This window comes from Labrus mixtus, chromosome 11 (assembly GCF_963584025.1).
Source record: "Labrus mixtus chromosome 11, fLabMix1.1, whole genome shotgun sequence".
In the NCBI taxonomy this organism is placed as follows: Eukaryota; Metazoa; Chordata; class Actinopteri; order Labriformes; family Labridae; genus Labrus; species Labrus mixtus.
In genome coordinates, this window is record NC_083622.1 from 10524015 (window position 1) to 10634071 (window position 110057).

At 41.8% G+C, this 110057-nt stretch overlaps 3 protein-coding genes across 4 annotated transcripts in view; all 3 read left to right on the forward strand.

Moving 5' to 3' along the window:
* Positions 1 to 3460: 3460 nt before the first annotated feature.
* sv2a (synaptic vesicle glycoprotein 2A) lies at positions 3461 to 54485 on the forward strand. The gene is made up of 13 exons (XM_061049942.1): positions 3461 to 3611; positions 23379 to 24160; positions 38293 to 38473; positions 40229 to 40380; positions 40664 to 40797; positions 42035 to 42124; positions 42786 to 42893; positions 44002 to 44090; positions 44341 to 44505; positions 44983 to 45116; positions 47156 to 47362; positions 48438 to 48597; positions 50518 to 54485. Exons 2-13 carry the CDS (start codon positions 23554 to 23556, stop codon positions 50699 to 50701), a joined length of 2211 nt encoding a protein of 736 aa, XP_060905925.1. The 5' UTR covers positions 3461 to 3611; positions 23379 to 23553; the 3' UTR covers positions 50702 to 54485.
* Positions 54486 to 55432: 947 nt separating this feature from the next.
* Positions 55433 to 56835, forward strand: bola1 (bolA family member 1). Its single transcript, XM_061049916.1, has 2 exons — positions 55433 to 55507; positions 56120 to 56835. The coding sequence occupies exons 1-2, from the start codon at positions 55501 to 55503 to the stop codon at positions 56593 to 56595; spliced, it is 483 nt and encodes a 160-aa protein (XP_060905899.1). The 5' UTR covers positions 55433 to 55500; the 3' UTR covers positions 56596 to 56835.
* A 44328-nt stretch (positions 56836 to 101163) lies between these two features.
* Positions 101164 to 110057, forward strand: part of nr2f5 (nuclear receptor subfamily 2, group F, member 5) — a 24776-nt gene continuing 15882 nt past the window's right edge. Inside the window, exon 1 of one of the 2 annotated variants that reach the window (XM_061049918.1) lies at positions 101164 to 102359. In XM_061049918.1, coding sequence (XP_060905901.1) covers positions 101975 to 102359 — 385 coding nt within the window. In that variant the 5' untranslated portion in view covers positions 101164 to 101974. The remainder of the gene's footprint in view (positions 102360 to 110057) is intronic. The other variant, XM_061049919.1, reaches the window with a different exon arrangement.

Here is a 110057-nt window from a genome sequence, read left to right on the forward strand (position 1 = left end):
GTGGTACATTTGATGTATTTGCTGATTTAATCTGTAAATGTTTCAATTCTTCACAGGAGATTTAAGTTTGATTTAAAATGAAGCACATTTTCCCCGCTCTCCTTCCTGATTCAATTCATGGATGACCTTTGAGCCTCTGCAGGATTTAGAGCCGGCTCTGGAGGGCCCCGCTGTTCCCAGCCCACACTAGCCTTTGGTCGATGAGCAGTCCAGGTTATTTATAGGCGTAAACCACCTCAACATCCTCCCTCTGCCTGGATAGATACAGGGTTTAGAGGAGAACGCAATCAGCCCCCTCATCTTGCTAATGTCCAGCAGGATGTGGACCTCCCTCTCTTCTTGGCCTTCTGGTCAGGTAATGTGTTATCCAGGAAACAAGTGGAGTGTTCACCTGCATGCCAATGAGCTCGTCTACCAACAGCAGAGGCTAGTATGGTGTTAAATGTACTGCAGGGACTTGAACGCATCACAAGGTTGTTTCTGCTCCTATACAGTTTGTCTGTCTGTGTGTCTTCTTTACACACAGCAAAACTGAAATCTGTCAACCGGGGGTCCAACATGTGTTAATTGACAAGCAGATCCATCACCTACCGACGACAGGGAGGCGGAGTCAGGTGAACTACACTACACATTGAGTTTCTCCTCAGGTTCATGGAGGGGAGGACAGTCGAACATATTTTTGCAGACGCAGCTGTAAGCAGTAAAAATCAATGTGGTCAGATCAAAGGTCGGTCGACCACACTGCAGGCAGCACCTCCACTTGAAACACACATGGACTTGAACTCATCACAGAGTACAGAGTGTTTGGGAAGGAGTACTGAGAGAGGAGCTTTTATTTGTTTTCTTCATGCAGCACAACATCATGAAGAACAGATTTTCTTCAGACGTAACAACTAAAGGACCACCACCCCACTGCACCCATAAGTCACTGTCTTGGTCATGTCTCTGTCTCGGTGCACTCTGGTCTCTGGTATGTCTCGGTCTCTATTAGTGTGGTCTCGACTACACCACTACAAATCAATGCAACGCTGTACAAGGCAGAATGAGAAAGTGATTCTCAGGGAATCTGTAATCACCTTAACACAGTTCCCAAATAAATACAAAAAAATTATACCAAACACAAAGCAGTCCCTGAGCCCGATGACATGTTTGGTGGACAGACGCAGATTGTCCAGTAAAGGACTAGAGAAGTCAAGTACAGTACAACGGTATGCTGGTGAACTCCCAGTTTAGGTGTCCAGTGGTTAATACTTAATAATAAAACATACAGGAAGTAAAACTTTCTACAGCTGTGAATGTCTCTCATTGTCGCTCCATCAGCTGTTGGATCGTTGATTACAGTCAGACAGACGGGCGGAGGCTCTGCTCTGTGCAGATAGCCGCCTGTGAGTCCAGCTGATCAATAGATGAACCGATCAGACAAAAGCAGCTGAAAGCCTGGAGGGAGGTGAAAGAACTCGTGTGATCGTGATGATAATCTGACGACAGCTGCAGCGTCAGTGAGGCTCTGACTGAGAGTCTGAACGGCTGAAGGGACAGAGGGTGAATGAATGAGGTCAGACCGTTTGAGACCAATCAGAGACGGTGATTTCAGAAGAAAGAGCCAGGCTTTTATGTTTATTTCCAAAAGGCATGAATGGAAATCCCCATTGAGTGAGTTTTTAAACAACCGCTCATTGATTTGCTTTAACGGTTTCTGTTCATTTTCTTAGAATGATCCAGTTTATGTTTTCTTTTCTCCAGGCAATAAAGCAACACCATATTATATAACACTTTTATCATTTTTAAATCACCACTCCTCCAATGATTTTATTTCTGAACTATTCATATTCAGTCTAGGCAAATGTGAGGAAGAAAAGTTGACGATAAGAAGGAAACGTGTTTAACTTCCATTTAATGCTATGTAATGTAACTGTCATTCTTATGTAATATAACAAAACAAGCCAACACAACACAACTACATTACCGATTTAAAAAAGCTCTATTTTCTTGCTCCCTGCTCGACCTGATTCATCACAACACCGCTGCTCGTTACCTGCTTTTACTTGGGGGAGGGGGGGCGGAAATGAGTGACACTGACAGAACTGATAAATATAACCTTTAAATAAAGAAAAGATTTAAAACATAAAGCTGTATGCCAGTTTTCTTTATATATTTGGTGGTAGAATTGGTTGCAATACGAGGAGCATCAGATAAAATCTTGCCTCGGGCACCAAGTGGGCTAGGGCCGGATCCGGGCTAGGGTTTCTCATAGAGATGAAACCCCATAACAGTACCACCTCACTCTGCAGGGCCTTTCTGCTCTGAACAATTTGACTGCTTTCTGCACATTTGTTCAGTTTTGTATCCTCATACATACTCTTCTCTCTTCAGCTTTGTTTTCAGCAGAAGTAATAAGCTCTTTTCATGAATGTAGTTCAGCAGCTTGCAGTGAAGATAGTGGAACATTAGGCAGGTACTGGATATCCTTTATTGATGTGGGCATTAACAGAGCTTTAAAAAAAGGAAATATTGGACTTTATCCGGTCGCTTAATATAATTAATATAAGTATTAAATGAAAGCTTTGGTTTGTCTGCTCAGTGTTTCCTGTAAAACAACAAAGGAACAGACGATTTATTGATAGACATTTTAAAAATGAAGAATAGGGAGAAGGACAAAAAGGAAAGAGTAAAAAGGAGTCTTATAAGGAAAAGGAAGGGAAGAAAAAGGGAAGGAATAACAGCAACATACTTTGTTAATGACTGTTAAATAAGGGTTTAGGTTTAGCATGATGACTCTCATGAAGGCCTCAATGCATCAATCTAATGCACACGATTATCAAGTATTTCTTGTGAGGAACATTAAATTAACATATGTACAGAATTCATCTTGGAATAGAAAATAACCTCAAACAACTCTGTTCATGTTTGGTTCTTCCTGCTGACCTGTGGCTCACATATTAATGATTTCGATGTTCATTAACACTGCACTGACATTTGTATCATTAATAGGATTTCAGTTTTTTTCCACCAGGGGCATCCTTGATTTTTCTTTTTTTTCTTTCTTCTTCTATTCTAACATGGCCAATTATAGGCACGAGCCAAAGCACGTGCAGGGAGAGGCTCGTCTTGCACACTTCGTTGCACCAACCATTGGGTGCATATGGAGCAAATCACAGTATGAAGCACAGCGAGCATGAGCATGCATGGACGGTGCGTCCCCCCCCCCCCCACCTGGTTCAGTGCATCATCCCTTAGAAAGTGTTATGCAAATTCGATTTTTAGGCCCTCAAATTGTTGAAATAATTAGCAGTCAGAAAAATACCACCTTCACCTTGTGTTTTCATGCAACCTTGCAAACCCCCCTCATCCCTGTGAGAGGAATGGTGTCTGCTGGAGGAGGGATGGGAGCAAAGGAGGAGGTGGAGGAGGGGGCGGTGTCTCCATCCAAGAGGGATGTTGTGTAGTAAGTGAAGGGGGCGGAGGAGGGAGGGAGCAGCTCTGTGCTTCTACGTCAGTGTACATCACAGGGACACACAGGACCCTTTTGCTTCAGGTACTCGGGGTGACTCCCTGCACGGAAAAATCCCAACTCCGGTCACCTTACAAAGCTCCGACCTTCCCACTAAAAGGTAAGAAAATGAGTAATCCTCTGTGGATGCGCATTTTAATCCGAATCTTCCTGAAATGCGGTAATTCAGCCAATTTCCTGTGCTGCTATCGTGCATCCGAAATGACGATAAAAGCCAGATTTGCACGTCTAGAAGATACAACTCGACATTTATTTAGCACTAAAATCGAGTTAATGGGCCTCTGCCGCGTAACGCGATGACCCCCAAACCCGCACCCGAAGGGAACCAAGAAACAAGTCGACCTCTGATGGGGGAAAAAATGTTCACAATTTGTTAGAAATGTTGCAGGGAAATAAGATTGTAACGTGGCTGACTGCGGATGTTTGGCAAAATGTGCGCGTCGCTCCTGGTCTTGTTGGGAAGTCTTGTGCGTTAAAAGACAACCATCATCCATCAAAGCGCAGAGGATTCACCCTGAGTAAGAGGAAGCAGAGAAGGAGGAAGGCTAAGAGGTTACGAGTGTTGTGTTTTCATGTCTTTTAACAGCACATATGTGCAGCTTCACACCTGCGATCCAGTTTTTCGATTCTAGTTTCGTGATCGATTCTGGCACCGATGCCCTTGCTCACCATATTCCGCGTTTTCTCTCTTCAACGCACACGGTCATAAATGGGTACATCTCTCCCTTACTGCACTTATTCTTAGATTAAAAGAGTTGTCCCTTTGTATGTATTGCATTCAATTTGTGCAACATCAAGCAAAGCTCAGTAGCATCCGTGCAGCTGGGTATCCGGTCCTGCGTCGTGCGCCAACATGACCTTGTAGAAACCCAGCGGGGAGAATTTGATGGAGAAAGAGTGATGAGCAGTTTTTTTTTCTCCCTGCTTTTCCTCTGTGGTCTTGCTTTGCGGTGGTTTCTGTCAGTGGAGCTTCAATGACTTTGCCCAAAGAGGAAGGATATTTGATATTGTTAGTGTCTCTTATTTTGAAGAAGCATGATGAGTAAAATAATTTGGCTGCCTGAAATTAGATGCGCGGATTTAATATATTGTGTGTTTGTAAGTGATGCATTTTAAACTTTGCATGTGTGATGGCTCGTCCCTGTGGCAGCCATGATGCAGCTCGGGCAGTTTCTGAGCTATTTATGCACCCAGCCCACATGAAAGGGTGGCAGTGAAGAGAGCAGCTACTCATGCAAACCTGCAGGATTCTGACAGTGAAAAAGATGAATGTTTTTGATTCAAAGCTTGGCACACTTTCCGACTCTTAATTAGCAGGTACCAGCTTGCATCGGCTTCATCTTTCCCTTGACAATACAGTTGAGCAGCTCCTCTTTAAGAGCAGTAAGAAGATCCATGTCACAGTTTTTTTGGTCTTTTGGTAAAACATTGATCTTCATTAAACGTTCTTATCCATTCTGTGCCCAAAGAGGATCCACTTTTAATTAACCGTTCTGCTGCAGTAAATACTGAGGTTTTTTTTCGCTTCATGTAATCCATTATCTACACCTGTGCTGTGTGAAGTGCTTTTTTTGCTGAAGCCTTTGGACATGCAGGTGTTGGGTGGGCGTTTCCTCTAGGGGCGCGAGCACGTTAGAATATATTAACAGACCATATAAACATTGCAGATCATCTTCTAGGTATTTTTCTTTAGGGAACACAACAACTGGGGGCTTGATACACGATCAAGGCTCCCGATTTATGTGCTCACACTGAACAACCTGATTGTCAGGAGCGACATGAGAACTCACACTGTGCGAGATAAATCTGGACTTCAGGATTGTCCATAGATCCATGTGTATTTCAGTTGTCTCATATACACACACCTGCAAAAGCGCTCTCACTCTCTCTCTCACACAGATACTCAGTTTCACTGATAGAGCTGATAAGCTTGGGCAGCTAAATTATAACAATTACTCCCTTGAGGTCCACAGATATTTCCTGCCAACGTTTCTTTAATGATGGAGGGTGGAGGGGAGAAGATGGATTAAACAGGCATGCATGCTGTTGCCATGGTGATTTCAGACGCTGTCTGTTGGTTTGTGAAGGCACAATCAGAAAAGAAAGTCCTGGAATTGGGGAATCGGCCCATGGCTCTGCTCTTACTGTGCAAGTGTGTGAAGCTGCACATCCCTAAAAACATCATCAGGGTCAAATCATCTGGCCAGTCTGGAGCAACTGATCGTGCCATTCATCGTGAATTCAAAACCAGACGTGAAACTCAAAAATCTGGTGGAATCGGCTTTACTTTGTAAGAAATCATGATGGCTATTTTAAACTGTTTTCCAGACCTTTTTAGGGCTAAATGATTGGGAATGAATCCAGAATAATAAGCAGGTTAATCAATACCTCAGCCTGTGGTCTAAGCCTGAAGAGAATCAATAACATGTTGAATTGTGTGGTTAAAATGTCTCTGCCCCGAGGCCTCACTCAGCATCACACAGCACAACAGAAGCAGAGTGACTCTGCATCTGTGCTGCAGGTGCTGCTAACGCTCCCATTAAAAGCCGCGCTCACACAGCTTTAACACACAGGAGCTCCATTTGACGGCAGGAGGAGCTGAGGGAGCTGCTCTGTTTGGTGTTCTCATTTTCTGCCTGCTGCCCAGCTGATTGGGCCGCGCTCCGGTCCGTCCGCAGAGATTAGCCCTGTCACAAGTTACAACTCGCCCTCCCTGCGGCTGGGAGCAATGGTTCCCCGTCACATTAGCATAAAATCTAAAGAAAGAAAAACAATTGGTGGTGCAGCAGAGCCCAGCTATCCGCCTCATCTACCTGGAGTACTGTGTTAAAACAGTCAGATTGGTCTATTAGGAAACACTCAGTCATTCTTACTGCATGTTTTATTTTCTGGACTGATCTGTTTTAGGCTGCGATGCTGCTGCTGAAGTGCTCCTCTCTGCTGAAGATTTATTGTGAGACTGAGAGGAAATCAATGGTCGTTTCTGTCGTCTCCAGATGGGAGGGTCGAAGCAGCGATTAGTGTCAACCACATAACTCTCCATTAACAACCGACAGTGTTTCTTCTACGACAGAAGGCTGTCTAGTGCTTCTGTCCTCTGCTTTTATAAACAAATGCATACAATTAAAATTCATTGGCGGCATCTGTTACTTGTTTTTATATTTGTTATTTCTGATCAAAAAATAGTAATGTAAAAAAGATATTAGAAAGGATCACCAATGGAACTGTAATCTATATCAGGTTAATGGTATAAGGGCAACAAGCTAATTATTGGGTAAATGACTTGCTGCTAAAAAATGCTATAAATTTTTGTTTTTTTCTTTAAAAAATTGAAATTGCATAAAAGGATATAGATTGAATTGGCAGGCTATTTAGTGAGCTATACTTATTTGCTTTTCTTTCCTGAGGTTATTGATAATAATGCTGATATCCTGTGTGATAAATATGGAGCTCATGCTGGACACCCATTAGGCCCCGTGTCCACCTAGCGTTTTTTCCCGTGCAGAAACGCGCTGGCTCTATGCTAAGAAGTGTTTGCATGAAGCATTTGTGCGCTGAGAAGAAATGCGCTGCACGCCCGTCCTGTCTCTATGACAACAGTTTGTTGAAAACCGCCGCTTTATGATCGACAACGCTATGTTGCGTTTTACTGCATGTTTTCTATTTATTTAGTTTTCCGATCAGACACGTAGCAAAGAGGATGTGGGTACAAGACACGAGCCGTAGGCGGTAAAAAGCATACATGTGGAAAAGAGCACCAGCTTATCAATATAAGATTTTCATCTTGAGCGCTTGGAGCGGCCGCACAAAAAAGGTGGAGTGCTTGGAAAAAGAAGCTGGGTGGACATGAGGCCTTAGCTTAGCCTAGCAAAAAAAACTGGAATCTGTACAAAATCTAACTCCATGAAAAACCCCCCAAAAATTACATTCTTTGTTGTTATGGATCAAACAAATTACATGTATAGTTTTAATACGTTGTACTTAAGGATGCTGGCAGTCATATTTTAGCTGTTTCCCCCTCAAGACTTATGCTAGGCTAAGCTAATAGCACACTGGCTCAAGCTCTCTTACCCAAAAAGTTATGGGAGTTCAACCTTAAATTTCTCTTTTATAACTAAACGTCCCAATCCTTTACACTGTTAAATGTTGTGTCTAACTCCCTTGTTTTAGTATCTAATTGCCCTTTTATGAACGATGACTAATTAAACATGTGCAATAAAGCATCTCCTCGTTTACAAGAGTAGCGTAGGGTAGCTTGATGTGGATGTGATAATGAGACGACACACTGCAGCTCCAGCAGGAAGACAAACAGGCTTTTAGGCAGAGCGAGTTAAGAGCAAAGCTTTTAATGACAACAATATAATTCACTAAACCATAAAGAGCTTCCGCAGAGCAACTGCACAATGAAGTGGTTGTTAGTGTAACTCCAAGGCCTCTGGGAATTTTTCACAATAATGGCAAATGTATAGAAGGCTTAAGGCCTAACACTTTGAACCTGGTTTAAATATATCAACATCTACTGGATGGAAAGTGTGTACACCAAATGATGCTGTTTAACACCTGAGGTTTCATTTGGCACCGCAGTCATTCCTCCAGCCACGATGCCGCTCGTTAGGACGCTCCTAGCAACACGGCAAGGTTCACAATAGTGGTTTTGAGATTTTCACATTTTATTGTCATGAATTTTGATAAAGACGTTCCTTTTGTCTTCGCTTGATCTGTAATAACTTTGGTCAGCCCTGACTTTATTATGTAAGTGAGCAACGCCGACAGAATCGGCTTGAAACATGAAACATAACACTTGCATAACCCTGTGAGATACAGTTACAATTTGTTTTATTATTGTTGTTGTATTTTAGGATCCAAGTTAGCATTTACACAAGCTAATGGGGATGCTATCTCTAAATAAATGCATACATTTAAATGAAGTTTACAGCATGGGCTAAAAAAGCCGTTTTGGTTCCTGTAGCTCATTTCTTTATTGGTAAAATCTGCATGTAAGGGTTAATTCTTGTTTATATAACTTATTGTTAGTAAAGTAAAGGGTGTTGGATTTCACTTACGGGCAGGCGTGTTGTAGCTGTTTCCCAGGACGCTAGGCTTCACTAAATCACATTACTGGACTTTTCATCATGTCCTATGGGAGGCTTGGCTTCACTTGAGCTACATACCTTTACTGAACGAAAACTGTGAGTTTGTGTTGTTTTCATCGTTTGGAATCAGCGAGCTCAATGACGAGCTCTGTGAGCTACATTGGCGTGTTTCAGCAACCAAGATATTCGTTCAGCTGCTTCAACGCCACCTTATCTCTTATTACCTCCTGCTTATTTTAGCTGGAATAGTTGGTGTTAGAATTTCCTGTACGTCGTCCGCCATGATTGGGCTTCATAGCACCTCTTCAGAGACCAATGAGTGGCGTCACTCAGACTACGTCCACATTTATACACTCTATGTAAGGGATGCAGACTCAGGAAATGTTAAGGTACTGATAGCTGAAGGGAAGGGGGAATAATGTACTCCTGTAAAGTTGGCAGCAAATTGCAAGCTTATGCACATCCTCCACCCTGTGAGTCACACTGTTAATGATTATGTCTTCATATTAAATGCAGTTTTACATGTTTGAATTGCTGGTTCTGAGTGGATCCAACTCCAGAGAGACATTTTGAAATGACTGCAGGTTACAACACTTTAAACGTGTAAACCAGAGGTGATGAATTCTGATGTACTAGACGTTAAAAGATAACATTAAATGGAGCTGCTGCATGGGGCTGTTAACTACTACATTGTGCAGAACTGTTTTTCTCTGACATGCTACACTGAACTGCACCTCTCAGCTGCCCTCAGACTGACTCCTTCAGTCCATTTTACAGCGAGCAAAGCCAAAATGGATGCAGAGAGCTGACGTCACTGTGTTTGACATGGTGTTGCTAGCCGCCTCGGTGCCACCAGGGTGACGGTGCACACCCAGAGCCCAAACGGGGGGAATAATGACGGGACTCATGTTAGGCTGCAGATTCTCCCAACGGGGACTCTGCAGCCAGGGAGGAGCAACGACCCAGTGAGCCTAACAACCAATCATGACACCCTCCTCTCTGGCTGCTGCTCTGCCATTAGCCTGGATGGGCCTGGAGCCGAGCAGGAACACGGCGCAGCTGAATAAAAACTGTCACTTCCTGCGTGGCTCTGTGCAGATCTCGCCCTGTGGTCGGTGAAGAAGAGCAGGAATTGGAGCCAGGCTTCCGTGTGAAGAGTTTTTCTTTTTTATCGCACCTATACATCACTGCTGAGGGACGAGTCGGCTCGAGCACCTCTGTCCTTGTGGCCAGAAAACAAGACATGAATAATGGATGGATCCCTCACACAGCTCTGCGGGACTCCCCTTGAGGCTCAGGCCAGAGTAGCTGATAGAAAAGTGATGGATGAGGACGGATGTGAAATACTGGTCGATTGGTTAAAATACAGAGTTTCCACAGGAGGCTTTGGCTGGACCAGGAAATGACAAAAAAATCTGTGTTTGTGTTGTGTATTGTGTGTGTTTATGTATGTCAATGTAAGTGTTTAAAATGATACCAAACGTTACACCCAGTTTGTCTTAATTGGAATTTCAATAATTCCATCATTTAAGAGACTCTTAAGAGATTGCGAACTCATTTCTGCCATATTCCCGGACTTGTTTTGGCATGTTGGTGAGCTAAAGTATGACTGAGTTTGATGGGAATAACATGTCTGGAATTTATTAAGATATAATATATATGGCAAATGTTGGACAAATAAATAAAAGACCTGGTGATGGCGCTAAATGAATGTCATCTTGTGTATGGTAATCCATCCAATAGCTGTTGAGACGTAACACTCATTGAAATGGCAGCCTCCATTGCTGGGTTTCAAAACCCCTCTTTAAAAACCAATGGGTGACTTTACTGAAACTACATCCATGTTTTATAAAGTTTAAGCTTAGGAATATGTGCACATATGTTTCATTACAGAGGGAGATATTTTTTAACCCAAAGAGCCACCCTGCTAACACGTCTAAAGAGGTGTTTAAAACAGGGCATGTAAAGCGTAATATAAGTTGAACAACCAGGTCTGTAGTGTGTCTCATCTCCTCTGTCAGCAGTTTAAACAGCTTGTTTTCCGATGCTCAGCAGTATGACCCCTCTTATGGTTGAGGTTATGTATATTTATATAGACAGCTGCCTTGCTTTTCCTTTCCACCTTGGTGAGCTGATCTGAAATGACCATACGGCTGAATTTAATCGCTCGCTGTGGTCTGGGCTCAGAGTGCTTTATCGTAGGCGTAGCTGTTTGTTAACTGAGTCTTGTGGGGGGAAAAAATCTTCAAACAGAGCGAGCGTGTAGGCCGTGTTGACCCGACCCAGAATGCAAAACTCCTGATGCACTCATGAGAGCAGAGAGGACGCTCCTACTGAGCACTCAGGAGCTATGCAGCATGAATATAAAGTCAGATTTTGGTGCTTCGACAGTCCTCGTTAGCATGGTGGGCTGTGCAGAATAATGGATCAAATAGGCATGTTTTCTGTTGTTTTTCAGTCAGGATAAAAAGCGTTACAATACAAAACTATCCTAAAAACAGTTTTTTTTAACAAAGACTAGAATGAAGTGAATGCAGCAGTATAACATCATCCATGAATGCTGAGTTTTGCTAACCTTGAGTTTGACATTATAGATCATAATTCCAATGGTGGAAAATGTTGCCATGACGTCACACACACGATGGGTTGCCCAAATGTTGTTTTTGTGTCTTCGTGCTCCAGATTTAAGTCATGTTATCAACAAATCTGAGCAATTGTTTACATCGCAAAGCTTCACGATTGATAAGAAAGTACAGAGACGATGGATACAGAAAATCCGCTAACGTTAGCATTCAGCCACTTCCTGGTTAACATTTACGTTTCAGGATCACAGATATGATACTGTATGAAAGGCGTTTATTAATTCTAGATATTAATGATCATTTAGAGCAGAATTATTTGAGCCTGAGGTATATCTTGCTGGATGTAGCTTGCTTGCTGGGAAGCTAAAGATTAGCAAGGGGTTGGAAAATACCATATTATCACAGTAAAGTAATATATCCAAATCTATTTTATGGTTTAATAGAAAAAAAAGGGAACACTGACATCTTGGATGCCCTGTTAGTACAATTAACCACAAAGCAGACCATATCATCTGAAATCTCCAAACAGCATCAACAACACAAAAATCCACCCACTCAAAGTGGACAGACCCTAAATGATGCATCACTTCATAAAATTGAGCGGGTTGAGTTATATCAAAATTAATTCCTGGTTAATTTTTTAGATTTATTTTTGGGCTTTTTGTGCCTTTATTGTAGAGATAGGATAGTGGATAGAGTCGGAAATCAGGGAAAGAAGTCATTTAAGGATACCTTTCCAATAGAACAGGACAGCTGTCATTAAAAGTAACACATGAACACTAAGATTCCTTCAAGTGTTTGTGTCAACGTCCGTCTGCCCCCACCCCCAACCCCCCCACCCCCCCAAAGCTGTTCATAGCGAATGACCTACAAAACCAAAATCCCCCCTTTTCATCAGACGAAATTTGTTAATTTCTACTCTAAAGTCTGACATTTTAACATGGGGCTGAACAGGGATGACTCACTTTTGGAGCCAGCCTCAAGTGGACACTCGAGGAACTGCAGTTTTCTGGTCCTTTAGCATTGACCTTGTTTTTTTAAGCCTTGGAGTCAGGCACATTGTTTAGAGTGATCATGACACATGAGTCACAGGCACGTTGGGGCAGAGTCGAAGTACTGATGTTTTTCATACCACAAGGCGTCTCTCGGCACATTGGATTGGTGTTGCTCAAAGGTATGAAAAGAGCATTGTTCAAAAATAATCAACCTCAGACATTCACTCTATAGAGAAAATATTATTGGAATAAAACTTCTACAAGCTCATATCCTGGAAAAATACTGAATTAGACATTTTAGGGGATGAATTGTTTTTCATGCCAAATTTGAAATGTACAGTATGTACTCTTTAAATTTAATTCAGCGTCTTCCATTGTCGGTGTGGTCGTGATCAGGATTGTGCTGCTGAGCCTCAGGGACGATTTATCAGAGGAGAAAATCACTGCGGGCGTCATGACGAGAAATCAAAGCTGTCAAGTGAAATTAATTCAGCACTGCATGACATTATCAGCCATCTGCAGGTCTGAGGACTCACCACTAAGGGAATCATACCATCTATACCCCTCTCTCTCTCTCTCTCTCTCTCTCTCTCTCTCTCTCTCTCTCTCCCTCTTTTCTATCTAATTCTCACTTTGTCATCTCTGTCACACTCTGTCACTGCTGCGTCTGTGCTGTCAAAAGAGCATCAAGATTTAATTCAGTGTGTGAATGAAAGTGGAGAAAAGTATGGAGCAGCAACACAAAACTCCGGTTCAGAGACGGTGTGTAAACTGTAAGACTGGGACTAAGAAACACGGATAGTAAAAATCTGTCGAGGAATTACACAATGTGAGGTGTACAATCTGGACCATACCCTGCAGAGATTTTTGCAGAAATGCAATACAATCAGGGTCCGACTGATATTGGATATTACACCGATATAAAAGTCAGATATCGATATATCTTTCTCAGCTTTATCTTCGATCTTTAGATATAGATATACACAGACATTGTATGCGTTGATCCCTCTAATTATTTTTCAAATTCACAGATAAAAGTAGCTGATACAATAGTCACTTGATACGCTAATATCGACTAATATTATCAGCAGGCAGATTAATCGGTCGGGCTCTAAATAAAATTGAAACATATAATTATGTTTCCAGTTCTGTACAATAACTCCAATAATCTCACCCACCAAGGCCACCTGAGAGCTGGAAGCAAATAAATCTGTATCTCTTTAAATATGATCAAATTGTGATTCCTGATTTACTGTCATTTTTATCTATAATGCATATTTTCCATATCATGATGTGTATTCAACTTGGAAAACACTTTTTGATTGATGGAAAATTGATCAACAATTATTATCTGGTCACTAGAATCCTGGTTTATGTCTTTATTTTCTCTAATCTGTGTGATTGACAACTGATTGTCTTTTCCTTTTAGACCATTAGTCAGAGAAAAGAAGACGCTTAAAGGCATCACTGCAGACTTGAGAGTTATGACATGCATGTTTTTTTTTATCATTATCTGACACCGTGTTGATGAAGAACAAAGCACAGAAATGATCCAAGGATTAGTTGATAATGATACTAACTTGTATGTAGAGTTCTAGTTTGCAGGCATGAAGCTGGCGGTTAGTTTGTGTAAGGTGTGAATCTACGTGCTGATGAAAGCTGAGGTTATATTTGGAGATGGGAATGACTCACACCGGCAGAAAACGAAAGGCTGTTAATTGGATTCAGCTTGAACAGAATGTGAGAAATTCAAATAGAAAATGATCGACCTGAGGAACAGAGAGTAAAGAAACATTTCAGAGGCGGTTTCATCTTTCAGCAGTAAAATCGAGAGATCTGTAGCGCTCTTTAAAACACATTAAGCCCAGAGAATATACGTTTAAATAAATTCTTTCTGGTTTTGAAATCTTGCTTTCACACCCTGATGTTTGTTTTCACCAAATATCTTGAAGTCTCCACCGTGTCAGGGTTGTTGTTGCTTCTTCCTGCTGTTGCTCGGGGTTTGTTTGTCTTCTCTTTTGCTCTGCAGAAAAGATTGTTCAACATTGATTTGACTTTTTACTGCCTGTTACTGCTTGATGTCTACAAGCTCGCAGATGTTTTCACACAAGTAGAACTATGACACACACAACACAGGATAAAGCAATTGATTGTTGGATCGGGCCATATTTGTGCTAATAGCTTGTAGTCCGACCTCATCAGTGCTCAGACTGCAGGTGAGGAAAATAAAGAAGAAGAAAATATAGTCGATTTGTCAGAGAGATAAAAAGAGCAGAGGGTGTGGTGGTATTGCATCAAAGACGGTTTTATTCAGAGGATGTTGTTTGATGGGTCTAAGGGTTTAAAGGTCTCAGCGCTGTATATGAACCGCTCACTGGTTTCTTCTTCCTCATCCATCTTCCCAGAGCCCGGCAGCCTCCTGCCAGCAGCTGTCTGCTGCTAAACGGCGGCGCTTGCAATTCCACTAAATAAGATATCCCGCTACTATCATCGGATGCCAAAGCCTGACGTCAAAAGGAACATTTATTTTGAGTAGCTTCTTTTATCAGCTTCTCTTAACGTCTGACTTTTAACAGTGCAGCAAAGAGTAATTGTGAAAAGCTCAAGGCTATCAGCGAGACTTATGAATGGCCGTAATTCACTGGTGTTGAAAGAACAGCCTTGTCAGAGTCGGACTAATGCGGTTACAAGTCCTTCAGTGACAGCTGGAGATCTACTCTGCTGCTCTGAAAGGTAAATAGTCAAACTGTGGACAGACTTTATACCCTCTAACTCTTAGAAAGCTTCTCTACTCAATCATACAATATACTTAAAATGCTTAAAGAAATATCTTTTGTTTTTCAGTTTTCACATCCCCAGTCAACATAAAGCTAGCGCACACACCTAATGGTTCATCTCACCATAGTTTCTGCTGCTTCTGGATCTTTGTGAGCCTCCCTTTAGCCTAATATGTTTGTTGCACCAGTGTTTGTGTAAGTGTGTGCGGGTGTGTGAGCGTGTGAAGTTGTACTTCCCGTCCCTCGTGTGTCTACTCTGGTCACTGGAAGAAAATTAGATAACATAATTAAGTCTTTCATCAGCAGCGAGCGACAACGGGCGCTTTTGCTCGGTCCCCCTCCTCCAGAGTTTTAATTTGTTATCAATTTACTCCTCATTGAAGACGCCAGAGCGGTCTGCAGAAACCACTTTGTTTCACCATAACTCTTTATGCAATGAGCGCATGTATCTCTCTTTATCCGAAAACGAAATTAGTCTCCATTGAAGACCATTTGCATACAAAACTGGAGTAAGATGTTTTTCTATATTACGCTCATGAGTGACGATGGAGCTTTTTTACATGCGGTGCTGAAGTGGCCACAGCTGCACTGTAACCCTGCATGTGCACGCCAGGACTTGTTTGTTATTCATAGGCCGGGAATAAGTCAACACCGACTGTCATCTCAGCTCTTGAAACGCTAATCGGATGTTGATTGGCTGCCTCGTTGCATTTAGCTGCGGCCTTGGTACAAAGGTTGTGACCATGGCGACGCACCAGGATCACCCAACCGGCCGTCTCCTCAGCGAGAAACGGAAAAGTGATTGAGTCTCTGTGCAGAGAGGAGCGATAAAGATTCCAGCTGTCCGTCTTTTTGAAGTTAGAGACTTGAAATGAGGATGTGTTAGCTAGCTGAAGAGGTAGAAGGTGATACGGATACAGAGAAAAAGGATCTGCAGCCACACGATGAACAATGTTGTGTTCTTATTTGAAATGACCTCTTAAGACACTCATTCCTTAGGATATTAACAGCCGTCATTATACTTGATCACAGTAGGCAGATCCCTAAAAATATTCAAAAAAAACCCAGGAAACTAAAGATGGTAATTCTGGATTTGGGAACCTCTCTCGAGATTTGTACATGATGTTTCTTACCCATGATTGTTTTTTATTATAACTTACTGAAGTCTAACAGTAGACAAGGTTAGATTTGAAAACTGGTTGAGATGGACTAAGGGATTCAACACAAAACTTTAAACCCAGGAGATCAGGGTTTGAGTCACAGAAATGTATAATGTAACCCCAACCTGATCTTCTCTTAAACCGTCTTCTCTTAAATACTAAATGTACATCGCTTGTCCGTTTTCTGAATACTCACTACATGTCACTTTCATCCACTCACACCACATGCTCACACCAATGGCAGAGGCCGCTACACCATAATTGCCGTATATCATCCACTGATAAATCTTTATTATCTTAATCAGGGATGTGTGCTTTTCGTTTACTAAAGGATTAAACTTCATCACCCTCGCTACTGAGACGGTTAAACCAATTATTGATATTTTGGCCTTCAATGCTAGTCAAATGTTATGCTCGCCACCAGACGGGGCTGTAGCCACAGACCGGCTCCTGTTTATAGGTCTTCTCTCCCCCGCTCTACTAACCGGATGTAAACAAGCACGCTTATTGCCTGCTTGTTACCACCAACCACCTCTGGTCTTCAGGTGCTGACGTTCACTTGAGTGTATAAGGACGTCAAACGAGAGATGCATAATGGTGCCCTCTGCTGTTTAAAAAAAGTATTGCGATTAATTTCTCAGCGTACCGATGTGACCCTTGACACATTTGAATCGATTTGTAACTGCCTCGTGATGCATCGTTACATAGTTTAGTTAAAATCAGGATTTTCTAAAGGACGTAGTTCACAGAATACATTAAAAACTATTCTTGAAATTGAATTTAGCTGTTTTTTTTGTCCGTACCCCTAGGCAGAAGAAGAAGTCTTGTGGTAAATATTGTTAGAGGAGGACGCTCATTAATATTTTACACAAAACTTCACAAAGAGTAAAACCTTCAGGAAGTCAAAGTGGATCAGTTTTGTGCAGTACGATAGTGTTTTTAATTTTTACTGTAGTGTGAGGGTGAATATGGTTTCACTGCAGTTGACTATTGATCCTAACAATGCATTGTAACAGGAGTGACGATGATGTCATTGCCCTTCACCTGTTCTCGTTGTACAACATATTTACAAGCCGTAAATCCTCCTCTGTGCTTTATTTGTCTTCTCTTGGAGCAGTGTATGCTGGGTAAATGCCAAAACTGATGTCGATGTAAACTGAAGTAATTGCTTGTTTTTGCTAGCTGCTGTCATTCAAAATTAATTCTCACACTGTTTAGTATTTTCAGCGTCTCGCCAACTTTCCATGAATATTCTAACACACCACTGATTCTCCGTCCTTCTCTTGTTTAGTTATGAAAACTGCAAACAGGGACATTCCCTCTTTTCCTGCACAGATCTTATCTTTAATGCATTCTGCCTGCTCTGTATGTTCAGTGAACCATTGCGCGTAGGCAGCAGAACACGCACATACTCTCTGCGCCGTCATGTAGACTGAACTATAAACGTCTCGGGGGACGTTGAATCTGAAGCCATGGGGTTTGCTGCTCGCTGCTCTTCTGGCAGCTTGTTTTTTAGCCATGAAATCCAATTTTCTGCAGCAGGATGGAGCTGAGAGGAGAGAGAGAAGGGCCGACCGTCATGGCTGACGCGGACTGTAATGCGCACTAAACGGGGAAATCACTTTCAACAGGGCTTTTAAAACATAGATTAGAAGAAGTGAAGCCAGGTATTTAGACTCTTTAGGAAACCTGTCCACTGTATTTCACAGGAGAAATCATCAGGGATTTACTTTTTACTTCTAAACATACGCTTTTTATGGTGCCCGTCTTCAGTAGTAATTAGATGCATCATAAAGTATGAAAATTAGCTTTTGTTTTGGCACATTCTGACACTGCATCAGATTTGGCTAAAATGCAGCAGAACAAGCGAGTCAAGCTGAGACCATGGCTGTCATCCAACTGAACACATACGTTCGTGCTTAACCTGTCTGCTGTGCGAGCGAAGACTTGTAGGTTCTTCTTCCTCGTTAAAGGCTCATGGTTGAATCTCATTCATGCAAGTGAAAACTAAAATGCGCATTCATAGGATCTGATCCCGGCCGAGACAAAGCACCAAATGTCTTCACAATATTTTCTCAAGATGTGACGCTGCCATTCCGAGTGACAAAGTGTGGCAAAAGAGCTGCAGCTTTCTTCCAAAGATGCCACAAAATGAGTAATTGTCAGATTGATAAATGTATAGATGGTTTACTAAATGGTGTCAGATTAGCTGCAGGAGGTCTTATAGATCTTCACTCATATAAACGGAGCTCGGGAACATTTGTTAGGGCTGAAAATCTTAAGCAGCAGCACATCTCTTTAATGGCGCTGCTGTGAGCTGTGCAGTGAGGGAGTAATCGAGCCTAACCTAAAGGCAGCGACTCTGAGGAACACAGAGGTCCATTTATTCCCCCGCCGCCTGAAGTATTCATGTTTTTCATCCTCAAAATGTTGCAGTTCAGAAACTTGTGAAGCCCCTGCCGGCCTGAGGTCATAAACAGAAGAGACATTAGATCAGTCAAACCTGCTGGTGTGGTTTGTGACGTTTGCTTTACATTTCAGTAGAAATTCAGACATTGAAGGGAGGAACCCTAAAAACAGAAACACATTTTTACATCACTGTGCAGCCTGGCTCTCAGAAAATGTCATTAGATCCACCTCTTTAGTCCAGATTAAGCATTTTAGCAATATATATTTACGTCCCTGTGATTTTTCGCCTCCAATTTGAATATTGCGGAGGCGCAGTGGGGGGGCTGAAATGATGGTAGTAAGAGAGGCGTTACCGGGGCGAGACAGGAACGACGGGGTCGTGCAGCGCTGTATGTGTGTGTGCATGTCTGACTGTGCGTGTGTGTGGCGCTCCCGTTGTGTCGGGCTCTCTCCAGCGTCTTGGACACCGTAAGGAAATGTGAATGCAAAGACTGGGACAACGATATCACACCGCTGCAGAATCAGTATGAATATCTTAAGGCGTTAGGAGCTTTGATGGGTTTGTTAGTCATCGTGCTGTTGAGGAACTGCACTGTGAAAAGCGCTTTAGTAAACTTGAAAGGCTCGGTAAAAGCCTCATATCATATTTATCCTCCTTATGTTTCAGTATGTTAGTCTGCACCTTGACGTAAAGCTTTGAGATAATCTGATGTGATTTGTAAGAAGGTCAGTACAAATGATATTAAATCAAATATCAGATTTATTTTTATTGCTTTCATTTCTGACATCTGGTTGCATCACGCTGAATCTGCAGACATTACACATTCGGCTATCATCGGATCAAAGCGATACTGAAATAGATTTAGCTTCTGTGACGTGTATTTATTTAATGCTCTGTAGAAATCCTCCTGGCTGAGGGGAGATCCAAGAGAAACCCCATCTTCTCTGGTTTCAGCATCAGCTGGCTCTCAGTGAGCACGTTCTCAGAAACGGAGTCGTCCCAGCAGACCTGCGGGTCGTGTGATGTTAGCTCGGCAGCACTCAGTGTCTGTTCAACCCCCTCGAGGCTGCGCAGGAAGCTTTCAGAGGTTCCCTCCCTCCTGCCTTTACACCGCCTGCTACCCCTCCTCCTCTTTTTACTAAGCTGTTGTTGTCTTGCTATAATAAGATTGTGTCATGTTTCGCAAATGTTGTGAAAAGACATTTTAATGAACACCAATAATAATAGGGTCACTGAGGCGGACATTGCTGCAGGTCTATTGGATATTTGACTGTGAAAGTAAACGCCTCGACTCCATCATGCCTTGTATAAATTACCTGGCTCATTGATTTATTGATCAGAACACTGACACTGCAGTCTGATCACTTGAGACAACAATAAATACATGGCACTGAGGAAATATGTCCTGTGATGATCTGCGTGAATGTCATGATTTGTTAAACATTTAAATACTGTAAAATAAAGTCGATTCATTACATTATAAAGTGCTTGTGAGTGCACTTTATGCCCAAAATATGGCAACATAAAAAAGTATTATTCAACCCTTTTATACACAAGAAAGTAATCCAATTATTACTTTACTGGACCAAAATGTATGAGTGTGGTTTTCCATTTGTTCACCACATTGTCTCCAACATCTTGCTGTGGCATTTTTGGTCCTACTACACTTGTACCTAATGTACAAGAAACAGGAAGTCTAATGTTAGCTTAACTGCTAACAATAGATGATTGCTGCATTCATGTGCTCCTCAGATGGTCTGCAGTTTCCTCGTTCACCTGCTTTCAATTCTGAACATTTGAATTTTGTAACAACAACAACCAACAACATGGATGCTACAAAGACGCTGTGCCAACTATTGCATGTTTCTCGTTCTGATTCTGTTCTTGTTGCCATGGAGTCAAGAAGGACGGCTCCCATTCTCATTTAGAGTTGACAATAATTAGCTAAGAGTCTTTAACTACTGCGGATGAAATCGAGGTGTCATTTCAGCTGGAAATAGTGGTGAACTGCTTTTGACTCCATGGATGTGTTTTTTCAGAAATAGCTAAAATTGTAAATGTAGAGTCCAACTGTATAGGCTATGTGGTGTGCTACAATGAAGATCTCAACAGCATAGCTAGTATAAAAAGCTCAGTTCTTTTATCCTTGTATAGCCATTATTCCTCCTACATTATGGCATGTATTAGAATATAATGATCCATATATTTTACTTTAAAAGTATCCTCTGATATTAACAAATATCTCACTTTATGATATTTCTCCTGAAGCAGGATGTTTGGGAGGGGTAGACGTTAAATATTTGGCAGGTTTGGACCGGTGCAAACAGGGAGGATGACTCAGAAAAACTGGATGTTTGCCTGCATTGCTCTTGCAATACCCTCCCCTCGCAGATATTACTGTGGGCAGTGGATCAAGGAGAGTATGAATATTTCACATTGTGCGGATCGCCTCTCATTTTACTTTAAAATCCATGAAATTGGTGGTTTCATTGGTGCTGTCTGCTGTTGGATTTTCTCTTTCCTATTGGAGAAGGTTCTGGGGTTTTTTCAGATAATCATTTATGTGACTCTTTAGCTGTTTATAGGAAGGACAAGGAAAGGGATGTTGTTGGAAAACTAATGGAGCAAGTCATATATTGCAGCGTGTACAATGATTTTGATAGGAATTTAAAAATAAGGCAAGGATAAAATATAGATGCTTTTAATCTTAACTGGATAAAAAATTGTGCACAGGGAGAAAAGGATGAACATTGTGTTCCCTGTGGGGTGATTCTACATCCTGCAGTACATTGTTTTTCAGTGTTAATGGCCGTGTTGTTGGGTGCTGCTAGCTCCCTCAGGCTGAACATTTCTCCCTCTCCCCTCCATGCTGAGCTGCTGCTGCTGCTCTTTAAAGACACTATAGGAAGGCTGCTAGAACGACTTCAGTGTTGGCTACAGCTGCATCCAGACCCAGAGACCGGCTCTCTGGGGAAACATCGTCTGTGTTTGGTCTCATGAGTATACACACATGCAGGAGTTATGGTATTGTAGCAGACAAACAGCAATAGTGTCTCATCTGGGCGACCTTGGATGGCTTGAGAAGAGATGAGGGCTTTAGTAGATCAAGGTGCAGTTCGGTTTAGAGTCAAAACACAATCTGTGTAAAAGCCGAGATTTGTTGCAAAAACTGCACTATAGTTTCTACTGGAGCTATTCTATTTTTATCAGATAGTTTTGTGGACTGCAAATGGAATAACAACACATTACCCTGTCCCGTTCTGTGTTTTTTTTGCAGATTCTGCTTTGTTTACGTTAAAGCTACAACAGGAACAATTCATATCATAGCATGTCAAATGCTCCCTGAAACACACATGCTAATGGTGTTCTCCCTGCTGAGTTTGTTTGGTTGGTCCATTAGTAGTGTAGCTGCCGTCTTCCTGGCGCAGCATGCTCTCATCATGGAGGCAAACAAGGGCAGCATCACACTGACTGACCGAGTGTCGTGGAAAAGAACAGGGTAGCCCGCTGATTGATTCACGATGGCTCTTTTTGTGCTCTGTTGTGTTTCTCTGTACTATTAGCTTCTTTTGACGACTCTTTTTTTCTCTTCTAAAGTAGGATAATAAAAGTAGTGATTAGTGTGAGCGTGAGAGTGTGTGAGCAAGAATGAGGAAGAGAGGATGACTTATGGACGAGTAAAAGTAAGGAAGATCATTTCAAAAGTGCTGAGACAAACTGTAAATAATAGACTTAAAAAGTATGGTATGAAAACAAATGATCCATGGGAATATTACTCCAGGGAATTATTCTGTTAGCATATCTTTTTTTAACCCTCTTACTGCCCTCTTACCTAATGTAAGGAAGCCCTCGGCGGACATGCATCTAATCATTTGAGTTTTACTCGTTTTCCTGAGTACATTTAAGAAAAGTTTTTCGAGATCTTGACTTATTCATCTTGATTTCTCAGGATAACAAATCTTGTTTCCCAGTGATATTGACTTAGTTTAGTCTCTTTCTCTAAATCTTGAGAAAATAAGCCGTTATTTTGGGAAACCAGCATTGTTATCGTGAAATAACAAGATAAATAAGTTTGAGATCTCGAAAAAACAGGAAGAAGAAAACGGAATTAAATAAAATGCATGGTTGTAAGGCTTTCGTACTAATGAGCTTACTCCTTAAATTACAATGCATTTCACAAATTTCACTTGATGGGGCGGCAGTTGCTCAGTCTGTAGGGACTTGGGCTGGAAACCAGAGGGTCACCCGCTTCACTGTATGTCCCGGTGCGGGACTCAAAAAGTATTTCAAAATCAAATCAAAAATCAAAATGTGTCGAGGTCAGAATGAAACGTCTTCAGCGTCCGTTCATGTCAGGTTTTAACGTGAGTTCACAGGTTGTAATCATGTGTGTCCTCAGTAGGAGCTTCTATAAACACTGACCTATGCTGCACCACGCTGCAGCCCTGCTTGTTAATTACACATGTCTGTGCCGCAGCTGGATCCATTAAATGTCGTCTCTGCGGCGTGCCACTGGAAATGCCACGCTGTGAATTGTGCTGAGCTGAGGAGAGAGCTATGAGATAACTGCTGTTCAGTCAATACAGGCCACTGAGCTTCTGCACTAAGATGTCAGCCCCTTAAAGCTGTCATGTCCTTTCTGCTCGGCCATTAGTGCTGAGCCAGATAACGTGTCCTGCAAATGGCAACGTCGAAGTGAAAGCCAATGGTCCTTTTGTAATTCAGAGGAAATTGGCTGTGATGTAGATCTTTTAAAAATGTGCTTACAATGGATGTTTCTTCCTCGCAAGCTGTCAGTGTGATGAATAGTTCTAACACACAGTTTTTTTTTGTTTTTTTTTTCTTCACAGGATTTGATTTCCAAATCCACGCTGGCCAGAGATCAGCAGTGCAGAGGAGCAGGGAGCTGTCCGTGGTGCTGAATTCACCAGCTAACAGAAATCCCCATTTCACACTCATGAGCTTGGACCGCTCGTGATAGCCCCCGATTCCTAGCAGCGACTGACCACCACCCCAAAATCCACGATGGAGGACGATGGTCGATACAGAGACGGCCGCCAGGATTTCATCCGTGGCGCCAAGGACATCGCCAAGGTGGCAAAGAAACAGGTTGGCAAGAAGGTGGGGCGCGGCGTGGACAAAGTGGCCGACGAGTACAGCAAGCGCTCCTACAAACGCTTCGAAGAGGAAGACGACGATGAAGACTACGGCGGCGTGCCGAGTAACGATGGTGGATATTACCGCAACGACAGCCGAGCCAATGACGACGAAGGTCACAGTGATTCCACTGAAGGACACGACGAAGACGATGAGATCTACGAAGGTGAATACCAGGGAATCCCAAGGGCCGACTCCAGTAAACCTGGCGGTATGGACGGGGTGACGGCGCCGGCGCAGCAGTTCAGGGATCTTTCAGCCTACGAGGCCGAGAGGAGGAAAGACCAGGAGGAGCTGGCCCAGCAATACGAGGCCATCCTGCAGGAGTGCGGCCACGGGAAGTTCCAGTGGACGCTCTACTTTGTCCTCGGGCTGGCGTTGATGGCAGATGGCGTGGAGATCTTTGTGGTCGGCTTCGTGCTACCCTTTGCAGAGAAGGACATGTGTCTATCTGAGCCTAACAAGGGCATGCTGGGTAAGATTTCCTGATATCATAACAAAAATACTTTTGATCCCCAGGGATCAGGACGCTGCCGTTTCCTGCTTTAAGAACTGTAAACGAGAGAAACACAATCATTAGCAGCCGTCAGCTTCTCAAATATTAACAACAGGAGTTGGGTGAAGTCGTAAAGGTCGTCACCAAAGCAGCTTTTTAAACCCTCATGTTTTACGACCAGCTAATTGATGAGCCCATCGGCTGTTGTCTGCCTCCATCAAAGCATTTAAGAGTGATGAACAATTCGGATTAATTTACATAAACAAGACAGATAGTTGTGCCAAAACTTCCTTCAACCATGCCTGCTGAACAAATGACACCCCTAAGACTACAAATGGAAAGTAGAACACTTTAGACATCCAAAGTTCTGCCCCTCTCCTACAGATTTGGTTTGAAGACGTGACAAAATGACTCTCAATGACGGAGAGAAATCAGTCAAACAAAAGGAATTAACTCCTACCTGGATACTCTAAACGTACCATTCCAAAAAAAAAAAAACCTCAATAGCAGGAAATTATACATCCAAGAGTATAAATGACAAACAAATGATCTCTGTGTGTTGCAAAGCCAATGTTTGAAGAAGTAAACCTAATACCCAATTTCTACAAACCCCTGAGCTACGGTCTTGTGCCACCCCGAAGGGACACAGAGGCAGACTGCTCAGTTTAAACTGCAGCCTCCTTGCCTTTGCATCTTTTATGCACTTCAATGTAGGTAATGGGCTGATGGTGATTGGAGGAAGTGTGAGGAGGAAAGGAGGACAGACTGAACACAGGCAAGGTTTATTGATCCAGAGGTATTGTTCAGGGGGGAATCTTAAAATCCATGACTGACCATAATTACTGTAAAACAGTTTTAAAAGACACACATGGTAAGAGATATTACACACAAGACAACTCTGCTTTGCCAATATAGTCAGGATCGTTAATTTTTCACTGACACTGATACACTTGTCATGACTCCTTAACCACCTGAGAAATCCTTAATTTTGTAGTTGCAACAGAATGTGTCTTGTCATCATTGCCATGGAAACAACAGAAATTATGTCAAAGACCACTGCAAGAGGAAGGGGGAATTGCTACTGAAAGCTGCCGTACTGTTTCTGTATGCGCTGCTGTGATAAAAACGTCATGTGAATTACACTCGGATACATCGTCGGGAAAATTATTCTATTCCTCAGGTCGGTTTCACCTGGTCGTCATGGCAATGATCAACTCCTGGCAATGATCAACTCCAGGCAGATGAATTTAAATAATGTGCGTGTGACAGAACTTTTAACTTTTTTAGGAAAGCAAAGAAATGTAATCTCTAAACTATTATATTTATGACTATCATTTATTCAAGTTTGTTGCCAAAACACATCACGATGACCGTTATGCCTTTGCCTTATAGTGATTGATAGTACTGACTCGACCTTAAAGTAACCTTTCCTCACCTCATTTAGTTAGCTGTCTAGTTTTTAATCCCGTCTGTTTCAACACTTTTTTAACAAACATTTGGGTGAGCTTGCTACGGCTGATTTGATTGGTCGAGGAGGATGTTTGTCACCTAGGAGCCAGAGTTGATTGAGTTTTTTTCAAGCAGAAACGAGAAGGGCTGCTTTGATTCACAATGCTGATGTGTTCAAAACCTGTTGGCTGGCAATTCAATTACATTCAAGATCTTTGTCAGAAAATCAGATAGACCTTGACCTGAGGACTTGCGTGGCTAGATAGCAGCATCGATAAGCTCAAAACCTTATTGATTTTTATGGTTTTGAAAAGGACAGAACTGGGTCCTTATGGATCTAGGTTTCAATCCATTCTTTATTTGCTATTGAGCAACTGTTTTCTTTCCGCTCATCTTCTGTCTTTATGTCCTGTTGCTGTTTCTTTTCATCTCAGTGAGTGTATGCCAGCGCCTCACGTTTTATCTTGGCAGTTACCGTTGCAGCTTATCCTCCAGTAATTGCTTTTCTGCAGCCTCGTTGGCGAAGGAACCACAGCCATTTAACATTCAACTGCCCGTGTAGCCTGTGATCAGCCGTAGGACTTTTAATCGAACTCTCGGCCAATGCAAACACAATGTCCTCTGCTTCACTTCAGCTGGACGGTGTGTGAGGGGGCGTGAAGGTGACTACATGGGCTCCGTGTTTTGTTTTCGTCTTCCTCATGTTTGTCTCCTCAACAGTTAAAGCTGTTTTTGTCTGTGTGCCGTGAGGTGGGCAAACCCTTCTTCATTTCCCATCCAATCATAGTCTAAACCTGCTTCACTGCCAATTAACATCTCTCATTGGCTGCCAAGCAGAGGGGAGGGGCCAGAGTACTCTTTTTAAAAGAAGCTGTAGATAATGAGGAGACTGGACAACAAAGTTGCTGTCAAATATGGACAAAGGTTGAGTGACATCATCCATTGGTATCTGTAAGGCTGGTTAAGAAGCCGATCAACGGCGATTGTCATGTTGGAAATGCTGACTCATTAAAAACCCTGGTTAACCTAATGACAGGCAAAGAGGTGAAGCTGAGGCAGGCCTTAAGCTTTCTGACAAACCACTACAACCACAGACTGTAAATGTTAATGGAAGAAGCCCGAGTGATGTCACCCATCTATTACCACACCCATCGATGGTGGTCGCCGTGCTGGAAATGCTGTCTCACCCTAATTTTCAGTCAACAAGAGCCGGAGCTGATCAGAACAATATCGTTGATTGTACCAGGCTACAAACATGTTGATGTTGGCTTTTTTGAATGTGGTGTGTATGCTACCTTTGATGCTTCTGCAGCCCGCCTCAAGCCGACACTTGACCAACTGCAGGATTTTACACTTCCGCTTTGGCTATATTTTTCGACACTGGAGGTTGCTGCTTGGCTATAACACGGCTGCTTGCAGTTCAGATCAGTGACGCCCCTAATCGTGCGCAACTCTTATCCTTTAAAAACAAAACGTGTGAGTTGTAAAAAAGAATTCACCCCCTACAATGTGTGCCGATAAAGACATTAACTAATCAGACCAAAATTGTTTTTTGTAGCAGGCTTTAAACATGTTCAGACACTTCGATCTGGGTCGTGTATGAAACTTCTTCGTCTCTCTCAAGCGGCTACTAGAGGAACTGCTGTGTTTTGCACTCCGCACCGCACTGGCTTAATGTTTAAACACCAGAGGTTGCTGATTGGTTGTGATTAATCTTAACATCCAAAATAAAAATAAAACTATTGAAATTTATATTTTTGCCATTTGGTATGTCCTCATCTCAAATGTATGATTTGCGATAATTGACGAAATAATTTGGTCAAAATGTGTATTGATCTTCATGAATCCAAATAATAGTGACAAAAAAGATCAATATCACAATGTAGGACATCAGATGTTCAGATGTTTTATGTAATTTTGGTGAATGAGGTGAGATTACATAACTTCTATTGAACTGACCGAGTTAGTTTGCACTGTTGAACTGTGCTGCTGCCACATCGATGAGCATGGACTGATGTCTCCCTGCAGATGGTGAAGCCTGACTATTGATCGTCTGTGCTGTTTAAATGAACATCATGCATCCAGCATTAATGCCGACTGGAAGGTTATTGTTTAATAACAGTGATGCTCAAAGCTGCCACAGCGCAGCCTTAACTATTATCCCTCTTGCCAAACTAATTCAGATTTATCCCTATTTCTTTAAAGGTCACAGCGTGTGCTGAAAGTACAAGATGTTTGGATCCATATTTTCTCCTTTAACCTTTGATACAGACATGTTTCCTGATAAAGTACAATGTGTTCTTTTCAGTTCCACTATCTGCTGCTGGTCAGTGAGCTGCAGCGCTGCATCAGCGGGGAATGTTTGTGCCATGTGTGCGTGTGTGTGTCCTTTTTCCTGTTGGCATTTTTGTGTCTATTTGTTTGCTCATGTCCAAAGATCTATTTAACAATCAGGTTAAACTTAGAATGTTGTGCAGAAATAACCTGCAGGTTTCATGAAGTATAAGGAAATACACATGATCTGACATGAAAGTATGTCAGCGTTCCACCCATGCGGCAGCATTTAACGTGCATTTAAAGCTTTATTGGTTACTGGGTTGTGTGATCTTCACAGAGAGCCATGCACAGGATGAGGTATTGATTGCACTGCTGACATGTTCATTGACCGGCGTCTGTGAGGCTAAACGTGTCTGTCTGCTCAAACATCCATAAAATTCTGCATGTGTGTTACCAAGCCATATTTGGTCACCTTTTTTGACCAGATACATTTTAGGAACCGCTAGTAGCACCCTGCTCGAGGATCTCAGGCTGCGCTCAGGCTCATAGGGAGCTAGCAAATAACAGATATATAGAGGGGTCTGGTCATTTAAGGCTTCAAGATCCTATAATCAGTTCTAAAACTCACAGGTAGCCGGTGAGGAGAAGCTGCTCTATTTATTAATCAGCTCACTTTATTAACTTAATCACAGCTTTTTTTATAGTCCCTTGAGTGGTCAAAAATGAAACTGAAGGTTGACATGTATCTTTAGAAACAGATTTCTGCATATAAATACAGTACAGTATAATGTAGAAGATCAGAAGATGGCAGTTTGGTTTAAGGAAAGTGTAACAAAGGTAAGCAATTCAGTTAAAGATATTAGAAAAGTAGGAATGTGATTGATATTTTTTTCTTTAGCTAATTTTTTGTGTCGAAAAGAGTGCAGTATTTCCCTCTAAACTGTGGCAGGGTAAAAGTCGAAGCAATTCAAAACACTGAAGTACAGTCAACCCTCTTAAATTTGGGTGCTTACAATATTATTTTAAGTAAATGTACTTCGTTATCTCACAACAGGTCAGGTACATCCCTCCCTTCTTGCGCTTTGGCTCAGTCTGTGCTATGGGGGAGCCAGTAGGGAGACACTACCATCCCCAATTCCCTCCCCCTCTTCCTCTTTCTGTTACGCAACATCCCTGACTCATGCTACAGAGCCTCCTTTGCTCATGCCTCTCTGCATCCCATGATTCTTCTTAGTGTCCTCAACCCCACCCCCACCCAATCCTCACCCTCTTCTCCCTCTCAACGAGGTCTAAATGGAGCTTTCTATGCCGTCACAGAGCGAGCCACTTTAACTTGACGCACTGTGGCGGAATCATACATTGTGTGCGTGTATTTGTACTGTATGTGTGTGACTGTGAGCTTCTGCACACGTGTGAGCTGTAATCGGCTGCAGAATATTAACTCCCTCACAGCAGAGGATATCGAGACGTACCCAGTGGGGGGGGTTCAGATGCAGAAATAAAGAAAAGACCCTAATCTTTTCTACTATTTAAACAGAATTGTGTGTTTTAACGTGGATTCCTAGCATTTTAATGTATTTTTTAAAAGGCCAACTTCATGACATCTTTCATGCAGAACAAATATTTTCAAAGATGAGCAAATTAAAAACAGAAAACTGGATAAAATAATCCTTTATTGATCCCCAGAGGGGAAAATTAGGCTTTTAAAATGTGAGCAGTGATGCCTGTGGTGCACATCACTGAGACACTTTCACATTCAGCAGAGAACCGCTGAGTGCTTGTCATTGATTTGTCCTTGCTGTGAAGCTGCAGAGGTTGTATCTGCATGCAGCGTCGGTTTAACCATCATGTGAAGAAGAAGCTGAGGGTTTTCTTCTGCTGCACAGGAAAGAGATTTCTAGAAAAGTGCAGGATAAGCAGAAGCCTTTTGAATAATGTCAAGTACACTTCACACTGTTGTGCCTTTTCCTCGTACTGCAACAGTTTTGTGGATTAAGGTAACATAATATGTGTTACGCATATAGACTTCTGCACATTACCCTTCAGATATGTCCAGCCCGTTCTCTGTTTGGTGCCTCTGTGGCTGCCATCTTTGCTCAGCTTCATGCTAAATGATGTTCCTAGGGGTTTGACAAAATAATGTTCCCCATCAAATAATGCTCCCCGGTACAGAATCACTTCATGTTACACCACTACCCACTCCATATGCAGTGTAAGAAAAGGGGAAGAACGTTTCATAATTTTTATCCAAATTTGAAACGCACAGTATGTAAAATCCGCTGCAAGGAGTCTCTCAATCAAAACAATAACAGAGATGACGACGAGGCTCCCTCTATTTCAGCCCTGATCAGAACAGGCTGTTTCTGTGTCTGACCACGCCCCCTCTCTGGAAGGCTTTGGCTATGGCTTTCTCGCTCCATGTCCTATTGTTTACGGTGAGAAGGCAGACTCAAAGGGCAGAACAAACACCTAGCTGTGGGAGTGTCACCCACCTGGGGGAGGGGCTACTGCCCTTTGTGATGTCATGAAGGGAAAATCTCCAAACGGCCTGTTTGAGCACACATTTTCTGAAAAGTGGAGCAGGCAGAAGACAGAGAGGGTGGCCTTTTCTCACAATTGAGGGATTTGTTGATGGACTAGGAACACATGTTGGTGTTATAAAAACATTGTGAAGTTTATTTTACATAATGTGTTACCTTTAATAAACATAATCAGAAACTACATATCAGTGATACAGAAGGATATGAGGTATGGAGAGAAGATGGTTTAGAAGAACTACCTGTGTCTTATCACAGTTTTTTCTCTGCTCCTGTGGGAGAGGCTTGCAGGGGGGAAAAACTGTTGGAAAACCAGGTTAGATTCTGCAGCCTGCTGCTATAATTAGCCGTTTCCCTTAACTAAATCGTGGTGAACATTATTCCAGACGAGAATCAGTGTCAGTGTGAATTAAGGATGCATGTTTTAGTGTTCAGCTCGCTTTGTAAAGAGGAATATACAGGCCACGAGGCGGCAGATGGTCTCATTTTATTCACCCTGCTGGCAATATTGTTCGGTTTGAATTTCAAACATGGAGCGGTGACTTAAAAGGCTCCGTACCCTCTTATTAGTGTTTGATCTGTTTTTTTGGATTGAAACTGTTATTAGACATACAGTGTTCATTTCTGTCTGAAATGAACAGGAACATGAGCAGTTTATTTCTCAGTCTTACCAAGAGTAACCAACAGTAACAGAGTTAAAAGAGTACAAACCCACACTGTGAACGAATAAGCACCTGAGTGATAGTTTAATTAAATGCAAAACAAACAGGAGATACAGAGATGTTATTATTTATTTTCCTGCTCTTAATTAGCAGAAGCAGTAACGTGAGTGTTTCAAACCAATTGAAAACAGATTAAAGGGACTCTGAGCGTGAGCCAATCAAAGCTTTATGTTTATTCCCATGCTTGTTACATTAATATGTAACCCTGAACTGTAGGTAGGTGTGGATGTGAGTGCCACTGGTTGTTTGTTTCTGTATGTCAGCCCTGTGATTGACTCACGATCAGTCCTGGGTGCACCCCCGCCTCTCGCCCAATGACAGCTGGGATCGGCTCCAGCCCTCGAGCAGAATGAGGGAGGTGTGTGTATGTCTGAAGAGAGCATTGTTTTGATCTCAAAATCTGCTGTGAAAGTCGCCTTAGTACATCTTTTATGTAGTCAAGTCCATTTACAATTTGAATGACTAATAACAGGTCAGAGACGGCAACAGATACTGAATTTGTCCCTTTTTTTTGTCAGAGCATTTGATTTATTAATTGCTGTCGTGATTTGAAGACAGTTTCAGCAAATATAGAAAAAAAAATGTAATGCCTACACTCTCTTTAATCATTGGCTGCATTGTTTTTATTAAAACATGCATTGACTAATTCATCAGCGCATAGTGAGGCCGCTGCTGAAACAGTTTTTATTTGTATTCATGGTTTTCAGTCATCAGCAGTGAGGAGTGTGAGGTCTGACCGGCCGAGTCCTCTGATGGGTGATTGCGTCCTCCTCCAGCTCATTCAAAAAGCCCCGTGCGTTCTGGCAGAAAGGGAAAACCGGCTATTTATAGCCCCCTCTACCCTGCCCCCCTCCCTCAGCCAACATGTACACAGACACACAACCCTGCAGTGGAACACACTTTGTCTTTCCATGTTCGTACACAAAACACACACAAGCATACACAAATACACACGCTACCCTGGAGCCGTTTGGAGCTGTGTCACAGCTCAGACAGGCCACCATCCTCCCCTTCTCTTCTCTTCTCTTTTTTTTTTTCACTAACTCGTCATCCTCTCCTCCCCCCTCTTCCTCTCTGGAGTGCGGAGCTGCTCAGTGGTTTGAAGACTCCAGCCTATTTGTCTCTCTCTTTCTGGCCGCCCCTCATTTTGTTTCAGACAAACCAAATAGGATTCAACAGTGTCTTGTATGCGTTATAAAAAGGATTCAAGAGAGAGCTTTACATGGTTTGGAGTTGGCACACTGCCTACACCTTCCTTCTAGATGTACCAGTTAATTAGTATAAAACTATTGCTATGATAATAAAAAAAAACACTGAGACGAATGTTGATGTTAAAGGGCGATTAAGGTCTGAGGAGGTTTGAAACGTATCAGATGTCATAAAAACATTTAAAATATACAATTTACCAAATATTATCCCCAAACTCTTGTATTTTTAGAAAAAAATAAATATTTTGGGGCTTTTTGTGTCTTTATTAGAGAGACAGGACAGTGGACAGAGTTGGAAATCAGGGAGAGAGAGAGTGGGTAACGACATGCGGGAAAGGAGCAACAGGTCAGAATTGAACACGGGCCGCAGCCTCCGCACATGCGCGCCAACCCCTGCAGTACTCTTGTAAGCTTTAAGTAGAAGGAAACTCTTCAGCCGCTCCACAAATGGAGATCGGTGCTCTCAGGTAGAATCCAATGAAAGTACTGGAGTACACAAATCACTTGAGGCAAATTTATTTTGGGGCAAAGCTAGAGAAGGTAGCGTGTGGTGGAGGTGATGTAATCCACAAGGTTTTAATAAAATGTCGTCTATACCTTTTACATAATGAAATCCTCAGGAGAAATGTGTTGTGTTTGCGTTATGAATGAATTTATCTTCCCAGAACCCCATTACTAGTCATGACATATGACAGTGCAAAAGAAATCCCCATGCTGACCCCTTGTTTCTGCAAAAAACAAGATCCTGCATGTGGTAAATGGATAGTGATATTAAGCTTGTATGGCGCTAATCTAGTTTTCAGAATACTCAAATAGAATACTCACACCACATTCACACAATGTTGCTATGTAAAGTGAGCATCAGTATTAACTAACCCCATTCATTCACATTCACACGCCGCTGACGAAGCAGCGGGAGCAATTTGGGGTTAAGTGTCACATCAGACATGTGGCTGTGCTGGGGATCGAACCCTCGACCTTCCAGTTGAGAGAAGACCGACTCTACCAACTGACCAAAGCTGCCTATATTGGAAGTAGTTTCTTGACAGGATCATTTGCACCAAAGAAATTAGCCTGAAGTGACTCGTATGCTCCAGAACTTTCTTTGGATTGAGCCTGAGAAATGGAGTCCATTTAATTATAATGTGGACGTCTGTTCTTTTTTTTTTTTACTGAATAAAATACAGAATTTAAGGTGTGAAATTATTCATTAAAATATGAATCAGCAGAATGTGTTGCCTTTAAACATGGTTCTGACATTTGAATCTGCTTGCTGCTGTTACAATATTACTCACTAAAAAAAACTGGAAAAGAAAATGCCAGATGTTCTGTTAGCCGCAGGAAAAATACTTTGAGGTGCGAAGAGTCGCAGCTGTAAAAGTGTTTGACACCCTTTGCCTCGTTTCTGGTGTTTTGTGCCGCTCAATTTGAGGTCACGCCAGTGTTGTCAATACATTGAAGCTCACATAAACTTAGCCTGCAGCGTCTGGTGAAGGTGGAAAAGCGGTTTGGGTTACGGTGGCCATGCGGTAGATTATGTAACAAATCAGTCGGGCAAGAGGGCATAAAAGTTTCTTAATGAGTGCGTATCCTTTTCATGAGGGCAAAACTATCTTGTGTAATAAAAAATAAAGGACATGCTGCTGTGTAGCGACTGCCTTTTTTTTTTTTTTTTTTTTGCATTTTTGATGATATTTGTTTCTTCCTTAAACAGTTTGCAGTGAATCTTAGTTAGTCTTAGTTATATGTGTTATCTGGAGGGGCGAATCTGAACATAAGTTCTAACTTACAACAGACTTTACTTTACTCTTCTAACATTTTAAGTTGTTGCATCAGCTGAGATAGTTCCATAGTTCCAGCGTAGGCAGAAGTGTAGTCATCGAGGAGGAGAGTGAGGGTTTAACCGGCTGTTTAGCGCCGTTAATGTGTTCTCAAGTGATAGATTACATCCCTCAGAAATGTTTGATTTATAATCACGCTGACAGTTTCCATGAGCAGAGATCATTCCATCTGTCCAACAACAGAGTACCGTTAAATCACCTTTTTTTTTTGTTTTAGTTGAAGATTTTATCACTCAATGTCACTTGTTTTTTTGGATCTATGACAGTGAACAGAAGTTATTTTCAGATGCTGATCAGAGTCACTTAGACACATGTTGCAGCACTGGAACAAACACTGTTCTAAAAAAATGCTTTTCACTGATTGGGAAGGGAAGCCCAAGGCAGGAAGTGAAAACGTCATATCTGTGACTTTATTTTGTTTAGTTTGAACGTTACACTGTACTAGATACGATGAACCTCATGTCTCTGTGGTGCAACCAAACAATAACACACCACAAGTTAGAGCCTACAGAACATACCGTAGGGTTTAGTGTGAACTTTACACCATAACTTAAGAGACAACTGAAATCTTCTGGGGTTGCCTTTCACACTTCCACTCGGCAGGAAATTGTGTCAGCTGTTTTCTCACCGCTAGGAAATACTCTGTTTCGTTGAGCACATAGGATGCACATGCAGGAAGAGTAGTCTTCAGTTATTTTTTTGTAATTTCTGTGTTAATATCACTACAACATGCATAAGGCTGTTCCAACAATACAAACACGAGTAGATGACATTTTAAGAGACGACTGAGGCGACAACTTAAAGAGGAAAAAGCAGGAAAATCTCACTCTACCTGAACATAATCATCACCCAGCCCACCTGCTCGACGTAAATGTTCAAGATATTTACCGGCTGTTTTCACGCTTTGACACACTTTAACTTTATGCAGAATCTTTACTGAGGGGGATGGTAGGAAAACGTCTGTATCACATTGGGGTTAACAGATTTGGCTGTTTGTGTTCACACTTATACCTCCTCTGGACAATTTCAGGAGTGCAGTGCATGTGTGAAAGTGTCTGCAGACGAAGTTGAGCTCGAGGCAGAGAGAGGCAGCGATAGTGATCCAGTGACGGTGAATGTTAAACAGCCTGACAGTTCAGCAACACAGCAGATAGATTCTCCGACAGCTGCACATAGGGAGATACTGACAGTTTGGTCTCTCCTGGTCACTGTGGTTTGTCTGTCTGTCTGTCGGCCTGTTCTTCTGTCTCCCTCTCTGCTGCTGCATTGCGGCGACGGCTAAGAGCCCAGCAATCATCTCTCGTTGTTGCTGCTATGAGCTGTTCTGTCAGGAGGAGAGGCTCACAGCTGTCTCCATGCTCTGCCAAACACACACACACCACCCACGCATTGACAAAGCAGGAGTCCACACTAAGAGTACATGAGAAAATGGAAATGTTGACACAAAACACGCTCACAGGAGTTTGTATTCAAACCCACCTGGGAACATGGAAACACACTCACATATGCACACAAAGAATCCCCTGCAATCGATCAGAGGAGGGAGTGAAAGTCACCTTCTTCACATATCCAGCACTGCAGTGTTTACACAGAAATACACAGACGGACAGAGGGAACGAGGGATGACTCACACACACTGCAAACGCACAAATTAAAAACACTTTAAAGGTATTTTTATATCTAATAGAAAGGGACACCCCTTTACTTATCATCCCAAAGCAAAGACTTCCAAAGACATGCTAAACTTGGATTTTCTTGTCCTAAATATTGTATTTCTTCTGAGTAATAACCGTCCTAGTTTTTTTTTTTGTAAGAAAGTGATTATCTGTCACAGTTTCTGTTAAAGCCTAAGGCCAGGAATCACTGTATGATTGTAAAAAAAAAAGTGGTGGGGGAATGTCTCTCACACTGTTTTAAGATACATTTTATGGTGCATACAAATTTCAAATAAGCAGAAAATAATTCGACCAGTTCGGGAGCAGCAGATCGGGATGTGATTGACCGTCGTGTACGCTGGACAGCAAACAACATGCAGCCGTGAGACTCAGAATTCGAGTCAGAATCAGCCTGAATATCACAAATTACATCCACAAATATGAGTGCAAAGGACGGTATGCAAGAAGAAGATACATTCTCTTGTGTTTTGACTTACTCTGATCTTTAGCGGGTATTAACGTCAGCGATTATTTTCAAAGATGCATTAAAAAACACAGATGAGGCAGAGTTGCCTAATCGCAGTGCATCCTGGTAAATGTAGGCCCCCTCCTGTCACAGTTCAGAGAGCAGGTGACTCTCTCGGCTTTCTCGCTCAATAGAGCACGCACTGAGGAAATCGTTTGCTTTAACTGACTACATTTATCATCAACGCTGATTGCACATCCAGATACAAAATAAAACGGAACATTTCAGGTCCGTGAGATACGGTTGAAAGCTCGGGAACAAGTGAGCCATGAGTAGGCATATTTGTTTGTCGATTGATCGGCCAGCGTTTGCCAGCAGTAATGAGGCAGTAAAATGGCACAAGATGTTCAGTTACATCGATTTAAAATGGTCTGAATGCTGGACTCAGGTACAATATAAGATGTAGAAAATTGGACTGTATTGAATATCTGGAGAGATTAGAGACAAACATTAAGGGTTAAATGGACAATAATATAGCATAGATTAAAGAATAGTTTATTTTTGCAGTCATTGAACAGAGCATACGATTTGAGCACAGATGTCACAGCCTCCTTATTCATTCAGGGTGATCTCACCAATAACTCGTGTCACTGCAGACTCAGGCAGCGTGGAGACTGCTGACAGGATGTCAATAAGGCAGCAATTGCAAAGGGAGCAAAGTGTGTGTGTGTGTGTGTGTGTGTGTGTGTGTGTGTGTGTGTGTGTGTGTGTGTGTGTGTGTGTGGTGGCGCAGAGGGAGAGAGAGGCAGGCTTGGATAAGTTCATGAGTTGTGAGTCATGTTAGCACCTCGGATCAAACGGCTGGGTCGACACACTGCTGTTTGTTTCTGTTAGCAGCCGCTTACAGAGACTTCTAGTAACCGCGGGAAAGAAGGCACCGGCTTTATTTACATTCATCCTTGAGTTGTTTTTTTTTTTTTTTTTTAAAAGATGATTGTTTATAGATCAATTAGACATTTTAACCTCTGTTTGGTGTTTTTTTTTTAATGCTCATTGTGAAGCTACAGCCAGTGGGAGCTAAGCTAGGCTATTAAAACCGCCTGCCGGTGTCTGTCCCAACGATATCAAATCCACTTACCAGCGCTGAATTCATCCAGCTGTAATATAGATATTCTTATGTAAATGATGAATGTTTCACTCCCCTCAGTGTTCACCGCAAAGGAAGCTTCCTGCTCATGTACCAGCAATCCATATCCTGTGTATTGGAGAATGTTATCTACGCTTTGAACTTTTGCCAAAACTGATCACACTGACTCTTGATTTAACTGCCCGACTGTGTTGTAAAACCCTCTGGTGACCCCCCCCCCCCTCTTAATTTCCACATACTCCGTACCGTCAGCGCCTCGAAAGGTCTAGCTCTAGTCAATAAAGATGCTGCAGCAGACCGAAACTGGAATAAAATAAAACCCCAAAACGTCCATTTAAATCTTCAAGCTTTACATTCAGTTGACTAAAGGGCTGGTTTTTATTATCACTACTTTTAAAGCACTCCTGGGTCTGATTCCAACACATTTCTTTAGGGACAGAACTTGCATCAAAAGTTATATTAAAAAGGGAAATTCAACCAGCAGACCTGAACAGAAATGTGCAATGTTATAGGTAATATACGATTCAGGTGATTCAGCTGTCGCTCTGTTTTGTGTTTTGTGTGCTAACTACTCGTGTAGCCCAACAAAGCAGCTAAATCAGCTTATATCCCTGGAATTGGAAAAGTAATGAGAGTGGAAGTAATATCAACGAATTACCTGATGAATAAAACCTCATTATCATGTCCTTTGTCTCTCTTCCCTTCCTCATTATATCTCCTGTTACAATCCCCTGCCATTCCCCTCTTCTTCCCCTCCTCGTTCTTTTCCTCCACCCCTCTCTCTCTCTCTCTCTCTCTCTCTCCTTCAGGTCTGATCGTGTACCTGGGGATGATGGTCGGAGCCTTCATTTGGGGCGGCCTGGCTGATCGGATCGGCCGGCGGCAGACCCTCCTCATCTCCCTCTCCATCAACAGCGTGTTCGCCTTCTTCTCGTCCTTCGTCCAGGGCTACATCTCCTTCCTCTTCTGCCGCCTGGCCTCCGGTGTGGGGTGAGGACAAGAATGAGTCACACGTGCACACACACACACACACACACACACACACACACACACACACACACACACACACACACACACACACACACACACACAGCAGCAGCCAGGCCTGGAAATGAAACAGTCACGACCGCTGTGGTGCATCATTTGACTTGACAAGCAGAGCAGTACAACATGTCAGAGGACAGATGCAAATGCTGTGCTTTTAACAGAAAGAATCCACACCCTCAGATTCTTGGATGTTTTGAATGTTCTGGAGCTGTTTTCCATTTAAGTGTAGGAATGTGCTTTTCGATGGTCCCAGTTCCTTTAAATGGTTTTGTCTACTTGCACTTAAGAAGGTAATTTCATTAACTAACATCCCGAATCTCACACACGATGAGCCTGAACGAAATGTTTTTTTTTGTAGAAAGTTGGGTTTAATGGCGCATCAGGTCTCCTCGTCTCCTCGTGTTTCTGCTTCTGTGGCTGAATGCTGGTGGCTGTGGTACAATGTCAGCAAAATGGCGGCCAATGCTCTGATTTTCAAACTCTGATGGGAAAACATGACTTCCACCAGACTTTAGATGTTTTAAGTACAATATGTAAATATTACCTTATCTTGTTTGAGCGACACTATAACCTTAACATATGTATCACATCATGATATTTTGTCAGTAATGCAAAGACAAAATGTGTCTCGATAACACATCTTATTTTCTATGATTTGCACTATTTTTAAGCTACTCTGCATGGCGTGCCTCTTTGGATGACAGTGTCAATGAGTTTGTCCAACACTTTTTTTTTTTTTTAACCCAAATCTGTACGATGTGTCTGTCCGTGTTCAAACATGCAGCTCATCCCAAAAACTTCAGCTCATGAGTTTTGTGTGAACAAGACTTAATCAGCAATCGTTTGCACACAGATACACCAAAATGAAATGTGTGATATAGTGAACATGACCCATTTCGTATCTGCATGTTAGCACATGCACCCTGAGTATGGTAGCATGCAAATATTAGCGTTTGGCTCAAAGCAACTGTTGTGTTTTTATTAATGCTTTATAATAATAATTAAATGTATAAAGCCCTTTCAAAAATTATTTTCAAAGTGCTTTACAATAAAATAAACAGCAAATAAGGCAAGTTGTAGATAAGCAAAAAAAATGAATAATTTAAATCCGTTATTATCAATATAAAACTTGCTAGCATGTCTGTTGACTCTTGTTGAAACTACCACTAGGGGGCATCAAAATCAAACATTTGAATTATTTAGAAAACGATTTATAAATGAAAGTATAACTTTGAAGTCAAAACCTATTTTCTTCTTTCTTCAGTTGATTAGTTTGTAAAGTGTAGCTCCGATGAATGCCCAGCTCAGCAATCACAAAACAACAGCTTCAATTTCTAAACTCTCTTTATTGTTTTGAACTGTGAATTGGGGCTTTTCTGTGTGGCTATTTCTGCAGTTTGCAGCGTGCTGAACTTGTCCAAATTGAGTCATCATGTTGCCATTTTAACTGGCAGAGCTCTGAGTTTGAACCTGTTCCCAGAATCTGTTCCCATCGGGTCGTAAACTGTTGTGATGGAAGACGTACAACGAGGCCGTAAAGAAGCCGCTATGGATCGCAGTCAGCTGGGCTTTAATGGACGGCTTTTAAGACTTTAATGTTCATTCTTCATCAACCACAAGGCTTTATCTGTCTTTTGTATATCACTCATTCTCCCTCCTGATGCTTTAACTTTTGATTGAAATTCATGTTCTCCACAGCATCGGCGGCTCCATCCCCATCGTGTTTTCCTATTACTCTGAGTTCCTGGCCCAGGAGAAGCGAGGAGAGCATCTGAGCTGGCTCTGCATGTTTTGGATGATCGGCGGTATCTACGCCTCTGCCATGGCCTGGGCCATCATCCCACACTATGGTGAGAGACACACACTGATCGCTCGGTCAGGAAACCATTGTCAGAGTCAATATGTGCATGTTAGTCAGCGGATTAATCAATTAGTCATTTTTATCATTTTTAGTTTACATAAAAATGTAGAGATGGGATGCTAGGGCTGTTTGTCAGTCAACAGTGGAGAGAAGTAACTAACCTCCTTCAGTACCTCACTAGTTACAGGAAGCTTCTCATGCTCACAATTCAGGTCTAGCAGCTGCATCTCAGCTCATCTTTTCAGTCCTCTCCCTCTCTCCTCCTCTGTCAGGCTGGAGTTTCCAGATGGGTTCGGCCTACCAGTTCCACAGCTGGCGTGTCTTTGTGTTGGTGTGTGCCTTACCCGCTGTGGCGGCCATCTCTGCCCTCACCACCATGCCTGAGAGCCCGCGCTTCTACCTGGAGGTCAGCTCGTCAGCTCGCTGCACACTCAGACCTTGTGGAAAAATGTTATCAGAATGCCTCTTCACTTCATGAATACATAAAGAGCCTTGAGACAGAAAGCATCAGCGCGCCTGCAAATCAGAAGACACCGTGCTGCGGACAAAGTGCTGCGTACTCGTTTTCCAGAATATTTTGAATAAATAAATAAAAGTGCATGTGTAAATCTTGGAGCAGACTAAACAGGGGACTGTAATGTGCAAAGAGTATATCTAAAGTATTTTACCTTTCACTGTGTTTCGAATTCTGACAGAGTAAAGAGTGAACTGGAAACTTGGAGATGGATTTTAGGATCCGTTGATGAAGGAATCATATAAAGCTGTTTTACAGTATAAGGTCACCTGGTTTGTTGGGGATATAATTCTGATCCCAATATTAAACTTGGATCAAAATCATTAAATATTTAACAGTATTTTCCATCCTTTTTTTATATCTCAGCCACTTTTATCAAACTGTAAATACATCAATATATACTTCCCTTGTTTTATCAACAGAAGGTATTTCGTTGTTATTTTTGCTGCTTACACATATTTCAATCAGGAGAGACTTCAGTAAGAGTGAACAATTATATGAACAAGTTTAGGAAAGATAAACGTGCAATGTCTTTGGTGATTAGACGCCGTCATGTCTTCATGTACCTGAAAGGGTAGTCAGGCAGACAGCGGGATAGGAAACCCCCTGTTGGAGTCTAGACACTGGTGGTGGTGGAAGTATGCAGGATGAGTGATAAGGATTTAGGAGGAGCTGGTTATGGACACTGTTGAGATGGTATGGAGGTGACTGGGGGCTGGGGGAGGGTCGCAGCGATCAAACTAAAACGACAAACTGACAGCGAAAGAGAGGAGATCAGATTTTTCAAAATATGACGGCAGCAGGATGATTGGTCAAAATAAAGTCCTTTCAGTTTGCGGTTTGCTGACAGTCTTTGATGGCTCTTTCTTTGGATGTCTGTACGAGACTTGTCTAGCGTCACTCCAAGATATTTGAAACTGTCAACTATTTCCACTGTTAGGGTATTGGTCTTTTCCAGTATTTATGCTAAGTTGGGCTTACTAGTACTCAAATCAACGGTCCAACATTCAATCCCTGACCAGAAAAAAAACAACACAACTACTAAAATATTGAGCTCAGCTTAGGTTAACAACGGCTACTGGTAAAAGAGTAACAACTATTACATTTGTTTTTCATTTTTCTCCTTCAGAACGGGAAGCACGACGAGGCGTGGATGATTCTGAAGCAGGTCCATGACACCAACATGAGAGCCAAGGGTTACCCAGAGAGGGTCTTCTCTGTAAGTGACAGCAAAGAAGAACTGCGGTCTGCATGCAGTTAAAATGGTCTTCACACAGGGCATGTGTTGCTGCCTGCAGGCTGATACAAAGCAGCGGGTTCTGAGCTCTGTGCTGCATAAATTAGCATATTAAACATTTTAAACAGACTTTCTTTAAACTACTGTAATCTCTTAAAGCCTCTTCCAGCCACACGGTTTGTGTTAATGTTCAATGAAAGGTATTAGAACAGGAATGAAAATCACAGTGTTAATGCTGAGATTCAACTTCGGGTGAAAAGGAACCATTCAGTTGTCTCTGATATTTGTTCCTTAACTGCAGAGCCGTTTTGATAGATGGTTTGGAAAATATGGGAACAAATAATTATAATTAAAACTCCATGAATTATAATCAGCTTCTGTAAATTTTAGCTCAATTATACGTTGTGCATATCTGTTATCGTACATTCTCCAATGTGTTTAAAGCATTATTGGCTGTTAATACTCCATTTTGTTCAAACCTTTTCTAAAAGTAAAAAGTGTAAATGACTAGAAAACAGTAATTTATATTATATATCTGATGATTGAATGTCTGTTTCCAGGTTGTTGTTTATTTGTCCTGCACCTGTATCTTTTCAGTTGGATGTGTGCCCACTAGTTTTTCTTCTCTTTTTGATGTTTCCAGGTGACCACAATCAAAACGGTGAAGCAGATGGATGAACTGGTGGACCTGGGCGATGGGGCTGCCTGGCATCAGAAATGGAGGATCAAGCTAACTACTCTTTTCCACCAGGTGACAAACCCTGAAGTTTTTTTTTATTTTTTATTTTTTTTCATCTTACAGATTGTTATTTAGGAAGATTAACTGCTGAGATGAAACAACAAGGTGTCACAGTGAGGACGGACAAGGACCAAAGAATCCATTTATGTTGGCAAAGCTGCAGGCTCGTATGAAATCCTGTTTGTTTTCAGAATGAAACCTGACCAATATATAATATGAGATGTCACTTTGTTAAAAAGAGGGGGTTCACTGCTTGCTATGGTTCTGGTCCTGGTGTGGATCAAAGTATGGGAGTTAGTCTGGTTGCCAGGTCCCTTGAGCAAAAAACTCCCCGTGTAGCAGCCGCACTCTGACACCTCTCCATGTCCACAGGTCCTGTTTGTATATGTTTGTATTTCAGACCTATGTGTCATAACGGAGTGTAAAACCAGAATCTTCAGGCTGGGCGGACTCCGGATTTTAAATCAAGACCGGTCAAGACCAGCACTGCTAGGCTACTTTTCCCACGTCATCACTGTGGTTAGAAGGAAAACGCCCTTTCTAAAAGAATGAATAACTTCATTTCATTCATAATTTGATTTTTATCCCCCTGAGTCAAGACCGGTCTCGATCCCTAAATGTCTTGGTCTTGTTCTCGGAGCACTCTAGTCTTCGGTATGTCTTAGTCTTGGTTAGTCTGTCTTGACTACAACACTACCCTCTGGGATTATTAAAATATGTAAAATAGATATATTTTAAAATCTATATTTACCTGAACTGACATTAGGTGAATTAAACGATGCAATAAGGAATTCTAAACCTTTCACATGTCATTTATTAACACATTCACCACGCGAACAAACATTAATGCCAAATGAAAGTTGGGAAGAACCTTCTGAGTTTTGACTTTATTAATGTGACAGTCAAAGTCTTCATCTTTTGTGGACTGTGTGTATTTAGTGACAGGATTTGTTTGCTTTATGACTAGGAGGGGATTCTGGGAGTTTGTGTTGATTTATTGCAGCTGCTGCTTGTTTTCAGAGATGTCTGGTGTATATTGACTTTTTATTTGACTGTACTTGCATATTTATTGTTTTCTCTTTGTGTCTCCATGTCTGTGTGTTTGCCTTCTTTCCTTTAGGTGTGGAGTAATTTCCTCACCATCTTCTCTCCAGAGTACCGCCGCACCACCTACATGATGATGGCCGTTTGGTTCTCCATGTCCTTCAGGTGAGAGGAGGTTAAAGACAGGGCGAACCCCGGCAGGTTCAGATCAGTTCTTTGACATGTTGAGTAAATACTTCCGCTTACTCAACATGTTCAGTTATTTGCTGAAACCAAAAATGGTCACAGCAGTGATGTGTTGAAGGCTTTGCAGGTATTAGGTGACAAACTGTTTCTCAGATAGAGTTTACATCTTGTTAATGTGTTCTGCACTCTTACCCTCTCTGCCTCTCTCCTCGTCCTCTGCCTTGTCCAGCTACTACGGTCTGACAGTGTGGTTCCCCGACATGATCAAGTACCTGCAGAAACAGGAGTACGCCTCGCGCACCAAGGTGTTCGTCAAGGAGAAAGTTGAACACGTCACCTTTAACTTCACCCTGGAAAACCAGGTCCACCGCCAGGGAGAGTACTTTAACGACAAGTGAGTCAGCCGGAAAAAAAAAAAAAAAAACATGCATCCCCTCAGACTCATCGTGAATTAAACCATGATAAGGATATCTGAATAAATTAAATATGTATCATATCTTCAATACTTTGTGTGTGAATATATTTGATGATAACCGTTTAGATAAATGTATGAAATCTGCATGCCTAGCATTGCTTTGGTTGCATGAAGTTTCTGCAGACTTGTTCATATTTAATCGGCCGGACTGTGATGTTTCCTCTGACCTTGTCTTTTCAATATGAATTATGTGTATGCTGTGATTTGAGCTGTTAAAATTCTAAATGTAGCACGGTAATGAAATATCTTACTTCCTTATAGTGCCAACCTTGGTTATAAAAGACTTTGCATCTTCATTTTTTGATCTCTCTCCACTTCCACTTCTCTCTTCCACTTCCAACTCCCATAATCCATCTGTTCACGTCTTGCATCATCCCCGCCTGTAACTCTATGCAGATTTATGAATTTAAAGATGAGGTCTATGGTGTTTGAAGACTCGCTGTTTGAGGAGTGTTACTTTGAAGACATCACCTCCAGCAACACCTTCTTCAAGAACTGCACCTTTATCGCCACCCTCTTCTACAACACAGGTAGGAAACACACTCACACACACACACACTCACACACACACACACACACACACACACACACACACACACGGAAGGTGTAATGGTGGGGATCTATCGGCTTGCATTTGTGACATCATGACCCATTTAAATCAGCATTGTAAAAAAACTGAATTGCATTTTACCAGTAAAAAGTATTTATTTCAGGATCTAACTCTCCCTTTTTCTTTTTATGTCAATTGCGCATGTTTCTAAATGATTGTAGCATGTTTTACATTTACAGAGACTCTGATTTTACAAAAAAGAAATGCCACCACAAAAGATACACAGATGTTTCTCATATGGGAAAGTGTTCTGTCTATAATAATCATTTATGGAAGCGCCTTATTATCTGTGTGATATGAAACCATGGTTACATAAAGTTCCTGTTCTGTGGGATTGTGGGGAGCTTCTCCCAAAGCTGGCTGCTGCATCTGATCCCTCCTTCTTAAAGAAGGGTGCTTCTTTCCGCTGTGAGTGTGTGGAGTGGTAGAAAGGGGGGTCCGGTTTGAGAAAGGTCTACTGTAGGCTCTGCCCCTCAGGCTCCTGCAGCACGAGTGGCATTAGGATCCCGTATCATAATCTTCAGAAAACACTGACTTTTACTTAGTTTACCTTTAAAATGTTCTACACTGGCTTCCATTTGATGCAGATTTATTTTGATTGAAAAGTAAAGTCATGTGAAAATGGAATAAATTCTTATTTGATGATTTTGTGTAATTCTCTTTGCCTGAGATACACCGCACTAATGACAGCAACGGCAAGATGGCGGCGCCCACAAATCGAAACTGTTGAATTGCTCTACACAATCTGTGGTAGTTGATGTCGGCCTATAGTTTAGCATCATTACAATAGGACCTTATGTATCCATCAATATTAGGATAAGGTGCATGATCAGTTTGTTCCTCTTTATTTCTCCAGATATTTAAAAAGGAAGCAACATCAGCTCCAACTGTTTGTGCAAATGGCTCATGTTACTGTACTTTCTTTTACCCTCCTCAGACTGACTGAATGATTTTACACTTAATTCAGCTTTCAGAGCTGCAGTGTCTCCTAGCAACCCAGACTGAACCCTTTAATATTTCATTTTACAATACTGGAGCTGTCTCTCATGTCAAACCACGGCATTGATTTTTTTCCACAGATATGTCAAAAAAGGGAAGTAGCTGAGAACTCAATCCTGTGCATTTTAGACAATGACATGGTCGACTATTTATCTGCAGCTGTGTCCGCACATACATCACTCTTACATACAACAAATAAAAGCCAGACCTTCCACCCCCTTTGTTAGTTGTTTGCAGTCTTAACACACGCAAAGTGATCACTCACAGCTGCTATCAGTGTCGGCCAGAAGTTCCTCATTATAGAGGAATTAAAAACATGCTTGCTTATGGATGCTTAATTGAGCTCCCTGTTTTAATGCCACAGTGACCCTTATTGTCAAACTGCAGCATAATGGGAACAAACCACATGATGGATAGTTTGGCCAAAAAGAGATGGCATTATATTTGTCTGAACTAAATTAGGCTATATGAACCTGATGTAATACAACTTTACATCAAAATATGAAGTTTGTTCAGATTATCTTTATTTTGGACATTTTTTGTGAATTAAAATAACATGTGGTGCATTGAATTGGTTGTGAATGCATCATATAGCGCTAACTCAGGTGCAATTATTTGAGCCAAAAGGGATATTTGACTCGTTAGTTTCAAATCAATGCAGAATGACTCAATATAAACTACAAAGCAGGAAATTGAGTTATCAATGAGGGCTTCATAATCCTGATGGACGATGGTTACACTGAAATGTCTTTGTTTTGGTACATTTCAAGAAGTTGCTTTGTAATTATGCTTAACTGGACTGCTCTTTATTGATACAGATTCAACCATGCTCCCTACCTTGTTCGTTAACCTGATAACCAAAACGCTTACTGTCATAATCAAACTTTTTCAACATTTCTGTGTTCACTCTTTATCAATCCTCTTTACCTTCCTCCCTCCCTCCCTCTCTTTTCTCCACAGATCTCTTCAAGTATAGGTTGGTCAACAGCAGGCTCATCAACAGCACGTTCCTGCACAACAAAGAGGGCTGCGTGCTTAGCGACGTCAGCGATGAAAACAATGCCTACATGGTCTACTTCGTCAGTTTCCTGGGCACCTTGGCTGTTTTGCCGGGCAACATTGTCTCTGCGCTGCTCATGGACAAGATCGGACGGCTGAGGATGCTAGGTAATATGAACATAGAGGCCCATTCAGCATATTAAGCATGGCTGACTGCTCACTCCAGATGGGAAACTCAAGTTCTAGTAAAATGATGAACTGCTATGTGACCGATTTGAAATCTGGAAATCTGGCAAATATTACTATTAGATGATAAGCAACTGAAAAGAGGATACATAGTGAGAGTTCACAGGGAAATATGGCAATTTCAAGATAAAAAAACATATTAGATAACACTTCAGAAACATACAGCTGAGTCCCAACAGCTAACTTTGGCATGAAACCAATTCATGGATAAACATAACAGTTAGCCAGCTAACTTAACGTTATTGAAGTCATTCCTATCTAATCATCACATGCTCTCAAAACGTCATGTGGTTAAATGCTGCACTAGCTTTTGTATAATATTAGCTTAGAAGTGATTCAAGGTCCTGTGAGGACATTTTGGTTTGTGTCTATTTTAGCAACCCCGTTTTACAAATGGGTCTATACTGATTATGTCCTGTACATCTGTTGGTAAAAAAAAATAATTCTGATTTCTTTTAACGGTCAAATCTAACACGTATCAAGTATCAAGCTATAGGAATTCAAAAACAGGCTGTTTTGGCAGCACACTTTTGACAAGTTTGTCTTACGCCCACCCACCGGCAACAGAAAGCATTAAAAATAATGTAGAAACAGCTGATGGTCTCCTTCACTTTTGAAGCTCATATAGAGGCGTCACTATTCATTTCAGTGTGTTTCAGAAGCTGCTTAGAACTTATGAAAGTGTTACAAATTACAGAATAGAGTATTTGGCATGCACAAACTGTAAAACAATGTTTTATTCAAAGGCCTAAATTTTAACCCTATTTATTACACCCAAACCCACACAGGTACAGGTCCCAAAAACACAATGTTTTCTTAATATGATGTTCTTTCTTCACAATGGTCAAATGATTTGGACAGGGCACTGATGAACTGAAGGTGTTTCTTGTCTGTCTGGTTTATATGAGAGGCTTGAACAAATTATGAGTTCATAAAGGATTCCCATCCTTGCTTATTTATTCTTTACCGTTATCTTTCACCCGGTGTCTCTCTCCAGCGGGCTCCAGTGTGATCTCTTGCGTCAGCTGTTTCTTCCTGTCCTTTGGCAACAGCGAGTCGGCCATGATTGCTCTGCTCTGCCTGTTTGGGGGAATCAGCATCGCTTCCTGGAACGCCCTCGACGTGCTGACGGTGGAGCTCTACCCCTCTGACAAGAGGTAGGAAATATAGGCATGCCCTGAAATCTCCCTGACACTGTAGATTACGTGTTAAATGCTGTCACGAGACTTGCCCGTCGATGATTGGCTGGCTTACAGGGATGGATGACATTGTGTGATGAACTCATTGGTCGTCCATGTGATGCAAAGCATACAGCAGCCTTGTTGCCACCTAATGGCCTGAGAGGATCTTTTCCTAGCTCTTCATGGTCCCCCTTAGAAAAGCTGAGTTTGTAAACCCACATTTTAATTCTTTGAAAATAGTTGAATGTAAAATACTTTTAACATAATCACAAAATGAACCAAAACAAGAACATGTTTTAAGCATAAGCTGTTGCTCCACCTTGTGGCTAAGCAGACACCCTACAAGCAACAATGTTCAGGCATCAGGGTGTCTCTCTTTTCACTTTAAGGTTAAGAGAGATCAAGTCTGCATCTCAACACCAATGGTTCATTATTCTTACAGAAAATTCCCTCTGAGCTGGTCTGCTGAACACAGTCAGCCGTTGGCATGCAATGTAACATGTTGTAACAGTGCGGCTTTGTGTGATTCCCCAACATTTCGTCCCTGAAATATCCTACAAATGCAACTACTGTATGTGGTGCATTACTGTGCAGAAAACAATAACACAAGTAAATAAAACCTCAATAATCAAACCAAAACAATGATCTGGACATCAATGAAAAGGTTTAAATGGAATATAAAATGATTAAAATCATCAACAGGAATTCTATTTATACAGTAATAATCAGCCTGTCAGGCAGTTTACACAATAATTAATACTGTATACTGTACAAGCCAGTGAGAGATTTGTATATATGTCTGACTATCAACCTGTGAAAGATTCTGTAAGACTTTGAAACTGTTCTTAAATGAGGTGTTCTTTGCAGCACATCATCAGTAAGGCCTGATGAAAGCGTTTCAACTTTTCAGAAAGGCGCTGTTGACATCACGGGCGCTTTTTTCAAAAATGTTTGATATTCCCTGTATTTTAGCCTCCTACGGATCGTGTCTTGTCCTCACATCCTCTTTGCTCCGTGTCTGCTGGGGTAGAAAACGATCTCAAATTTAAAACATGCAGCAAAAATTAACAGAGCTGTGTCGGCCATACAGCTGTACAGTTGTCAACAGACTGTTGTCATGGAGACAGGACGGATGTGCAGCGCTTTTACTCTCGGCGCACGAACGCTTCACGCAAACACTCCCGAGCGCACAGCCAGCGCTTTTCTGCCCGGAAAAAAAACGCTAGGTGGAAACGGGGCCTTACTGATGATGCTGCTCTCTGATGCTGTGGAGGCAAAGATTTCTCATTTGGCAGCTTTGGCTCCTACACTGTGTGTCGACCTGAGGAAAAGATGTGAGCGAGGGATGCAAGGATTAGGACACACGTAAGCCATAGACTATATTAAACACGTAGTCGCCCGTTGGTTTCTAAAGAGGCGTTTTGAAGCCCATTGATGTGCTATCTTAACCTAACTTTGGTGTAAAATGCATATATAACATATATAACATTTTAAATAATAATATAGCAGTCAGATATCAAATATATCCTAACTAAATATGTTGGTGACCAATGCCTTTCTATTAAAGAGTGAATCCAACTTCCTTATAGTCAGCGCTTCCTTAAAGTTGTTTATGTTTCACTCTGAGTCTCGAATAAGTGTCATACATGTTTCTTTCACATGAAGCCCACTCAGAACTCTGAGGGAGGGGCGGGACAGCTTTGTTTTGGTTTCAGAGACTTGTGCTGAAGTGTGACATTTACTGGACATCTACTCTGAGAGTCTCATATTAAATCAATCTATAAACATGCAAAGAGCTGACCTTAAGGCAAATATCTACAATGTGTGTACAAATAATGAGATAACAGACTAGAGTGTGTGACTGTGTACCCTCTCTGTCCCCTTTCTCTTTCTCAGGACCACAGCGTTTGGCTTCCTCAACGCCCTCTGTAAACTAGCGGCTGTTTTAGGCATAAGCATCTTCACCTCGTTCGTTGGTATCACCAAGGCCGTGCCCATCCTCTTTGCCTCGGGGGCGCTGGCGGCGGGCAGTTTTCTGGCCCTTAAACTACCAGAGACGCGGGGTCAGGTGCTGCAATAGTGTGTGTGGCGCCCTCAACTTTCCAGGGGAGCAGAAAGAGTTTTCGCCACACTGTGAATGAAGAGCTCAAGAGCCCTCGAAATCCTACCCTCTAACCCCTCACGTCACAACGATAGAGTAAAGTAAGTGCACACGCTTCAAGACAACACAGAGGAGCGACATAGATTTGCTGTAAACTTTGATAGGTCCCCTTCCATGCAATAGAAGCTGTGGCAAACACCTCGAGCTTCAATAGATTGCTCAATGTGAAGGAAGGTTGCTCAGTAAAAGAGTGATGTTTAATTTCCTGTTAATAAAATAAAATGTTTAGATTTGGTTCCCAAATTAAAGTACATCCACCTGGGGTTGGAGGTCAGGGGACTGGGGTTCTTGATGATGAGCCATGGAAATAGACTCATAGAAATGACCACTAGCCATTGATGCGAAGTTCTCTGTAGTCACCTCCATTCTCCTGAGCAAATTCAACTCACCTGTCAAGTCTCGAGTACTCTGCCATTGTTGGACACAGAATCAAAAATGCGACATTTTCTGCCTTGATTTGAAGCATTTTTGACATTTCTGGGTAAAACCAAGACTCAACTCTCTTGGCTTTCTCTCAAACAAAGACCTCTCCTCATTTTTTCTCTCCTAAAGGTCTTGTGTTGGTGTACAGACTTACTGCCATTTCTTTTTTAGGCGATAGAACATTCCAGGTTTGCTTTCGTTGTTGTTAGAAAGTGACGAGGAGATCAATCGAGGCCCCCTTCTCCCTTTAAAACATGGTTTCTGATCACGTCACGATACATTCAAAACAGTTCAATGTATGTTTCCCATGCCACGTCTTCAATTCTGTGCTGTCACGATCGCCACTTCATCTTAACAATCAAGCCATTTGTTAAAATGTACATTTGAAGCACAACCATTAGCCAGTGTGAATGTCCCCTAACATTTTCTTGACTTGATGAAAATGTTCAGAAACTCGCAGTCAGTCACCATTTTTCATCATACTGTGTATCCCTTTGTAAGAAATGCCTTGTTGGTACCTCCCCCCCCTCTCCCCCGTCCCGGTCTTACAGTGCGTTTGCCTCTTATCAAATCTGTTTGGAGGGTGATATGCATGTAATAAAGTACGTATGTAAATTTATGGAAAGTTACATTTTTGACAAGTTTGATTCTCCGATTGATTATTCTGGATTAATTTGATGTCATTTCTTTTGACATTTCCATCCCACAAAAGACAGCACAGTGCTTTTATTCTGCTGTCCGCAGCAGTAAACAATCTTAGAGCACACTACCCAAAATACAGACGATCCTTTATCTGCACACATAACACACATAATAACACATTACAAATGGAAGAACAGCAAGTAGTCAGGGGGTCAAAAAAATAAAAAAAACCTTCACCTTCAGCTTTTATGGTTTCACTGCAGGCACGAATTGTGTTAAGTGTGTAAGAGATGACAGATAAACTATAATCAAAATATTTGTGTGAACTGAATGTTTATATTGATGTGAGTGTGCTTCTTGGTGCAATATTGAACCTCTGTGCAATATTGGGATTTTATTATTTGAATATGTCTTTTAGCATTTCACATTTGGCTCAACTTCTCTGGTATGTGAACGGTCGTGTGGGGTAGCTGTCTCCGACTGATAACTGAACATGGTGTGATAACATACTGGACGAGGCTATCCTGTTGTCTGATCTTTCAGGCTTTCTTGTTCCAAGAGCAGAGTGTAGCATCAACGGGATGTTTAGGAAAAACCGCTGGAAAAACTCTGCACCAAAATTTAGAATGGCAGCAAAGTTTTCCTACTTCCAATTTTCATTTTCTTAATGTGAGATGTGTATGTACTGGAACAGTGGTGATTTATTGCAGTCTCAATGATAGTCCATGGGGTATGGCTTTGGAGTGCACTGGAACGTGTGTCTACTTGTGCTTTATGACACTATTAAATGATACAAATGTAGCTAGATATAACATGAGATTCACCGTAGAGAACTCACTGCCAAGGGCTGCCTGTCATCCATCCCACAACTTTAAAAGCACAGTGTCGGCAAAAATGACAACAACATTCCCCTGAACTAACAAAGCACGAGTGATGTGTTCACAATTGCAGGGTAAAAGACGACAAAATCCTAACATGCAAGATTGACAATAAAGTTCTCATCCAGACTGCCATTTTGTAGGATAGCAGCCATACATAGACTCAAGACAGTTAAATAAATAGACGACCCATTGCACTAAATGTACTCTGTCGTACATGCACAATCGTGAGCGCCTTGAGTTCTTCAAGAAACAATCTGATGCAGCCTTGCTAGAGAGGTGTATAAAAAAAAGAGCAAGGCGTTTAGCAAGAGCACAAAGACCAAAACCAACCAAATGATGAGATTGTGAACACGAGTGCAGTTGTGAACATGGGTGCTTTGAGCTTTGACGACCTGCCCCCGTACATTTAAAACCCTCTCCCTGATTTATGTCCACAATTTGACATCATATTCATTATCTATGAGTGTGCCATCTCTCGTTAATTATTGCCAAATATTTTGTATGGCCTGAGTTTACGCATTACAGCATCAGTTCTCTGTTATAGATATGAATATATGTAAATAAAAATACTTATAGTGTAACTAATAAGATAGCTCTTCAAAGCTTTGGAGCCCTGGAAATTTGCAGTCAGTCAACTTTGAACTGTTAATCATGCAAAGCGAGAACAACTGGACTCATTATGTTGAAGAAGACTTTTCCCGATTCATCAGAGAATCTGTCTTCCAGAGTCCGGGGCGCTCTCTTTTTGAAACCGCATGAAGTAATGGCTTCAGGAGTCAAAATGGCCAGCACATGAGAAAGGAAAATTAGCCTAAATTCCCCTTTTAAAAGCACATTGATAATATATAAAAACGCACATTTACTGTACAAATATAAAAGCTAAGCATCAGCAGTCCTACTCTCTGTATGTCGTCCTGTTTCACCCATGAAATGAAGAACAACGATGTCAAGATAACTGTTGTATTTGTTCAAAATGGATTGCCGTTAAAGCGCTAACCTGTCTCAGTGACTCAGTTCAGGCTCCTTCTAAGTCTAAATTGTCTGGTAGATACATATCTTAGCTTATGTTACAGGGTTTTTTTTGTATAATTAACTTGTTGCGTGAGCAACGGTCAATTGTGAGTGCAAAAAGTTAACAAAGCAATAAGTGTTTGGGTATTTGTCTCCTGTTCTCCTCTTTGAAGCTATTGGGAATCGGAGCACATGACTGTATGCTGGCCTTGTCCTCTAAAACGCTGAGTGTTGGCTTAATAATGACACCGGACTTAACAGCTAACATGTGTGTGTACTCTCTAAAACAACCCGAAGTCTTGAGGCTTTTGTCAATAAGATTGCATTGCCATTAATTAAATGTAACAAAGAATTTATCACCTTTGTCATTGTACTGTGCTGTAGAAACTGTAGTTGATTGTTTGTAAGTATAGAAACTGTTTGTGGAACCATGAATATATAAAAAAAAGTTATATAAAAAAGTGTAAATGAACAATGATGTATGTTGTCTTTGATTTTGTGTATTTTGTAAAAAATGAGGATGAAATATAAGTAAATACATCAATGTTAAATACCGGTTATGAATCATAGTTAGCCTAAATGTGACGACATCAGTTCTGTTTAAAGGTGTGTGAGGTTTTTTCTTATATTTTCTCATTGTTGATTTTTGATTGGGTTCGCACTCTGCTGTGTGTCTGACCCTTTGGAATCACAATGGATAACAAAGAACCATGAAGAATAAACAAGTGCAAAAATACTAAAGTCAACCGTTGTTGTTTCTTGTTGTCTATACATTTTGTTTCACATTTTTCAACAAGGTTAGAATCCTGCTGCTGTAAAAAAAACTATTTTTCTACTACATGTCAAATTCATATTATTGCTACAACACCCCTCAAAGGGAGCTCAAACACGAGTTAGCACTAGAAATTGTCTTACTCTGTAACAAATGAGAGGAATGTGTTGATGCAGGCTATTCATATCTATCAGATGTCAAGCTTTTCACTCTCACTCTGGAAGCTACATTGCTGCAATAATAATGTTGTACTGTTGTGCTGAAGGTTGCAAGAATTAATGTAGGAAATCTGACTTTTAAATAAGTTTTGCACAGAAGATAATATGTGCAATTTTTTAAGAACTTGTTATAAAAAAAACTCAGTAAAGCTGTTGGCAAACAACTTCTTCAGGGGTTGTCTGAGTTACATCTTGTCTGATTGCTGGAAGACTTTGTTCGTTCTTTGTTCCATTAAGAAAATGTTCATTATTGACAGTTTCATACAGTCTATGGTTATTATGACATCCACCTGCAGGTGAGCAAATCCTATTACCCTTACAGTATAATCTCAATTCAATACCGTTTTGTGAATCACAACATTAATTTATAGTAGACACTTCATTTTCTACCTTTTCCACTTACTTACCCCTTCGACTGTCTATGATAATGAATAGGTTACTTCCTTTTCCTCCTTCCAGCTGCCGCACTGACTGACTGAGTGGCTGCAGCACTGCAGAGCTGCACTGTCTCCTAGCAACCAGGAATTAAACCTAATTTAAAATGTGTGGCTAAACAATAAATATTCATTTTAAAATACAATTTTTTTTTTTATGAAACAAGAACACAAGATCCTGACAGAAATAAAAGATTTACAAAAGATTATTCCGTCGTATTTACTGAAGTTCGTATTTACGTCAGAAGGGGGCAGTAACGCTTCATGCTTCCGGGAACACAACCTTAAGCAACATTGCGCATGTGCGACTTCTGTGTACTGTGGTCAACCGCTTCTGATGCAAGGTGAGTACCGATGTTAGAAACATCACTTTTAGCGTCTTAATGAGTCGCTCAAAAGGTGTCTCTTATAATACAGACGTGTGTGTTGTAGTTTCTTAGACCTTTGCGGATCAGAGACTGCGTCACATTGTCTTATTTTACTTAAATAATGCGCGATGTTTACAATGAAAACTAACAAGCTAGTTTCTGGTTAGCTAACCATCTGTCCCAGTGAAAGCTTATTTGGGATTGAAAGTCGTGTTACCATCTCTGAAAGTGACTATTTTACGCCATGTCAGGCTATAAGTGATCAAAGTCAATTACATTGGTTCTCTGTTTATTTAACTGATCTTGACTGTAGTTCTGCTGGGGCTGAACAGTGACATAAATCATACCATAAAGGTGTGTTCATGAACCTCACTCTGTTGACTCTCTATGTCAACCTGTGAGCTTTAAATCTGCAGCAAATTGTAGATTTCCTGCAAGATGTTGACAATAAATTGATTGCGCTCCTTATGTGTATGAAAAATAATATTAAAAAGGACTTTGACTTAAGTTTTTGTGTGTTATTTCACTACATCGCTTTGTTGTCATTAAAAATAATAACTTGTATTTATGCCCTTCTGTTTATTACAGGTGGTCTCCTGCCACATCCTCTAATGCTGCCCACTGTCCTCCGCTGTGCTCGGCCCATCTCTACCAGTCTTGCCTTAAGTCGACCTTTGGCCCACTTCAGACCACACATGGACCCTGACCCGAGCCGGCCCGTTGAGAGAGCTATCAGAAGTAAACTGACCAACACACTCCAGCCTGACTATTTGGAGGTACACAATGAAAGCCACATGCACGCTGTGCCCCCTGGCTCAGAATCCCATTTCCGGGTCTTGGTTGTCAGCTCCCAGTTTGAGGGTCTGGCGTTAATAAAGCGCCACCGTTTGGTAAATGAAGCTCTGAAAGAGGAGTTGAGTAGCTGCGTTCATGCACTTGCCATCCAGGCAAAGACACCTGAGCAGTGGGGGAGCAACCCCACCCTGGCCAAGAGTCCTCCCTGCATGGGGGGCTCGAGGGGAGACCACACAGTGGAGGAGAAGCTGAAAGGAGGGCGGGAGTGAAGGTTGGCTCATGAAGCAGTTGTTGTGACTGAACTTAAAAGACTGCAGGTGGATGCTGTTGGACAGAAAATACACAATAACTTATCTTTGTCAAATGCAGGTAACAATTGTTTTCCCATAGAGCTATCCCTTTATAAATTATACTTCCCTGGCTTAGTGGAAGAGAAAGTTGCAGATTTCAATACAGAGATGGAGCTTTGTTGTGATTCTATCATAATAAAAGATGAATTCAAACATGAATCACCAGTGTGTTTTTAAAGGTACACTTATCACAATCAAAGAACTGATTCAACACCCTGTTCCACAATGAACTCCATTTTGACCAAAAGAATGAGGCTGATGCATCCAGTTAAAGTCGTGAGAAACGGGTCTCTCCTACTTCATGTAAAAGGTAAGTTTGTATGTTTTCAGGTCTGTCTGAATCCAAAACTTAGATTGCATGTGCACATTCAGGTTGATACCATTTGGTTGGGGTGGGACCATCAAGGGACTATCATTTGCAACAGATGTTATCACAAATAAAATAAAGGTTTTCACATATATGATATAAAGCTTTTTAATTTTGTGTATAAAAATGTATAATGTGGTACCTTGTTTTTTTTCAGTAACCCTCCCTGAGCCTGAAGCCAGGGTGCAATGTCACAAGCCTTTCACCCTGTTAGCTAAAGTATCGGTGCTAGTTCGAGAGACAAGAAAAAAAATAAAATAAATGTGTATTTAAAATGCTGAATGCAAAACTATAAGAAGATGACCTACTACAGCTGGTAACATTAACATTTTGCAAGCTTGTATGTTGTTTTTTTTAAAGCTATTCTGACCCACAGTCCTCAGCTCAGTGAAACTCAACTATATTAGCACCTTTTATACATGAAAGCATGCAGCCCAGAGTGCTTCACCAAAGAATGATGGACAGGACATGAAAATAGAAATTGAGTACGGTAGATAGATGCATTCCTAAAAGACCAAACCAGGAAACACGGTAATACAATAATTCAAACAAAAAAAAAAAAGTCAACACAGTAAAAAAAGAAAAAAAACAACAAGATTTGTGGGAATCAAAAAACTGTTGGATACATAACACTGACTAAGCCAGAGAGAGCATGACAGGGCGGCTGCTGTTTGCAATATAAAATAGAATTTTTTTTTTTTTGAAATGCAAAGTTGCTGTACATAGGCAGCGTCAATAACACAGGCTCAACACAAGAGGGCAGTATGTGCACTAAGTATATGACAAAGTGAGCTGGGCCGTTGAGCTGATGAACAGAAGACGTCTTCATTATTCTCCTTCAAGTCGAACATCAAATGATTGTTCAAATAGTCCAACTATTCAAACTCATCTAGGTTTAAATTAACTCGTAACCACATTTTAAGAAAAATGTAACCATTTTTCAGAAACCCACACACCTTTATTGTGTAGCAGTAAATCAAATTTATTTAAACAACAACCCACACAACAACAAAAAGTACAAAAGCAGTGATCAGTAGTCAACACATGATTGCTTCACATATTCTTTTAGATGTTTATTGTTTCAGATTTTTAGTGATTGGCTGGAAAAAAAGAGAGAACAGAAGTTCAAAATGTTCGGTCATTTGCGCTTGTTGTCAGTATGACGTACTCTGGCTGTGTGTGTGTGTGTGTGTGTGTGTGTGTGCGTGCGTGCGCGCGCATGTACATGTATGTGGGTGGGCGTCTATTCTTGTCTTGGGGTTGTATGTGTCCCTGTGAAGGTCTTCTTGTCCTACCCTTAACTCTGATGACTCAAACATCGCCCCTCAAGCCTGCGTGAGAGCGTTAGAATAACAACAAAAAAAAACTGAAGATCCTTTACCCCAATTGAAATGTCTTCTGTGAGATTAATTTAACATCCTTTAAGAGCACGATGCTCAGATTTGGTCCAAGACAAGCAGAAAATCTCACCAAACACACACCACTGAACCAAGGCAAACTTTGAATGCTTTGCTGCAAAGCTATTCAAAGTTATTGTTGGCTCATAAAGACAGGCCTGCAGTGGAATGTGGTGTCACCTCAAGGTAATGCGCGTCGTCTTCTACAATCATCCTGCGCCTGGAATTGACAGCCTGTCAGGCCTCACAAAGGGCCGCGGTGAGGAGGGTGAACAACTGGTGTCACTGGTTTGGAAAAAAAGGAAAACAGTAACACAACCACTTTATGACCCCTGCTCACCCGTTAAGAGTCGGGCCTAAGGGGGCAGGCGGCAAGGTCGCGGCTGTGGGAGAAAGCAATAAGCATGGCTGTTCTGCCCGGGGACCCGCAGACTGTCTCTGCTCATGAGATTTACGTGTCAGGATTCCAGGTGCTGTTATGATAGAGAGGGGAAAAGACGTCAAGTCGTCAAAGGTGATGAGGTGGAGTGCAGAGACTTGCCCTAAACTTAAAAGGTTGGACTGTTTTACATGTGTGAGTAGTACATCACCTGTTTAGTCTGTGGCAGGTATACAGCAAAATGATAGGGTCGCTCAGGTCACCTCTGTGGATTGGGACTTGTTTTGGCCAGAGGTGGAATTGCTAGTGCCTTATTAACGAGCTTTGAGTATCCAGTTATTCCAAGATGTGTCATTTTGCTTTTATGTTGAGAGATGTTGACAACTACTCTTTTTTTATTTTTTTATTTTTTTATTTTTTTGGAAAAGCCTACTGCTGCAATTAAGATCCAATCAGGAGAAAACTTCACTTAAGTTTGTTTTGAACCTCGTAGGGAGGAGAACATTCGCTGCAGAGTCGTTTTAAGGTCATCAGTCAGAGTGACGATAAGACTTGAAGATGAACTTTGTTCTGCCGCTTCTCTACATCAGCAGGTTTTTTAAGACCAGTAATCTTCCACTTCATTGGTGCTCAAGTCAAGTAAAGGTACTTCTACATGATTAGATCCTTTGAGTTCTCTCTCCACTCTTTGGTAATGCTTCATGCAGTTGTGTGAAGTTGTATAATATTAGAACAGATATTATAACTCAAGTGTTGATTTTAAAGAGAACAGCTGGTTTGAGTTGCAGGGTGGCCCTTTACAATTATCATGCAAAAGTTTATGTATCAACAGGCCTGAATGATTTTAAACACTTTTAAAACAATATGTGTTCTTAATGATAGCATCCTTCTTTAGAATGAAAGGTCGTTTGAATGTTTAATATTTTAGTTTGAGTAGTGCACTCGGGCTCCTGTGAGTCGTGTTTAGATTTAATAGCATGACATTATTAAAGTTTTCCGCTGATGTCTCAAAGTGTACAAAGTATTTAAATGTTTATGGAAAGTAGCCCAGGGGTTTCCAAACAAGGGCTGAGGGTCTCCTCTAAAGGGTCACAAAATGCAGCACACAATTAGATAATTTTTCCACCATGTTTTGACTCATCTCAATTCTTTCTTTTTCTTATTTTTTTCCAACAAATAACTGACTTGAAGAGAAATCACTGTATTGTTTAAACTGCTGAATATTTGATATTTGACATGAGACTGAAGATGAGGATTATCTCGACACCCAAAAATCAAACTTCAACGTGATGCTAATAAAAATCCAACACACCTGTTTCTGAACACTGACATCAAAAAATAGAAATTGCCCAGTCATGTTTATTTCTTTTTTTAATGATCAAAAACAACAAGCTCCTCCACACTGTTGACGTTGCACAAACACATCAGCAATGTTTCCAGTTGTCCCCAAGCATGGAGGTTTGATCCATTTAAAAATCTCAATCATCACTTTTAATCCAGCTGAACTGACCTCTGAACTTTAACAAACCCACCCTGCTCGCTCTCTCTTTCACTTGTGGCAACTTTTCAATACAAATATGAAGATCTATATGTTTTGTTTTAGTTTCAAAAAGGTCCACACTATTCAATATCTTCAAAATATTGGATTTTCTGTTGTTTTATAACGTGTTTTAAAAAGTATTGAAGCATTGAACATTTTGACACCCTCACTGCTTGTGTCAGAGGGATGTATTTTAGCTTTCTTGTGTTTTGGATTTTAATGTCATCTATGTGAAGGATTCTATTGAGTTCTCCACATTTGATTAGTCCACAGTTTCATCTCATTCAGAGTTCATTTACAGTGTTTACTTAGTGTGTACAGAGGCACTTCCACCACGTCCAGACTCCTGCATGGTATGATGGATCTGTCTCCGGTCTCAGGTCTGGCCCATAAGGCCTGGAGGGTGCAGCAGGTCAGTGGGAACCCACCTTGGCAGTGCTGCTCCTGCGTCAGAGCCCCGGGACAGATGGTGCCAGGCTGGGCTGAGACTCCTGGCAGGGCAGGGTTCCCGCGATGAACAGCCGCTGATTTACGCCGCGGCTCCGGACCCCGGGCTGGGGTGCGGGGGGCTCCTTCTGCGCAGCTGACCCCTGCTGGTTGCAGGGTCATCCACTGCGAGGAGGGAGGGGGAGAGGGGTACGACAAATGGGTGTCTGGGAAAGGGTGGTTTGGTCATCCCAGGGGAGCGGCTTGGTCCTCAGGCCCCCTGGTCAGCTGCAGGGTCTGTGCAGCATGTGTGCAGGGAGAGCAGCCTGTTAAACACATTTCATTTAACCCCCCAAGAAACAAAAACAACCATTACTTTTATTGTCTTTAATGCTAAACCTGATTCCGCTGCACACAAGAAATGTCTTTTCCAACCATGAAAACTTTGCAAAGTCTTAGTGGTGCAAAATTGTAAATAATCCTCAAAAAAAAAGTAAATTCTTACAAAAGAAACCTACTCAATTCATTTCAATCAGTATTTTGTGCCTGCATACATTTACACGTTTGTGTCAAAATGAAAGTGGCACCACTTATGAGTAACATTTCAAAAAGTTTCTCTCTCTTTTAGTGAAGAGCATTTAAAAATCATCAGTCTTAATTACAGTTAAATCGTCTCAGATTTGCCTTTTGAAGCTCCCACGCTGCTGGGCTGATTAATCTTTAGCTGGTTTAATGTTGTGAAAAAAACACAGAGTTGAACTTAAGGTGATGATTATGGGCTATTAAGGCCTTTTAATTGGAAAGCCCCCCCACCCCTTCCTCTCCACACCAACTCTCTCTCTCTCACCGTTCCACCAACTAATGAAACGAGTGAATAGGCAGCTTGAAAGGGAAGGACAAAGGCAGAGATAGGCAGAAGACAATATCTTTGTGTGGGAGAATTAGTTACACTCAGTAGTCTAAGTATTCAAAGCGCACAGCAAAAAAAAAGTGTGTGTGTGTGTGTGTGGGGGGGGGAGGTTAAGAGGGGGATTAAGAGTAAAGTCCACACAGGTGGGATTCTGGGAGGGGGGGAGGGGTCCCATGACAGGACGTTACCTCGTTTGATAAACAACAGCCGAGGCCCACAGGAAGAAGGAAGGGAGTTATTTTATAGGTGGTATTAAGTGCTCCACCACATCAGGTATTCATTAAGGTAAATCTCCCAGGTGTGCTGTACATACAAGTCGAGTTCAACTTCTGAAGAGGGCGGATTTGATGCAAAGCAACATGGACTGATTGATATTCGCCGTGGACAGTGAGGGTGGGAACGGGGCTGGGGAACAGAGTTTTTAGTCTTCTTGACATTTTCAGATTTTGTTCAGAGCAGAGAAGCAGACTGAACATCTCTCACTGTGTCAGAAAACAACACAGAATCACAGGTAGTTAAGAGAACATGGCACTTTTTTAAAACTATTATTTGAGCTTATTTTTTACGAGACAAACGTATTCTAATTTAGATAAAGAAATATGATCCAACGATCACAAGTTATTTTACTGACTTCACTGGCATGTGATTTATCATTTCTGTTAGCTGCTGAAACATATAATTGAAAATTGCTTTTTGGAGGTTGAAGAGTCTCAAAAATGTATCTTGAACAAAAAAGTGGGTTTTAACTCCATACGTTAACTTCCTCGTAGCTATTGGAGTTAAACCTGTGCAGAAAACGATAGTATAATAGTTTGGAGTCTCCTTTAAATATTTAATTCAACTGGCAAGATTAAAAGTAACTGATATAAACTGTAAACACATGGTGTCTTATAATTTATTTTCAGTTTGATTAGAAGTCGGAGAAAATGTTGTAAAAACTCAAAATGGTACGTTAAAGGGTACTTATTATGAAAAATCCACTTTGACAGTGTTTGTGAACATATATTTGGGTAACCTGAATGTCTACCGACCCACAAAATGTCAAATAAATCCATCCAGTCCTTTGTTTGTGGTCTGCATAAGTCTTACAACACAGAGAAAATAAATGTGCTCTCCTTGTGATGTCACAGTGGGATTCTGGAAAAAATACCCTCCCCTCCTCTGGTATTTCCACCCATGGACTCCACCCCCAGCCTAGAACAAAACTTTTGCGCATGTCCACCATTTTTATTCTCGCTAAAGTAGTGATGTCTATCGTGAAAACTCGGGGGGGGGGGGGGGGGGGCTCATTGCATTTAAAGAGACACACACACCAAAACAGAGCGTTCTGAGAGAGCTGGTTTATACAGGGTCACAAACCTCCTCTGGTGCTTGATTCATGTTATATTTTGACCAAAGCACAGCACAGATGTTTCATTTAGACCACAGGGGACTGTTTGAAAAGGTGGAGAAGGGGGTATAATATGTCCTCTTTAACAAAGAGGATTTAATCAAAGTGTGAGTAGAACAGATATGTCTTAATCAAGTTGACAGAAATATATAAAATTAAGGGATGAAAAGGAAATACTGTGTTTACAAACAACTAAACTGTAAATACAAGTTCAGTAAACTGAATATTAGAAGTCAGTTTTTGTTTTAAATGTATATTTAAATGTTAATCAATTTATCTTAAATTCAGTCAGTCATTTAATTTCAAATCTTTATTTAAGCCTTTAAAATCATTACAGTCTCCTTCATTCACAATGATGATTGATCAGTGATTGAATTTCTCTTGGAATTGACGAAATCTCAACTGTCTGTGTTTTGTTTTTTACTGTTTACCAGATTTGTCTCTGAATACACACGAGGTCATCAGACACGCCGACTGATCTGGTCTCTCTCCAAAATGACCACACAGAAACGAGACACCACTGAAAGAAGTTTGGCTCGAATCAGCTGACGGCAAAGAAGAAAAGTGAATTGTCAAAGAGAGTAACCTCTATGTCTTGTGTGTATGTGTTTTTACGTTCCTCTTGCACAGCTCAGTCACAGCCACATGATCACGGCAGTAGGCGAGGAGTCATGGGAGTTTTTCCTGGGGGTGTTGAGGCATGGGGCTGGTTAGGCTGGTTTTTGGGCCAGAGTGCACAGGCCAAGGCCTTCGCCCTGAGCCCTGCACGCTGAGTTACTGACACGCAGGCAGCTCCCCTTCCCTCCCCTCCAGGGCACTAACCAGAGGAGTGTGCATGTCAAGACAGATGGGTCACAGATAAGGCTCTTTCAAGGCCTCCTCTCTGGGCTCCCTCTGCACCCTCTCTCAACCTCTGTGATCTTCCCACTCCTGCTCCCTAGCTTTGAACCTGTGCCTCATTCCCATTCCACCTTCCTCCGTCTCCACTCTCTGTCAATCATATCATTTTTTTGTGTGTGCGCTGTACGGCCCAGTTCGGCTAGTTACCCTACGCCTCTTTCTCCTCGTAAACTCCTTCTGACCTCTTATCAACTTTCATTCAACGTTTTAAACAGCCCGTCGCATGTGAAGCAGAGCTGAACGTGCTCGATATTCCCTCTTTTTGTGTAAAAACTTTCCCCCAAATCGTCCCTCAGACGCTCACAGCTGAACCCTGACACATGACTTTTCTCTGCCTCCCTGTTTCGCTCCTTGTTTAGCGCTCAGTCTCAAGCAGGATTACATTCACTTAACCCCCCTGGAGTACCACACACCCCATATGATCATGTTTATATCTCACACACAGCCTGGAGCTATTATCATATCACCGTATTATGTTATCGCTTCGCCCCCCTGGGTATTACTCAGTGCTGATGTTTTCAGTCGAGAGGTTGTAAGTTATTCAAACACCCGTGTTTGGAATATTTTGTGGGATTTGAATGACAGCCAGCACTGGAAAAAAAGCTGCAGACCCATGAAGCATATGATATTCACATAGCTGTTTTTATAGTGGCTGCAGAAAGACACTCGTAAACCTCCACTCCGACATGTTTATCATCATAAAACCAACAGGAGAGTTAACGGAGATTGAGCACATTTATGGCTGAGCTTCAAATATCATAAAAAGAGAATTGATTAGCATCTGGTTCGCTCATGCGGGCAGTGGTGTCACTTTGCACCTGCTGTACCCCGGTTTTAAGATGACATACATAAATATTTGTTAGTCTATCTCTCAGGTTTAATTTTAAAAGAGATGCTAGCTGTGTGGCTCTAAAGGACGCATGTCTGTCAATTTGTTGGTCCACCAATCGGTTCCGGTCTCAAATATCTAAACAAAAACTGGACTTACCGCCAAGGAATTAGTGACACACACTTCTGGCTGCAAGATAATTAATCTTAATAACTTTGGTCATCTCCGTCCTTTCTATTTAGCGCAACAGTCAAACTTTTATGGATGAATATTTTGAAACGATTACAGACAGTCATGTTTCACTGGGAATTAAATGGAGTAACTTAAAGGAAGAATGTGCGATATTGTACACATAAATACAGCAGAAATCAAGTTTATCCTCAGTAAATATCTCTCTGAGTCATGACTGTCTACAATGAGTGAGAAGCGTGAGTCCTGCCAGCTGTGTTGTTGTCAGAGTCATGTTTACAGCATGTTTACATGGACGGGACGGCCTTGTGTAAAAGCTGTTTTAGTCGAGGACTAGAGAAAAGAAGAAGAACATACTCACTGCTTATTTGGATGTCATGTAAGTGTCTTTAGATCTCGATCATTCAGTGTCAATTTATGTTTAATTTGAACCTATTAAATTGAGCTAACCAAAGTGTGCTAACACTAGCCTGCTATCACAACAATGCAGGCCACAGACAACTGCAGCTCGAGCCTAAGAAATATTTTTTCCCGGTGGCTGGGCTCCCGGCGGCCGCAGCAGCCAAAACACAAGACAGTGGATAGAGTAGCAGCAGCCGTCTCGCAGCTATATTTATATTTTTTTGCCATTATCAGCTTTCTCCATAGAGCATAGCTTCCAAGCAATGTTGTGGACGTTAAGTTTCGATTCTGGGAGTGAGTTCCCACCCACTGATCTGTGATTGGTCTGTAGCTTCAGTGGTCAAAAACATGAGGAACTAGCGTTGTAGTTTCACCCCGCTAACCACAACAGCCTCCAGTGACGCAAAAATCATCATATTATATATCAAGATTTTGCATCTCAGGGGAAAATGAGGGCGGCATGCACGACCATTCAAAAATACTACCAGGTTTGATCACATGATACAAAGCTTAATGCAAATGGGTGAAGTATCCCTTTAACAGCCTCACCACCATGTGACTCATATTAAATGTTTTTACCTGACGGTACCAAAATGTTCATCATCATCAAAACGTTACACACTGTGTCTTTTTAATAATAAGTGTTCTCCGTCTTTCCACAAGTGAAAGCGTACATAGTGTATATTGCTACTATTATTGTTTTTACTATCATATCTTTCTTTTTATATTTGATTAATGTAAATATGAATTTGTTTTGAACTTTTTGCTATCTTTTGCTGATTCTACGCCTCTTTTTTTAAACTGTTGTAACAACCACATTTTCCGCAATGGGGGATCAATAACTTGATCTTGTCTTAAAACTGCTAAATAGTCTTATTAAGGATCCAATAGAGTAGACCATCTCGGTGTTTGTACACACTGATGTTTTGTGGGCAGATCTCAACTGGTGGCGGAACGTTAGCTAGCGGTAGCTTACTGACAATTCACAACAGAAAAGTTTTCTTTTGGGCCTTTTTTGCCTCTATTGGTTCGGACAGCTGAAGAGAGACAGAAAATGTTGGGAGGACAGAGTGGGGGATGACGTGCAGAAAAAGGATGAGGTCGGATTCAAACTCACAGCTGCTGCAACTATAGCTTCAGTACAACATGACCTCTAGGCGCCCCCACATAAAAAGTTAATTCACTATCTGGACGCCTTCTGCAATTCTTTTAATCATTTAGAGCAGAAGACAAGTTGTCTTGCAGTGATAAGCTAACCCTCAGCAATGGTGTGAGGTTTCTGCTTCAACTGGATCTCACCTCCGGTGAAAAACTTTATCGACAAACGCATTGACAAACGAGTTGTCAGAAGCAGACCGTCCTGAAGTTTTCCAGGAAGTTTCAGGAATGCATATGTGACAGGGGGTAAATATCTGATTGAATTTGTTAGTATGTATCAGTTGGACTGAGTTTGCGTACTTTTCTCTTGTTCAACATCATACTTGCTGAACATTAACATGTCACTGGCGGCTACGTTCAGTTCTCTCAGAGTCGCTAACGTTGGCAGCTGTTGACCCTTTTGGTCTTCACTTTCAACCCATCTGAAAAACGTCTACTGCTGGTAATCTCATAACAACATGCATCACTTTTGTATTGATTGTTTCCCATTGGCCTCTAAGAGGATCATTCACCGATGCCTCCTCTATAGGGCGTCTTTGAGTCCTATATTAACCCATAAGCGATATTGTTGGAGCTGCAGTTCGGGTCAGAAGGGTCAGCCATACGCAGGGCCAGTAAACGCAGGGTTAATCTTAGCTCTTCCAGATGTACCATCCATCTCAAAGGAGCTGCGAAGGCTCCACTCGGACTTCCACAAACCGTGATCTATTGTTCATCTGTCAGCAGCGCCGTGATATATTCTATCCTACACTCGTGGACAAAACGTACCCCGGCGATTATACAAGCGGGGCCATTCGCTGTGCAGAAACGCCAGCCCGCTGACTGTGGACACCAGGCAGCTTGACCCCAGGGTCTCACACTTCTTTGTTTCCACTGACCTCTGTTTCTTTTACCCCCCTCTGTCCCTCCAAGTCCCCCCCTCCTTTCCCTGAGTCCTTCTTCCACACACTCTTCACACACATACAAATAAAGAAATGCCCCCCCCCCCCCCCCCCCCCCCCCAACCTTTTATTAGCACTTTGAAACCCAGGCCTTTTACAGGGGAGTGGAGGGAAAAAATAATAGGAAGGGGCTTTAATTAGGAGAGTTATTAGGGCTCAAATAAAACAACAGGGTCAGAGGGAAGAGCTGGGTCAACTGGGAGTGTGTGGGCTTTGATTTGAGGACTTTGTCATCTTTGGGTTTGACCCTCATATCTTCAGAATAGGACAAGGCTCAGGGACGCCCTGAAGAGTGTCGTTGTGCACGCTTTGTCTGGAGTGTGTTTGTAGCGGCAGGAACTATGACTTACTGAAGTGTGAACGAAGGCTCTGGGTTTTGTTCACTAAACACAATATCACACCGGCAGGAATGTTGTTCTAAAGATCAGCTCGCCTGTGATTCAGTCGTAGACAAGAGGAGGCAGGCCAATGATAATCATAGCTGTGCTGATATTCTGAACAACAGCACAACCTAAAGAGTGATCCTCATAAGCTTTCTTTACATGGACACAAATGATCAGAATAGAAATTCTCCATGGAAACACTTTAAGCTGAAGAAACTGATCCGATCAAAAGTGATGGTTTATGCCGATCTTCATTCCAACCAACATCCATGTAAAAACTTGTTCCAGACGTGTCATCCTGGTTTGGGTAAATCTGCTCTTACTCCTCAAGTTTGACTCTCTTTATCTGCACTCTATCCCTGTTTATTGATTGCAGGACTATACTGCTGTGCTTGAAGATTAAACGAGAAAACAAAATAAACGAGTATTATTTGCAGTACACGTTGCAGTTCAATTTTAATTAAGAAAATAGGGGGGCGCTGATGACATAGCAGTTAGGTCACATGTCCCTTGTACAGAGGCTATAGTCCTCCAAGAGGGCCTCCTTGGTCCGAGTCTGAACTGCGACTCCTTTCCCACACCTTTCCCCACTCTCTCAACCCAGCTTCCTACTCTATCCACTGTCCTATCGAAATATTTAAACAATCATCCAAAATCACAGATGTAAGAGAAGTGGTGAGCGGAGGGGAAACATCTGGAGACGTGCAGCAACAGCAGTGTTTGTTTACAACACAGGCTGAGTCAATTTGCACGGTCACTCTGGCGTGCTTTTCAAAAACTCTGATATAATACCGAGGAATAAACACACAGAGGGACTGCTTGAGTTCAGCTTGAACTGGAGCTCACTCAGGAGGAAAAACTTTATTGACACACTCACATTGACAGGAATAAGATTCAGTTAGCTACAACAGTAGATCCTTAAGTCTGACATATTTTTTATTCAACAGTTCTACAGTCTACATTACTCAGCAGTAGGGCTGCGACAATATGCTTTTACAAATACTGCGATACACTTTTTAGGATGGCTTCTGATGTTTTGAAGTCATTCCTTTAAAAACTGAACGTCCTCTATAGATGCTCATAAGCTAATTGGCTAGCTATCTTACAAGCTCACACAGACATGACAAAGACTCGCCTCTGGTTATCTTCTTTCAGGACGGATGGAACAACAGATGGCTTATTTCTCCATTTGTACATTTTTATTCATTTATTAGCCTGTTCAGTCACAGAGAGACTGATGGGGGATGACACATGATGCAGCGTTACAGCTTTATTTATAACCTGAAAGACTCTGGGCCTTTGAGAAAACAAGGCATACATTGTCAGCTGTTTTTCTCTTTTGGCTGCTCTCGTCTCATTTCAGCTTTTTTTTCTGTGAACGGACTTGACGATACAATCGTGTTTTTTTTTTTACCCAGCCCTACTAAACAGTAGGCTAATACACAACAGATTATTATTTTCCAGTACATATTTCACTTGAGGGTTTACATATTTACACAGAACAGCTTCTCTAAATAATCAAGCCATAAAACAGGAGATGGAGTGCTGATGTACTGAATATCAGCACGGCTGGCTGCACGCTAAGTCCTCAAAGTAATCGCAGCTCTGCAGTTTGTGTTTTTGCATTTGTACAGCCAGAGAAAAATAGTATGAAAATGTTATCTGGTTATATACTGTATAGAGAATGTAGTCCTCCAAGCGGGTGGCCCGGGTTCGGGAGGACCTGTGGCTCCCTTCCCACATGTCATTCCCCACTCTCTCTCTCTCTCTCTCTCTCTCTCTCGGATATGGAAAACAAAGTTAAACAAATATGAGGTACAAAATAATCTTCCCCCAAATGGATAAAGAAAAAAACAAACATTCAAAATGAATAGTCAGTTAAACAATACTAAGGAGATAAACAAAAACAAAGACACTTTTTGCAATGTTTAGTCATTCAACCAGTGAAACAAAAGTCTGTTGAGTATAGCGTAGATGGCATTTGTGATTCTGAGGTTCCAGCTTGATAATGTAGATGCGTATTTGACATTATTAGTGGTATTCAGAACATATGAAGCATTCATAGAAAGTCTGTTGTCCAATGAAATGTTTGTAACTGTTGTATTGTTCTAATTCTGCTGTCTCTGTTTCACGTTGTGATGCACATGATGATGCATGCAGAGCCCTTTATAAATCCCCAGCCGTGTGTGTGTGTGCACATGTGTGTTTGTTTAGTGCCAGGTGTGCCATCCCATTTCTTTGTGATAGGGCCGAGAGGGGATTGTGACATGGAAGCCCCCTGCAATTTCCTTTACTCAACTCTTTACCGGCTTCCGACGCTGCAATACCTCAGTGTTCGATTCCCTTCTGTCTCCTGTCTCATGTTCCCCTCTCCTCCACTTCCCCTTCCCCTCTTCCTCTCCTCCCAGGTAGCTGCCCTCTGCGGCTTTCTGGCTGTTTACCAAACACACCAACGGCCTCCTCCCCTCCTCCTCCCCCTCCTCCTCCTGCTTCCCTCGCTCCTGCACATGCATGTCTTTGTTTGTGATCATCTGAGTAGAAAATGGTTCCCAACTACCGGCGGGGCTGCAGTGTGAGACAGGAGGCCTTAAGTGGTGCTCGCTGGAGGGGGGAAACAGGGGCTCAGGATGCCGCTGAGTGAGTCCATCCAGCGCCTCTGTGGGGGGAAGTAAAGGGGTGAGGGAAGGTTGGGGAATGATTAGCGAGAGGAGGGGAGTCTGCAGAGCTTTGCACAAAATGAGACTGATGAGCAGAGACAATTCATTTACTGTAAAATTGACTCAACAACAGAAATACAGTTAACTCTCATCAAGCATTATGTGCAGTGCAGACAAACCATCCTAATATATTTGAGGAAGAATTCAGTGTTGAACCATGGGCTGTCTAAAAGCATTTAAGGCCTCATATTTGCTTTTTATATCTTGAAATAAGATTATAATTTTGACTTATCAGGTGAATGTGGTGTGCTTTTAGAGTGATGAAATATTTTTGACTAGAATAATAACACTTGGTACAGCACTGAGTTTTTGCAGTGATTGCACGCTTTTTTTTTCAATGCAAAGGACCCCGAAAGATGCAGCCCTTCACACACTTAAAACCACACAAATGATCCTCAGGGATTTGGATCAAAAAGCAAACAAAGGGATCCACGATGCAGAGCTATGCATGTCAGAGAGCGGTCCCAAACAATATTCAGCACAAAGGGATTAGATCTTTATCTCTAAACTTTAGCATCAGTCACAGTCAGAGCCCACCGCTAAAGAGAGAGAAACCAGTTGACAGATGTGGGAGACAGATGTATGTGTGTGTGTACGTATTAGGCAGAGACATGGAGGGTGAGCGTGCTGCTGGATGAGATGTAGGTATTATAAGTGGCTTGCTCCGGGATGACCAAGTAGGTCAAGAGAATCAAGGCGGGAGTGAAGGGGCTCACAAAGCTGTGAGGGGAAGGTCAAGCGTGAAATCCCTCCCGCCTTGCCGCTGTGACCCCCCAGGGAGGAACTCAGGACAAGCAGTGAGGCGTGTGTGTGCAGTCGGAGCAGAGTGGAGTGGAGACGTGGGTATATTATGTGGCATTTGTGCCATGCAGCTACAGTCTATGAAACTCTGTGACCAACAAGTATAGGTACCTAAACTGCCCGTTCGCTGGAAAAAAAACACAATCTTGTGAGATGAAACACAAACCTAATTTATAGACAGTATGTTTGAAAATGTGTATGCATTGCTACTTGAAATATTTTGTTTTGGAAGTCTTCTTCTTATTGTCTTTGTTAAATTGAAATGTTCAGTGAACCGTCACTGTCTACCTATCTTTGTCGTCAGTACGTTTTATAATGCACACATCAAACACTGACCCCACGACGTTGAAACAGAAGTGCACTGATGTGCAGCAGGCCCATGTAAGAGATACGCTGCAGGTATAGGCTGTGCTGCTCAGTGCTCTTTGGATTAAGGGGGAAATTCAGCTTTAAACAGCTGTTGGCACATGTGTGTCTGTGTGAGTGTGTGTATCTGCTGAGCCTGCACTGTGGGTATGCACATCACATTTATTTTAATTTCTGTTGTTTATTATTTTTGTTGCCAGGTACTCGAAAAAATCCCTCTTGCTGATATACCTGCCTGTCAATCATAACCTGTGCCGTCTATTTGGTCAAGAAATTAATTAAATCAGAACCATCATAATTTACTTTTTGCAGAACCCACTAGATTGAGTTTATTAGTTTGAGTCCAAATCACTCTCAGATCAGCTTTTACAAAGTTAAACAAAAACGGTTTATTTTCCTTCTGACAATGAATTGATATTCTCTCACTTCATTTCTTTGGGCATACATTTTTTGGTTATCAGTGTCTTCTATATAAAGGCTTTGTAACTTGCTGTTATTGACAGATTATAAATCATTTATTACTGGATTTCATATAAGTCATATTTTCTTCAAAAGATTATATAGGAATGATGTGAAAAACAGAGAGACTCTAAAGTAGCGAGCAGAATGACAACTTCTCTGGAACATAGCTTCAGCCCTTCTAGATTAATTTATTTTATTTGCCATTTGATGCACCAGAGTTAGCTTCCAGCTAGCTTCTGCAGACACACACACACACACACACACACACACACACACACACACACACACACATACACACACGTACGTCAGATATCCTTAAGGACGTTGTATAGTGTCATTTGACTCACCTCAGTTATAAATTGTATGAGTAGAAAACCACAGAAAAAGATGTTCATTTTGGCTCTTGTTGTTTTTTCTTTGTGGTGTTTTGTTTAAAGTTTTGTTTTTAATTAATGAATTACAGTTCCCTCTCGGGGAGCGTTTTCCACTGAGTTGCTTTCGCACAGAAAACTGACTGCCAAAAGGCTGCTCGACAAAAAGTTACAGAACAATTTCAGGACCCAAATTTCAATCATTATTAACTTCAATCATTTATATTTGGACATTAACATGTATTTGCATTTCCAAATAGGGAGGATAAACCACAGCAAGATGGATATTCTCCTGATCGCTGATGACTCGTCTTTTAACTCCTAATAAAGCCACAGGTAGTAACTCATGAACCTGTTGGCCGCCACAGAAAGAGGTTCTGACGTCTAATTTGTCTGATGAGTGTATGTGTGCATTTTTGTGTGACTTTGCGCCTGTGTGTGTGTGTGTCTTTGTGTGAGAAAGTGAAAGATTCCCTCTTGTGCACCCTGCGGTCGGAGGGCTCATCCTGTCACACCCTGTCGCCTTCATGTCACTGCTGCACAGCGGATGCTTTTTCTCGCACTCTCTCCACCTCAGCGCCCGGCAGCAGAGAAACTCCCCCTCGCCACACCACTCACTCTCCACTCTCGATAAATGTTATGAAGTATTTCTTCATGTGTCCGATTAGTTTAAACTTTGCTACCGTCAAAGAAAAATGTCTAATGAACTCGTTGGAAGAATTCTTGCAAAGTATATTCTCATTAAATATCTAGAAGAAAGTATGCTGCATACACAAAGTCAGTTATAATGAAGTAACCCTTTACACAGTCAGAACCTTTTTCTACTTTTTCACTCTTAGCACCATCCGTCTGACGTTGCCTCCACTGTTAGATATTTCTGTATTGAAGGCTGAATTAATTCCTCCAAAACCAATCACTAGAGACTGACAAACATCTTACATCATTATATGTGTTACTGCTGTTTAGCCATGCAACACACTAAAAATAGAACATGACACTGAAGTTTTTGGGGAATAATGAAACATGCCATCTATGAATAAGTGTCTCCGGATTATAGCAGTCAATTTCCAGTATTTGATGTCATGTTGAACTTTGACTTTAAAGGAACTGCAGTATTCTGTCAAAAGGTAAAGCCAGACAACCTAAAACACAGGGACCTGTTATACGCTATAACACGTTCTCCACTGAATTTGATTAACCTCCTCTGAGGAAGAAGGAATTATTTCTCAAAAGAAGAAGAATGTCCCGAATAAGAAAATCATCAACCCTACAAGTATTTCTAAATAAGCAGTATAGCTTACACAGGGCGCGGTCACACTGGTCATCCGTACCGTGCCCAAGCACTCTTCAACCCTAAAGTCCAGTTCGTTTGGCCAGTGTGACCGCTCCGTGCCGTGCTCAGGCACGGTACACTTCCTTGGCTTTGGCACACTTCGGAGAGGTGTGCTTCGGGACGGTACACTTCATGCACGAGCACAAAATTTATTTATGGCTGTGTCTGATAAAAATGGCTTAAATTAAGCCGCAAAGTCAGTAAAGTAGCTGTCATGCTCTCTGTGTTGTTCTCCGATGTGCAGACGCTGACTCGACTGCGCGTCTCTCTCTCTCTCTCTCTCTCTCTCTCTCTCTCTCTCCTGTTTGTCAACTGAGCACGCTTCATAATAACATAAACCATGCATGTGTTGTATTACGATGTTATGTACAAGAGGTAATCGTGCTTTTAGGCACGGTTAGTCCTGGCCAGTGTGACCGAGGGCAGCGTGGGTATGGCGCAGCGGGGGGGGGGGCAATCGTGCTTGAGTACGGCACGGTACGGATGGCCAGTGTAACCGCGCCCTCAGTGTCCCATTAGCTACCAACGGTGCCGCCCACAAAGATGGCTGGGCCCCTGACAGACCAAGTTAATGGGCCCTCCCTGGACCTCTTTTAATTTGGACTGGCTAACATTTGCCTCCTGGGCCTAGCTTAGATTAGTTTATGAAGCGAACTGAAAAAAGTTTGTTGCGGGCCCTGGTATGGTTATGAACACGCAAACAATACTGGCCTCATACTTGGTCCGCCCACAATGTTAAGCTTGTAAAAAAAGGAACGTTCATACCATTTTAAGAAGAGAGGGTTAACATTTTGAAACGGGGAAAAATATGCGTTTTTGAGGACGGACATTTCGATTGGCTGTATATCCGTTGTATGGGGATAGATGACAGTAAAAGTTAACCTGACTTGATACTATTGAGACGGATAGAAATGTCTCCTTTGACAGAAAGCATCCTTCACTCATCACAGTGTCTTCTCTTTCCCTTTGGCAGTATTTCTAACTCATTCTGGCAAGGACTGGCCTGATGGTTCCTCCAACACACCAGTGTTATCCACTGAGTACCCTACTTTAAATTAAATAATTATACCTTGATGTGTCAATTGTATCATCTGAGAAATATTTTCTAAAGAGCAGCCTTTTTTAGTTTATTTTTGGGGTCTTTTTATGCACTTAATCGAGGAATAAGATAGTGTATAGTCAGGAATCAGAGAGAGAGGGTGGGGAATAACATGCTGGAAGGGAGCCACGGGTAGGATTTGAAAACGGGCTGCCCTCTTAGAGGACTATGGCCTCTGTACATGGGGCGCCCTCACTAACCACTACACTACCGGAGCCCCAGAGTGGCCTTTTTCATGACATGTGGTGAACAGCTCAGTTGAAATTCTTCATCACTTTGACGTGAACAAGCTTTGTCTTTTGTATTTGGAGCTGCCCATGCATTCAGGATAGGGACTCAACAAAGGAAATAATCACTCAGGATTAAAATGGGATCAAGACCTGAGGTCATGGGACTGGGATGAAAGAGGAAGTATGAACCAGGACTCCATCGCCAACCAATCAGAATAAACATGAATCATTAAGTCGTCTTCACTCGCTCAAGGTAATTTAGCTTCCACACGCTTAATTACTAAACTAGCCGATTCATGCAGCTCTCTCTCTCTCTCTCTCTCTCTCTCTCTCTCTCTCTCTCTCTCTCTCTCTCTCTGTGACAGTGATACATCATCATCGTCACAAAGACAGACATTACATAAGAGCAGAGAGATTGATTTCCCCTGTGAGGAGAGGTGTTGCTCTGCTCCAGGCTCACATAATGAATGACCACTAACCTTTTTTCAGCTCCTGAGTGACAGCGTGTAAGTGATGACTCGGAGGTTTCCTTTAACACACAGACTCGGAGAGAATCGCAGACGTCAGAGAAACATGTCCGCCTGAATATTTTGCATAACTTCTGACTGTCATTTTGAAAGTTTGTGAGATTGTTAATGTGTTGAGTATGCGTCATGACCTTCTGGGTGTTTGAATCATTTCCAAAGCAGGTAAAGAGAGGAGGTGTTTCTTTCATCTGTCAACAGCTGTGAGCTGTGTGTGAGGGTGGATTAAGTGAGGTGAACAAGCTTCAGTGTGTTAGCATTACAGAATTAACAGTTACTCTTTACACAGGTACAAATTTAATTCATGCTTATATGCATAATTCATGACAAGCTAATGCACGAGTTAATGCAGGATGTATCAAATCAAGTCAACGGTATTTATAAAGCACATTTCAAATCATCAATGGTGACCAAAGTGCTTTATAGAGAAAAAGATTAAACATGGAAAAACATCCTGCTGTGAGCAACAACTTTGGAAAATTTCAGGGACCAGTTGCGCTGAAATTTTCTTGAAATTTCAGGGGTCCAAACGTAAAAAGTGCACTGTGAAAAAGTCCCCGTCCTGATGCAGACTAGGAGGCATGTTAGTTACATCTTAAGTGGTAGGAACTGACAAGTTTGTGCTCCTCGTCTGAACACGTCTGAAAGCAAAAGAGGTGATTTCAAGAGGCAGGACCATAATGTGATTAAGAGCAGTGGTTCCCGACTCAGGGGTTAAGACCCCTCCAAAGAGTCACAAGATACATCTGAGGGTATTTTAAGATTATTGGTGTGGGAAAGATTTGCCTTTTTGTTTCTCAACTTTGTTATTTTATGATAATTGTCTACTTTCACATCTCCAGGCCTGAAACAGTGAATGATGTTTAACCATCAAAGATGCATAAATAGATTTCAAACATGCACAAAATCCCTGGAAGCTTCCTGACATTTTCAGAGTGAGCCGCATGTGTGAACGCAAAAAGCCCAGATTTTTCCCTCCGACTTTTCTTGGGATTCTTCCTTCGACCCCCCATGTGACCTTTCTGCTTGAAGTCCGGGTGAGCCAATGTGAAAACGCAGCAGGAAGTATTCAAGAAAATTCACCTCAAGCGAGTTGGAGGGGTTGGTGACATTTTTATCCCGCTACCGTCGCACGACCGCAGACTGTATTATGTGTGATCTCCTTGTACGTAATGAGACTGCTTCATTATGTTTTCTATCTGCCGGTTAGTTCTTCTCCGTTCTCTTGTTGATATTGTGATTGGCTCAAACTAAACATAGCATTGATTTAACAGCAAACATTCAGAAACATGTGTGAACAACCAACCCAGGAAGATTTCAGGGACAGCTTGCATACATAAAATACCTAAAATAGACAAAGAACTCCAAGTAGAGACTGATTTCAAGAATAGATAACAAGACAACATTTAGACAAGAATTTGAGCAATGAATTGCATTTTTATAACAATTTGTGTTTCTTTTTGTTTTAAAGAGAAATTCCTGCACACTACTCCTTCTCGGCATCACCAATGTATTAGAAGACATCACAAACATTTCTGCCCCTATGAACCTTTGTCAAGTGTATCCTTGTATCTAAAGAACAAACTACAAGAGTAGTGTGCAGATTTTTTCTTTTCAATGTGTTCGTTTTATTTCCTATGCACCTACAGTACCTCGTGAGCTGGATGTACAAACACCTCCTTTTATCACATTGTTCCTTTTTAATTGACATTTTACAACCAGAATCAGGTTGGTTGACATTTTATTTTTGCCTCATATGATGCATGATGCAATCAGCATGAAGGCAAAACAACATAAGGAAACATCAAAAGGAAAATAGATATTTACAATAAAGACTCGACGATAAAATTTAGCAAAAAATCTATCAATCAGATAAAAAAGGGCTGAGTCAGTTGTAGGGAAATGTTATAAATTTCCACTATATATAGAGAGAGTAGTAGAATAGAGAGTGCAAAGCTCAACAGCATGAAGTAAAGGGAAATATTCACTATAGTATGTGATTAATTTAAAGAACCATTGACTCTGGTTGTTTAATTATTGTAGTTTGGTACAACATTTCCCTCATGTAGTTTATTACAGTTGTACAGTGATTTAAATGTGAACACCATTGACTAAACGTACATCCTCATGTGTACAGTACATGTAACAGAGTGAAAGTGTGTGTGTAAATGTGTGTGTGTGTGTGTATTAGTGAACGGGAGGCGGGTCTGTTGGTGGAGCAGGTCAGCGGGCAGAAAGGCGGTGGGCCGGACCGGGAGCAGCAGCCCCTCCCGGGGGTCAGTGCAGAGAGGATGAAACCTGTCATTAAGGAGGTGAGGGGAAGAAAGCTCTCAGCGGGGGTGGGCATTGTCCTGAGGGCGGGAGGGTGGGACGGCTCTTTAGTGCCTCAAATAACACGGCCCCCGGCGGCCATTGTAGAGGAGTGAAAGGACCCAATGGGGGGGTCATAGGGGTGAGGGGGCAAACCTGAACAGTGGTCAGTGGGAGAAAGGAGACCGTGGGTGAGGAGGGGAGAAGGGGGGATGGGGGGGCTTTATACAGTTGTTTCCCTCTTTCTTTGTTGACAGCTCATCCAGAACCAGGTTCCTGTTTTCTCCTGCATGGAGCCTCCGTGCGTTCAAGTGTTTTTGTTTATGAGATCAAATATCATGAGCATGTTTTATTTTCTGTTCGGTTATTTCTGCACATTTTCCTGTTTGCATGTGTTGCTGTGTGCGTTGGTGCTTCTTCATCCCTGCAGTAAAGGGGAGAGGGGGGGGGGGGGGTGCACGAGTGTGCAGGTTGAATAGCAAAGGTTGACATCTAAGCCAGAGCTCGGTGCAGAGTCAGGACCTTTCACTCGTCTGAAGTGTTTTAAGGGGACGGGTCACGCAGATAATGGGGAACTGAGAGAAAAGACCAAAGAGCAAAGCTTTCCTTTTTTTAACTGGAGGTCGTGAACGCAGCTTTTGACGGCCTGTCACTCCTCTGATCACCTGACTACAAATAAGACACAAACCTTCAAGAATACTGCTTCAGTTGGAGGTTTTAATTTGCAATCGAGTCTCTTCCAGGTTCAGGAAAAATAAGACGTTGAATTGAATCTAAGGCAAAAAAAAATTGAGAATTGCTGTTACGTCTTCTGTGATTTGTCTAGTATTTTTGTAAAAGTAAGTCATTGTTTTATGATGGATTTCTTAATTCTGGGACCTTTAGACTTTAATTAAGATGCAACATACTTTAATATGGTGAAAAATCAATTTCCCTTTTTTAAGACTCTTGACAATGTTTTCAGTTTTCTTTCCAAAAGCCCAAATATAACCCCTCAGAGCATGTATTATTCCACAAAGTATTTAGTGTATTGACTCTTTTTCTGTTTTCATCAAAGCAGCCACTTCTTTGCTAATGATGTATACTTTACTTTAAACCCCAAAGCTGTTCCCACAGCCAGAGAGAGCTAATAAACTGATAAACTGAACCAATTACTGACTCCATTAGAGGGCTTTCATCCAATCCCAATACACTGATGACTTTAGAGGGCCAATAAAAGTGCTAGGTTGTGACCTTAACGTTAAGGGACCCAAACAGAACGAGAGGGGACACACAGGGGTCAACTACATCTCACACTTGTCACGCCCGGGAGATAAAGTGTGTTTACATCTCTTTCCTGCATCAACACGGATCACACTGCCGGAGATGAGGCAAATTGAAACGTTAGGAAGTCATGAAAAGGCATAAAATAGAGAAACGTAAAAAGATATATAGTATTTAAATGTCTGTCCTTTAGAAGGTCATCACAGGTTTTTTGTTGTCCCCCCCTCACACACACTTACAAAGGCTATACTATAAAGTTTGTAAGTGTGTGGGAATAATAATCTTCCAGGTAATCTTCCAGGCTGGCGGCCCAGGTTCAAATCCGACCTGTCGCTTCTTTCTTGCATGACACTCTCCACTCTCTCTTTCCATAATTTCTGACTCTATCCACTGTCCTGTCTCTAAATAAAAGCCCCAAAATAAACCTAAAAAAATCAATAATAAGTCATTTTAAAAGTATTGCTTTTATCATTTTGTCCGTAGCGGTTAGTTTTACATGTATGTAAACAAGTTTGAAGTAGACCAAAATAGAAGTTACCTTTAAGTTTTACAGTCAAATGACGTCTTAAAGTTGTTTTTGGTTGTAGCATGAAAGGAAAGCATTATGCAGAGGAGTTGTAAAATTGTGATTTGCAGGTGTGTATCAAGAAGGCAGCATTAGCAGTGTATCAGTGAGGTGAAGAAGTTAGCAGCAGACCTCACAGAGAGGCCAAAAACTGCTACAACCTGTGTAAGAGGGGAAAATGGAGGGAAAGAGGAGGAGGAGGAGGAGGAGGAGGAAAGAGAGGCAGGCCTAATCACTTTCCCTGCTGACTTCACAGGAGGGAGGGAGGTAAAGATCACAGCTCCGGCAGCACATTGCAGCCGTCCTCCTCTCCTCCCTCCTCTCCTCCCTCCTCTCCTTGCGGCCTTTTGAAGAAGACCTGGGGTGCCTGCTAAACCTTACTCCCACCCCACCCCTCGCCCACTGGGCTATTGAAGGAGTGATGGATGGCTTCATAAGGAGACAAGATCCATCTCTCATTCACAAAATCTCTGCCTCCTTAAAATGACTCTTTCATTTTCTGTCTGTCTCACTTTCTCTCTGGTGTCAGGGATACAGCTCCCTCATTTTTCTCTTAATTTCTTCTCTTCTTTCTGTTGGTCACCTTTTTTTTTTTCTTTCCCAGTTTCTTTCCTTCTTACTCGAGGATGAAGGAATGTTCCTCTCTCCGTCTGCCCGAGGCTTTGGACAGATGTCTAGGCCTTCCTTTCCCAGCATTCCCTGGGGATAGTAGGGACAGGTCTTAACACCCTCTTGGAGAAGGGAGGAGGGCGAGGGAGGGAGGGAGAGAGACAGAAAGAGAGGGGGGGGGGGGGAGTTTGTTGTCCGAAGGGTCACGTATTGGGAGTCAAGTGATGCATAAGTAATGCTTTGTTTGGACTGATCTGGGGGAAGGAATTTACTGGATTTGCCTGTAATTGGGTTATTTTCCTTTGAAACGGCTTATGAAACAAAGATCGTGAGGTGAAAAGGTTAATGCATTATGGGAACCAGCTCAAACGTCAGAGAAAAAGAACAAACAAAACAAAACCTTCTTTCTTAATATGAAAGCCTCACTCAGAACAACATGTTAAACCAAAAATACATCTTACAAACATCTTAGAAATGAAGACACATTCGGTACGTTTGTTGAAGATTTTTGGTTGCTGAGGAATTCAGCTTCAGAAAGTCAGACTTTAGCTGCCAATTATTAATCTGAACTACACCCATAACCCTGCCTTTATTATTGTAATGATATTTTTTTACTTTATTGTCACTAGCAGTCCGATTTATTGTGTTTATTGTATTTATTCTGACTAATGGCGAACTCACACTTGGCAATCTGTACTGAACCCAAGACCGTTTGACCCCCCAAAGTCCAGTTTCTTTGGCTAGTATGAGTGCTCCTTTCCTTTCTTGGCCCTGGTGCTCATGCACGAGCACAAGCATGGGTATACAAAGTGGGCATGACGTATCGACTAATCGTGAGACCGTTCCTCTCAACAGTCATTTTAAACAATGGCGGCAAACGGTTCACGCTGGTCCAATGAGGACATTGAGGACCGGACATTACTACCTACAAAGATATTAACTCCCATTTATACACATGCACACCTCCATATACGAACATGTGACTATACCCTTGCATTAACATAAACACACACATATATCAACACATACATACCTGCCAATGTAGATCTACAGAGATTCACATCACAGTAATGAGCCAGAAGAGTCCTAGTAACCTCGTCTCCGTTTGAAAACAGGAAGTGTGGGGTTTATGTTTCATTGTGTATTATTGATTTGACTGTGAAGCCACATCATTCAATTACAGTTGGAATGTTTTAGTCTGGATCGACTGATGGACATTGTGTCCCTCTAGCATGGAAAAAAAAGAGAGAGGTCCACACACTGCTCCCCATGACCAACTTTATTTTAAAGGTTTTTATTTTGTGGCTCGTTATACCTCTGTTCAGAGAGAGAGGACGGGGGATAGAGTCAGATATCTGGGAGAAAGAGAGAGCGGGGAATGACATGCAGGAAAGGAGCTGCTTTATTTTAAACAGGGCAACGTTTCACTCATCAGGATGGCTCTAACATTTACTCAGCTTTTCTCTTGTTATGGTCTCGGAAGAATCTTTGCCTGTTTGCATGCCGACTGGAAAAAAAGGAAAATCTACTATCGCAGACAGTCCAAGTCACGGTCTCTGGGGAAAGTGTTGAGAAGAATCAAGATGTAACAGGACATTTAAGCGTGTACCTTGTCAGTGTTCATCTGTGCAGCCTGCTGGTCTTCTTCTCTTCCTCCTCGGCCAGTTGGAGTGACAGCACGCTGTGTCGCGCTGTGAGGAGCCATTCAGGCCTCACAGCCTCCTCAGCACAGGCGTGAAAATTGGCTACATTTAATCAGCCACGGTGGAGGATTTAAAGAAGGGGATCAAGAGAGCTTTGTCTTAATGGATTGGCTACAGTTTAGGGGACCGGCACACCGAGTTATACCTAGTTAAAAGCACATCACGCGCTAACAATACGACTCAAAACACATGGCACTTCCCTTGAACATTCCCGCATGGATCTTTCTCCCGTTTTCAAACATGGAAAACATGTTTACTCCGGAAAACGTTGGAAGTTATTTTGACATTTTTTGAATTTGTGGGGTTAGACTCAAAGATGATTTTGATCGATTATTCACTAAATCATTCAATCCACATTCAAAAAACAGAAAATTAGGGAATAAGTCAGCTTTTGTGTATTGGAAGTACATCAAATGACCCACACACACAGTGGACTGATTCTTCCCGTCTGTCTGTACATTAAAATTTCAAGCTTACGGCCATGGCAATTTTTACCAACACAGTGCGGCCATACAAGACGGAGGCGACATTCAGAAAAAGGGCCAGTGCAGTCAAACAAAGAAGTAAATCAAGTGTCCTGACACATGTTCAGCAGACAGTTTGCCGTTTGTCACAGCGTCTGAATGGAACTTAAAGCAAAGTTGTGGACGCATCGGGGTGATCGGCATTGCTCAGATTCTGCACAAGAGGCCTTTTCAGACAGCTGCAACACTGATTACATTGTGTGCAGGCCAATCAAAGGGGAAAATGACGAGAGCAGTCATGCCGGACACACACAATGCACAAATGGCAGCGGTCAGATGGCGGAGGAGAGAGGTGGTGCTCCGGGATTTTTAAAGACGCATTTTGGGATAGAAGGTCAAACGTATGGGAAACTCTCTCACACCCGACACATAATGAATAAAGACAGACAGATTTGTTACATCTGATTGAGTTTAATTCTTTAAGTGAGATAAAATATAATAAAAAGGTTTAGCTTTGAGGTCAAAACGACTAACTTAGCTTCTCTGTTAGCAGAAATTCAGAAATAAACAAGAAGCCAACATAACATCACATTAAATCCCGCAGAACTATCGGATGAATGTAGATGATGTGTTTTCTTTTAAATATCTTGACTGAGCATGGAAATATTAAGATTGAGGATCAAAGACTGAATGACAGAAGAAAGTTTTGGAAACCTTCAGGAAAGTCATGCAGAGGATCTTCTGACTATGAGAGAAACTAAAAAGCGTATTTCTGCCATCTTAAAGTTTCTGTTAGGAAATATGAAACAGACCGAAACTACTACTGATATCACTAAATTACTTATAAAAGCAAACAAGACAATCAGCAAGAAAATGGACTGTTTCCATATGAATATTTTTAATGTCTGAAATCACTGCGGTGGGGTAGGTGTCTTGTAGAGCTTTCACACTCCTGAAAAACTCCTGAGCTGTATGTGTCTAAGTTGACTAACTTGACTTCAGTTTGCTAACCACTGCTAAACAACAAATGAAGAAGAAGCAGACACAACAAAAAATAAGAAGATAAGTGTAATTCAACAAAGCAAGATGACCCAGCAGAGACGACCTGCCTGCTACTTCAAATCAGTTGTGTGGGGAAACTTTGGTTTCCTCGTGAGGTGCATTTTAATGATTATCAAACGGCATCAGCCAGAGGTGCCAATCGCTGAAGCTAGGCAGAAGAAAACAACTTATCCCGGCTGTTTTTAAAAAGCCTCTGGATGTGAAAGCAGAGCGGGTTGAAGACAAAGCTCATACATTTTTGTAAGTTGTGAGCACATCTACAGTACAGGACAGAAGCGCTGTTACAACGTCCCGCCATGTCAGCACATAAGCTGGTGTGTCATCCTTTAATGGGGTACACAAGCGGTGATGGAGCACTAATAACTGTGCACCCACTGTTTACTGACAACAGCTGGATAGACCTCCTGTGGCACTTAAAGCTACCTCAAAGTGACCATGCACTTTACCAACTTGGAGGGATCATTATGCACCGTTAAGAGGAGCAAAAATAACCGCCAAGACTCATGGTTATAAATATGACACATTGCTCCCAAAGGCTCGTATTTTATTTCACATTGTATTTATTATACATTTTTTGAATCAGAAGGTGTTATTAATTCCTGTGTCCCTCCGGGAATTTATGTTGCTTTTTTCCTGTCGAACTGAACTCGTATGTACCGTACCGTGACCTTTACTTGTACCGTTACACCCTGAATGAGAACATGACTGGATGTTCTGATTTAACAACCTCCATTCGCCCGTCTGAGGGACACACAACAGTTTAACCACATCATCAGCCGTTTGCAAAGTCAGTTAGGGGAGACGTCTGTAAGCAGGTGGGACTCCAAACACACAAGAAATGTTATTTACAGAGACGCAAAACACACAGTGACGGCGCGTAAACATGGAGTCAGGGGGGCAGATGACAGAAACACATGTTCTGTCACAATCTGTGCCTCTGACTCGCTCTTCAGCCTCTTCTGCTCTGTTGATGAGGACAATGAGAAGACTGTGACGACCATGATGATGATGGTAATGATAACAAGCACTGGCTGTTATGTTGTCCTCTCACTAAAACCTTCAAAAGTTGATAGATTTATTGTCCCTCCTGTGTTGACGACGCAATGAAGGGATTTTATTTGGAGAGTCTCAAACACTTATCACATAAATCTTCTACCTTCACATGAAGAATAATTTGATCATGTGCTTCTCGGGCACCAGAGAGAGTTTTTGGCCTCAAGCCGTCCCAAATGGGAATCAGTTTGTGTGTGTGTGTGTGTGTGTGTGTGTGTGTTTGTGTGTGTGTGCGTGGATGCTCATGTGTGGGAGGGCTGCTAGAACAGGGGATTTTTTGTGTTGGGGAAGAGAGAGGCTCGGGCACTTCATCTTCTCTTGTGTGCACTGCCAAAAAGGCCAGAGGTCAAAAGTCAGGGCGATTGGAGAATTCCGTGCTGCATGCCGACAGATCGGGTTTCAAGGGTGGGGGAGGGTTGCGGATCACCCTAGAGGGATAGGTGCTTGTGTGCATGAGAGAGTGTGTGTGTGTGTGTGCATGAGTCCATACGTTTATGCATGCATGTGCTGTGAGCCTGCATGCTGGAATACGTGTTTATGTGAGAGCTTGTTCGGGCAGCGCCTTTTTAAAAAAAAAACATCTCGATGCAGCTTTAGCTCAAAGCGTTTGCAACTTTCTCTTGATGTTTACTGCTATGTGGGCGACGTTTGGAGGAGGCTCACCCATCATAAGCCAACACCTCAAGTCCCTGACCTCAGTATCACATCGAACCCAGCTGAAAGACATCTATTCCAAAAATGCTTCAGATCCATTTCAGGTCATTTGTGCTCAATTTGTGACATTTACTTTTATCATGTTAGCAAAGTTTTTAACCATCTGTATTTCTTGTTATAGTGCAGCCCCGTGTTGCTCAAATGATTCTATTAGGCCTCCATAACCGAGCAGGAGAACATGATATTTATTGATCCACCATTGGGGGAAATGAACTTGTTACATGCACAAAAACCCAGTAGTAACATTTAAAAGCAAGAGTCATAACATTAACAACAATAAGAGGAATCTAAAAAAAGCACCAGTTAGATTTCTATTTTTGAAAATATGACAGCATAGATATAAGTCATGCATGCTGCAGGTTGTGTTCCTGCAGATTCAGGTTTTCTGGCACAACTTCCAAAACTGCCAATGTGCATGGAGCGTGAAAGGCTTGAAGAAGTCAAACAGCTCCAGCAACGCTTGCAGTATGAAGATCAACTTTATTAACTTTATTAGGCCGACGCGTTTCGGCTTGTGGCCTTCATCAGGGTCATCAAGAAAGCTGGTTGAGTTCCTATAATGGATATAAAGTGACTAACATGGGTTGATTGAAACTTTAATTTAAACGCTGATGTCACAGGGTCATATGTGCCTTTATCTTTTCTTCTCTTGTTGTAAGAATCTCACAAAATCTACACGTTTATAGTCTGAATGTGGCTGGCAGACTCTTCAAACTACATAATTTACTCGTGTTGTAGCTCAGAGCCCCTCGTCTTTATTTCTTTATTTAAAGTTCCTTATGCGCTCTTTCCTCTCCCTGAACCCTGTGGAAGAGGTAGGTGTCATTTTTTTTGGCTAATGTATTATTCTAGACAACATTCTTATTTTTCATAATCTGTTGTTTATAACTGTACTGAATGTCCGACCATATTATAATGTCAGAGTGTGTGTTAGGAGTGATTGCTGCTGCTGTTTATGATGCAAACAAAGACTCTCAACACTATGGCTCCCAAACATATACTTATTTATTTGATGTGTGCATTTAAGAAACATGATGTTTTGAGCCAGACTGGTCTCTTCCTCAGGTTCTGTACAAAAAAAAAAAAAACAGGTTCAGGTGTTAGTTAACACAATTCCCATGGGCATGGACATCAAAACAGGGCAAATTAGATGGAGCTTCTAAGCTCCAGGAACCTGGAATTAATTAAAATGTGTGATGTGATTGCTGCTACTGCCTTTACGTTTCTGCAGGATAAGAGTTAACTTATGTTGAGCATTTATTATGGTTGTGTAGGAGCTCGAGCAGGCAGTATATTATTATTTTTTCACTATCTGTCAGATATCAGTGCCATGGCATCTTCTGTCTCCATCTGACACAACGCAGAAGGTCTCATGTTCAAAAAAATCTTTAAATCAATTAAATCCGACAGGAGCAACAGTGGCAGGAACAAACATCCTTTTAACAGGCTGAAAACCTCGAGCAGCCATCCATCTCAACTGGTTTAACTGGTTTAAACAATTTCTACAACATAATTGATGCAAACCTGCATTCTCGTCAGCCAAAACAAAGAGCCTTAACTGAGTTTACTGATTGAACATCAACAGAAATCTTTAACACCTCGCTCTAAGAGTTCAAACTGTCGACTCAACCGCAATCAATCCAAGGAGACACATCCTGGGTTTAAACATTTAGCAGAAGGTGAAGTCATTCAAATGTTTGAGATGCAAAGGAGTACAGACATCAGCGACTAGCAGCTCCCATTGTGGCCTTTGTAACTGATCATTAACGAACATGTGCTCAGGGCCTCCGGTGGCTCCCGGGGAGACCGGACTGATCACCACAGCTGTGTTTCTATTGTGATTACCCGCGGTGCCGAAAAATAACACAACACCCCCGGCTCTGGCTATATGCTGGAATTTATTGTATTTACTTTACAAAGCGGAAAAAGAAGCAAAGGCTGGGAAATAAAAACTGCATTGGTTCAACACGTTAGAACATCGAGGGGGATAACGAGAGCGCTTTTATGAAACAGAAACAGGGAGTGATTTATGCTGCTATGTGATGTAAACGTTTCTTTAGGGATGATAATGTTACATGAAAACTGAAGAGAGGGTGTGAAGTGACTCAGTGTGAATCCTCTGGGGAATTGCTGCCCTAAGCATTTGACTGTTAAAACTCTTAAAACAAAATGATAGCCTTGTTCTGCAATTAATTAATTTAAAAACATAGCTTAAGTCTTCACTTTTTACATTTTGACTGTAGTTCTCCCTGCAGCAGATCATGAAACTACACAAAAAAAGTCGAGAAACAACGTTTTACAAAAGCTTTACATTACAGATCGCACAATACAAGCCCTTTGTCAGCTGTTTTAATGTGACAAAGAAACTTGCACAACTCCCTCATGGCTCCTGCTTTGCCTTATATTCTACCGCACAATATGTGAATTGTGGATTTATGCCTCCGGCGCTTTGCAGTTTTTGTGGTTTTTGTGGTCGGCAGAGGAAGTAACATACTCTGACTGTGCAATGACAGCAGCTTCCAGAACAAGTCATCCTCTCTATTTCTCATTTGGTGTTTTCAGGAGGTCAAAAATCTGTGAAATCTCATCTCAAACAAATATGCAAGAATTGCTTGCAAAATATTTTATCACCATAAAAAGACAGATTATGGGTAATGGAAATGCTAACTTAAAATGTACAGAAAAGTCAGTATTAAATTCTACAGAGAATCTCAAAGTTTCCAAAGATACCAAAAACATCTTAAATATTTCAATCAGTCGGATGTTGCAGCCATGAAAAACATGACTCTAGTCTTGAGTTTGAATATATCACTCAATGTAAGCAATATAATGCCTCAATGAAACTGATGCAGATGACTTTAACTTTAACAATTGGTTAAGCAGGAGTATTTCCCCACCCATCCATCCATCCATCCATCCATCCATCCATCCTTCCATCCATCCTTCCATCCATTCCATCTTCCCGGCATAGTGACATATTAAACACCTGCAACAAGTTCTGGGTCTACCTCTTGGCCACCTACCATTTGGACATACCCATGCAGGAAATCTCTAAAGGGCGGCGCCCAGGTTTGTTTGGGCATCCTAATGAGACCCTATCTTTCTCTCATGTTGAGCCAAGCCTTGAACCTACAGAGGAAAAAGAAAACAGGATGAGCTAACAATTAATTAAGGAAGAAAATTGGCTCCTAAACACCAAGAAAATGACTTGTGAACAAACTTTTGTTCAACTTCTTATCAAGAATTCAACAATGGACCGTGGACTCTTCTTGGTGTTAGAGACAAATTGCTCACAGTGAATCTTAATCCTTCATTACCCACAATTCAACTCAACAGGAACTTTCATAAGACCTATTGTGGTAGCTGAATTCTCAAGTCTCATTCAAGACATCTCTGATAAAATGACCTTTCAAGAGGAGTAAAAGGGGAAACAGGACGTTCACGGGTTAAAAACTCACACAACAGAACGTTTTTGACATGGCAGACTGCGATAAGATTCTGTTTCCTCTAAGATTAGAAAAATGACAAACAGTCAAGTCAAAGATTATTTGTAGAACATATTCAACACGGACACCTGTATATGTCAATCACTGGCCAATCCTTTCATTCTATGTGAATCTGTATTGGTGTGATCATTCATTTAGGACTTCCACAGTCACAGTCTCCTCGAGCTTTACACTTCCAAAACAAGCTGGGTACTTGTGCTTTGTGTCATGCCAGCAACTTCACTCATGTGCAGTAGCATGAACATGTCTTCCCCTTATACACTCTCAAACACTCGACTTCTTTTACTTCTCTTCTAGAGGGGAAGTCGACACTTAAAAAACACTTGACACTGAAGTCTTTTTACAGAAACATATCCTCCCTTACCCTTTCAATTCTACACTCTAGTTTTTTTTTACAACATGGCCAAGGATGATGAAAGAGCGCAAACGAGTCATTGATGGATCGGATGGAGCAGTGTAAACGTGGGGCTTGACCTCCCTGCCCCTCCCTTGTTCCCTTCCCCGGGCTGTTTGAGCAGCATGTTTGGATCAGGACCGGCTCCCAGGCCCTAATGGAGGCGACTCATTTCGAGGGGGCTCGTATCTTTGATGCCCGGCCCGCTAACAAAGCGTCCTTTCTGCAGCTCGGAAAGAATTGGCCAGCAGGGTTCCTGCGAGAGGGGAAAATGTAAACGGGGGATTAGCTGGACTAATGGCCACAACTTGTCGTTGATGTTAATTATCGTTAATTAGGACCCCCTTCATTTAGCGGCTTGGATTGAACTGCTGGTGTTTTTCTAAACGTCCCGGCTCATGTGTCAATTTCTCATGCACACTTGCACACACAAGCCTGAACACTTTCTCGTTAATTTCAGCAACTCGTCGGTGCTAACACTCGTACGCTGACGACTTCCTTCTGTTTGTTCTTTGCTTGTTGCCAGAGGTCATTTGCTGTCACCACAATGACTCCCTTTCACTGGGTTTGATCTTTGCAGCCATTCAGCCTCATCTTTTCTAGTGGTCAAGAGAAGAAACCACTATTCCACCTCCACTCTTTGCTCAGCGTTAAAGCCAACCGTGCCCCTTCCCCCTCCCTCTGTTCGCGTGTGTTTCTGTGTCCATTGATCCAACAGAGAGACAGTGGTGGGATTTGGGATCTTTTTTGCTTCTGAGGTTCCTCTGCTGAGACATAATCGGCCACTTTGTTGGGTCGGTTAACCCTGTATAGTCCTGGAGGCCCTTTAGAGCTGCGTTGCCATTCAGCTTGCTGGTATCTCTCCCCCCTCTGCTTTGTGTCACACATACATGTGCAAACACACACATTCAGGACATAGAGAGGGCATGCCCTGCACGCTACCTGAGGCTTGTTTTCACTCTGACATGCACGGCCACCCCTTCCAAACGGGGCTCGCTCTGAGGCTCGATGTCCCAGCAGGATTCAGTGGTGTGAAATGAGGGGCCCACAGTTTGCTGCTGGTGGGAGTTAAGAAAGAAGAAGGGGGGTCAAAACTGCTTCTCTCTGGCCAACACCTGGTATCACTTTATTAACCCTCTGCTGTCTTGACCCCTGAGAGCCAAGGAACAGCAGGGCCAAAGGGGGCCGCGAGGGAGAGCGAGAAAGGGGGGGGGGGGGGGGGGGGGGGGTGGAAGAGGAGAAGGGGTGCAAGGGGTGTATGGACGTCACTGCGCAGCCTTTGAAGGGGAAGCGATGCCCCTGCTGCGGAGCCCCTGCGATGACTTTACCAGTACTGTGACCTCCCTTGACCCTGACACCCCCCTCTGCCTCACCCAAAACCCAAACCACTCGCTCCCTGCAGCTGCTGGTTCCCATTGGCCCGCCATGGGCCGCTATGAATGAGGGAAAGAAGGAATGGACGGAGGGAAAAAGAGCAGAGAGAAGAAGGGAGAAGGATGGGGGGAGAAGGGGGCCGTGCAAAAGGTCAACTGTTGGTCAGAGGTTTTTATTGGGAGTGCAGGAGGGAGGGAGCAGGAGTGGGAGTATGCGTTAAAGACCACCGTCTGAGATTTTAACTGCAGGGAGGGGAATTTGGCCTTTTTCCACCCCAACACACATTTAGCAGAGAGAGGACAAGCTCTGTTAGCTCGTGGCTAACGCTGAAGCACAGAGAAGTTAAGTGAAGTGACGCCTCGGGGCACCTCAGGGGTCATTTCAAATTCAGCTTTAGTGCACAATTTTGGGCATTGTTTTCTGCCTGTTGACGGGCGCTGCACAGCAACCGTGCAGCAAAGTTAACTATCAGAGTTGAGAATCTCATCAAGTCACACGCATTGCTTATTCAGGGTATGGAAGATCTCTTGGGTCATGTAATTACCGTCGAATAGTAGGCCTGTGGAAATTCCATCACAGGGACGTCATACTGAAGGATTAGAGCTGATCCAATCAGAGGTTACGATCCATCCAAGGCGAGTCTGAAAACCCTGTATGAGCCTCTGATTAGCTGCTGGCACAGTCAATGGGATTCATGATCCACAAATAGAAGCTGTAGGAACAAGTTAGCTCCTTTGACCTTTTGTCAGAATTACCATCAAGATGCTTGCTGACCAGTTCACAATCTCACCTGTACTGGTCGAACACAGATGAGCTGAGACAGAAGAGTAGGGATTCAATTTCGAAATGATCATTATACAGTACAATAATCCAAGAGTTAAAGGTGTTTAAATTCCTTGTCTGACCAGGGGTTACACTATCTTAAGTGAAATAGAACCCCCACCCTCTATGATTTAAAGGTTCAACATTCAAGATACAAGATGTTTATTCACACTCCGATAATACTAATCCTCTTATGTGATATTATGACACTTGGAGGCTCCATTGACAAAGGGTATGTATTGAATATAAAGACATACATTACTACTAAAAATAGGGTTTTTTAAGGATTATATGTACATTTATTTTCTTTCTTTATTAGAATCCCCATTATAGCACCAGCACACACATCAGCTATTCTTGGGGTCCTACACACACCCAGACATACACACTTATACACATTTAAGGAGGGCATAAATAAAGTCAAGAATTAGTCAGTGTTGCACACGGGAGTTGTATTGCGGTTTAATAAGGTTTTATTAACTATTTAAGTTTGGTCAAAGGCTTCGGGCGGAAGAAGCTGTTCCTCAGTCTGCTGTGATTTCTTTTTAAAAGAACTTAGTGTGACTCAGTTTAACATTTGCTGGAATAAAAAGTTTTGCAGTGCTTACCTTTAAAAATTAGATTATGACATGGGTGTACAAGCAGGCATTTGTGATGTCATGTCCAGTTTGGAAGGATGTGTTATTAATTTCAGAAGTTGAGAGTTTTCAACAAGGCAATCTATTTATTTATTGAAACTATTATAATACAGAGAAAAGCAGAAATTAAATTATTGTAAAATAAATCTTCTGGACCCTTACTGATTTATTTGTATTTTTTTAAGACTTCATATAAAGGACAACCGGATTTCTACATATTGGGATCAAAGCCCTGTAATGGCTCCAAACTCATCCTCCTTGAAAGAGACGTGGAGCTCGTTCAACTCTCTCAGAAGCCATTTGAAGATGAACCCCCCCCCTTCTTCCCTCCGCTATCTCTAGCCCCTTTGCTCTGAACTCGCCTGTTGTCCTAATTTTCCCCGGCTTCCTTATCACAACCTGAGCACACACAAAGATGACATCTCCCCGCGCACAGACACAAGTTCTCTAACGTACACGGCAGTCGTGTTGGGCAGTCGTCCAGACTCTGCTCCGTGACCAGGAAGACATTGTGAAAAACAAGGTTATCTCCTGACTCAACCCCTGCGGTCCAGTGTCAGCGTTGCGGCTCGCCTCGACCGGAGAGTCACAAGGGCTCTGCCTTCAGCCTGGGTCTAGAGGTTAATTTATTGCCTGATCGCATGACCGCAGTTTGGAGCACAAAAAAAAAAAAAGGGGCAGTAAAAGTTGCATTAAGAAGGTGGAGGAAGGATGGAGAATCCCTGTCTGCCTAGAGTGAACAAAGCTTGGTTAAGTGCATTGGTGACAGTCTGAACGCCTGACAGAGTAACGGAAATGAGTCATGATTGGATTCAACTTGGGGATAGATGTATAAATAGATGCATAGAAAGACGGATAGATGTAGAGATAGATAGAATTTGTACTGTGTTTTTCACGTTGCTTTACAGCAGCTGTTGACCTTATGAAGTAGCCAAGTAGAAAACTATTCAACTGCCTATCCTCTAAAATAAACATTATACAGATACAACCAGTTAATACCAAGATGAGCTTGCTAAGCTAGCTACGTTTACAACCAAATCACAGAAAGACATAGAGATATTGTTGTGTTATTCATGTGGCAAGCTAGCAAAACTAGCCTAACTATTCCCCTTGTTTCACATTGCTTTGTCCTGATCAAGGCAACAATATGTAGTTTCAAAGTCGATTTATCAGTCGACTATCAACATACACAGCAGCATCTTTCCCATGTCCACAGATCGGCCATCACCTGTTTAGAGCACGGTGTAAGTTTAGCAGTAGGCTGTGGTTCTCTTGCCAAAAGTGCGGACAGCTTTACAGCACTAGTTCACAAAGTAACCCCACCTCGACACTGTTTGATACACCGGCTGAGGCTAAGAGACGGGGGAGGACAGTGACGCTGAAGCTAAGAAGAGAAAAAGAGAGAGAGAGTTACCCAGGAAGAAGCAGAGTGTACCATCCCTGCAGATATTATTCAGAACAGATTGTGATGTAACTTTGGGCTGCGCCGTGTCATCTTTGTCTCGTGTTTAGCAGCTTTAACGGGTTCAGAAAGTCATCTAATGTCTCCGGTTTCAAACAAATAAATTAATTGATCCATTTTACACCAAAATGTCTTTTTTGTTGATTTTTCACAACACAGCTCCTCTGCTTGTCAAGAAATGTGAGTAGTCTGTGAGGTGGAAGCATAACAGCAATGTATATTTTATGACAGTGCAGTTGCACTCAGAAACCTTTGGTCAGCGTCAGAGTGCACCAAACCAAACTCCTACATAATGTTTAAAAGATGCAATTTATTAATCGGTGACCTCTAAAGGCCTACAATGAAACATTTTGTTACATTTGGGCGGAAACAGATTAGCTTGCTATGATAGCGAAACTGAATTTTTTTCTCATGTTGCTTTAAAACTGCTTTTGACCTTAACAGCGGTACACAAGCTAGTAAATAACACCTAGCGTACTGACAACCAGAGAGTCAAGGTCCGCACACATCATTTCTTATGTCTATTTAAAGGTCTCGTATTATGCTAAATGCACTTTGCCATGTTTTTTTAACACTAACATGTGTCCCCCTATAGCCTGAAACTTTAATATTTCTGTTTGCACACTAAACATTTATTTACAGATTAAATAGATAAAATAGGTCATAGTGACCTTTAGAGGCGTTTAAGAGCAAACATTTCTTAATTTGCACTGAGCAAGATTAGCTCGCTAAGCTATGTAAATGTATAAACCACCTTTGATAGATAGATAGATAGATCTTTTAAATGTCTCTCTTTGTACCTCTTACTCTCTGTACTCTTTCTTTCATTCTTTCTTTCTGTCCTTTTTCTCTGTAGGCATCTTTTTATGGAGCTGACATTCCTGGAGTGGTCGAAACAGAAGCCCTTGTTTAGAGGCGAAACCCTCCCACCCTCTCCCCTTTTTTCATCTTCCTAGTTTTGGAGCCCTGGGGTCAAAGGTCGAGACCCCCTCCAGCTTCAGAGACATGTCAGGTCATGCAAGCCACATAGCATTCCCTGTATAGCCCCCACCACCCTACCCCACCTCTGCCTCCCCCTTCTTCACCCCAGCAAAAGGCCCGCTGCCTCCTAACAGTGACAACCCCCCCCCCCCCACACACACACACACACTCCCTCCTTACACAAGAGGTGTGAGAGTATGTGCGGCTGAATGAGCGTGTGTGTGACATTTTGAGAGATAGTGAGTACTCGCGATCACTTGAGGATTTTTCGTCGTTGAAAGAGGTTTGTGAGAAGTCGTCTGAGAAGTGAAGTCGAAAATGTAGCTCTTAAAATTATGTTTAAGGAAGATTCAAACATAAAGAGATCTAATCTGGTTAATCTTAATAGCAATCTTTTTCAAATTAAGTTTTGAATTAGTGATATTTAAATGAAAAGCATCAGAAAGCCGGATTGATTTCCTACATATATAAAACATGAACGTCACAGAGACATCATCCATTGGTTCTTAAAGAGAAGTTTTGATACTCAACTATGATGGTCGCCACATTGAAAATGTTGGATCCAACTAACTTCTGGAAAAGCTAAAAATTGGCAAAGAGTCGGAGTTAAGGCAATAGCCTCCCAGCCTGGCAAACCGCTACAACACGCCCACCTGTCAGTCAAACTAGCCACGCCCCTAATAATAATTAAAAAAACTCTTAACGGCTTGATAAACCCTAAAACTTCAAATAAAAGCCAATCCCAATTTAAGGCCCAGTCCCTTTTACTAGCATGTTGTCGCTGCAAGTTTTTACATATAAAGGCAGCTCTCAATGAAAGGCCGCCCATGTATGTAGTGCTGATTAGTTTGCAGATCAAAAATATCTCAACAAGGGTGTCTCCCTTTCTCCCCCAAAGTGCAGCAGGTCAGTATGGATGAGCTGTCTTACCATGTAAGCAAACAGTTAAAGACCCGTCTCATTTTGACGCCTGTCCCAAATAATTTGTGCCTTTATTGTAGAGACAGGACGGTGGATAGAGTTGGAAATGAGCGAGAGAGAGAGAGACAGAGGGGAAAGACTTGCGGATCGGAGTCGAACCTGGGCCACCCAGTCTGAGGTTTTTTAGGGTAAACAAGTTTTTTTTCAAATACAGGAGAAAGCTATAGAGACCAAACCCATTTAGTAAAAGGCTGTAAATGTGTTTAATGCTGCTTTGAAATGGGTGTTTTAATATATGCTCTTATAGGGTTCCCTTGGATTTTGGAGCCAGCCCCAAGTGGACACTCAAGGAATTGCAGTTTTCTTCACTTTGACATTAGCTTCATTTTTCAATCCCAGAGGATGCTGTTTGATTTCTTTCCTAAAAACTGATCTTAAATCGTTTTATTAAAAACATTTATCTTCTGAGAAGTTGTTTGCAATGTTCTGACACTGTGATGAATTCAAAAAGCAAAAGTAAATAAACTCAAGTTGCCGGGATTTCATTATAAACTGGTGATGTGTATTGATGATGTTTTTATGAAAACATTTTCCTGTGTGAAATGATAAAATAAAGTCTCATCTGTCAGGATTATAAACTACGGTTCACCACCTTTCTGCAAAAGACGCAGGCACATTAATGAATTCATACAAAAATAGGAAATAAAAGTCCATAAATTTAGGCCGAGCTGAATTAAAACTGTCAGGAAGCAATTAGGAAAACACCATAATTCCTCCAAATGGGGGCCAAAGTTGAACAGATAGCAAAATACGTGTTAAATGAAAATAACCAATTCTGGGAGTGTATCGCTGCCAAATGTCAAAGGTCTCGAGACTCGCCGGGGCCTTCACTCGTGTCCTCTTCGCTTAGTCAGCAAATGGAACCAGCGCCATGCATGATCCCACCAGAAATGGGATGACAAATGGGTTTGAGATGCACAAACAGGGCTGAGATGTAGTGCAGAGAAAAGGGTGACCCTTCAGAACAGATAAACAAATAACTAAATAAATCCTGGGGACACTGGGGGTGAGGGAAGCTTCCCCCGAGGGGTCAGAGCAGGAACAGATAAATCTCCCTTAAAGACGCCGTGCCTCTCCGCAGTTAACCTCTTAATCAACCCCAATCGGCCAAAGGAAACGGAGTTTCAGAAACTCTCAGCTCTGTGTCTCTGCAGCGACTTGACACCCTCATATATTTGCAGAAAGTGAATTAAAGCAGTTTGAGAAGAAAAACAAGGGTCTGTTTGCTCCTGCATACTGAGAATTTAATCACAACATTCTCAAAGTTCATCTCTCCCTCTTTCTCTTCCTCTCTTTCTGTACACACTCTTTTTCATTTCAACTACAATGTTCTTCTTCCTTGTCCGTCCGTCAGCGAGCCTTTCCACAGCAGATTGACCTCCAGCGAGCTCCAACAGCATCCTGATACTATCTGTTCACCAGATCCTTCCTAACAAACATGTCATTCTCAGCTTTGAATTTCTATTTCGGTAGTTCGCTCAGGTTACACGTATACCTGCCTCTCTTGATGGCTCCTTTCCTCAATGGGATCATATTTAGCAGCGGCTGAAGCGGAGCGATGCATTGTGGGCCCCGGTGTTGTCAGGCGGTCCATAAATTAACAGGAAAGGCGACGGCCTCTGCGTTTCCTAGGCCATCCGGTGCGGTCATGTTTACCACCTCTTGCCCCCGTCCTGACACCCTCGTGTGTCAGAGCCCCGACCTGCAGCAGTTGGTCCAGACGTCCGTCAAGAGAGAATCAAACACAAGACACAAACCTATCTATGCATTATTTTAAAGATATATTAACGGGGAAAACATTAGTTTGATTCGACAACTGAAAGAATTCACAGTAAAATATTGTCCTGGAAATAAAAAAAAAGACATGCACGTCCTATTTGATTCAGGTTGATTTGGTTACGGTTAGATTGAATGCCAAATATTGCACTCTCAGAGTGGATTTTGAAACAAAAATTGACATCTCAAGCAGTGCAAAACCCATCAAGGGATATGAGCTCACATTTTTTAGTCTTTCATTTTTAAATTGCAGGGGCTTTATTGGCGGAAAAGTTTATGAAAACTATTCAATCAAAGCATCAAAGCACAATTCTGTCAATATGTGGACAGTACATCTGTATAATCACACTATCTTCAAACAGTGCTCACACACTCTAAACTAGTGGTCCTCAACTGGTCAAGCTTCAGGACCCACCACCAACTCATTCATGAAAAACCGTGACCCAAATTTCTAATTTCTGATAAATCTTTTTACCAACCAATGACAAAAAAGTAATTGGCTCAGATGGTACAAAACTTGACAGAGAAGAAACGGAACAAAACAAACATGTTTAAAAAGCACTTCATAGACTTGTTCACAGATTTTTTTTTTAAGCATACATTCTAATCTTGACCTACTGAAAACGTCTCCACGACCCACTTTTGAGTCCCGACCCACCAGTTGAGAACCACTGCTCAAAGATAACATGTAATCTCTCCCTCCTATGAGAGATTCACTCTTAATATGACTCTAACATCAGTAAAGTGAGGATTTTTATTTGGTGACTTTTATTTCAGTTGTTATTTCCTTACACTTCAGGGGAAATAACAATAGACAAAACTCACAATATCTCCCGTCTAAGCATAGAAATATTCCTGAATATGAAAAAGAAAAAAAAGAAAAACAAGTGTGTGTTGTTTGTTCAGATACTTTTTCCTGTTTGTTATGTCACATTTTAATGTAAAAGTCCACGGGGCAAACTTTCTGTACCATAATACTAGAATACTTCTGCAGTTCAGTGTATGTCTTTAAACTTCTCTGACTTTCATTTAGCTTTAACGTGTGCTGAGGTTTCAATGCTGAAATAGATGGAAGTTGAAAATAAGCAACAAAACACATTAAAGTCCTCCTGTTTACTGTCATTATGCTGCTGCAGAGATATGGATGTCTCGCTCACTTTCAACGGAGAACAGTAAGACAGAAAGTAAAACTACCTCCTAGAAGACGTAGTGACCACAAACATGTCAGAGCCTGTGTTGTCTTTATTGATTATTGACTATATTTGGACATCACACGTTACCAAACCTGCCTGTTGATCCTCATTTAATTAACCCTGTGTTCAGAGGAGCCCTGCTCATATTCATCATAAGCCTGCCTGTATAGAATTACACTCTAATTATTAGGCCCCCAAACCCTGAGGTGCCCTCGGTCCCTGCCCTGCAGCTCGTGGAATCTGCTAATAGCGAGTCACAGGGCTAATTGGGAGACAGGTAAGGTTACATGTGACAGCAATTAAGCCGCGCGCGGGGCCAAGCTCGTGGCCTCCGGCGCTGCACTCAAAAGCCAGAAGTGCAGTTGAGTCATTTGAGTCATTTTAGCGCTTTTTCTTTCTTTTTTTTTTGGTGCTTTTTCGGAGAAAAGTGGGGATTGGGGAATTACTGTTGCCTGTCTTTGTGTAGAGGTAGAAATGATTATTGAAGAAGCTTGTAGGTGTCTGTTGTCGTGTTTTCAGCTGCTGCGCTCTGCTTACGTAATTATTGCGTAACGGTTTATGATCAGAGGTTTCACTCTCCTTCTTCCTTTTCTTAATTTTCTTCTTCGTCTTAATCTTCTTTTTTTTTTAAATAAAGGTTATTTTTCTTCTTCTTTGTTTGTCTTCTCCTTCATTTTCCCTTCATTTTTAAATCGTTATTTACCATTTTATTATGATTTATGTATGTATTTGGATATAATTTTACGAGCTACTATTATTATTATTATTCGGTTATGATTTTATAAAACGGATCAGATGGACATTTTTTACTGCGTTTCAAATTAGGAAATAGATGGATAGACAGATAGACAGATAGATAGATAGATAGATAGATAGATAGATAGATACTCCGTCCCTCGGTGAAATTACCTTCACGTGACAAATCCAGACCTGATCTGGGGAAAGAATCAGGTCCTCGCTGCTCTCCACGCGGAGTAAACCCCCCATTACAGAACAACACTGTCACTGTTAATTAGTGCAGCGGCCTTTTGTGCGCTGCCACAGACTGTACAACACAACAGAGCGACAAAATCAACACTTTCTCTGCTGTTAAAACGTTCAGCGAGTTTGTGCAGCCTGGTGGGAAGTTTGGCACCTTTTCTTCTTCTTGTTTTTGTAGTTGTTGTTGACCTCGTGGAGCTGAGAGGTGTTTGGCCACCTAATGTGTGACCTTTAAGGAATACATAAAACATGTATTAATTTCTGCAAGATTGTTTTCTCAAACTGTAAATGTCTGCGTGTGCGTGCAAACAGCAGGGGGTTTCTGATGGCAGTCTACATCAGTGGGATGAATGCTGTAGACAGCTGACCTCAGATTGATGGCATGGCTGCACGGAGGTAAAACGGTTGGTAAACTGTGACCTCCAGTTCATGATCAGAGGGCAAAACAATAAACAAGATATGATAAGATTTTTATTTATTTTGCAGAAATAGCATGAATGTTTATTTGTTTTATCTCTATGCTTCACAAGCAGACAGTCAAGGTCCACACACATCATTTCTTAGGTCAATCTTAAAGGTCTCTCTTCACCATGTGTCCATATAGCCTGTCTGCAAACCCCCCAATAATGATAATTTAATGCAATTCATGTAAGGCATGACTGAAGATATTAACACACTTTGAATAATTCACAGTTCAGCAAATACAGTTTTCTGAACAAAAACATTAGGTGAAAAACTCTTAGAATAATCTTGTCTTCCATTTTCCCTCATTTCTAAAACCAGAAGCTGAAAACAGATAGTTTGGAAAAGTTCAACACTGGAAACATGATGTCGCCTTCTTTAATTTAAAGTAGGTGCATTTTAGGTTTCACATCACCAGCGTGCAGGCTGGTTTGATGTCCTGAAGTCCACTTCAGGACATCAAACTAGAGATTTAAGGTCAGACACTTAGTGTTTAAACACACCTCTACAGATTTTACACAAGTGAAGGTCAAACATCCAAATCACACGAAAAAATAAACGTATTTTTTTAGGGAAGGGGGACTTTAAATACCTCCCCTTCTCTTCATAAAGATGCATCCTAATAAAAATAAAATAAAAACGTGTTGTGTCCCTTCACCTAATTGTTTAGATTTACTCTCTACTGTCAGAGCTTAATTAACTTATAAAATGTATTTCTTTTAACACATCAATAACAGGATAATTCTGTCCAGTCTGAAAGCACAAATTAGACTTTAATTTTGCACCGGGACGATGGTGTAGTCCCTCTTGAAAGCTCTCGTATCACAACAACCGCTCCTGTCAGTCAAACTCACCCTTAATCGACCGTCGTCCAATCAGAAAGCTCCTTACTTTTTAACGTTCTTTTGGGACCAATCACAGCCGGCACTTCTCCTTTCACCTCTCCCTGTGAGGGGCGGGGCTCTGACCTTATTTGGCAGTTGTGACCTTACATGGAGCGCCACCAGGGGGGCAGGCGTACGAGGCAGAACTGCGAGTGACACTTTCCCCCAAATTGTAGCTTTGACTCTGAGAGGAGGGACGGACAGTCGGAGGCAGAAGCGAGACAGTCGAGCGGCAAAGCTTTCTGTGTCTGTTAAATCTCTTCTTCGCTAAGGATATTTCGGCTGTTTTTTTGTTGTTGTTGTTGGGCGAAATAAACATCTCACGCTTACGTAAATCCAAAACCCCTTCTCACGCGCGCAACAATAAGAGCAACCAGGACTGACTTCTCCTCGGGACTGCGCTTTGCTCTCACTCCATGAGCTATCTGGGACCCCAACAAACCTCATGAAATGTGGTCAGTATTAGAACAAGTGTGTCAGTCTAGAAGAGTTGATCTGAAGTGAATCTAAAAAGCAGCATCGAGCGGAGACAGGCTGTATTGACCAGCGATTTCCCCCCCGTGTGATTTTTCTTATCCTGACTTGGAGAGGGAAGCGAAGAGTAAGATACATTTTTTATTTTTTGAGCCTAAATACGGACGTTTCTGGCTGACATTTGAGAGAGGTTTCACTCTAAGGGACAACGTGTTTATGGATTTCTGCGCAGTGAGGGACATCGGGAGTTGAATGCTACGATCTCATGCATCGATCATGTTCATACCTCGCTGTGTCTGTGAACTTTGATAGATGTTTGCAGAACAAAAACTCACTACGCTAGAGAAAAGGTTTAATTAAATCAGCTAAAGTAACTCAGTTTGACCTCTGGGGGAAGCGGGAAGCGCCTTTTCGTCCTTCCCCGTGTTTTTCTCCCAAGAAGTCAGGACGAGTCTGTATCACTCTCTATCTGCTTCTGTGATTTAAACAAAGACCAAAGTGTTTGGGGATAGCATGGCAATGGTAGTAAACCAGTGGTCAGAGAACATTTCTGCAGATCCGGGCTCTCAGCTCCAGATTTGCGGCCAGGAGCCCGGCGGGGCACCGGGAACCCCCAACGGTTCCACCCCGGGGAACGATGCACTTTCCGGGGATAAGCTCCCCAACGTGGACTGCATGGTGTGCGGGGACAAGTCCAGCGGGAAGCATTACGGCCAGTTCACCTGCGAGGGATGCAAAAGCTTCTTCAAGCGCTCCGTGAGGCGGAACCTGTCCTACACCTGCCGAGGGAACCGGGACTGCCCCATCGACCAGCACCACCGGAACCAGTGCCAGTACTGCCGGCTCAAGAAGTGCCTCAAAGTCGGCATGAGAAGAGAAGGTACGGCCAGAGCAATATGTATGTGTGAGTCATTTGCAATTCATGTCAGTGTAAGAGACGTTTGTTTTCAAAACGTAATTATGTGCGTAAACTTGTAATGTAGTTAAACATAAATCTCAACAGGCCATTAAGTCTAGGACTCAGCCGTAAAATTTCTGGTTTAAAACCAGTCTTCACATTGGCTTATGTCTTTGCTTCCGGTGTGGATTCACTTATTTTATTGTTTTTATACAAATGAAATCTTGATGACAAAGTGTAAATCCTTAAAACATCTAATTTGTAAAGAAAATCAAGCCCAAATTGTGGAACCAAACACATCTAGAAACAACGTTTACAAACTTCTAGCTTCAGGATAATGACACATTAAACACAAAACACTTCTGTCATTTGTCCTCTCACATGTCCAATTAAAAGTGCTGGTGAGAGATTTTGTGCGTAAAGCGCAAGTTTTCACGCCTGTTGCTCTAAATGTTTATTCCACAGCCGCTGTTGTTATGGGTAAATAATCAGTCACCACCTGCGGCTCCACAATGCTTATTCCACATTCATTTACCAAATCTACCGCATTCACTGTGCTGCGCTGTGTTCTGTGAAATCCCTCCTTTGTCCCTCTGTTTTAATTACGCTGTTTGCTCACCGACACCCCGAGCCGCTATAAGAGGATGCCGCTACATTTGTTGTATTGTGTTGGATTAACAACGGGTCAGTTAGTGCCAAAGAGGAGCAGTGCAAACGTGTTGGTGGAGAGGGGCGCTTCCCTTATTAATTATCATTCAGCGGCGACGTCCCATTCAGGAGGGATGCGATGGTGCATATTTAAAATGTGAAGCAAATGGAGCCAAAAGTTCTTTCTTTGAACATCTGCGTTTGCAGGGATTCATTTTTGTTTGTGTGCGCACTTTGGATCAACTCCAACCATCAATAAATCATTTAGAAACCTCCTGATTTGGAGACATTTGTTAGATTTAGAGACATTTTTTTATAAAACAGGGCAGTGAAATTGACTGTCTGTGTAATGCCTTTGACAAATTAAATTAACTCACTTTACGCTTTCATATCCATCAGTAAAGAGGAGTGTAGTGTCTCGTTAGTGTTAAAGGGTTCGTTTCATCCTCTCCTGACCTCAGTTCCCCTCAAAACTCGGAGATAAAGATGTCACACTTCGCCTCTTGTATTTTCCCTCTCAGAGGACAGAGCAGGGGCAGCTGCAGCAGCATCCCGGAGAGTGAGTAATCTTGCTCAAGGACACTTAGGCAGAGGTTGTCGAAGGACACAAAGTGAATCTCCACAACACAACGACCCCGCTGCCCTTTGTTCTCTGAGACTGAATGTAAACACACAGACGGTGGAAATACCCGCGTCCTCCTCAGAGCTCAGAGGAGATGATCCCTCAAGTGTTCCCGCGATAGTGCGCTGCTTTTCCTCTCCGGCTGTGAGCGTGTGTGTGTGTGTGTGTGTGTGTGTGTGTGTGTGTGTGTGTGTGTGTGTGTGTGTGTGTGTGTGTGTGTGTGTGTGTGTGTATGTGTGTGTGCACTGTACACAGTCTTACCTCATGTAAAATACCCCCGAGCCTCAGCACACGGTCGCTTTCTTTCTGGCTGAATGAACCCGAGGAAATCGCCTGACGAGCCACAGCGTGTTTACTGCAAAAACTACAAATTCAGTCATTCTGGTAAAGACACTTAACTGTAAAAACTTACAATTTTGACATCCAAAATGGTGCAACATATCAACACAAGAGCTCTTTTTCCCTGTATATTTTCAAGTCATACAATTTTTCTTATGAAGAGGCACTCAATATAATACCTGAAAAGTGAAGTTGCATGAAAAGTACAGATTTATTTCAGGCCTTTTTAGGGTATATGTTTAATGCATTCAGTTCTTTCAGCAGATGTTTTGTTGAAAATATTTTTTTTTCTTGCAGTGGTGACCTTCTAGCCTTGAAGGCAGCACATGGTTCATGAGCATGAGCCTTAAGAATCCCATGAAAAGGAATTTGCCTTGCTATTTAGATGAGATAACATTATGCTGCTGTGCAAATAGTCAGTACACTACACTGCAAAAACAGTCACCTTTAATAGTCTTAAAATGTCCTCGTAAATTTTAAAGAAGACAAAAAATGTCTGTGCTGCAGAGAATTTGGTTCAGGCAATTTCCCCAAATGTTCTGGCATTGTGTTGAAATACGAGCAGGGGAGGATACTCCACGAAAATAATAAAAACATTTGAAAACAGAGTGAATCATGCCAAATGTTTCAAAAGAAAATAAGCCCTTTTCCCCTGTTGACTTAAAAAAAATGGTTATTTTTTGCAGCGCTGGCTTATAGTTGTGCGCAAAAGGCTTAAATGTGGAGCAGGTCAACCAACATTGGCTGAGCTCATCTGCTGGTGCATTTGAGGTCACTGGGATTAAACGGTGTCCTTAAATCCTCTTTGTCGACTGACTTCTGTTTAAAAGCGATCACTCGTCCATTTAGGACGATTTTTGTGAAAACACAGGCACAGAAGAACTCACAGCAACTTCCTTTAAAAAAATCGAATTAGGCAGCTTTGAAAAATCTCACTATGTTGTTTTAGTTTGAAATGATGTAACTTAGCTTTTCAATTATCAGAAATCACAACAACAGAATCCTTGAATATTTGTGTGAACATAAATATTCATGACTGTATTGTTCAAACAAATCCTGCATCATTATTTAATTGTAACATGTACAGTAGATTAAGCACGGCTGCACCCTCCGATGCAAAGATTGAGTTTGTCAACTGAGAAGTGGGATTGACTGTGAAAGCACTCGGCCCCTCCGGAGGTCATACATTAGTCATGTTCTCTTTGCATTATTCAGCCGAGTTCAGGTGAGGTTGTCAAGGAGATGCAATGTTGTTATTTCCATTAATGATAATCCAGGTAAAATATGCATTTGGGATCCAGAAGATAAGTTTCAAAGATACCTTTAAAAAAAAAAAAAAAGCAGAACATTTGGATGATTCACACATGAAAATGCAGTTTGAGCAACAAGCGTTAACAAAGTTCTGAATTATTGAGAGGCTTTTTTTTTTTACTTTCTTTGAAATGTATTCTGACATGTAGGTCAAAGTAATGCACTATATTACTCAGCAAAGTAATCATTTAGTCCAACGGCAGCACAACTTGTTTCTATAAGTATTGGATGACTGCTTCTGTCCACAAAATAAGTATTAAGGCTGCACAGGTCGTCTGGGACGAGTCTGCTGTCTGTCCTCAGAGTCCGGACCAAACATGGAGAAGCAGCGTTCAGTGTCTATGCTCCGTATATCTGGAACAAACTCCCAGAAAACTGCAGGTTCTAAAACTCTCAGTTCTACCAAGTCAAGGGTGAAGACTCACCTGTTTACTGCTGCCTTTCATTGAATGATTTTCATCACATAAACATCCATGAGATGATTCTTTTGAAAAGCATCGTTTAATATCACTAACACCGCTGCGTGACTTCCCTGTTTAGACTAAATTAATATTTATCTCCCTGAGAAGATGTGCTAAAACTTTCATGATCTGACCGCGTCACATTCAGAACTTCTTCTGCTTTCAAGTGAGTGTGTTTTCGTTTTCCTTTTTTTTCCTCCCCCCCCCCAAAGGGGACGTTTGACCTCTTTCTGCAGACTGCTGCGTACGACATCATATCATTTGTTGGAGACTTTTATCCCGAGCACCTTTCAGCGCACCGTGACAGTAAACATTTCTGTGCCGGCCTCAGTGGGAGTCAGACCTTTCTAAAAACCCTCAGCAGTGTTAGTGTCATTGTCTCACCCCACACACACACGCACACGCGCACACACACACACACACACACACACACACACACACACACACACACACACAACCTCGGCTTGTTTCTCTGTCGGAGCGGTGTTTCTGGGGCTGAATAGGAAGCAGGGAGGCAAAGAGAATCAGCCTGACAGATCCTTTGAACTGGAGTGAATGTTTTAATTTTGTAGCAGCCCACGAGGACGAGATTCTGACTGCAGCGAGGACACAAATACACGTGACGAGGTTTACTGTGCTGATGTAGGCACGCAATCACAACACCGTCCTGTCCGTTGAGCCTGTCGTCAGAATCAAACATCTGGACAGCTGTAAGAAGAACACCTGGAACATGCAAACATGTGCACAGTGCCTTGCAATAGTCCTCATTCAAGTCGATTTCCACATTTTTTACAACACAGAAATAATCCTCACATGGCGGTTTTTTACTATTTGCCTGAGAAAACGAGCTGTTCAAGATGTAGACATTTGTTTGATACACAATAACCTGCAGACGATTTGTTGAACCTGATCTGAGTTCAGGCTTTTATGGGAAAGCACTCAAAAGCTTTTTGATTATTTTCTCATCTTGTGAAGGGGGTGTTGCATGGCTAAAAAGTATTCTTAATCAAAAAATATTTTAATTTTTTATGAATGTATATAGTTCAACAGAAGTGAGCTCACAGCATTTTACTAAAAGAGCATACCCTTCTCTTTATCTTATTAATGTTATTACTATTTACTTATTCACCAATGAGCAAGCACCTGCAGGCTACAGCTGCTGGAGCCGAGGAGGAAGCGTGCTAGAGGGAGAAACAAGAGGAGAGTAAGTGATAGAGACAGACAAACTGCAAAAACTCAAATCTTGTCAAGCAAGTACATTTGTCAAATATTCAGTAAAAAATATTCACTTACACTTAATATAAGCCACGTTCACATGACAATTCCGCATTAACATCTTATTACAAGATTTTTTTAAACCCAAAAAATAAGGCATGTATTGCTTGTAATAAGTGTAAAAATATCTGCCAATTTGGAAAGATAATTTGACTTGTTAAGTGCCTTATAAGATAAGATATAATATCTAATTCAGACTATTTATTTAGACACTAAACAAGTACAGTTTTCTTGTCCCATTGGCAGATTTTTTAGCTTTTAATATTTTGAAATCATCTGTTTGTTTGGACTTGTCAGATGAATTTGGCCCATAATAAGAGTATTGACATATTTTTGACAAAGTTAGACAAATACACTTGTTAAGATTCAAGTTTTTGCAGTGAGGTGAGACAGTAGCAAAAATGATACCAGATAATACAGATTGATGAAATGCCATTAATATTAATGCTGCTACAGTCCTACTCAGATTTATACCATGTCATGTTCCCCCTTCCACTTCTAAGTTAGGGACTACTTTGTGTTGTTCCCTGACAAATAAGCTCAATAAGATCCCTTTAAATATGCAGATGCAGCATGACAACACTATACATGGGAGTGAAAACTAAAGCAGGCACCGTAGTCTGTGAAGTGTTAGTGACAGTCTAAACATCCGCTTGTAGCACAGGAATCTAACACTGAACACGCATGTGCTGCAGTGCCTCCTCTGACCCACAAAACACCAACAGCAGCAGAAAATATAGGTCAACCAAAACTAAAACATTAATAACAGACGGGCTGGAGTCAAAGTCCAAATGTACGAGCCGGCCGGGGGGCCTCTGCAGCGAGTAAACACTCCACTGCTGCACTGAAGTCTAACAGACACTGAGTATTGACTAATCCATACTCCACAGTGGGCAGTTTAACGGCAAAAAACATGACTGTCTGACCTGCTTTGGCTCTGAAAACCTTCACTTATCCCGGTAATTTAGCTATTGACAAATTCTAATACTTAACCCCTGTCAGCACACTCGCCGGCTCGGTCATTATCAGAGGCCTCTCAGAGGAAAATGGCTCCCATTGACGCATCCTTCAGTCCAGCCAAGCCCGGCGTCCATTAAAGTGATACGCTGGATTACATGATGCTATCTCAAAGGCTAACTTCATTATTACATAACTGCCTGTGTGTGTGTGGGTGGGTGTGTGTGTGTGGGTGTGTGCGGATGAATGAGGCGGTTTTTAAAAGCTTTGGACGCGTGGGTGAGAAGGCTTCATGATGAAATAAAATACCTTCTTCCCTAAAGGTTCCCTCTTTCCCTTCACATCATGAAGTCTCACATATGTTAGTCAATCACTGACACACTGACTGACTCTGGACTGTTTTGCTTGTCGCTTAATTGGCTCAACCTACTTTTGCATGTCACTCAGGTCACTTTTAAAAACACATACGCTTGAGAAGAGGTGAATTCTCAGTGAGGAGCATTAAACCTCCTAACCAGGCTGCTGCGGCTTCTTCTTCTTCCTCTTCTTCTTCTTTGCTCTGACATGCACTCGCTCTCTAACACAACACTGCAGGGAATCTGAGCACATTTATATTTTAGGCAGACAGTCGATGATCTTATCGGTGCACTCTGAGAGGGAGCGCAGCAGCAGGAACAACAGTCGTTGGAGAAACGGGAGCAAAATGTCACAGTGCGTCAATAACAGCTGCAACTGACTTTTTTATTGTTCACCCCTGTTTGTGATCAGCAGTTTCATATAGCCACAGATAAAAGCTTGTCAGACCTTCTATTCCCTCTCTTTATAATATCAAATATGATTGTCACTCATGTTTCCTCTTAAACATTATGTTTCCCAGATTTACTCCTTGTAGTTTCCAGCCGTGCAGTTACAGTCATTTTACTCAGTGTTTAAGTTTTGACACTCGGTGCCCTCACACACAGGGGCGGATCCAGACTTTTTGGGATGGGGTGGCCCAGCTGGGGTACTAAACTTCTGAAGGTTGGCATGAAGCTTGTGTGCTAACTGGCCAATTACATTTAAGGGGGGGCCAGCCACCACATAGATCCGCCCCCCACAGAGATAAAGTACAAAGCAGCAGTCTCAAAGATCTCAGGTTTGTGCTCTTTGGCGGCATCTATGGTGATGAGCTGTAATTGCAGGTTAGTTTCAAATGTGAAACTGGTTTCTTTTTTGGGGGGGGATTTTGACTTTTTCCAAACTTTTAATTGTCTGAAGGCATCGATGTTCAGTCTGTAAGTTTGGCTTAAGTTACCTTTTTACCTGCAACTCAGGCGAAACTGGACTTTTTTTTTTTTTTTTTACTTCTTCTGCCTTCTGTGTTAGACCAAAGAAAAGTTAGTAGACAGATGTTTTTCTTCTTTTTTTTCTCGATTTTCCTGTCAATTGCAAGGACATTTAGGTTGTCATACCAAGAAGTTTATTAGTGGAACAACCCCATAATGTTAACTAATTCTGCACGAGACATTTATTGAATTGAAGATCTTTCAGGTAAAATCTTCAAGGAATGGTTTTAAGTGAAAATATGTTGATCTGTGTTGCGCTCTTGTGTGGAATGATACATTTAAAAAGTGTTAAATATGAATGCTGCACGGATTTGGTTCTATTAGATTTAAAAATCATCTGAGAGAGCGTGAAATGAAGCTAAAGAAAATGATCTGGAGCTGGCGTTGCAGCAGAAGTCTCTCGAGGATATCCCCTAATCTTAAAAACCTAAAACATATGCATGACTACACAACACGAGGGATAAGTGGGAATATGTGTTTTTGGGTGAACTGGCCCTTTAAGTGTTTTTCCCATTTTAGTGTCAAAATGTTTGGTAGCTAACGGAAGCTACAACAGTTTGCCATCAGCTCACATTAATCAAGTCTTGTTCATTTTGTTCTGTACGATAAAAATGATACTTTAATTAGTGGTTTAAAGTAGTGGGCTACATGTCTGGATAGGTCGATACATAAACATCTAAACTCACAGAAAAGACCCTCACATGTTGTCCTGATGTGCCCCCCCCTGTGTTGAGAATAAAGCACAGAGGGAGGAGGGGCT

Bases quoted from the DNA above. Each gene is read 5' to 3' on its own strand.
- sv2a (XM_061049942.1), top strand. From the start codon at position 23,554: ATGGAGGACGATGGTCGATACAGAGACGGCCGCCAGGATTTCATCCGT. The intron at 44,091-44,340 runs GTGAGAGGAGGT...TGCCTTGTCCAG, and splicing joins TGGTTCTCCATGTCCTTCAG to CTACTACGGTCTGACAGTGT. The intron at 44,506-44,982 runs GTGAGTCAGCCG...AACTCTATGCAG, and splicing joins GGAGAGTACTTTAACGACAA to ATTTATGAATTTAAAGATGA.